Source organism: Glycine soja, chromosome 10 (assembly GCF_004193775.1).
Source record: "Glycine soja cultivar W05 chromosome 10, ASM419377v2, whole genome shotgun sequence".
Classification (NCBI taxonomy): domain Eukaryota; kingdom Viridiplantae; phylum Streptophyta; class Magnoliopsida; order Fabales; family Fabaceae; genus Glycine; species Glycine soja.
The window spans coordinates 47,487,781-47,615,099 of NC_041011.1; the positions used below are offsets into that span (position 1 = coordinate 47,487,781).

General features: G+C 31.1%; 13 protein-coding genes and 1 pseudogene across 16 annotated transcripts; 5 read left to right on the plus strand and 9 right to left on the minus strand.

The window, feature by feature from the left end:
- The first annotated feature begins 23,625 nt into the window (after positions 1-23,625).
- Positions 23,626-31,377, plus strand: LOC114369290 (peroxisomal biogenesis factor 6-like). Its single transcript, XM_028326488.1, has 15 exons — positions 23,626-24,053; positions 25,754-25,872; positions 25,966-26,054; positions 26,133-26,168; positions 26,473-26,566; positions 26,907-27,026; positions 27,462-27,526; positions 27,874-28,370; positions 28,451-28,517; positions 28,608-29,194; positions 29,603-29,738; positions 29,816-29,884; positions 29,997-30,101; positions 30,222-30,350; positions 30,716-31,377. Exons 1-15 carry the CDS (start codon positions 23,836-23,838, stop codon positions 30,827-30,829), a joined length of 2,445 nt encoding a protein of 814 aa, XP_028182289.1. The 5' UTR covers positions 23,626-23,835; the 3' UTR covers positions 30,830-31,377.
- On the plus strand, positions 30,879-36,298 carry LOC114369291 (F-box protein At5g52880-like). 3 transcript variants are annotated; one of them, XM_028326491.1, is made up of 7 exons: positions 30,884-30,996; positions 33,008-33,216; positions 34,172-34,326; positions 34,426-34,513; positions 34,720-34,889; positions 35,404-35,546; positions 35,788-36,298. In XM_028326491.1, exons 2-7 carry the CDS (start codon positions 33,032-33,034, stop codon positions 35,905-35,907), a joined length of 861 nt encoding a protein of 286 aa, XP_028182292.1. In that variant the 5' UTR covers positions 30,884-30,996; positions 33,008-33,031; the 3' UTR covers positions 35,908-36,298. The 3 variants fall into 3 exon arrangements, with proteins under 3 accessions (XP_028182293.1, XP_028182292.1, XP_028182291.1); XM_028326490.1 differs by having other exon boundaries at positions 30,886-30,996; positions 33,097-33,216; XM_028326492.1 differs by lacking the exon at positions 33,008-33,216 and having other exon boundaries at positions 30,879-30,996.
- A 3,805-nt stretch (positions 36,299-40,103) lies between these two features.
- Positions 40,104-43,045, minus strand: LOC114370939 (reticulon-like protein B1). Its single transcript, XM_028328345.1, has 5 exons — positions 42,655-43,045; positions 41,383-41,563; positions 41,061-41,202; positions 40,727-40,796; positions 40,104-40,606 (listed from the first exon to the last, which is right to left on the minus strand). The coding sequence occupies exons 1-5, from the start codon at positions 42,851-42,853 to the stop codon at positions 40,446-40,448; spliced, it is 753 nt and encodes a 250-aa protein (XP_028184146.1). The 5' UTR covers positions 42,854-43,045; the 3' UTR covers positions 40,104-40,445.
- A 10,263-nt stretch (positions 43,046-53,308) lies between these two features.
- LOC114369331 (probable membrane-associated kinase regulator 5) lies at positions 53,309-55,018 on the plus strand. Its single transcript, XM_028326542.1, has 2 exons — positions 53,309-54,432; positions 54,545-55,018. Exons 1-2 carry the CDS (start codon positions 53,499-53,501, stop codon positions 54,601-54,603), a joined length of 993 nt encoding a protein of 330 aa, XP_028182343.1. The 5' UTR covers positions 53,309-53,498; the 3' UTR covers positions 54,604-55,018.
- Positions 55,019-64,427: 9,409 nt separating this feature from the next.
- LOC114369547 (ABC transporter G family member 8-like) lies at positions 64,428-66,569 on the plus strand. Its single transcript, XM_028326774.1, has one exon. The coding sequence runs from the start codon at positions 64,491-64,493 to the stop codon at positions 66,384-66,386; it is 1,896 nt and encodes a 631-aa protein (XP_028182575.1). The 5' UTR covers positions 64,428-64,490; the 3' UTR covers positions 66,387-66,569.
- Positions 66,570-69,279: 2,710 nt separating this feature from the next.
- On the minus strand, positions 69,280-75,044 carry LOC114370601 (SPX domain-containing membrane protein At4g22990-like). Its single transcript, XM_028327999.1, has 11 exons — positions 74,838-75,044; positions 74,638-74,696; positions 74,427-74,547; positions 73,919-74,230; positions 73,716-73,829; positions 73,104-73,558; positions 72,557-72,858; positions 71,325-71,497; positions 70,697-70,887; positions 70,324-70,457; positions 69,280-69,734 (listed from the first exon to the last, which is right to left on the minus strand). The coding sequence occupies exons 2-11, from the start codon at positions 74,688-74,690 to the stop codon at positions 69,496-69,498; spliced, it is 2,094 nt and encodes a 697-aa protein (XP_028183800.1). The 5' UTR covers positions 74,691-74,696; positions 74,838-75,044; the 3' UTR covers positions 69,280-69,495.
- A 6,686-nt stretch (positions 75,045-81,730) lies between these two features.
- Positions 81,731-85,571, minus strand: LOC114372415 (protein SGT1 homolog). The gene is made up of 10 exons (XM_028329951.1): positions 85,168-85,571; positions 84,854-84,923; positions 84,283-84,407; positions 83,919-84,042; positions 83,605-83,701; positions 83,400-83,465; positions 83,173-83,311; positions 82,507-82,592; positions 82,318-82,422; positions 81,731-82,190 (listed from the first exon to the last, which is right to left on the minus strand). The coding sequence occupies exons 1-10, from the start codon at positions 85,325-85,327 to the stop codon at positions 82,089-82,091; spliced, it is 1,074 nt and encodes a 357-aa protein (XP_028185752.1). The 5' UTR covers positions 85,328-85,571; the 3' UTR covers positions 81,731-82,088.
- Positions 85,572-86,905: 1,334 nt separating this feature from the next.
- On the plus strand, positions 86,906-89,736 carry LOC114370454 (pentatricopeptide repeat-containing protein At5g52850, chloroplastic-like). The gene has a single exon (XM_028327811.1). The coding sequence runs from the start codon at positions 86,922-86,924 to the stop codon at positions 89,661-89,663; it is 2,742 nt and encodes a 913-aa protein (XP_028183612.1). The 5' UTR covers positions 86,906-86,921; the 3' UTR covers positions 89,664-89,736.
- Positions 89,737-92,412: 2,676 nt separating this feature from the next.
- Positions 92,413-94,343, minus strand: LOC114370669 (probable WRKY transcription factor 27). The gene is made up of 3 exons (XM_028328065.1): positions 93,572-94,343; positions 93,372-93,485; positions 92,413-93,235 (listed from the first exon to the last, which is right to left on the minus strand). Exons 1-3 carry the CDS (start codon positions 94,054-94,056, stop codon positions 92,941-92,943), a joined length of 894 nt encoding a protein of 297 aa, XP_028183866.1. The 5' UTR covers positions 94,057-94,343; the 3' UTR covers positions 92,413-92,940.
- Positions 94,344-104,343: 10,000 nt separating this feature from the next.
- On the minus strand, positions 104,344-106,328 carry LOC114370129 (annotated as a pseudogene). The gene has a single exon (XR_003657772.1). The product of XR_003657772.1 is annotated as a protein SAR DEFICIENT 4-like (transcript).
- A 1,673-nt stretch (positions 106,329-108,001) lies between these two features.
- LOC114370130 lies at positions 108,002-109,202 on the minus strand. Its single transcript, XM_028327414.1, has one exon. It carries the CDS (start codon positions 108,959-108,961, stop codon positions 108,218-108,220), a length of 744 nt encoding a protein of 247 aa, XP_028183215.1. The 5' UTR covers positions 108,962-109,202; the 3' UTR covers positions 108,002-108,217.
- A 3,623-nt stretch (positions 109,203-112,825) lies between these two features.
- Positions 112,826-113,892, minus strand: LOC114370928 (heavy metal-associated isoprenylated plant protein 39-like). Its single transcript, XM_028328331.1, has 3 exons — positions 113,775-113,892; positions 113,414-113,489; positions 112,826-113,305 (listed from the first exon to the last, which is right to left on the minus strand). The coding sequence occupies exons 1-3, from the start codon at positions 113,778-113,780 to the stop codon at positions 112,983-112,985; spliced, it is 405 nt and encodes a 134-aa protein (XP_028184132.1). The 5' UTR covers positions 113,781-113,892; the 3' UTR covers positions 112,826-112,982.
- Positions 113,893-115,529: 1,637 nt separating this feature from the next.
- On the minus strand, positions 115,530-116,865 carry LOC114369154 (heavy metal-associated isoprenylated plant protein 39-like). Its single transcript, XM_028326341.1, has 3 exons — positions 116,715-116,865; positions 116,468-116,543; positions 115,530-116,145 (listed from the first exon to the last, which is right to left on the minus strand). The coding sequence occupies exons 1-3, from the start codon at positions 116,718-116,720 to the stop codon at positions 115,817-115,819; spliced, it is 411 nt and encodes a 136-aa protein (XP_028182142.1). The 5' UTR covers positions 116,721-116,865; the 3' UTR covers positions 115,530-115,816.
- Positions 116,866-118,602: 1,737 nt separating this feature from the next.
- LOC114369153 (heavy metal-associated isoprenylated plant protein 39-like) lies at positions 118,603-120,646 on the minus strand. Its single transcript, XM_028326340.1, has 3 exons — positions 120,534-120,646; positions 120,045-120,120; positions 118,603-119,827 (listed from the first exon to the last, which is right to left on the minus strand). The coding sequence occupies exons 1-3, from the start codon at positions 120,537-120,539 to the stop codon at positions 119,493-119,495; spliced, it is 417 nt and encodes a 138-aa protein (XP_028182141.1). The 5' UTR covers positions 120,540-120,646; the 3' UTR covers positions 118,603-119,492.
- Between the last annotated feature and the right edge of the window lie 6,673 nt (positions 120,647-127,319).

Genomic DNA, 127,319 nt, shown 5'->3' on the forward strand with positions numbered 1-127,319 from the left:
AGCTTCGCGAACGACACCCACTGATCCACAATGCAATTGATGTCGTTCATATACATGTTCTATTATCAATTGATCGTAGATCGTCAATGAGTACTGCTTCTGCTGCATTTCTTTTGTCGGGTGAATTGAAATTGAGAGAGATTGAAGGAAATTAAATCGTCACGGATGAGAGATTAAAGTGAAAAATATTTGCATCCTTTGATTTATGTACTTTGTGATTAACGAGTGTAATAACTAGCATTAATAATGATAGTGATTCACTCTAGGAAAGAAAGTTTTTATAATCACAAATGAAACTAAAAAATACGAACTTTTTTTTTAATGAACTGAGCAAAGAACACCCCAGACCTATCAATTAATCACCAAATTTTAGAAAATACAATAGGTCAATAAAGGAGTTTACAGCAAAGGCAGGGATAGAATTAAAGAAAATACAATACTGCTTAAGGATAAATCGAATTTGGCAAAACAGTCTGCAGCTATTTGATTTAATATAGAAAATGTTATGGATTAAATCATAATTTTTAAAATAAAAAATAAATATATTAGTGAGACTGAAAAGGTAGCTCAATCCAATTAAGGTCTAAAAATCATTAGACATGCTGTCAAAAAGAAAAAAACTTATTAGACATACGGAAGATAATAGATAATCATTAAATTTGAGTAGTTATCAGCGATCATTTTTTTCAAACATTTCGAGAATGAATCAACATTTATCGACGTTTACTGCTAAAGTAAGCCAAGGAGGCTATAAATCTCGAATAAGTCATAATAATAAAATAAAAAAAAATAAAAAAAAAAAACTTTTACTCGTCATCTCTAGACTTCACAGATAAGAGACATTGACTTAATTAATAGGCGACTGAGATTTGCAAGTGATCTCTTATCATTTCTGGAAACAAAAGAACAACTATTGTAGACCACCTTAACCTGCAGCTGCGAAACACACGAATATATTTTCCTCCTTAGACAAGAGCAATATAGAATTGAGCTTTTAATTGATAACAACAAGTTAGAATTCAATGAATTTATTATAAGAGGAATTTTATAAAGATAGTATATTAAAGATTGAAATTCTGTATAAAACTCTCACAATTAACGTTAATGTTGTGCTTATAATATATCCTAAAAGCATCAATTCACCATCAGTACTTCTTATGAAATATCTACGTAAATATCAAGACTCGCAGATCAATTTAATCACAAATAAACACTGGAACTAGGGTTGGTGTAATTGTGAGAGATTGGAATAATATGAATGCATGAAATCATAAAATCGTTCTTTTAAAAAAAAAGTATGTGACTGTGGCAGGAGGACACGGTTGTGCGGTGCCTAGAAATTAGAAAAAGGGAATACATCTTGAACTTAGTGGACAGTGGTGGTGGCTGCATGGCTACAATTTAGAAAAAGGAGCATCTTCTTAAATCTTAATTGTGTTCGAAAATGGTGGCCACAACTTCACAAGTTTCGCTGACCTTGGCTGTCATGCATCACGGTTCGTTTACAGTAAAATTAGACTTAATTTTATTTTCAATTTTTTATTTTAATAACAAAGTTTTATTCGCCTATAAAATAAATTACTGATAAAAAATATTATTTTTTAATTTTAATTGAATCAATTAATGCCATTGATTGTAACTATATATTTATTTCTGTTGAGTGAATTATAATAAATTTGGTTTATGAAACAATTTGCAGTTGGTTAGTTTCATCCTTAAAAATGTTTTGATTTTTCAAAAATGATAAAAGCATTTAAATTTTAATGGTGTGGGGATATAAATTATTATATGAACATGCTCTATTATTGTATCTTTTTCTTTGGTGAATACTCTATTTTTGTATCTATCACTTACAAAAACGAGTTACATGATTGAAAATTGGTCTTCTTCCTATTATTATTATTATTATTATTATTATTATTTTAAAGATCGACATGAATTTAAATCAGACGTCTAAACATCGATTTATCACACATTTCTCTGCAGAACAACGTCCCGTTGGAATTGAATAAAATGTCCTCGAGTTCATGTCGTGATAATATATTGAGCAAAGCCTAAATGTCAATATATAGTATAAGGACCCCTAAACAATTTAGGTAACTCGCAAAGCCTCAGATCATAAACTGGTTAAACATATACATACATATATAGTAAAATAGACTTGAGCTGCGTATGTATATATTAATGTGATTTAATACTATTTATGTAAAATTTATATATTTTAAAAAATTAATTAAGTAAAAAGGGTTGGAGAAATATGTGACTGGAATGTGATTCAAAGCTCATTATTTTGGCCTTTGAAAATCATGAATTAATTAATTTTTTGGAAATTAAGAAATAGGTGGCACAATTTTTTACAACATATTAAGAATATGAATTTAAAATTATGCATATTTTCTGTGAAGGCAACAAACTAATGTGCAGATAAATTAACCTATCACAGAACCACTGTACATGGGTTCAATTGGTGGGATTCAATGAGTTCTTTAGTGATAGATGCAGTTTTACAAATTACAGGTTTAGATAGGATCTACATGGGTTTGGTTTTATGTCCTCCCATATTTTTCCTTCTTTTCAATAAATTTAAGGTTCTGCAGATGAATGATAATAACCGTGATGTCAACCTAATTGAAATTGCTCTTGTTATTGTCATTCGTCTGTATGCATTTTTATAATATATAAAATAATTAGTTCTTTATTTATATTGTTTTTATTATTTTAAACAAATTATTATAAATTATTTTAAAAAATTCAACTACATATTTATTAAATCTTTATTTTTAATTATTATTAATATTCATAAATAAAATTTTGTAACAAAAAAATCATAATTATTAATATTTTTAAATCAAACAATTCAAAAAAAAATTGAACAAAGTATGAATATGATATAGTGAAATAGACTAGAACCTAAGAATTAATGTGAATATTTAGTTCTATTAATGCAGTAGTTTTATATTTTAAAAATTTCATTGTAGAAAGTATAGCCCAACAGCAAGTTAGGTAACACGCAATTAAGGACTCTAACTCTAATCGTAAATTGGTTATATAGCATAGTATGTATATAGTAAAATAGATTTGAACCTACATATGTATTTATGTGATATTTAATTCTATTAATGTAACATTTACATATTTTATAAATATTTTTTAAAGTAAAAAATAATTATTATAAAATTATATATAATACACCTTAAAACTTATATTAACAAGGAATATAGTTTAGGGTTTAAAACAAAATTTAAAATTGAAAAATTTTAAACATATTCTTTATATATATTGTTAGATTTCATCTTAAAATTAATTGATACGTGAACAACAATGATAAGTGGTTGCAGCGGAAGCGAGAGATCTAAGATCATAGCCTGTTTTGATACATGTTAAATTTTATCTCAGAACCAATTGTTTGTCCAACAGATATATAAGTTGTACTCCAAGAAATAAAGCAGATGTAAGACTTGAGTATTTCTCAAAATATATATATATATATATATATATATATATATATATATATATATATATATAATATGATAGATTATTCTTTATTTACTTTCTTTTTAATTACTACTATAAATAATTTGTTTTACATTTATCTACATATATATAATTTTTATTTTTAAATATTACTGTCCATAAAAAATATTTTAAACAAACAAAATTAAAAAGGTAAAAAGAACTTATATATAATAATTTATTTCTTTACGTTTATCCTTAATTATTAGTTTGAACAACTCATTATAAATTATTTGAAATTAAAATTTATTCTTTTAAAATAAATAATTTTAATTTTTATTAATCATGAAATATATTTTAAGTAAATAATTAAAAAAAGAATTGGATCATAGGTATTAACATAACATTTAATGCTATTACTGTAGTATTCATACACATTTATAAATTAACATATTATATATAATACATTCACAGTGAAAGAAATGAAATAATATATTTCCCGGTTTTAATAAATGTAATATTTGTTAATTAAATTTATGAATTTTCTAGAAAAATTATCCATGCTTAAAATTATATATATATGTATGTATATACATAACAAAATTTATTATGTTGATCATTCTTCAAAAAAATAGTTTATAAACATAAGCTAAAATAGAAGAAAGTATATGCGTATAATATTAGTATATTAATATTTAGTTATTTTATAATTTTTAATTTATTTGTATCATGATTTGATTTTATTTTAATTTTTAAAATGAGAAAACACCATATAAGTGCTTTGTTGGTTAATTTGAAAATCGAGATGATACTTGGATAAATCTGAAGTCGTGTATAACACTTTCAGATTGAATCAAATTTCGGGGTTCAACCAAAATTGTTCAATCGGATAAAATCAGAAGATTATAATTCAAGAGTTTTGTTTTGGTCTTGTATGTTTTGTCACATCGTTATGCTTTCTGAACCAGAATGATTATTTATGATCAAAGAAAATGTGGTTTTTGGCGGTTGATGGAAGTTATTTCTTTTTAAAAATTGTCGTTGATGGAAGTTTTAGTAACTTCCATGTAACTTCCAACATTTGCCTAAACCGAACATCTCGTTATTACATTAAAACAAGCGTGCACTCTTATTTTAACATAATAAAGAGATCAATTACACTAAAATGTCCAACAAACCTCCCCCATTTTAGTGTAATTACCGATCAAATCACCAAAGTCATAACATACCACAAACTACTGCATAGATGAAATATCGTGACGATTGAATTTCATCTTAGCAAATTACACGTTTCAAATATTCGAATATCAGGGTGTCACTAAGGATTGAACCCTTTCTATTCATAATGAATACATGAAGATAATTTGCACAATAGTTTATAACATTACTCTTGCTCGACACTAGTTTTACTAGCCTGTGTCCCTATCCTTCATAAGCATATCAAAGCCAAGTCCCAGCTTCTTGAAGCGGCTAAACTTCATGCTTATATAGGTAGTCCTTTTCTTTCTTGCACCTGCAAATGCAATTTTTCAAAAGAACCATTGAGGAGTTATACTCCAACCTCCTTAACTTACAGAACCGAACACATTCCTTTTGGGATACTTTCGATGATGTGTTCCAATCTCTACATGTTAAGCTTTCCACATTGAATTCAGCACCTAATGTCATATTAGATGGGAATTGGGTATCTTAACATAAGAGATTTCATATGGACTTTAATCCTAATCCCACAACCGACCTTCTTACGAGATCGCTACTTAACCCTTTGGTTAAATGATCGGCCAAATTATGCTGAGTTCTCACAAACTCAAATTTGGTGTCTTTTTTGTGACAAAGTTCATATGGGGTAACCTTATTCCTTTTGTTAGGAATTCGGTTCAACAAGTAACAGGCTGTCAACATAGCCTCACCCCAAAATCCTTCACTTAAACCCGAATAGGATAACATGGAATTCACCATTTCTTTCAAGGTTCTATTATTCCTTTCGGTTACACCATTCTGTTGTGGTGTATAGGGAGCTGTAGTTTGATGTATTATTCCAGTAGATTGAAAATAAACCAGATCATAATACTCATCTCCCCTATCCGTACGAAGAGTTTTGATTAGCCCATTTTGATGAAGTTCTACCTCTTTCTTATAAATTTTAAATTTATCAAGAGCTTCATCTTTTGTATTTAATAAATATGCATAACAATACCTTGATCCATCATCAATAAAAGTAACAAGATATTTTTTATGACCTAATGATGGAGTAGCATGCAAATCACACAAAATCACTATGAATAAGGTCTAAGACTTTAGTCTCACTTTTAACATCCTTAAAAGATTTCCTAGTGGTCTTGGTCAACATGCAAGTTTTGCATTTTTCAATGTTCATATCAAAAGGAGGAATCATACTTGTTTTTGACATATCTTTTAATCTTTTGTAATGAACATGTCCTAATCTAGCATGCCAAATTTCTGATTTTGTCATATTAGTTATAGAACTACACGAGGCCATACAAACAGATTCATGAACAAAAGGAACATCAATGTTTAATTTAAACATTCCATTACAACGATAACCAAATCCAACAAACGAACCATGTCTTGACAAGATGTACTTGTCACTTTCAAGTACTTGCTTGAAACCACAATTATTTAAAACCATACCAGACAATAAGTTCTTACAAATACCAGGTACAAATAAGACATTATCCAAATACAAACTTTTTCCGGAAGTAAAAACTAAATTAACACAACCTAATCCTAGGATTGGTTCAGTTGCAACATTGCCCATCTTCACAATAGAGCCATCATCGATTGGTCTAAATTCCTTGAACCAACGATGATCTTTGCACACATGGCTTGTTGCTCCCGAATCAAACCACCAAGCAACGTCATCACCCTGCACATAGAATGCATCAGATATTAGTGATACATAATTTGAATTCGTATTCGAATTAAAATTATTCACTACAATCTGACCTTGTTGCTTTTCAGGATCATTAGACCCACTTGGACCAGCCTTGTTCTTTCCTTTGAACACCCGGCAATCCCTCTTTAAATGACCAGGTTTCCCACACTTCCAACATGACAATTTTGTCTGTTTGTTTGGACCTTTGTTCTTATTTCCTAGAAATTTTCGTTTGTTACCTTTAGCATTGTAATTTTGCTTAACTGTTCCACTTTCCTCTACCATATTAACGGAAGAGGAATCTGCTACGGTTTTATCATTGACTTTGTCAATTTCCTGAGCCCTCAGCGACTCCTCAATCATGAAATGACTACCGAGTTGAACCAGAGTCAACTCTTCCTTCTTATGTTTCAAGGTATGCTTGAAGTCTTTCCAAGAAGAAGGTAGTTTATCAATTATAGATGAAACTGCAATGGATTCATCCATTTTCAAATCATGTTGAGTAAACTGACCCAAAATCCGCAACAGTTCATTATATTGCTCCATAACAGGCCTCGAATCAATCATTTTGTAATTAAAGAAATTACTAAGTAAGAATTTGTTACTTGAGGCATCTTCTGCCATATACTTGGATTCAAGAGAGTCCCATAATTCCTTAGTAGACTCAACATTTTGATAAATATCAAAGAGAGAGTCAGACATACCGTTCAGAATGTGTCCACGACAAATGTAATCGTCGTTCTCCCATTTCGAACGCTTCCTTGTTTGATCCAGAGTTTCGTCTTCCATATACACCGGCATCGGTATACTCAGCACATACACCACATTCAATGTTGTCAAGAGAAAGTGCATCTTCTTCTGCCATCTTCTGAAATCCTGCCCTTCAAACTTGTCCAACTTCGCAAACTTGCTTGTCATCTTCGAACTATCGTTCGTCATCTCGAAAACTTTGATTCAATCTTTTGTTGGTTAATTTGAAAATCGAGATGATACTTGGATAAATCTGAAGTCGTGTATAACACTTTCAGATTGAATCAAATTTCGGGGTTCAACCAAAATTGTTCAATCGGATAAAATCAGAAGATTATAATTCAAGAGTTTTGTTTTGGTCTTGTATGTTTTGTCACATCGTTATGCTTTCTGAACCAGAATGATTATTTATGATCAAAGAAAAGGTGGTTTTTGGCGGTTGATGGAAGTTATTTCTTTTTAAAAATTGTCGTTGATGGAAGTTTTAGTAACTTCCATGTAACTTCCAACCGTTGATGGAAGTTTTAGTAACTTCCATGTAACTTCCAACCTTTGCCTAAACCGAACATCTCGTTATTACATTAAAACAAGCGTGCACTCTTATTTTAACATAATAAAGAGATCAATTACACTAAAATGTCCAACATGCTTAAGAAGCAATGCGCCAAAATACTTAAAAAAATGTGTATCTCGTATCAACACGTATATTAAAATGCAAATGTACATAATTATCAATTTCAATTATTTCATTGCGTTGCGTTGAATTTCCAAACATTGTCTTAATTAATTGTCAGAAGTAAATACTTTAGAATCAATGGGAGCGAGGATAAAGTAAAAAGGAAATGGAGTGCTTACTTCAAATAAAATAGATAAATAAATAAAGACGTAAGTAATATGAAATGGATATATATTTGACGAAAAACCTAATTTTAGCCACTAATAGATGTTAGAATAGAAAAACTTTTTCAAAATGGTGCGCGTTGGAGTCCAATAACATGGCTGAAAAATATGTCTTTTAGTTAATGGAGTGGAGTCACTATACTATATAGTATACACACATGTGATTCTGATGATGTTCGGTTTATCACTAACATAAAGAAAAGGACATCTTTGGGTTAATGGAGTGTGAAATTTTCACTATATTAATTGAAATCTATTCGTTTGTTCTTCTGATTGGAATCGTGAAAAGAAGTTTTCCATTTCACTATATTAATGGACTATGGTTCAATAAACACGCAGCATGATTTTGCCAAAATTAACTCTAATTTATTTTCTTCAGCTCTGCTCGGGTTTACACGCACTCTAGTCTTCAAAATTTAAAAATAAATAACACAATTCTTTTTTTTTTTTAAAGTGTACACTTTAGTCCATTTATATATCACTTTTTTCATCAAACTGTCATGTTTTAATCACGTAATATTTTCTGTACTGAACTATTATTCATAGGACCCTTCAAATGTCACAATGCACTTGATCTTGAGACTTCAAAGATGTAATCATATAATTTTAGCAATGTTTTGACAAAAAGAATCATAAAAAGACAAATGCATCTTCAAATATTTAGGAATCACACCGGACATTTTCAATGTGCGAGGTAATTTATGTGTACACGATCCTATCTTGAGATGGTGCTTTAGGATTTTTCCTAAGTTGAAGGGGGGTTTTGTGGTGTGTAGCAATTCTTTCAACTTTCATGTATTGGCTGGCACTGGATATTTAATAATTAATAAGCCAAAATCATTAAAAATAATTATAATTAAAATAATATACAAAATAAGTTTTTAAAGATAATGAAAGATGGAACAATCCAACATCATAGATAGATAGATGAACAGTTTCGACAAGAAGGATGAAAGAATTTATGCAAGCAAGCTGTAGAAGTTGTAATACTAATAGCTTCTTCTTCTTTTTTTTTTTTTCTTTCTATTTTGTCTAATTTATATGGTTAGCTTGATTTTGGGAAAATATACATGAATGAAAAAGAGAGGACAGTTGTTTCCAAAAAAAATAAAAAGAGAGGACAGAAGAGGGAAAATAGTTATTATCTTTCTATTTGTAAGTAAAGAGAGAAAGGGATCATTAATTTTAATGACTTCCACCAGTTTTTTTCTCATTTCGAATATTTAACCCAACTTTTATTTTGTTTTGCTTTTTGCTTGGTTAACCACCAATTTCTTTAACTACACGTGTGTTCCACACTTTCCCTACTCCTTTGGCTTCTTGTTCGTACGTGTCGTGCACTTTGCATTTCTATTTTTTGTTTTCAGGATCTCTTTTTTTGGGGTGAATTTCGAAATCTTTTACACACATATATTCTCTTAAATATTACTATTCTTCGTAGTGATTCTATATTTAAAAACATTTTTTTTAATTCGACTAAATGTTTATATTTCCTCAACAGTAAATATTTTATATCTGTATTCTTTTTATAGAACTTCTTTTACATCATAATTTTTTGTCTTTTAATTTTTTTTATTATAAAAAAGTAGCTTTATTGTATCTTATTTTCATGTTGGGTGTTTATGTCATTTCACAGATATATCTTTTTCTTTCTTTCTTTCTATTTTATATACAATAATATCAAGAAAACAATATTTATATTTTTTTTTCATTTTTCTCCTACTAAATAACCTAAAAATTTGTCTTATTTTATACTTTCCTTTTGTTTACTTATATCTCGAGTTCTTTCTTAAACTAAATAAATCCTTAAACTTTAAAATTAGATAGAAATTAATGAATTAAGAAGATGTTCATCTATCCAACATTAGGTGTAATATGTAAAACCTGGAAAAATGTCAACAACTTTATATAAAAAATATTAGTATAAATTATATGTATCTTTTACTAAAAAAAATAATTATCATACGTGATATAAGTCATCTCGTTCCAATCATATTCATCATACATTAAATAAGAATGAAATAGATTAACATGTTTCGAGAGTGTTCATGAAATATAACTCATCTTAATTAGAAGTGAGTCAGTGCTGAGTTATATCAAGTTAACTTGTTAATATTTTAAAAAATATTAAAATAGAGAAAATAAAAAAATAACCATTATAATAAGAAGATAGACAAACAGAGTGAAAAAAAAAACACACACACACACAAAATCACGTACGCCTTAAAAAGTGATTTCTGTAATCCTTTCCCGCTTTAATTTAGCACTAAAAATGAATAATGCTGATAACCATACATATTATTTTCTGTTTCTTTTTTCACAGTGTTTTATTTTCTTATGGTATTAGTTACTTTTTTTTTAATTCAGCAACTTTTTATTTTCATACCTCTTTTTCTTTCTACTTATGTCGACCCGATTTACGGGTGTACGGTGACAGGTACCCGAAACTGTGCAAAGAAAATGCGTGTTTCCAATTAGTAATGCAAAGGACCTGTCTTTTCATCGTATAAAGTAGAAGTATTGGGATCAGAATCAGAATCCCACTACAAGTAGTAATTTACTAAAGTAATTGAGTACTGTTAAAAATAAAATGATGATAAAAAAAAAAATTAAAGCAATGTTGTAAATTATTAAAAACAAAAATGTTGCTAATCGGTATTTTAAGGATTCAAAGATTAAAAAAATATATTTAGTATAAAAATTATAGAAAAACTCAAAAAAAAATTATGGACACGTAATTTTATGCATTTTAACAAAAAAATATTTTAATTTCTTAAGAACATTTATTAATATTTGCCTAAAAATAATTATATTCAAAATTTCAACAGTTTTAACTGTAATTTATTTTTTTCTAAAAGAAAATTTGTGCTTTAAAAAAAGAGAAAATATAATATTTAAATCACTCATAAAAGAGAGCATAAAGAATACTTTTAACAAAAAAAATAAAAAATAAAAGTGTAATATATTTGCATTCATTAAAAAAGATTATATATTTTATTTTTAACACATGAAATGGAGAATAATATAATATTTGCATCTCTCATGTGATGATAGTATAAAGGATATTTAGGTAATATTTTTCTTAGCAAAAACTAGTAGAAAAGTTAAAAAGGAATATGGTGTTATATATTTAAATTTGTCAAGGAGAACAAAATGTATAATTTTAATATAATATAGAAGAACACCGTAATATTCATGTTTGGTAAGAGAAGAAAGTGTAACTTATCCTACTAACAAAGATCTATAATTAAACTCTTGTGTAAAAAATAAAAAATTTCTACAAAAAAAAAAAAAAAAGCTGGCTTTCCATTATAGTATGAATTCTCCTTGTTCATTTAACCAAAATTATTTTTTTAAAGAATATACCTATGTCTTTGAGAGAGAGAGAAATGGAAACATAATGCATTATATATCAATTATATTGTTTTTAGGTGAACCATATATATGCACAAACATGAGATAAAATTATTCACCAACCATATTATACTATATAGGTTGTTGTAGTACATTAATATATGATAAGAGAATTTTGACTAATTAAAAATACAATTTTAAGAATTTTTTGTGATATAGAACAAATAAGGATGTATTAAGAAAAATACAAAGAATTATATTCTATGACAAAAAATGGAATCTCAATCCTACATCTCTGTGCTTCTGGGAACGAGAATTTTGTAATTAAATGGAATTGAAAGTATGATACTCTGTTTATCATTAAAAAAATATGAAAATTCTCTTGTTCCAAAATTAAATATAAAATAAAGTTGATTAAATTGTGATTTTGATATTCCTAATTTTTTAAATTTATGATTTTGATTTTGCTGGATTTTAATTATAATATTTGATCTTCTAGTTTTATAAATTAGTGATTTTGATCATCTTAATAAATTATTAACAAATAATTATAATTAATTGATTTATTAAGTTAATTATAAATTAATCAAAACTATTAATTATTAAAAAATTGAGTAAAAATTATTAATTTAAATTTTTTATAATATATTCCTCCTTTTTTCACAAATAGCTCTTATATATTTACTATCACACATGACTTTACTAACATTTACGTTAGATTTAATAGTCTTTTATTAAAAAAAATAATGATTAATAATCTATTAAGGAGTCCTAAATCATGTATTTAAAAAATTAAGGAGAATAAAATTACAATTCATCCAATAAAGTTGTATTCCTTCTCACTAAATATAGAATAAAACTTTATTGAATATATGTATAAGCTGTATTCCAAATAATTTGTGAGAAATGAGATCGAATAATCTCCCCATGGGTGGTACCGTAAAGTATATCGATGCTTAAGTCAAGAAGAATTTTAATATAGTAAAGGAAAAAGTGTGCATACCTAACCTTAGTGTGACTCCTATATTTATATGGTGATCCACAGGGCGTTCACGATTTTTTTTTATTAGTAAAAAAGATATTAGAGAAATGTTAACAAACTCTTTTAAATAAACTCTTTATTATTGGATAAATCTTTTAAATAAAATTTTTATTATTGGATAAAATTGATCTATTGAAAATTACAAATTTAGCAGAATTTTTTATAATAAAATTTAGCTGAATCTTCTCATTTAATATTTTTCAATAAATTTTAACCAATAAAAAATATATATATTAGAATTTTTAAAAATGTTATTAATACTCCTCAACATATTATAGCAGGGTTGCATAATTTTCAAAAAACACTTTCCGGTCCAATTCAACAATTGAGATAAAGATGTAGCATAAATCTTAAAAATTAGCTTTGAAATATTCGAAATGCACTCATTAAATACAACCATCACTTTTTTTTCTCAGAAATATAACCATAACTTAAATCATTTAATTATATAGGTCTTTCGGGAATAATTTTTTTACGATATTATTAATTAAAATTAATCAACTTAATATTTTTATTAGTATTAATAAATTAGGTTTTTTATATATAGGAAAAAAAGAATTACTAATTTATATTCGCATTAGATTTCAGTATATAAGTCAACAAAGTTAAAAGAGAAATGGCAATTTATAATAAACTGGTTATAGGAATATGTGATCAAATGCTAATATAAAATTATTTTATATTATTAGTATATAACCTTTAAATTCAATTAAAAAAATTGTTTAGAGATGAAAAATTTAATTAATCCAAATTTTATTTACAGTAGCATTTAATTTCATTAGAAATTAATTATTATTTTATGTCATAAATTTTGTGAATATAATAATCTTTATGTATATTAATTATTAAAGATGCATCTCTCTCATTTATAATATATATTTTCTTGAAATTAATATTAAAGTAATATTTTTTTTCTTAACTAGTTATTTAATTTAAGTTTCAATTTTTTGTTTTTTAATCAATGCTTAAATTGTTCAGTTAATATTAAACATAGCAAGATATTTGTAAATTACTGATAAAACAATTTTTTAAGGCTTAATTATTACTTTTTTAATAATAATTGTTTGATACATATAGTGATAGTAATTTTCATAAAGATATCCATAAATAGTTATAGTAATGTCATATAATGGTTTGTAAGCAAAATTTATAATAATATTTTAAATTTAAAAAGTTATTTCCATAATCATTAAATTTCTATAGTAATTCTAGTAGTAATCAGAAGTAGAAATCGAACTAATGAAAGTTTCAAGAAGAAAAAGAGATTGAAAAACTAAAAGGTTTAAAAAAATGCAGTGAAATAAAAAAACATAAATTCATTAAAAGTGAGAATAAATGCATATACAATGACCTCTTGAACTAATAATCAATTTTGATGTGTGACATTGTTGATGTTTAAGGATTTAAGTAATAATGATTCAATTTATCAAAAATTAACTGTTAAATGTCTTATTAATAACCTTCTAATACTAATAATTGAATTCTATGATTTGGACACATATATAACATTATTCCTAAATACACATATGGAATATTTACTTGATGACTTTGTGTAATTTATTCTATAACCACTTCAAGTGATATTTTGAAATTCAAAATTGTTTTGCCTATGAACAATTTTAAACTCCACATGAGCTTTAATAGAGTCATCAAAAACATCCATTTATGTTGAATGAATCATTTCATTGATGAATATAATTTTTCAAATTTTACTTAGTGTTGATTATTCTTTAATACACTCTTATTTGTCATCCAAAACAAGTACATTGAAATTATATCAGTTTTTTAACTTAGACAAATTTCAAATAACAAAGATAACAAATATAAAACACTTCAAAAAATATATAATGATATAAAAGAACCTCCTACTCTGAATCTGAGTGCATTCTAGTTAAATTTATCTTTTATTACTTAAACTAATTTTGACAAATTATAAAACTAACATTTTTAATTGCATATAATTTGTTATAATTTTTTTATTAATTAAATCAGTTTTCTTTTATTTTTTTTACTATTTTATAGTTTAACAGTTTACTTGTGCACTTGTACCAAACACTTGCTAATTAAGTTATAAGTCCGAAGTTGTTTTTGGAGGGAAGAGGCATTGAGAAGTGGGGTCGTTGTCTTGTTGAGAGTTGAATGGGTGTTTTGGCTCTTAACGAAATGAAACGAAAAGGTATGTGTTGTGGTGTGTTGTGCTGAGAAAGGTGGGCGCAATAAAAAAAAAAATCTAGTTGAGGAAATTAATATTTATTGCTTCAGGAAATGTTGAGGAGCTTACTAAGTAGTGAAAAAACAGGTAAATAATCAACAAAAGGACACAAAATCTTTAATTGGAAAAATCCTTTAATATGAGAGGTATAAATCACATGTATTTTTTCTGAAATTTCGTGTAATTTTACAAACTTTTTAATATTTATATCAACATTTCTTATAAAGAGATTTGGTGTAATGTTTTTCAAATAAAATAATTAAGGAAGATTAGTGTACTATATAAGTTGTTAGAAAAAAGTCTAATATATAAAGAGTATTAGTGTAGTATTTTAAAATAATTAAAAAGGTAGTGTAAAAATAAATTAAAAAAAAATTATTGTGCAATCTTACAAAACTTCAAGAGATATTTCATATTACTCTAATTTACTCAAAATCTACGAAGAATCTCTCATCAATAAAAATATAACAACTGCAATCTAAAAAAGATGAACAAACAGAAATAAGATCCAAAAAATTCTCACATTTAGCAACTTTCCCTCCCAAAACAAATTGCACGCTGCAATAAACAAAGGCTTTGCACCTTCCTGTTATAAAGGTAAAGCCCCTGAAAAATAATGCCTTGTCCTTTTTTATATTTAAAAAACTAAAGAGTAATGGGCTAACACTAGAGAAGGAAAATTAGTCCAACATATGTTGTTGGGTTTCTTTAGAAGATGGGTGGGGGAATTTCTATTCACACCCCTCTCTATGATTGGTTTTTTATATTTTCAAAATACCCCCTGTTTTCTCTCACCGTCCTCCCCTCCCACCCCCACCATGTGAACCTTCCCCTCAACTTTGTATTTTTTTTCCACATATTTTATGAAAATTAGTTTTCATAATATAAAAATTTGCATGACAAAGTGTAGTTTTCATAGTGAATGAAAAAAATTACATTTAAGAATGTGTTTAAGTGTACGTCACTTTCCCAAAAAAATAGTCCAGAAAACTAGTAGGGTGTGAAGAGGAAAACGGAAGCTGTGAATAGCATGATGCTGTACCCCAATTGTGTAATCCACAAACAAAATTTTGTAAATGGAACCTAATTCTTATATGTATCATTGTACTGTTTATCTTAGAACAAGTTATTCTGTAATTTATGGGTTGTTTTTAGGGATTATAGAGCTGTTCTATTTTTAGGTGGTTTCTCTTTTAATTAGGAAAATTCTTTTGCTCTTTTTGGTGAGCTAGTAGGGGCTATGGTAGCTATTGAGACCGTCGATGTGAGAGGAAGGAAGGTTTCTTTTGCAGCAGCTTCTTGTAGTGTCATATTGACTTCTTTAATCTCCAAAGATGCAAGTCTCACATAATCTTTCATAGAAAGCATCAAGCATGTGCATTTTTCCTCTACACTTCAAGAACCTTAATCTCTACACGTGTTTCAACAAGTGTGGCCTCTGGACTAGGGCATAGTTTAAGGTCATACTAATTCTTTAAAGCCACTAATTTCATCAGTGGGGCTTCTATTTCAATTGTTTGCTATAGTGAAATTCTTAATAATAAGTTAAGGATTAGATATTGTAAGATGAATTAATATAAATCTATGCTGTTGTTTCTTTCTTTTGTCTCTTGCATTTGAATATTTGATATTTGGTTATTAACCTAAAAATCTAAGAAAAAAGTTTTGTTTTGTGTAAAAAAAATAGTCAAAGTAAGTTTTTCTAAAATATTTTTTTTCTTCATTGGATAAAGTTGTCTTTGAAAATTATATATTTTTCTTTCTTCCTACTTTTTGTCACATCTATCAATTTTTCTGTAATTTTCCCGAGTGACCTTGTTAGCATTTGAGCATTATTTTCAACTTTTTGAGTACAAATGTGAGGTAAAATCTTATATCATGTAAGAATGAGAAGGTTGAGCATCATATGAGTGAAAGTAAAACCCATAAACTCAAACCTTAAAATTTTGGATTAAAATATGATGTTAAGTTTACTTATATGATTGTTCATTGTCCATTGGTGTAAATCTCTTCGGTGTTTACTCCCCTCGATTGCACAACAATTGGTATCAAAACTTGGTTAATCTTGTAGCCTGATGACCAAAAGTATCAAAGAAGCTTAAGGAAGTTGATGATAGATTTGTGTAGGGTCCTTATGTCAAAACTCTACTTAACAATAATGAGATGGATCCTTTGCCTGAGAATCCCTTATATTAAAAGTCTTTTTAGCAATGGATCTAGGTAGTGCGTCCTATGGGTGGAACAACGGTGCAAATATCTAGAGTACATGGGCTCTAATAGTCACCATGAAATACTCGTAGATGATAATAACTTCCACTCGAGAGGGATGCTACCATGTGGAAGAGTCTCACACTTGAGGAAGAAACTATTAGAGTACAAGGTAAAGTCTCACATCGTATAAGAATGAGAAGGTTGAGTATCATATATCTAGAAACAAGACTCATAAACTTGAGTCTTACGATTTTAAGTTAAAATATAATGTCAAATTTACTTATATGATTGTTCATAATTTATTGATATAAATCTTTCTAAAAAAAATACACCTAAAATCCCCACAACGTACTCAGTAGAAGTTTCCAATCCACCACTTTTAAAACATGTCAGAAGACACTCAGTAGAAGTTTCCAATCCACCACTTTTAAAACATGTCAGAAGACACTATACTCTAGTGAGGAGTGACACTCAAATGATTCAAGGCTTTGGCTTCAATGTAGCCAAAAAGGAAAAGAGAGTGGCTTTTGGACCTCAATTATATACGTGCTATGCTACAGCAACTAGCTGAGTAGAAAAGTTCACAGAAATGTGAGCACTGAGAGCTCTTATCAGCAAGTTACCAACCAACAATAGGGCATCTAATCGGTGAATCTATTATAATTTTGCCTCCACTTCATTCTTGATCCAAATCAAAAGGAATATTTATAGATTCTATATTCATTCACTCCCTTTTCCACATCAGCATCACATACTCTGCATATTCTTGTCTAAACATTTTGATTTGTTGGTTACACGCAATGCCACACTGCTACCAGTGAAAGGTATATAACTCACTATTACTACTATATACCATCTTACACAGCAAGGCTCCCATCACTCTAAAAGTTTCTCAATTAAAAATTAAACAAACTCATAAAGTGGATCACAAAGAAGATATTACTTGTGCTAGTGTGTAAAAAAAAGATATTACTTTTTCTAGTCAAGAGAGCCATAGTTTATTCTAAACCAATGGGTAAATGTTTTCTCTGGCCTTTTAAAATGGGATCTTAATGAGTATGATTTGTTTAATTATTTTATACATTTAATCAATTACCTTTAATGACTTTTTCGTTTGCCATTTTTTCCCATGTCCTTGTTAATAAGTTATTGAAATTAATGTCTTTGTCTAATAAGCCTAATTTAAAAAATATTCAGTTAACTTCCTAGGTGATAGGTCATTGTTTAAGGGAGTAACCTTTTTCCAGCGATGATGACAGCAGAGCAAGGACTAACCTTGCGAATTTTACTTCCTAGGCGATAGGGCATTCTCGCACAAGTGATCCTGCAAAATAATTTCTTATTTTTAAACAATAAAATTATTTGGATGTTTCAGGTAAGCATGCATTTTTTAAATTGTATTATCAGAGGGTGGGTTTCAATTTAACTCAACTTTATTAAATCGATTTATAACGTGATCTTTTATTTATATTTTTATAAGGTGATCTTTTTTTCATATAAAGTGAAAATAGTAAGCACGTTATAATGGCACGAGTCATCCTTGTTTCTATGGTTTGCTTACAAAACTTATCATTTGCTTAGAAAATAAAAATATCGTAGCTTTTGTTTGTTATATCTAAAACTAGGCCTGGTGGTTAGGCTCATGGTTCGTGTGAGTCATGGATCAAATTTTATTAAAAATTCATAATTATATAAGATTTTAAGATCACTTTGCATAATTTGCGAGTTGCGCGGATTTGAACGGTGCGTCATCCCACAATCACTAATTAAGTTTAATTTAAATTTAATTAATCTTAAAAATTTAATTCAATTTTTTTTATTTATGTTAAAAATTTATTTAGTTGTGTTAAAATTTTTATAATTAAATATTTTTTAGAAATTTATTAAGATTTTTAATATATATATATATATATATATATATATATATATATATATATAAAATTGAGTGTGATTGATTATTTTTTTTAAAAAAATATATTTATTTTAAAATTACAATTTTTTTATAAAAAAATTAAGCCCACAGATCAATCTATTTAGTGTGTAGGATCCACGGGGCAGAAACAGATGGATATATTAAATTTGTATAAAAGTAGGGGAGCATTCAACGATGGTTCTTGTGCTGTACTGCGTGGAGTTCTTTAACTCGGGCTAAATCAGTATGAAACCGCGGTATCTTGTTTTTCTTTAAAGTTGTGAATTGTGCATGTCGTCAATTCTAACCTGCCATCTTCAAAATTACTTGTATTTGAATGAGTTTAAGTTTAACTGTGGTGTATTGTGAGTTTAAACATTTTTATATCATTAAAAATTGGAAATATTTTATATAATATTTAAAATATTATTATTAAAATTAAAATTTTTATCATTTATAAAAATTTATAATTGGATAAAAATATTAAATATTTTTAAAATTATTATAGTATTTCAATTTTAAATTCTTTCAATAAAATGTTTTTTTTTTCTAATGATGAATAATTTGTGACAGTAGAAAAAATAAAAAATGTACATATATTTAATCTGTACACAGTAATTTCTATTAAAAATTTATAAAAAAAATTGAGTTATGCGTTAAATTACTTATAACTTATGTCAATACTCAATAGCCTTGTTTGTTGTTTTTGAAAGCATCAATAGCATTGTAAGTTCACAGTACAAATTTATTTATTTATTTTTATATGTAAATGATCGGAAATGAAACAACAATTTCCAGGCAATTGTTAGGTCAATTATTTAGACGTTTTGCTCTTTAACGTGTGCTGCACTCCAAAGAATCCATATTTTCATGATTGATATTGATTAAAGAAAAGAAATACCAGACCAGAAATTTCACGTAAATTGCTGAGGAAATTCCTCCTCAATTACATAACGCCGTCGCATGACAAATTTATATACCAAAAAGGTACAAGAGTTTCAAGTGTCTAAACATAGAAATTTATAAAATATGCCTTTGTTAATATTTTGAAAAAGGGAATATAAGGATGTGTTTGGTTTGCATTTTTATTTTCTGTTTTCATTTTTTAAAAAATGTTTTTATTTTTATTTTACTCAAATTAAAGTTTCTGTTTTCAACTTAAAACATTAAAAACGATATTTTATTATTTTTATTTTCACTAAAAATATTTTTAAAAATCCAACCAAACATATTTTTATCATCATAATTTATGATTGCTTAACGGGGTAGGTACTTGGTTACTTCTTATGCAGCCTTATGGAGAGTCACGCGTCCACATTGACATTTACAAAAATAACAATTGAATATTTAAGAAACCCACGACAAATCGATTGCATTTTGGTCAAAGTCGTCTCGAATCCTGTTTTCTCAAGTCTTCTATTGTGACAATTTAAATAATCATCGAGTGAAATAATATTTCAAAAAATCTAGCATAAGATTTCTTAGCTACAATAAAAAAATTAAAATAAATTTTTTTATGTAATAAATTTTTTAACTATATAGTTTTTATTTAAAATCAAAATTCTAAGATATGCATACCATGCACGAAATATATTGAGGATAGCCCTATAAAATATATTAAATGTTTAATAGTTAAAAATTTGTTAAAAATAAGAAGACTAGTCATGTATCAAATAGTAATGAAATATTTAAATTATTAATTACTATTGTGCGGTAGTATAATTAATATGTTGAATATTTGATTACTTATTATAATAAAACATGAAAAATATGATTAATATTTTATTTGTATACTATATTATAATGCTAAATTTTATTTCCTACAATTAATAATGACACTGAGTAGTTCTAAATTGAGTATTCTAGTACTCCTTTAATACTCACTTTTAAAAAATTCTTATATTGAGACTTATATCCGTGTAGAAAATAACTTTAATATCATGTCATTTTCTATTGGATATCTATAATTATTATTCACATTTTAATAAATATAAAATTGATAAATAAATAATATTAATTAAAAATACAATAATTATTAAATTAAATTCTCGTTAAAAAATAATCATTATCACAAAACACTATAAAAATTAATCTTATTCAAACATAGTTTACAAAACACAATATTCTAGCAAATAAGGAACATGATTTTTTTTGTGTGAATTAAGAAACATGATTTATCCCTTACTTATTATTATTATGGATAAGGTTGGATACTACTTCACCGTGTCCTATAAAATATTCATTGAGATAAAAAAAACTAAAATTTCTTTAAAAAGATAAAAACAAATAACTTACATTCTAGTCCACCTTATGACATGTATGAATCTTTGATAGGATGACATGTATAAACAAAGTTATCATTTATAAGAATAAGAATATTATTTTCAATAAAAAATGAGTAATGTTATTCCTAATTATATATATATATATATATATATATATATATATATATATATATATATATATATATACTACTTAATAATATTCTGATTTCTAATTTAACGTGATTATATAGCCTCTTAAAATAAATTGATTTTCGCATCACACAAACTTTAGTAAATTAGTAAATATGTATAGTTAAATTCTTAAACTTATTTGTTTATAGAATTAAATTCTTAAACACAATTACTTGGAAACTTTCAGATGATTGATTTATTTTAAGAATTGAAGGTTGTTAACTGAAATAGTTATTGATTGTAAAAAAGAAAAACTAAAATAGTTATCAAATTAAAGGTATTTTTAATTATTTGGTTGTAAGATTTTTAATTTTTGATCGTTGCAAGATCTTAATCTCTTGTAATATTTTCAATTTACATTTTTTTGTTACATTTTTTCACTTACATAAAAAAAAGGATATCAGCTAATTTATAATTATTGTATATTACGTGTGAAAATGAGGACTTTTAGATATGAATGAGTATTATATTATGTATTTCTAAAAATACTATTTTTTTCATATAAATTTTAAGTTATTTTGCTATATAATATAATTTTCAAGTTTATATTTTTTTTAAAATATATTAATGTTAGTGAGGATTATGTTATATATTATGAAAAAATATATTATATATTATAGATGATATATCTTTTTTTATTGTTGCTTGATTTGATATTAAAATTCACGTTATTGTTATTTTTTTTCCTTATGTCAATTGATATAACAACATGAATTACATTAAAAAATATTTAAATCAAATCAATTAATGCTACATATAGGTTTTCATAGTCATTAAAAATCAATTTAATTTATTAGAAACGAATTTAATTTCTTGAACTCCCGAAGATCTCACATGTAAATTTGTTTTTTTTTTCTTCATATGTATATAGTATAAATATAAATTATAAGACTATCACAATTATAAATTAATTTATTGCAATCAATTAATCATTAAATTAGTCTAATTAGTAATTCGAATTTACAGTCATTAATTATAAAATATGTTTTAAAGTAATTAATTACTTTAATTGTAATTATATTTTTTTATCAATTATAATTTTTTTATTGCAATCAAATAATTGTTAAGAGCTCCGATAATGTTACTTACAAACATTCTATTTAAAAATCATTTTCGTTATTTATTTTGATATATAATATAAAAATAATTTTCGTATGTATTATTATAGATAGATAGATTTGAAAAAATAGTTTTGCGGCCGGAACATAATTATCTGGAGTGAAAGATACTTATGATATATAAAAAATATTAATTAAGTTTTTAGTCTTCAATGCATTTTTTTAAATAGTTGGGCCTTAAATAATTTTTTGTTATTATAAATAGTCTTCACCATTAATAATTTTTTTAAGTATTGATCTATCTACTTAAGTATTAGGATTCAATAATAATGTTTCTCTTTTCCTTTTAGGTTTTAATAACATAATATTTTATTTATTTACCTAAATATAATAAAAATTATATGACATCTAGCATACACATTACATCTAATATGTGTTATTTTATGACACTTCATTTTCTTAACAAACTATCAATCCCAATTTTCCTTCTTTTATTTTTTATTTCAATTTAAATTATTTATTTTTAATCTGAAATATAATTTAAATATTAAAAGATGTTTTATTTGTATGAATTTAATCACAGTGTATATTTAAAAATATTTCTTTAATATAAATTTCAATTATACAATAAGTAAATACTTATCTTATTGAACTATAACACTAGTTAAAAATATTTTTGAAATTCATACAAAAATAATTTTAAAAATTAAAATCCATCAAACCAAACCAAAGTAAATTAAATAAATCTAATATTTTAACTTGTGCAATACATAGGACAGATATTTATTTTATATAGATAATTGTTTTAAATAAATAATAATGAATATATAAATTATATTATAATTATAATTCATAATTCATAATTATTTTTAATATGAAATTTATACTTTAAATATGTGATAAAAAATTTATATTATGATACAAGATTAATTTTAAATATTGATAGTTTTTTTAAAAATATGAAAATTGAATTTAGAAATAATACATTGGAACGGATAAATAAATATTTATTATTTGTAACGCAAAAACTTTTCTTGAACTATAAAGAAACTTGGGACAGTAGGAAAATAGTAATTGCCTCGCCCCCGTCTCAAATTCAACCTAGTCTTGTTTATCGGCTAGTAAACTAACAGTTTCAAATTGTTTTTTTTATGAAATCTAAATCTAAATATTGTTGGTTTTTAATTCTATATAATCTCATTTTTTTTCTTCAATTTAAATGAAAATATTTAATATTAAAACCGAAATCAAATAAGAAGATCAAACAAAATCAAAACAAGAGCTTATATTTATAAGACGTATAGTTGATCTCAATCAAAACAAGTTTATTTGGAATTTTTTTTTGCAGCAAGCATATTAAAGTACGACAAACACAGTCTATATAATTATATAAAGAGCTATAAGAGAAGCAACACGGAGACATAATTCGTCAAACAAACGTTGTATTGCAATGTGCATAAATACCCCATTCCTCTGATTTCTTGCAAACATCAAGAATTGTTCACCTGCTTTCTATGAACTTCAATAATTCTGATACACCCTTTGACGTAAATAGATCACCAGTGTGTCAAAGGAGCAAGCTTTTTGTGTGATGGAACAGAAACACGTGTTGTTGTCAGCATTGAGTGTTGGGGTTGGGTTGGGTGTGGGACTTGGATTGAGCACAGGACAAGCTGTTCAAAAATGGGTTGGAGGGAGTTGTGAGTCTGATGAGATTTCTGGGGATCAAATTGTGTTGGAGCTCAACAACAGAGTCATTGATGGGAAGAACAGCGAAGTCACATTTGATAAATTTCCTTATTACTTAAGGTACTTTATTTATAGTTTCATTCATTATCAGTGTTTCCATTTTAAAATGAATTCTAGTGTATTTGCATTTCTCATTAAAATAATCCTGACGGGTCAAAGTGTTTTCAAGACATGAAACAATTTCATGCTAAGTCTTGTGAATTTCATGGCAATTTTCTACGAATCTCACAGTAAATGTGTTGTTTTCTGGCTTCGGTATATGGTTCACCTCTAATGTCTTTTCTCAGATTTTTTGTTGTTGACTTTCACCTCACCACCACTACTTTGTCAACCTCAATCTTTCTTTGATATTCTATTGATAGTTCTGCTCGGGTTTTCAATGTAAAGTTATTTTGAGTATTTATTGAGGAAGACAGATGAGAAGATACAAGGTGATGCCAATATCCTCGCAAGTATGTTAAGACTGTAAATATATACAAAAAGAATGAATGTGAGTCTAGAAATTCATATGTTGCGATTGAAATTAGTGTTTCCTAATAAAAGGACACTTCGGTTGAATACTAGGTATTTCTGTGTGCTATGACACTTTTTTCTAGTTTGGTAATGGCTTAGGTTAAGCATCTCCATTCCTGATACCAGCTTCATCCTCTTATTAGAAGATGCAAACTTTTCTAGTTGTGCTTTTGTATACTTTTTTTAAGTTTTCAGTTAGTACTCATTGAAAGTCATACAAGCTGACATGCATGGGAGAAATTTTTTGCATAGTCCAAGACTGTTGCATGACTTGTATCTGAAGATCCAGATTCTGTTCAAAGTTATACACTTAAACTCAAGGCACAATTCAAGTTCTCTAGAGTTATAAGGCTGACTTGGTGGTTGGAGGGAGAAGCGGGGAGGAAGAGGTCATGGGTTCAAAACCCTCCCACTAACAAAAAACTAACAAATCTAACATCTAACATTTGCCTATAAAAAAACAGTTCAAACTCTCTGCTGTATTTAATGTTTTAATTGGATGGGTGCAATGCTATTGGAATATGTGATTTTCTCCACCAAGATCATACTTTTGTTCTAAGAAAGAAGTTACCAATGCTCGTGGGTTAGATGGGTATTTAGGTAGAAGCTGTAGGTTCAAATCATGGCAAAACCAACTTAATGTACCAAAAAAATGTCATGTTATCTCATAGTCTTCAAAACTCAAAAGTTCCTGTTAATTAGATACTTTTGCCAATTTTAAATTTAGCATGTTATGCAACCTTTATCATAGATGAGATAATTATGTTTTACTGCTATTATATGGTCTAGTTCACAGGTAAGTAAGTTGCTGTATACTAACTTTTAAGGATTTCCCAGGTATAAAATTATGATAAATAATTATTAACTACTGAAAAATAAAATATAAATCCTTTCATGTTTGGTGGTGCATCTTGGATTCTATTGAATTCAAACTCCGGCTTCTTGATTTTAAGTCTTATTGGTTCCAACAATTGTACCTTACACTTGATCAATCAACTTGTTCTGGGTAAAAAATGAGTTTTTAGTAAGGAAAAATAAGCTTAACAGCACTGTAGTTTCCTGAACTAAGGCCAGGCTTCAGCATGGATCTCTATATTTGGATCTGAAATCCTGTTACATGTGGATTCAATCTAACCGTGCAGGAATTTGATGTGAATAACTGTTTTCCTGATTCATACATTTGTCATGATAAACTCCCCCTGGATTGTACCACCCCTTATGTTAGTGCATGTTGATTAAAATGACAGTGAAAGAATCCGATTTGTGTTAACAAGCACTGGATATGTTTATTTAAAACAAGACTTTTCCAAGCACTTGAGGAACCTTCGTCCAGCAAGTAGAGCTATTTTGCTTTCTGGACCTGCAGGTATATTACTTACAAGTTCTGTCTTACCATCCAAAATTTATTTTGGTTTTCAAATCCATACAATTGACATTAATTGCTTGTTGAATTTTGAAGAACCTTATCAGCAAAATCTTGCCCGAGCTTTAGCACATTACTTCAAATCAAAGTTACTGTTGCTAGACATTACTGACTTCTTGTTGGAGGTAGCTATTTACATATCACTTTGTCTGCTTTGATTTATGACATATATAGTCATACTTGTCATGTTTTCCTTTGCACAGATGCAGAGGAAATATGGATGTCCCAGAAAAGAACCAGTAAGTTTTGTCTGCTCCATATTTTTCTTCTGTTTGAAGATACTTCACTATTTACCCCGTATTGATCAATTTTGCACTTTGTTGTTCCCTGAATGTATATTCTAAATTGATTTATCGAGTTTGGGATGATTGCGACCATTCCTTTGGTGAACTGCTTTTTACTGTGTTATTTTTAACTTCCCTGAACCGAAGTGCTCCTTTATGAGGTCCCTTAATTTAATATTTACTTTTGAAAAGAACAGTGCAAACATTTAAATGTTTGCTTGTAGTTTGATTTTTCTAACTCATTTACTTATGTTAATAGTGTTTTCAAAGGTCCATATCTGAGGTGACTTTGGAGAGAGTGTCTGGTCTGTTTGGTTCCTTGTCAGTCCTTCCTTCAACAGGCAGAACTAGAGGTACCGGAGGAAGTTGCACTTGAACTTTTTGGAAAAGTTATTCTTATTTTATGATTACTTGTTATGAAGTTTAGTTTAGTCACCATGAGTTCAAAGTAATGAATGATTTGAAAATGACCAAGTTTAGTTTAGTTTCACTTTTGATGTCAATATCTCAGTAAGTGATGATCATAGTCATGGAATTATGAAAGGTCACGAGTATCTATCATCCATGTCTTATGTTTTTGAATTGGCATCAATTGATTATATCTTCCAGTTCTTGTATCCTTTACCTAGATATTGCCAACTTCACATATATAACTATTATATCATTGTATCATGAATGGTAATTTCTATGCAGGTACACTACATCGACAGAGTAGTGAAATTGAAAATTCCAGCAATCCTCCAAAGCTTCGCAGGAATGCCTCTACTGCATGTGATACGATTAGCACTTCCCAATATGGTCCGTCAGATTCAGGAAATTTTCTTAGTTATTATTTTTAACACTTATTTTCCATAAATTCTCTTTATGAGATAACTTTATTCACATTTAGAACTTTAAATTACCTTGTTTTGCTAGTTTTTGAGTCTGCTGCCCTTCCCGTTGTTTGGTTTAAATCATATTTATTTTAACTCTTTACTGTAGTATGCTATGTGTGCTTCATGACAATATAATGCTTTAATTTGTAAATAACTTTATTACTTTATACTTTTTAGCTAGATCTATTTGGTAGGATTCTCTTAGCAGTTTTATGCTTGTGACATGAACCAATCCCAAAAGTCAAAATGCTTGTGTTAAATCCATTAAATTTCAGTCAGATAATACTTTATGCTTCATTTCATTGCTGCTTATGCCAGAGATTATATTGTTCTTCAGCAGTATTATGCTTATTGTTTTAGTTCATGTTTTCAGCTCCTTTGAAGTGCACAAGCGGCTTCTGTTTTGATGAAAAGCTCTTCGTGCAGTCACTTTATAAGGTGATTTCATCATTCAAAGCTTAGTTTTAAAGCTCAAATTTCTATTGCATCAAAGAATAATATTAGTTCAAATGTTCAATTGACAAAATTTCAGTAAGATGAAATTATGAATAATGAGTAATGAATTTGTACATAGCTGTCTTCACCCCAGAAATTGGCTCCCAAATCCTACTTTTCCTATGCTCTTGGTCATTTGCTTTTTAGAACTTTTATTGTGTCCATTCTGTGTAAGCATAATATCCCTTTAATTTTTTTGTATTGAGAATAAATATCAATTAATCTTACAGTGTCTGGATATATATGTCATAAATACAGTTCTAACAAGCAGACTTATGTAACTTTTACAGGTCTTGGTTTCTATCTCAGAAACCAGTTCTGTTATTTTATATATCAAGGATGTTGAGAAGCTCTTTGTTCGATCAACAAGGCTACACAATTTGTTCCAAAAGTTAATAAAGAAACTTTCAGGATCAGTGTTAATACTCGGTTCCCAGATCATTGATTCTGAAGATGATTGTACAGAAATTGATGAAAAGCTTAGTATGTTATTCCCTTACAACATTGAGATCAAACCACCTCAAGAAGACGCCCATCTTGCAAGCTGGAGAACGAAACTGATAAAGGACAAGGAAAAAAGTCTGTTTCAAGATAGCAGGAACCATATTGCTGAAGTACTTGCAGCAAATGATGTTGATTGTGATGACTTGGAAAAAGTAAACCATGCTGATACTATGCTACTCAGTAATTGCATTGAAGAGATTGTAGCGTCTGCAATTTCTCACCACCTGATGGAGACTAAACATCCAGAATACCGAAATAGAAAATTAGTTATATCACACAAGAGGTAAATATCTCGGCAAATTTCTGTTTAGGCTATTCCTTAAGAGAAAAAGTTTTCTAGTTACTAATATTGGATGTGGGCAGTTTGTCCCATGTATTGAATATTTTCCAGGAAAGTGAAAGTAATCTGGAGAATAAAGATTCAAACAAGGTTAGATAAAAATGATTATACGATGCATACTATACTAATATACTAAATTGATAAAAAATTTATTCATTGATTTGTTTATTATATTGTTAGGAGGATGCTCTTGCAACAAAGAAAGATGGCGACAATGAGTTTGAGAAGCGCATGAGAGCAGAGGTTGTGCCTGCAAATGAGATAGGGGTTACATTTGAAGATATTGGTGCATTGGATGATATTAAAGAATTACTTGAAGATGTGGTCATGCTTCCCCTCAGAAGACCAGACTTATTCAAAGGTGGGCTTCTGAAGCCTTATAAAGGAATATTGCTTTTTGGGCCTCCTGGTACAGGAAAAACAATGCTTGCAAAGGCAATTGCAAATGAAGCTGGAGCAAGCTTCATCAATGTCTCAATCTCTAACATCACTTCAAAATGGTTTGGGGAAGATGAAAAAAATGTCCGTGCTCTGTTTTCACTAGCAGCAAAGGTTGCTCCAACTATTATTTTTATTGATGAGGTTGATAGCATGCTTGGAAAGCGGACTAAATATGGAGAGCATGAGGCAATGAGAAAGATTAAAAATGAATTCATGGCCCACTGGGATGGAATATTGACAAAACCTGGTGAGCGAATTCTGGTTCTTGCTGCAACCAACAGGCCATTTGACCTTGATGAAGCAATTATAAGACGGTTTGAGCGCAGGTAAGACCACACCTTTGTCTTATGGTTGGCATGATCTTCTGTTGATTACTTGTGTCTGTTCAGCAGCTATATTTTCTTTATTAGAACAATCACAATCATTATTTTCATCAGCTGTGGTGAATAGTTGGGTGCTCATAAGAAAGCAAGAAATGTGAGACAAAGATTTCATTAACTTGTTTTTTTTTACAAACACGTAACTTTCCTTTTGAAAGGTCCACTAATGTGTTTAAATTGTTTACTAGATTTTTTTGGGGTACATAATTTCTCACAAGATCGAGTTTACCTGATGTATTCCTTGGATAAATAAATCTTAGCCATATCATTGCACAGTTTGGTTTCCGGATAGGTTGCAAGCCATTGTTTTTAAGATTTGTAAATGATATCTCTGTTAATTGCGATGTTGAGCAGGATCATGGTTGGTCTTCCATCTGCTGAGAACAGGGAAATGATCTTGAAAACTCTCCTAGCTAAGGAAAAATATGAACATATAGACTTTAATGAGCTTTCAACCATTACAGAAGGATATACTGGAAGTGATCTTAAGGTTCACCTTGTTGGTTATTCTGATTCCTTACTTCTAGTTTGTGGTGATGATCTATTGACATTAATTTCTGTAAACAGAATTTGTGCACTGCTGCTGCTTATCGACCTGTTAGAGAGGTACTTCAACAGGAGAGGTTGAAGGAAAAGGTAGTTACCTACCTAATCACTTAAAGTATTGTGAACCATAAACTGATCTCTATCTAATGCAAAAGTATTAGTTTCTGTATTGCTATGTAATAACCATTATGTCATATTTCAGGAAAAGAAGAAAACAGAAGCAGAAGTTCAAAGATCAGAAGATGCTTCTGATGCTAAAGGAGATAAAGAAGATGGAGTGATTACTTCAAGGTGTTTAAACATTCAGGTATGTTGGATGGAAAACTATTCACTTCAATGATTATAATGTACTTCAATTCAGTGTCAAAGATATCTAACTTCATTAGTTTCTGTATTGCTAAGTAATAACCATTTTGTCTTATTTCAGGAAAAGAAGAAAACTGAGGCAGAAGTTCAAAGCTCAGAAAATGCTTCTGATGCAAAAGGTGATAAAGATCACCAAGTGATTACTTTGAGGCCTTTAAACATGGAAGACATGAGACTGGCAAAGAGTCAGGTATGTGGAATGGAGAATTATTCGCTTCAACGATTATAGTGTACTTTTTGGTGTCAGATAATATCGAGGAATTCTAAAAGATGGTTCAAGGAAATTCAAGAACACATATCTGACATTGAGTTGAGGATATTATATAGTAGAAGTTAGCAGTTATATCAGATACGAGCAACAAAACATTCACATTGAGTAATTTATAAATTTCAAATAACCCCCCATTCCATTCTTCAGTGAACATTGCACCGTCCTCTCGTCTACCACTTATCATAGGAATAAATTTACTTATTACCCAGGGTTCAAGATGGCAACACATATTCCAAAGTTAATATCTATGGCATAGAAATTGATAAATGTATTTGTAAATGCAGGTGGCTGCAAGTTTTGCTGCAGAAGGATCAATAATGAGTGAGCTGAAGGAGTGGAATGAATTGTTTGGAGAAGGAGGTTCAAGGAAGAAGCAGCAGCTTACTTATTTCCTTTAGATTGTGGAAAGCTGGTTATGTTTTGGACTTGTATCTATCACCAAATGATACCCTTTAACCAGGGAATGAATCCTTCAGCAGAGATATTGAACTCAAAGTATGGAGTGTTGCACATATCAGAAATGCTATCTGGGTCCCCTAAGAATGTGTAGATCATCGTTCATCAGGTATTTAGGGGTACATTGTGTCATGGCGTGGTTTTGTTTTGGTACATTGTTAATAGATTGAAAAGTGTACCAATTTTATCACAAGTAGTAAAGATTAAAATGAAAGTCCAAGTGTCGAATCCACATGGACTTTGGTTGTACTTAAGTGATACAAATCCAATTATTAAGCAATGAGAAAAAGTAGAAGAAAAGATAAAAAAATTGGAAGTGTGAAATTTAGAGTAAGGCAAAGAAAAAGATAACATGAAAAATAAAGAATAATTTAATGCAAAAAAATGAAATCTATCAGAATGTGATGTTTAGGACCTAGCATGTCGAAACTACTTGTAATATAATGTATTAGATTTTCTCTAATTTATGAAATCCTTGTTTCCACCCGCACCTACTGAATTACCCACCCTATTTTTGGTTTCCCGCATGAAGGACCTAGTTTATTTATCCTTTTCTTCCCAATTTCTTTATAGAGATAAAATAACAAACCACATTAAGATAAGAGATGCAAAAATTCTTGGGCAAAATAAAAATTATTTCTAGTAATGAATTTATTCAGATACTTTTCTCCTGTTCTTTAAAAAATAACTATTTTTCAATGTATTACCCTCTAAACATTATATGAATGATAAGATCATAATAACAACAGATCAACCCAAAGAAGAATAATGGAAACAGAATAACATTAATTAGATAATAAACAGAGAATTACATTACAAGCGTTTGACCTCCAAGACTCCCAACAATGAGGTTTAGCCTCTCATAATCATAAGAGACTTTACACTTCAAGAGCTAGGGATGGATGGAAGAAAGGATTATACAAATTTAATACAATAACAATTGTAAGAAAAATATTTCGTACAAGGTTATGGTAATTATATAAAACATTACCACAATTTAAAAAAGATATTCCATAAATAATTAAATTTAATTTGAAAATGATACAAATTTAATAATTACGCTCTAAACATTATATGGATGATAAGACCATAAAAACAGATCAACAAAAAGAAGAATAATGAAAACAAAATAACATTAATTAGATAATAGACAGAGAATTACATTACAAGCGTTTGGCCTCCAAGACTTCCAACAATGAGGTTTAGCCTTTCACAATCATGAGAGACTTTGCACTTCAAGAGCTAGGGAAGGATGAAAGAAAAGATTGGATGACTAATATCAAGAAACAAGGGAATGACTAAGGAAAGAGGGTTTTTCCTAAGGGAGAGACTTTGAATTTCTTCACTAGAGAGCTTTGAGACTCGGTGTATCTTTTCCTTCTGCTTCCTACTCCTTTTATAGGCCTAATGTAGCTTATTTTAATGCTGACCTTGCGCTTAGCGTGTGCTTTCGTGCTAAGCTCGCATTTGGGATTCCTCGTGCGCCTTCTTGCGTTAAACTTGTGCTAAGTCTAAACTTGTCTGCTAAGCGAGAGTGCATGCTGAACGAGTTGTCTAATCCTTCTTGAATGTTTTTTCTTTCAAATTTTTCATCAATTTCCTCTAAAGTGCTTAATCTTTTTCTTTTGACTTATGCTAATAAAAAATTACAAAGATGTTAATTTGTTTGTTATTCCATTTTTTATATATTGGTGAAATTATATCTGTGCATAGAATCTCTGGGTAAGGCTTTTATATATGCTTTTGTTGCTGTAAATTTGTATTTTTTTAGTAAAATTATTTTATATTATTAATATATAACTTTTTTTTTCTCCTAAAATAGTTTGGAATGTTGGGTTTTGGACATTAAAATTTTATAGAACTAAAACAATATTTCAATTTTTTTTTTAAAAATAACTTTTTATCAGATTTTAGTTACAGTGAGATTTCAGATTAATTGGAGAAATTAAAAAAAATATTTTATCCTATTATACCAAATTCAAAAATCATAAATGCTGAAAAGTCAGCGTCAGAGATAATCTTGTGTTGAAGGCGGTGACCCGTATAAACAAACGAGGGTTGTAATGATCTTTGTGGTTGCATATGAATATGAATATTAATTAGATGGATTAACAAAACAGAGAATGTTGAATTGAATTGAGAAGATGACAAACCCATTAGAGAGATACCAAAAACTTGGGCTAAGCGAGTCTCTACCGAAAACCTACAGATACCCAATTGCGTGCAGAGAGCTAAGCTTTATTCTGAGGGAAGCTTTTCATCAATTCCCCAAAAATTTGCAATCCATCGTCTTCCAAGACACCCTCTCCGCCTTCCGTCTCCTCCCAGAGTATGTTATGCTTTTCATCCTCTATTTATTTGTTTCGTTAATCAAAATATTTAGTCAAATTCACGACATATAATTTTTAATCATAATCTGATAATTTTGGAATTGTGATATCTTCTGTCTTGTATGGTTATTATTGTTCGTTCCACCAGCAATTATTTGAACACCACGGTCGGTTACTGTAGCAATTGGAAAGTGTAGCAATGTTGTTACAACCGATATGTGTGAATGGTTTCGACCGTCTTACAACTTATTGCCGTTTGTTTTGCTGCTGAAAGTGTCAATATCTAGTGCCATATTTTCTGTGAGCTGAAAGCTTTTTGATTTTTGAATGGTCACTAGCCTCGATGCAGATCACTGAACTACTTCTTATAGAAGTTAAAAAAAAAACACTTGTTTAATCCTTCTTAAGTATTGCGATGCAAATCAACTATGTTTTAAACCTAATATGAAAACACTACGTGAAACTAAAATGGAGGTTAGGGAGGATGCTTCTTTGTGTGGGGGAAACTAAAATGAATTAGTGGATAAGGTAGTTTCCCCCGACATTAACCAATGCAATGAAATTGCTGTTTATTACACATTGTGGGAAGTATAAGCTGGCTGGTAAACTGTAAAAGTATCAAATTGTTAATTACAACCATATATCCTGCTTTTCACTTGAATTTTAGAATCAGAATAGAAAGCTATATTGGGGAATTTTCATTTATAGGAGAAGAAATGTGAAAGTAAAATGAATTGAGCTTCTCCCATAAGCTAAAATTAACTTATGCACATCAACTTTTGGAAAATGCTATAGATAAAACCGAGAAGTATGGTCTTTATCTTTTCTAGGGGTAGCAAGTGGCTATGACTAATTTTAATCCATTTTTACTTTATATTAAATTATTAACTAAGCATCTACCTGCTGTCTTCAGGATCAGCCTGCCTAATTATTTTTTCTATGCTCTAATTTTAGAATACAGACTCAGAGTGCTGTTTCAGCAGTCCACTTCCTCCTTCAGAGTGTAGAAGCAGCACTACCAAAGCAAAAAAAGAATGTGGCTGTAACAGAATTTAAGCATGCAATGGTTGCTCATAAGAGGCGCTGTAAAGCTCACCAGGTAGAGAAAGGTCAGACTATATATAATATAAGAATAAGAAATGCCTTTCTGTTATATTAATGTGGGCAAACTAGTCATGTTTAAGTAGTTTCTTATTCCTGTATTGCAGGTTCATTGCCATTGCCACAAGATATTCTTGTGCTCATTTTCAGTTTTCTTGATATGAAATCTTTAGTCTCAGTGGGGCTTGTCTGCCGGTAGTGCTCTCCTTCTTTTATGTTCATTATGTATACACTGCATCAACCGATTATTTTAGCCCACATCTTGCTTCTTGAGGATGTGAAATACAAGCACCTATTATATATTTTTCTACATTGGACTGCTAATTAAATTTGTCATGAATATTGTTAAATATCATTATCAATATAAATTCCCTCGTGACTCATGGACATTGCATATTTAGGTCATGGAATATAGCTGCAAATGATAACCATCTGTGGGAGATGCAGTATGTTGCACTGTTTGGTGGTCGTGCTAAACTGGTTGAAGGCAAGAACAATAGGCTTTTGCTGGAACCCATAGATACTAGAATCATTACTGATTGGAAAGAAGCTGTTAAAGGAGCATATACTGGTAAGCTGAATGTTGAGGAGATGTAGTTTAACTTTGTTTCTTTTTTCACATCCAATGTATTCTCAGTCAACTAATGAGATAAAAGTATACGATAGTGAGACTGGGAAAATATTATATACATGTACCATCTTTTACTTTGGCATTAGATTCCTAGCAGTGTGTAAGTCAATATATAGAGATGATAATTGCTAACCATTGCGTTTAATTGGTTATTTAATTTGTATTGTTATGCTACAAGTTAGAATTTTTCAATAATTTTGTTTTCATTTTCCTGAAGCACATAGGGGATGGATCTAAAAGTTTATTCTTCATTTCAAGTGTTTTAGGAACGGAATTACAGCTTTAGAAATTATTAGGAATGTTGAGTTTCATGTTATTTGTCAGTTAATTTTTTGTGCTATAAATACAGAAAAGAGTTACTCTTTCTCTCTCGTAGAAAGAGAAACACACATGTATGCATACTTGCACATTCAATTTTTCTCTTCCCTGTTTTAATTAGTTGATTTTTACATAGGAGCATTATCCAGGATATTAACAACCAGTCGGGGATATTGTGGACACTGCAAATCAGTAGTTTGGTTAAATAACTCAAAATGCCCCAATGTACACTCTGGAATATCTGAAATTCAAGATATTAAGCCTGTAACAGCATTCCAGGTATGTTATGTACTGTATTTAGCTGCTTTGTATCAGGTTTGTTCATAAGTATTGATTTTGAACTTAATAATGCTTTTTGTTCGAGTACATACTTGGGAATATTGACAATCCATTTGTATAGTTATTTGAAGATCAAAGCCTACTTATATTTATACTAGATTGCGTTTTTGTTTATCTCCAGATTCGTTCAAAATAATTTACTGAAGTTAACTAATAATAACTGTAATCTTCCTAATTTCAGGCTGTGGAATATGTTCTAGAGGATTCTCTATCAGTAACATCTTCCTCAGACAGTGATAGTGATTCGGAAGGAGGAACAGTTTCTAGGTTATGGGCATATCCCAAGCATATAAGAAAATAATATGGGACAGCTTTTTGCTTTGAATACATTCACAATTCACAAATGAGTAAAAAAACTCCCAACGTTCACCGGGTTCATATTCATCGAGAAGCAAGTTTTATGGCCCTTTTCATAACCAAAAACAAAAGCTGATTGTAATGTATCTGGAGGCTTTGGGGTAGAAAAATAATTTCTTTAAAAAAGAGAGGTACTTCAGAATACCTCATTTGTGAGTATGAATGATGATGATGATGATGTGGTTGTTGTTGGTTGGAGCAATGGGTCTATCATTACACCAGGCTGGGGCAATATACTGGAATTCAGCTGTCAAGTGTTTTTTTCTTATATATAAAAAGTAGGAAAATTATTACTTGTTATTCATTTTAAAGAAATATAAATATATTTAACTAAATTATCTTTCTCTCAATTATATATTGTTCTTTCTTATTTAGATTAACACAAATATCAAGAGCGCATGATAGTATTTTTTTATTATAAAAAAAACATGTTCTTGACTTTTTTAAAATGAACAAAAATTAATATAGAAAATATCAAGAAAATAAGCTGTTGAGAAAACATCCGCTAAAATAGCGTTTGAAATAAATGAAAGAACAAAATCAAAAACCTTCAATTGTCTATCTAACTTTAGTCCATAACCAGTTAGACGATCCGCTACATGATTCTCTTGGTAAGATTAATATAAATATATAAATATTAACAAATAAGAGAAAGTGTGTAAAAAAGAAAATATGAAACAAAAATCTCTTATTAGCAATTTTCAGTATTGGCAGATAATTGTGTAAAAAAAAGTATTGACAGATAATGGGATGGGAGTAAAAAAAGATTGAAAATCACAATAAAAGTAGAAGCAGAGCAGAGCGATAAGCAGTTTTACTTGAAGCCATCGCAAATGAGTAAAAGAGCTTCCAACTTTCATTGGATTCATATTCATCGAGAAGCTTTCCAAGTAGTATTAAGTCATATATACTCGGGCTCGAATTTACCAAAACAAAAATATACTTGGGCTGGATCTGTAATATATGGGTTTAGGGTAGAAAAATAATTTCACAGTTACTTTAGACACCCAACATTTTTGTTGGAATACCGGCAACATAAGTAAAAAGACTAAAATGCATTTCACATTTTCTTTAAATATGAATCGACAATCTATATGACTCATACGGATTGACGATCCATATGAGTTTTTTTTAACTCAATTTTATTTTATTTTTTATTTTTTTAAAATAAAATAAAAATTAAAAAAACTCGTACAAATTATTGATCCGTATGAATTTTTTTAACTCAAATTGGAATTGCACATCTTTTCTTTTAAAAAAAGAGAGGTACTTCAAAGTACCTCATTTGTGAGATTGATGTTGTTTTGGTTTTAAACTTGTCCATGTCTCGAACCTCAAACCATTAACATGGTATTGCAATAAGCAAATCCATTGGTCCAGGTTGAGGACAGACAATAACATGGAAAGATTTTAATTATAAAAATGCACACAACCATGGTTATTGAGGAATAATTAATAGTTAAATATATACTTTCATTCTTTCCAAAATAATTGTTGCCATAGATTTATATATGGAGGAAAATTATTACATATTATTCATTTCAAGGACATTTAATTATGTTTAACTTAATAATATTTCACCGAATTGCTGTTCTTTCTTATTTAGTTTGGACGAACATAGTATTAAGAGAGAATGATGAAATAAAAAAAATCTTGACTTTTTAAAATGACGAAGAAATTAATATAAAATATATTATGGTAATAATTACTTAAAATAGAAAAAATGTATTAAAAGACAGTTTTATAAATATGTTAGATAAGAATTGTAATATTTTTTTTTGGAATATAGGAGCTTAATCCCCAAACAACACAATCATCAAACACGCTTCAGTTTTATAAATGAATTTAATGCATTCTCATATTTTAAATTATTATCTAATCATAAATCAATATTTAAAATATTTTAAAATAATTATTTTAAAAATCAATTAAAAGTAAATCATTCCATCAACCAGATAAGGATGATAAGTTGCAACCCAAATATTAATAATTTCCACATAAAAACCCAAATATAATAATGCGTTTTTATTTACTCAGTCCATTTCTAATTATAAGATTTTTTGAACTAATTCATATTTTTTAAGAAAAATAATTATTATATTAAGTTTGATAATTATTTGTATTATAATTCTAAAATTGTTCATTTTTCTTTCTATATCCACATACTTATTTCTTATTAATATTTAAAGAAAGAATAATTAAGTAAGCATAGATAGACAAAAGAATAATTAATGTTATTAATATTTGAAGAAAGAATAATTAAGTAAGCATAGGTAGACAAAAGAATAATTAATGTATCTAAAAATTAGAAAATGTTCTTATAAAAAGCTACAAATAATTTTTTGAAAAAGATTTTATAATTATTTAAATCATAAACAATTTGATAAAAAATATAAATTATTATCACTTGTGTCAGTCGTGATTTTGAATCATTGTTGATGTAAACTATTTCTATTCTTATATACTTTTATTAGAGATATTTATATCATTTTTTCCGGTAATAATAAGATGAAGCTGATTGTAATCGCTGGCATCATTCATTTCATTCCCATGTTTTATAGTTTGACTCAGCCAATTTAAAATTTGAAAAAGAGAGATACTTTCAGAGTACCTCTTTTGAGAGCATGTTATGTTGTTGAACTTGAACGAATTGGAATTGAAAGGATTTAGGGATTGTGAGTGTCTTACTTCGCACCTAGAACCCAATAATTGGGTGGAAAGTGGAAACAATAAATCATTAAATGAGGCTAGACAGACAATGGGGTGGAAACATTTATTTATTTTAAACCGTACATGATCATAAGTTCGTAACTATTTAAAAATAGCAAGAATAATTAAATATTGGATAAATAATTAAATTTATTTTTAAAAATATAATGTTGTCACAAATTGACTCATGAATAATGAAAAATATAAATTTAATTTTTAAATATATAAAAGTGTGACAAATTAATTCTATTAAATTTATGAAATCATTTTGTTATTAAATTATAATGTTAAAAGATTAAATAGACAATAAATTGTATTTTTTTAAGATTCATTTGACGTTATATTTTAAAGTTTAGAGAGTAATTAAATTATTTGTAAGACTAATTTATTATATTTTTACATACTTAACAATTAAATTTAAATTTTTTTGTTTGGCAATCCACACTTTTAAGAAGAATTTCACTATTTAACCTTAGATATATACTATATTTGTATATTTGTGTGCTAGGTAATCGTTGTTTAGTATATATATAACATGTTAATTTTAAAAACATATAATTATATTTAATTAAACAATCTTTCACTCAATTATTTTTCATTCTTAACAAATTAAAAAATCACAACTATAAAGCTAGAATAAAAGGTTAATTAAAGATGTGCTTCATCCATTTAAAAGTTAAGTAAATAATTGTGTGATTTTAATTTTTCTCAAGAAATTTACAGTTTGACACACTATCATTTGTTTAAAAATAAAAATAAAATTCCGCGGTAAAAAGGAGAGGTAGCTTTTAAGTACCTCATGATCACAGAAGGTGGCTGTGTTCGATGCCAAGTCTCGAACCTGACTACGGGTAAGGTAAGTTAAATATACCATTAGAACAGATTCCAGATCGACAAAATAGTGTACTTAAAGTATGAATATAAACGTGTCTTGTCATCACAATTCACAACATTGAAGAATAAATAATAATGAAACATGTAGCTATTTGATTGGAACCCGGAGACCGGAGCAATTACAAGCTCGTCGTAGTCGACGAAATTGTTGTAGGAAAAGTACAAATTTTGGACGAAATTTCTTGCAAATTTTAATATGCGGGAAATTAAACAATCTCTCAAATTAAAAAAATTAGCAAATTTGTATATGTTTTATTTCTTTTTAATATAACTGAAATATTTTCATTTCTTTTTGCCTGACCCGTGAAACAAAGTTGCAATATCCCCGAAATTATTATCATGGATAGCCAAAAAAACATCGAATAACCAGCAAGCATTTTAATTCAGTCAAATTCATCATATATTTAAGTTTTATTGTCATCCATTTCCAACTAATTAGAGAGTTCTAGTATATTTTTTTTTTTGACATCGAAAGTTCTGTTATTGAACAACACAATTAAAAAATGATGGTACACGTACAAAATTGACAACTAAAAAAGAAAAAGAAAAGGCAAACAGAACTCGGGAAGCACTTCCTTAGATGACATGGGGTACACGTTCATCGAGTCAATGTATACAACAAAATGATGGTGCTTTGGCATTTAATTTACGGCTACTCTTATAAATAATCCAAGATAATCCTAAAAAATTAAGGCAGGACTAGGTGGACTTTTATTTCTCAAACTATATTTCACTCAATTAACCAAATGATTCACCAAAAGAGGGAAAAAAAAACTAAAAGTGGGGAGAGGGGTTTCGGTAAGACTTGTGTAGAAACTTGACATCTGAACAAAACAGATATCCACCGTAAGTAAACAATAACCTGAGAGATGATGTATTCTAATCCTTTTTAAAACCTGCTATTGGTATCTGGCTCAAAACCTTAGCATCAAACACTGCATACTGCTTTTTGATTTCAATCATCGCCTTCTCTCCTAATGCATCAACTTGGTCTTCATATTTCTCATACAGCAGTGGCAACGTGAACAGTGACACAAAAACTGTATCACCCCAAATGGATTCAATGTTAGGAAAATACCATTAAAATAGCCTTTTAATTATAGAACATAAAGACACGTAACAATGGAAAGAATGGAAGTAATATATGCATGAAGTCTTACATAGGTAAAACAAGGTCATGAAGTTGAACCAACTCCCAATAACCGAGATAACCCATAATACAGCAATAACCTGGTAACATGACAAAAAACACCTTAATTAGTCCTACTTCAGCTGCTACTGTCTGCACAAAGTCTGTGAAGGCAAACATAACCACTAAACTAGACTATGTAAAGCATTGTGCAATATTAAAAATTGAATATGATATGAATAAAGGTGAATTTCAGTTTAACCTCAATTTCTCACAAAATCCAAAGAAATCTATTGGAATTTGACTGATTTCATCACAAAATTAGAGCTTCACATAAGGATGAAGGAAGGAATTATTCAACTTACGCTAAGGAACTTCTTTAAATCTCTCCCAGTTCCAATTTCCCGCACAATAACGAAGGCTCGGTTAATCTCAATTGTTAAAGCAGAAGCAACCTGATGAACGCATTCCTCAGGAAGTGCTACATGAGGGATGTGCAGTGAAGACCTAATTTAGAAAATGTCAAGACCAAACGGAAGTGCACATATTAAGAAACAAGATATAACAATTTACTATTAGGAGTGCATGGATTTTAAAGCTAAAGATCCTGATTTTTTTTTTCACTCATATTTTGAAGGACACCAAATTAACTCGACGAAAAACAGTATACAATTTTTAATGGCTTACTTGTGGATAAAGACAGATGCATTGGACCACAAGAAAAGTGCCGCCAGAGACACAATCAATAAATGGCAAATAAAAGTTATGAGATGGTATTGCATCAACTCAAAGAAAATCCAGAAGGCAGTGCCTGCACCAAGTACGACTCCAGTGCTTCTCCTGTTCCTCCATAGCAAAATATCAGCAGCTGCAAGGGACACATGTAATGCAACATAATGACTAGATGGATTGGATTTATTTCCAAAAGTGAATAGATTTTATTTATCAGAAGGGATTTGTTCTACGCAAAGTGGATAGATAAATTCCAAATTCCTTTCCAATAATACAGTGTAGGCTAACATTAAAAGCCAACCCCACAGTGCAGCTAATATGGAATGATGTATCAAAAGGTTTCACAGACAACCTTCAACAAGAGACTGAATGGAACATAAGAAATACACGCTGACAAGCAAAATATTGTCTCCTTATAATATAATAAACCAAAGTCACCAAGCAATATTCCTTCCTTTCATCATAATTGTAATTTTTGACACTATGCTCCTTCTATTTTCTCAGCAAAAATTTATGCCAACAGTTTTGGATACACAGAGAAAAAAGAAACCTTCCTATAAAGCTTCGATCCAAATTTGATTAATATATACAACTACATTATTACATAAATTTATATAAAATGTGACTTTTATAATAAAAAAAATGAAGTTTAACTTTGATATTCTTGTAAGTATATATTATCAACCAATTAAAAAAGATCTAAATATATTTGAAAGTAATTATTACAAAAATCAATCATATTAAATTATATTAGATTACAGAGCCAATATATTTTAATAAAATTAAAAAAAAGAGTTGATTAAATTGGTTTAATTATAGCTACGACGATGGCACAATAAAAATCCAAAAACTCAATATAAATCAAGCATTCGTAAATATCTAATCTAATCTAACAACAATTGACATTTACGCCTCCTCGCCAAGATGATCAAATTAATATCAAATGCGATTAACAGAACACCGCCATCACCAACAACAATATGAGGTCGTTACGCTTCTATATATGACAATGTAAAAAAATATTCTAACGCGAGTCTCAGATCATACACGTCGCTGTAGAAATCAGAGTTAAGAGTTTTCTATCATACACGTAACTTCTCCGATCAAAGACGAAACAGACGCGACGAGTGATTAATGTATAACACGAGAAGATAAACAATGAGGAACGAAATAAAAAGTAATGAATGCAGATACGTTAGCGATGGAGATCGAGGAGCGAGGAGTTACGTTTTCCGCCGCCGAGGACCTTGTGGACTGGCTGATCGCGGCCGAAGAGGCGGTAAACGTTGTTGGAAACGGTGGTCTTGGGCGGCGGCCTGTTGTTGTGGTCGTCATCGGAATCGGAATAGGAATCGGAATCGGAGTTGTGGTCGTGGAACTTCTCTTCTACCTTATCGCTGAAGGAATCTGTGTCCCCTGACGCCATGGATAATGAGACGAAGAATGAAACTAAGGAAGGAAGGAAGGAACGAAGGAGTCGCAGAGAAGAAGCGAGTTTCACTGAAGCGCCTCTATTTATATTTCTCGGATTGTTGAGTCCGAGCCTCAAGCTCGGAATGGTGGTTAGGAATGAATAACGGAAATCTTTCACTTCAGTTTAATATATAAACTCTTCACCATTCAAGACCACTTAATCAAGTGTGCCACTAATTTTTCTTTTTCTTATATTTTTTTGAGTTTAAATACATCATATACCTAAGTTTCATTCCTATTGATAAGAAAGAAATAAAAGTCTTAGCGCTTCAATCGAAGTTGTTCACCATTCAAGGCCACTGAATGATTGAGGCACTAATATGTAATTTTTTTTCTTAGCCCGCATATTTAATTTCATATTAAAAAATCAATTCTGAGTGTAAAGTTGATTATCAGTTAAAACAATTTCAAATAACTTTTACAATGAATAAAAAAATTGAGTTTCACTATTAATATTCTTTCATAATAAAAACATCTATATATAAATCATATCATTTTAAAATCAACATTAACTAAAATTAATTTTATTAACACTCATCCAAACATAAACATTAAATTTATGTTCTTCAAAGTTGCAGATTATGAACGGATTCTTTGTGTTTTGTTGTATAATTTTGGCTGGATTAGATCTGCGCCGCTTCTATTTAAGTCTTAGCTCCAAATTAACTTTATAATTTTATTATTTCCCTAAATAAATTAATCACGTATTTTTTAATCAAATATTATGTTCTGGGCCTAAATTCCCATGCCATTCAGTTGCCATAAATGATGGGCTGAGTTTAAAGTTTCAAGGAAACGAGTTTCTTTGGGGGCCCAACATAGCTAAAGATCTATGCAACTATATGAAAGAACCAACTAGATCGTTTTGTTAACCAAAATCTTATCTTTTGAGGAAAAAAAGAGAGAGAAGAGAAATACTATGAAGTACGAACATAACTTTTCATTTTAAATATATTTTCTTTGATTGATTCAAATTTACTAAAAATGATGATTTTTTTAGGACTTTTATTATATTTAATCATTTTTTCCTAATTTTGTAATTTTATTAAAAAAACTGTTAGTAAGAACGTATTATTGGCATTCTTCTAGTAAAAATAGACTATTGACCGTGTTTCCTCTCCTTCGCGTGAGGCTTATTTCCTTAGTAAGATGCGGTTTAACTTACGTAGTTATTTGAAATTTTGAAATCATCCAAAAATAAAAATAACAAATAAAAATATGCCCAACTCTTACTAGATAAACCTGCCATAAAACTTCTCATTTAAGTTCAAATAAAACTTATCTAACTGGGATCTGTTTGGTATGGTAGGAGTTAGAGTCTCAACATAATTGAAATGTCAATCTTTATTTCAAATAGATTCACCTTTTTTTTTTTTTTTGCCATAAAAAAGCTGATCTAAGAATCCAAATCTGAAGCACAAAATGTTCAATTACCTTAGATGAGTAAGAGAAAAATAACAATTAAAAACAGAACTAAAGCCAGGGTCATTAATAAGAAAAAGATGGTAGTAAAAGCAGGAAGGGAAAGACCAAGAGTAAGAGTCTTTAGGCTTTGGGAAAGAAAAATAGCAGTCAGAACTCACAAGGTTCCGGAGGGTGTGATGAAAATAAATTCCTGATGGTGCTTCACTGCTTCTTCCCCAACTTAATTATAAGCGTGCATGATGCAATATACATTAAAACAAAAGTGGTCAACTTAGACAGAGGAGGATTTACCTAGTTTCCTTTTCATTGTTCTCATCTTGCTTTTTGACTGCCATCTTCAATGCTTGCACCGTTGCCATATCCATGATTTCTGACGAGCTTTCCTTTGCAATGCAGGAGATGTATTGCTATTAATAACCTAGTTTTTTTTTTTATATAAAAAGTTATATTGAATTATTTTTCTATTTTTTAAAAATGATTCGAATAATATAAAGTATTCTTACTAGAGTTATTATAAACGAAGACTTTATTGTAAAATGCTCCAATTAAGCAAAGTTTGAAGCGTAGTACATGTTCTCTGTTTTTTTCCCCCACCAGATATCAGAGGTCATTTTTGTTTTACCACCTTTGTATATATAACTTGGCCTCGCCGGATTCTACCGCAGGTTCATTCAGGGTTATGCCACCATTGCCGCCCCGCTTGTAAAGGCCACCACGGTTGAACCTCTCCAGTGGAACTCCTCCACTCAGGCAGCTTTTGACACTTTGAAACAGGCTCTGACCTCCGCTCCGGTCCTTTCTCTCCCTGATTTTCAATTGCCTTTTACAATTGAAACTGATGCGTCTGCAATCGGAATGGGGGCTGTATTGTCCCAACGGGGCCATCCCATAGCTTACTTTAGCAAGCCTTTTAGTCCAAAGTTGCTTCGAGCCTCGACTTATGTTAGAGAATTGTTTGCCATCACGACCGCCGTGAAGAAGTGGCGGCAATACCTCCTTGGCCATAGCTTCATTATTTTAACAGACCATCGGAGCTTAAAAGAATTGATGAGTCAGGTTGTTCAAACACCTGAACAACATACTTACCTTGCAAGGTTAATGGGCTACGACTACCAGATCCAATATCGCTCCGGCAGTCACAATCAGGCCGCAGACGCACTATTCCGTTTGCCGGAAAACCCCTCTCAGGCCCTCCTCATCCTCTCTGTTCCATGTCTCACCTTTCTGGAGGAGCTTCATACCCAGCTTGCTGCGAATTCTTCTTTCCAACATCTCTTCCAAGAGGTACGGGATACTCCCGACAAACACCCTGATTTCTCCATTGCCAACAAGCTTCTGCTATATAAGGGCCGCATCTGGCTGCCGTCGGACATACCAATCATCAAGACCTTGCTCACAGAGTACCACGCCACCCCTACGGGGGGCCACGCCGGCGTCGCTAAAACGGTAGCTCGTCTCACCACCAATTTCTATTGGACTGGTCTACGAGATGACGTCATGCGCTTCATTGCAACCTGCGTTGACTGCCAGGTCACCAAATATGAGACTAAGAAAACAGCTGGACTTCTCTGCCCTCTCCCTGTTCCCACTCAACCTTGGTCGGACTTATCCTTGGATTTCATATGTGGGTTACCACCGTATCGGGGCAACACGACGATTCTCGTTGTCGTGGATCGCTTCTCGAAAGGCATCCACTTGGGCATGCTCCCTCAAAGCCACACCGCTCTTGCTGTCGCTCGGCTCTTTTTGGACTTAGTGGTGAAGATACACGACCTTCCCCGGAGCCTCGTTTCGGACCGTGACCCTCTCTTCATTAGTCAGCTATGGCAAGAATTATTTAAATCCAGTGGTACCCAGCTTCGGATGAGTTCTGCATATCATCCACAAAGCGATGGGCAGACGGAGGTCTTAAATAGAGTAGTAGAGCAGTATCTGCGTGCGTTTGTCCACAGGAAACCGACAAGCTGGGGAAAATTATTACCATGGGTTGAGTGGTCGCACAATACCTCTTGGATGGCCAGCACGGGCACCACCCCTTATGAGATTACTTTCGGCCGGAAGCCCTTCAATTTTCCCGATTATCTTGCGGGGTCTTCTAAAATTGAGGCAGTGGAGGAAATCTTAACTGATAGAGACACTACCTTCCAGTTGGTTCGCAAAAAGTTGCTGAAAGCTCAAAGCAAGATGAAACTTTATGCTGATCAACATCGTCGGGATGTACAGTTCACCGTTGGTGATTGGGTCTTGGTCCGCCTTCGTCCTTACCGTCAATTTTCTGCAAAAGATAAGCACCACACGAATGAGAAACTAGCCCGTCGCTATTATGGTCCCTTTCAAGTTGTTGCTAAGCTCGGACCCGTGGCATATCGTCTAGCGCTACCAGAGGGGGTCCGGCTCCACCTCGTGTTTCATTGCTCGAAGCTTAAGCCCTTTCGCGGGGATCCAGATTCCTCATCCCCTCTGCCTTTACCAGCCACTTTCCATGAAAATCAACCACTCGTCTCTCCCCTCTCTATCCTGGATTTTCGTTGGGAAACCTCTGATCCCCAGAGTCCGTGGCAAGTCTTGGTCCAGTGGCAGGGTCTTCCACCGGAGGAAACGTCATGGGAAGATTGGCATCAGCTTTGCCAGGATTATCACCTTGAGGACAAGGTGATCCTGCAAGGGCCGAGGGATGATACGAGTACAGAGGACACAGAGCTTGGGAAGGAAGACGCTGAGGAAGAAGATGATCTGAGTAAGAGGGAAGAAGAGGATAGAGGGGTGCAAAGAGAAGGAAAGCCCAAAAGGAAGGTTATCAAGCCCAATTATCTAAAGGATTATGTTTAAGAGGGAAACAGAACAATATACTTCATCATACTTAGCCTTATGCCTAACAAATAGGAAAATTACGAATATATACTCATTCAAAGGATAATGACAAGCAATTCTGTTATATGCATATTCTAGAATTATTCCAGAAAGACAGCTCAGCATAATTCTATTACTAGATCATCTATATAATATCATGTAAATAAAGCATAAGGAATGAGAAGATATTTTCTCTTAATTACCTTCTTCTTTCTCATCTCTTCTGTGGAGGGGTCTGGACCTCGAAATCCAGAGCTATCAAGAAGTGTTGAAAAATTCAGTTGTTTACATTTTTATAAAAAGGGAGGTAAAGCTTTAAAAAAAAGTTAAGCGAAATAGTATTAAAAATAAATTTCACGCCTTAACTTTTCTCTTCCTCCCTGTATACAATTAAAAAAGCTTTAAAGCTAGATTTTTTTTTTTTAAGCTAAAACTATTAAATAATTTCTACTTTGTTTTTAAAATCTCTATTTTAAACTTTAACTTTAAAGTGGGTTTTAACTTTCAAGTCATAAAAACTTTGGACAAAAATAGGTTATATATATATATTCAAGGAAAATAGGTTAACATATAGTAGGCTGATCGAATTATTATTATTATTATGAAGCGTATTCACAAATAGGCTTAATTGTTAAGGTTTTCGATAGTCAAAGTTTATTAGGTGTTTAGGTAAGTTCTCTTGTTCTTTTAAGAGTTCTTGGTGACAGTTTATTACCTGTAATAAAATTAAGTTTATCTGTTGTGAAACAGGGAAAAAACATGAGTTGTTTATTTTCTGGTCTTATGAAGATTTAAGGAGGTGACAGATTTTAACTTGGATAAATAGGAGAGCTTAAATTAGCGAATGTTATTATCTAGTTTGTGAATTGCGGGAAGAATTAAGAAAGCTCCAACGCCCTTTTTTGCGTGTATTATTTTCCAGTAAAATTTATTTCTTCAGTCTTCATATCTTTCTTATATTTCATCAAGACAATTTTTCTTTATTGCCAAGAGACTTCAATTGTTTTAGGCTGAACTATAAGTTGTAAATGAAGTGTATCGTACAGTGCAGAGTTGAATGATAGTGATCTTCTCTCTCAATCTTGGTTTGATAGCTCCTGATCTCAGTCTTGTTGATTTAATCACAATAGACACAAATGCAATAGGATCGTCAATTTTCAATAATTGGTTGGTTTTCTAGTGTTTGTAAGAATTTAAAACAACAAAAAAAAAATTAAAATTTAAACTACAACTTTATTTGTTTCCTGTTTTTGAAAAATGTTTTGTATTTTAAAAATAATTTTTTCTTCAGTTTTAAAAATAAAAAATCAAAATTTCCAAGTTACGTTCTTGCTTGTACGTACCCTCACATCCTTTTCCCTCACCTACTTTCTAAAAATTATTTTTAAAATGGTATCACAAAATGATTTTTTAAAATTTTGAAAAATAAAACACAAATAAATATATCCTAAATTTAATAGACTGGGACAATTTAAGATCTGTTGATTAGAAATAAAAAAAAATAACATGAGAGTCTCATAACCATATATGGCTCTGATATTAAACTGCCAGCTTCATAAATCATAGTCACTTCCTAGTAAACGCAAGCTAACAATCTCCATTCACATTTCAATCTTTCTTGGCCGATTATCCATCCTTCAATGAATTTGATAAATTAGATTTCGTAAGCAATTTTTTTTCTTTCTATTTTGACCAATGAGTACAGCATTTACTAGTCGTAGTTGACATGCGTTTTGGTGCGTTACCCACATGGTGCCATATCCTAACCTGCCGCCCCCACACCATTTTCTAATTTCTAAAAATCCTTCTACTCATTCTTATAATATCCCTTCATTAATTTCTCCATCACATCTTAATGATCATATTTCTTATATTTATTTCATCTATTCTGTCACGCCTCACCCAAAATATAAAAACAAAATTTCATCTGTCACTTATCTTCCAGTCTCCACATGCTCCAAAGATCCACTATTCATATGATTAATTCAATTTTCTTTAATTAATTGCAAGCCATTTTGTAACAGTTAAAGAACATGACTTGTCCATGTTCATCTGAAATCACATACCCAATTCGCATTAATCTAAGTGAAAAAGGACCATGTATTCAGTTCTCACAGTATCCAGTCAAAGGAGCCAAGGAGGTTACCAAATGGAACACACACAAAATATCAATTCCACCCACCTATATTCTCCTTTCTATATATGAACATGCAAAGACACAAATTTCTCTACAATACTTGGCAAGCTTCTAATTTCTTATTTTAGTTTGGTGCTGAAAACCACACAAAACTTTATGGTTGCAAATTCTGTTCTTGTCCCCACTAGTATGGAGCATGAAGACCCCACTTAGAAATTTCTGCAAGGGAGAATCATTTGACCAATTGATCCAATTTTTATTGTCCTAATAGCGACAGAAAGTGCCACAACCAACCACCGGAACAGAACCAACACAAATGTCATACTGGCGACCATCAATTTGAACAAGAAAATTAAGAATTTGGAACGATGTTAGTTTTACAAAATTCAAATTGAATGTTCGAATTCAAATTTAACCGGTACCGATTTAACTTAACTTCTACGATCATTCGTCAAGAAAAATGCCAATTACAATTTTGCATGCATGTGTTTACTAGATAAGGTCCAAATTGTAATGTTGGCTAAATTCATTATAGGTACAGAAAGAGACCTAGAATTAACAATGGGTTAAGAAAACAATAATTTTGTGACAATGGTCTGGGGTATTCTTACGGAGTTAAGCTACAAATCACTATGGCTTTTGAAAGAGTCTTCTCATAATAATTAAGATTTATCAGCATTCCAAATTTTCGTTGAATGAATCTACTCTCGCAGCCAACAGTAGTATCATTAAAGCAGCTTAATCTACATCTAGAGAAAGAGAAGCATTAACTACTTTATTTTAAAAACCTTGAGTTCAGTTTATGTTAAAAATATGCAGAGTAAGATTTAAAAAAGGAAATAATAAATAAATAAATCACGGAACAAAACAAAGCAACAAAACAAAATGTCCTTAAGATCTCATATCATAATATATAGTCTAGTAAGCTTAAAAAATACATTCAATCTTCGTAGACCCAGCAATAAATTCTGCCGAAGTAAGAGGAATCAACCCCGTGTCGTGCTAGCCATAAACCAGACAGATTTCCTTTTGAAATTGGCAAGAGGTGAGGGGATAAGAAAAAATAAAACTTTTATGTAACATCACACACCCTTACACTGTGGGTACAATACCTTGTTCTTATCCAATTCTAATACGACCAAGATCATCATGCAACTATATTTACTTTAAACTATTACCAGTCAAATGAATATCAGAATATCTCCCTGTAGTACTAGAATCTTATGAATGATTAAATTCTTTTCCTCTTTATTGAGTCCGCACCTTGGTAAAAAAGAACATGGTTTTAGGATAGATAGATAATATAATATAAGTTTAAACATATGTTTTTAGGATAGATACATAATATAATGTAAGTTTAAATATATGTTTAAACTTTCTGATAAATAATTGAGTTTTATTTTGGTTTCTTAATAAAAAAAAATGTTGTGAGTTTTTTATATATTAAAATTTTAATTTTGAATCTATGTTATTTATTAAGTAATAAGGCGATATCATTATAATAGTTGAAAGTATAGAAAATATCAGTTTGTAAGGTAACATTTATCATTTTTTTAATATATCATAAACTCAAAATAATAAATAAATGTAGTAAAAAATCTGAATAAAGTTTAATTATTTATGAGAGATCTTAAAATTATATTTAAGTCTATAATATATATTTTTCTGGGTTAGGAGTCACTATAGTTCAATATTCTGGCTCAGAACCCTTTGAAACTTGAAAGGTACCTTTCAGATGTAAAATTTGAGCTTGGTTATGGTTGTAGCATGTTTGTTGTGAAGGCCGTGTGTGTGGCTGTGTAAAAGATTGATAAGCAGTTAAGATAGTGATTTTCCGTTGTCACTGCATCAGAGGGAATCTTAAGGAAAAAAAACTTAAGCAATTCGATGAGGACCACAAAATATTCCAAACTACGCAAGATCAACATTATTCCCAAGTATACACACATATAATGCAGCTTTTAGGGTTATGATCTGTAGGACACTAGGTGATGCAAGTTCAGGTCCATACAAATACAATGCATTAAAATTTTGTCTTGCCTTTTTCACTTTTCTTTTGTTACACCAAAAACATTATTTCTTGGTTATATATGATTCCATCATTTTCATCTTTCACTTTCTGGGAAATTTTTCCCTTTTTTCAATTAATGATTGATGTTGATGACTATGTCGTATAATTATAATAAGAGATTTTCTAGATACTTTCATTTTTTTAATATTCATTAAATTTTGTCTCTGATTGAATTAAACAGTGTCTCAACAGCTAATAATCCCTACTAGATACGGGACCAACCCTATGAAATCCCTTAGAATTCCCAAGCATTAGAAAGAAAAAAAAATATTAACAATCTCAACTTGTAATAATTTCAGGCAGGTATGGAGGATATATATAAAAGTAAGCCATGATGCTTGAAACATTGTTTTCATTAGCTGCGGGGTACTAATTGATTTGGAAATGTGCTCAAAATAGTCCTGCATAACATAAGGACTTTGGGAGGTTGGTTTAGTATTCTTACTTAAGGCCCACTAATTATGTTGCCGCTAATTAAATAAAGAATGATGTTCTACCTAGTTAGAGACAATCCGTTTGAATTAAAATTTGTATGAGCATAATTCATGGACACGAAATTCATTAAAGTCCAAGTATTCACATTTTTTTCTGCCAAAATCTAAATTGTAGCGGATTAATTTATAATTCTTGTTTTACATCTTGCATTTTATATATATTTTTTTCACAAATTTTCTCATTAAACCTTTTACAAGCATTTTTTGCAACACAATAAAAAAAAGAAGAGTGCAAGAGTAGCGAAACGGAGTTAACAAGAAGTCAAACCTTTAGAAGCAAAAGACTTGGACCCTTGTGCTCATTCAACGGCACAAAGACTTGGACCTCTTCAAAGATAGGTGTAGTCACATAGGATGGGGTCCTAAAAGCAGCAGAACATGCGTGCTCTAGCTTTGCACCTAAATGACTTTGCCTTGTAAAAGAACCCTATTTTCTGACTTGCACCAGCTCTTTTTAATTGGTCTCTCTGTAAAGAAAGAAAGAAAGAATGGTAAAGCAGCAGTTGATAGCCCTTACGTTTCCTTTGCTCTGCATTTTCTCTCTTTTTTATGAGCCCTTTCTTTTTTAACCCTTTTCTCTTTCGTTTTCTTTTCCTTTTCTTCCCCTCTACCTTTTTGGAAGTTTCCTTTCACCATCCCCTAACCCACCCTCTCTCTCTCCATCAGAAATAGCATATGCTGCATGCAGTTTAAGACCCACATATGATACTATCCCCTATTTTCAGTCTTTTATCCAATTCCTTGTTCAATTAAAAAGAGAAAAAAAAAATCAAGTATAAATTTATAATTGTCATAATAATAATAACAAGTTTAATGTTATCTTTAATGATTTGTCTATAATTAAAATTAAAATTACCAATAGAGTACCACGAATAAATTAAACAATGGGTTGAAATCAAATGTTAAATGATCTTATAATCATTCAAAATCTCATCAAATAGGGCATACTTTTTAACTGAAGTGTTTGGCTTAGTTTGATAAATTATGGCCCATACCTTCACATAAAATAACCCTACATTTAAAATCTTGAGCCAAAAATGGCATTATATCACTGTGAAGCAGAGATATAGCTAGGACTAGAATATATAAGAGCAGAGATTAGTATTTGATGGTGGGATCAGAAGTGGGCCAAACAAATCTCAGTTTTCAAATTTACCTGTGGAACTCTGATGAAGACTGAAACGCTTCGTTCATGACCCTGTATGCGTCCAAGGACTGAGGTCAGAGACACTGTACATTACTCAGTGCCTTTTACTATATTTTTAATTATTTTTTTATCTAGTCACTCTTTCACCAGTCACCACCACATGGTCACAAACAAAACAATCAATTTTAGAAACGTAAAAATAAAATAAAAGAACAAAATGAAACAAAAAGCAAAAGCTAAACCCCCTCTGATTCCCGAAGAAAGCACCGTATTCAATGCTTACACAAGCGCCATTAAACGAAGTGAAAAGCTAAACCCTCTTCTCTTCTCTCTCTCTCTCTCTCTCTCTTATTTTATTTTGTTCATTCACCTTACTGTCCCTATAAAACCCAAAACTCAACCCCACCCAAAAACAGAACCCTCTTCTTCTACCTCTCTCTCTCTCTCTCTCTCTCTCCAGATTCTTCCCCTTCCATGGATGCTTTGAACTTCCTCAAATTCTGGAGAAACGCCACCATGAGCACAACCTCCGAACCCCACCTTGTTGTTGAAACCGACACCGAATCCGACGAAGACGACTCATTCTTCGACTTGGAGCTCACGCCACTCGATTTCGACAACAAAGAAAACAACACCAACACCACCACAACCAAAAACGACGACGACCCAAAACAAACGACAACAAGCGAACTCAAAAGTCTTGGCTCCAAAGACAACTTACTCAGCAAAACAGACAATGGCGTTCAGCGTAAAACACCACTTCCCCTGTCTCCTCCTTCCGAACCTATCTCCAAACGTAAGGTCCTCCCAATCGAACCTATCTCCAAACCTCAGTCCCCCATTGCGCTTCTCAGGTCCGCCCCGAGCTTCAGAATCTTCATGTTCCGAAAGCGAAACAGAACACCTCCACAACAGAAAACAGAGCACTCTGTTAACGAAGCAAAAGTCTTTGCGGTGAAGCTCAGCGTCGACGATTTTCGTTCCTCTCCCGCGCTCAGCAGGGACAACAGCACGAGAAGCTTTGGGAGCAAGGTTCGGGGTTTGAGCTACGAGGAAGAACCGAAGCCGGAGCGGTTTTCGAAGGAGGTGTTGCGGAAGTACCTGAAGCTGATAAAGCCGCTATATGTTAAAGTTTCTAAGAGGTATAGTGATAAGGTGAGGTTCTCCGGTGAGGGTTATGCGGCGTCGCCGTCGTCGTCGCCGTCGGTCGCCTCTGTTTCTTCGAGGACGGAGAAACAGGGGAAGGGGATGAGGGTGGTTTCGAAGCATTTAGGAAAGAGTAGGTCGGCGTCGTCGACGGTGGCGGGTGTTAGTTCTCCGGCGAAGAAGAGCGATGACACGATGCAGCAGCAGCTTGATGGGATCCAAAGCGCCATCCTTCACTGCAAAAGGTCCTTCAACTCCAGAGGTAACTTTTTCTTTCACTAATGTTACATTTAAATATTTAATTAATTAGGTTAATTATTCTGATTTATGAGTTGTAACGTAATTTTAATTTTAATTTGATTTTGTTTTTGCAGAAGGATCAATGTATTCGGTGAGGAAATCATTTGATGGTGAACATGGGGAAAAAGTGTAATCTTGAGGATTTTGTTGTGAAAGAAGAAGCTCAAGCTGATACAACAGAAGAGAAGAGAAAAAAATGTTATTTTTTTGTATTATCTATCTAGTGCATTGTAAAGAAAAGGGAAAGAGGGGAGAGGGATAGTTGTGATGATTAGTGAGTGTGTGGGAGGCAGGCTCCCCTCCCCTGGTGGTCAGTGAATGTATGTAAATTAATGGTTAATGGGGCATTATGAAAAGAATCAAAGGGATCTTCTACTGTATCTCTGTCTGCTGTGTGTGGGTTTTGCACTTTGCACTCTGCTTGAGGTTTATTTTGATATTGATTTGATGCCCATCAAATGATTCAAGGCAACAACATTTTCATTTTGTGATCATTGAGATGACTTCCAAGTTCCATCTCAACTCAATTCTAATGCCTTTCTTCTTTACATCCTTCTTGCAATGGCTGGTGACAAACAAGTGATGTGAGAGAAGTATTTTGATGGCAAGAATTTTGTGAAATTAATTTGAGACACCGGTGAGTTTAATTGCCTGTTAATGTTTAGTCTAAAATAGCGAAATAGAAATTGCTTCAAATATGAATTTTAAAATCATTTTTATTAAGTAAATAATTACTCTAATATGATTAGATGAGAAAATTATACTGAATAGTAGAGAATGTTGATGGGGGGAGTTTTTCTAGATGATAAACGGTTCTGAAAAACAGCTAGATATGAGAATGTACTGGGTAAATTTTACACTGCTATAAACGTGGGTCAATTTTGCGAATGTAAATATATTAAATACTAGGATGTTAAGAAATTAAAAGAAATTTTTTAGACTAAATGATCTTTTTAGGCTAAATTTTTGTTCTTTTATCTTTTTAGACTAAATTTTTTTGTCTTGTATTTGTTTCTTTCAAGCTAAACAATTCTGTATGAGTTGAGACTCAATCATGCTTCGCTCCTTTTCCAATCCCTGATTTTCAATCCCAATCTCGTGACTCAAGTTTCCAATTCCAAACTTTTCCCATGAGACCTTGTTTGATTTTTGTGACTTGTAATACTTTCAGAATCAAACTAGATTTAAGATTTCAAAATTTCAAAACCAATTTCATCTTTCACCAACCCTAATTCCCTTTTTATCTAACTTGAAAATCACAAACCCAACCCACAACACCAGAAGAGAGCGGATTAGATGGAACGAGGCCAAGGCGACCACAAGAGGGGAGGAAACAAAGAAGTGAGGGTGAAATGTGAGAAAGAATTGAAGGAAGTGAGGGATTGAGAGGGAACAAGAGAGTTTGGAGATGGGAGAGAGGATTGGAGAAGCTTACGAGGCATATGGATGCACTACTGTGCGTTTTCAGGTTCAACAAAGATCATGACACATTAAGGGTTAGGTTTAATTTGTCAAACTCAAGATAAATCTAATTAAATTTAAAAGTGTTGATTTTGGTCCATTTTTTAAGAAAAAAAAGTCCAAAATCAAATCAATCCATTTTTAAATGATTTGAGTTGAATTGGATTAATGAATAAAAAATATTTAATGCTGTTTGTTTTTTTTAAAACCTAATATTTTTTACAAACTAAATTTTTTATCAAATAAATCAGATACATTTGTTTTTTGTTAGATTTTTTTAAAAGAAAATTTTGTATCGATGGCATACCTTACTCTACTTAGTTGATTCCTGTCTATACATGGATCATGAAAAATTATGAAAAATTAAGTATATTATATTTGAAATAAGAAGTTTCAATAAATACAGTGATGATGAATTTTAAATATTTTTTTATTAAAACCAATAAAACATTACAAAACCTACTCTTTATAAATAGATTTAGAATATTTTTAAAAATCCAGGTGAAGTGATCTCAATCAATACAATTGTCAACTTTGATTTTAAAGGTTAAAATACATTAATTCTTATTCAATTTAGGTCGATAAGTTTATGTAATCAATAGTTAGTTACATTTGATTTTTTAAAAAATTTAAAATATATATTACATATAATAATAATAATAATTTAATACAAATTAACATATTAGTAGGTTCAAATATTAAAATTCCTGATTCAATTCAAAATATATATTACATATAATAATAATAATAATTTGAGATCACAAATGATTGTCCTCCTTACACTTCTAAATCACACACCAATTTAATCAAAATAAAAAATGAAATTGAGCAAAATAGTAAAATAAAAAATTAAATAAATCATTTAACCAAAGTTTTATTGTAAATTATATAAAAGCACGTTTAAAAATTAGAATAATGATGTCAGTTTCGTGTCCAGCAATGTTGGCAATTTATCTGAAATTGGTCCACGACCAGAATGTCTTTGATAAGTTAAATGAAAAAATAATTTAAAATCTTCTTATTATATTTTTTTATGAATCTTATTTATTATGTAGAATAAATTAAACAAAAAATATATTTTTAATTTACGAAATATATTTATTTATTATCTAATACTTTTTTTAAAAATATTTAAAATTATAATGAAAGAATTAGAATATATAATATTATTAATGATCAAATATTACTGGCTTAGTAATAGCTCGATAGTAGTCCATTTACTGAGAGACTGTTATTAATGCGGAAGATAAATAGAATGTTGAATTTTTGGACTGTAGTTTAACATATCTTAGATATGCTGTATATATATCTTGTCTTATAAAAGTAAAGATGATAATATATGGTTGTATAAAAATGGACTTGCACTCAATATTTTCAAGCACATATTTATTGCACTCAACACTTACAATATTGAGTTTTGATAAATTCTTTGACTAGCTCATTAATTACAACACTCTTTTTTGTTCTTTTCTTTTAGTGAATAGCTAACACCTACTCGATGAAGGGGAGTTAACAACTTGGCAAATTAAATACTATTTCTGAAAGATAAATGAATATACATTGACAAATTTATATATCTACTAATACATATATAGACACACATTGTGTTTTGTATGATTGTGAATTTGAATTAAGCAATTAACTGGGTTTAGGTGGTAATGCTATATATGTAGAAAAGCATTCACATTTCACACTGCTGCCGGTATGGCATGATTATCTAGACTGCAAATTTCAAACTCATATCTTAGACATTATGGAGGTTGGATGATTTGAGATCTTGATGTTTGAATTGTGGGTTGTAGGTGAGAAAAAGACTGTTTTGTAATTGCATAGAGGTCAAAATGTGTATTGAGGACTATGGCTTTTGCCGTGTACTAGTATTTCCAAAATTCTAAGGCATCATTAATGTGAGGAGAACCATGCCAAAAATAACCAAACGTGGCCTCTATACCAAGTGCTCTGCGACTTCACACTTATATTAAGCAGAAATTGTTGATGAGATATTGGTGTGGCCTCTACAAGGCAACTGAACAGTGTGGTCCCTTAGTTACACTACACTGTTGTGGGATGATGATATTGGTGATGTTTTGTTCTTTCAATACCCGGAAGAAACTTGCGCCGATCGAGATATTGGTGCCAAGCAATGCAGATATAATGATAACCACAATTATATAAATGAGGCCTCTGTATTAAGTTTCTGTCATATATTTTTTTTTTAAAACTGTAAGACTGTACGAATTTTCTTTCTATTTAAGAATTCTTTTTATCACTATAAAAAATTATTTTCGCCTTTTTATTTTGTTTATTATTTTCAAATATTTGTATTAAAATAGTAAAAACAATTTTTTATTATCTTATTATTTCTTATGTACATACTTTTAACAATAGAAAACAAAGGACAAATAAAATCAAAATTTTATAATTAAATAGGAAAATAAAAAATATTTCTTAAAGTAAAGAAATTCTTGTATGTTCACCGATCGAATATAGCATACTAAACAAAAGAAATAACAATGACAATAAGCATCAATTATTTGTTAGAGATTTCAGGTTGAATGAAAGTTACCTCCTATTTATAATATTATATTTTCTTCACATCACTGATTGAAAAGAAATTTATGTAATTAGAAGTTTGTGGTTGACCTGATAGGCCAAACAAGAATTATTAAAATATCATTTTTGAATTTTGATTTGGATATAACTCCATAATAAAAATTAAATTATAAAATGAGGATTTTCTGAAACTTATATACACTATTTTCATTATATTATCGTTCAATACGGGTTATCCAATATCATGAAATTCATTATATATATACAAGTATTTGAGAATATATTATGATTCCATTTAATAGAAAAGTAATAATTTTGAGAAAAAAAAGCAAGATACAATAGATATGCGTTAATTTTTTCAATTTGTTACTCGGAAATCTTAGCTGCACACTTGCTACATAAAAAAGCTGAATTTTAAAACTAGTATAATTATCACTATTCCACGCCTATGGTTGAGCAAGAATGGAAAAACCCCGAATGTTATGCGGGGGATCATGCGATGCTTCATTGTCTGCTTCAAACTCTCATATAGAGAATACGAGACAAATACCTAAGCTAGATTCTAAGTACCATTTTAAGAAGCCTGATGTTATTTAATGAAAGTTATAATATAAGGTATATATCGAAAAAAAAGTTATGATACAAGGTGTAGGTTCTCTTAAAACTTGAGGAGAGAATGTGCAATGCACCCAGAAACACTACATAAACAGCGACGGAACACTATTTTTTGTCCTACGAGGATGGTAGATTTGCCGGTTCCTCAGAAGATTATTGTTCCTCTATTTAGTAAGGTGATATATATATTGTCATTTACATCAAGGCATTATGGATGGGAAAATCAGTGAATCCAATTTCCAGTAATATGTTTCCTGTTTTGGATAATCACGTTGGTAGGAGACATTATGATTGGGAATTGAATTGCATGCTTTTAGTTCATTGCATCTTCTTCTTCATTAGGGAAGTTTTTTCAAACCATATAATAGTAAAAAAGGAAGTCTATTCCACATGTCACAAAATGCATGCGTCTCGTTAAATTCGAGGCTAAGAAACATAGTGAATTTAGTACATTGTCGTTCTTATATCGGTAGGTGAGACATTATTGTATTATTAGAGTTGTTAATCTTTCACTACATCTCGAGATAAAACAATCCATGTGCACGATTCAATTAGAAAAGAAAATTATGTAATTGGAGATAATTAATTAAAATGTCAAAGAGTCAATTGATATTTATAGTCTTATCCATGAGGAGTACTGCAAGTTAGATTTTAAACAGTAATCGCATATGGCATTTAAAAGTCTCGTTATGAATATGACATGCTTGCTTTTTAATTCAGAATTCTTGTCTAGGAGTAAAAAAAATAAAAAATTAATCCTTCAATACAAACAGATTTATTTAAGGAGATAATTTCTTCCGACAAATAATATTGTATAAAAATTATACATAAAATTTGATATCGAATGACTACATACTTAAAGAATTTGATTATTTATTAATTATATCATACTTTATTGGTAATTATATAAATCTAAAATAACTTAAAAATACAAAAAAAAATATTGAAAATCTATATAAAAAATTTAGGTTACAACATTAATATTTTTTAAAAAAAAAATGTTATGTACATATTAAAATGTACATATTTTTTAATCATGTTTATAAGTATCATAAGAATATCACTTAAAGAAATAATAAATAGTTTTTTTTATTTTATTTAAGCATTACTTTGTACAATCTTCTCTTTTTGCGGAAGCTCTGGCTGCCATCATAGTCTTGGGGATTGCTAAAGACAAAGTTGACATAGTATTTGGTTTCAACCTGATTCTCTTTTGATGATTCAAGCCTTAAAAAAATGTGTCTCTGATTTCATAGTCTCTCTGTAGGCGGTGACTCAACTGTCTCTCTTTTTGTAATCACATACATAACTTTTATATATTCTCACGTATATAGAGAAAGTAACTCTTAGTGCTGATAAGTTGATAAATTGTTGTGGACATTAATAATTTACATTTCAGACATAACACTTCAATTTTGTAAGTGGCATGTGTCTTCCTATCTAAGCAAAACTAGATGCACACAAACAGCCCGTAATATATCGTATTAGGCTTATAATACAGCACAAGGACATGAATTCTGCTTCAGAAGATGACGCATCAATTGTTTGCAAAGTCCATCACTTGCGAAAATAATAAGAGTCCTTGTAAAAATAGTGTGAACCTTCTTCTATTAGAGTATTGTATGGTCCATCATCACTTGATGAGTGTTGTGTAGTCCATCATTTGCACAGGATATGAAGGACATCTGAGATGCCAGCAACAAAAATAATAAAAGGGTGCACATGAACCATAGTGTGAGCTTGGTTTCATTTTACTAATTTTAAGAGTGGCTTGTCACATCATACAATACCACTTCAGTTTCTAATCTTTTTTCAACACGTACAATATCTAATTCTATATCTGCATGGTGTAGCATTTTAAAAGTTGAATATCATTCTTATAATTATTAATAACTATTTTTATTTATATTTTTATGACTAAAATAATTATTGTTGTAAAATCATTATACTAATTGTTACAAAAATTATATTCTTTTATAATTGCAATAGAAAATACCTTTACCACAGTGCATATGTTATGCATTCTTTTATATTTTTCTATATGAAATTTATATTCGCTCTACCTGACCATTTCAAGCTATAATTACGGTTTTCATAATTAAGTTTTATCCAACATAGTATTATTAATCAGATACAGAATGACCATCGAAATTTCTTCTTTTTGGGTCCACAGATATTTTTTTATAAGAAATAAACATCTTTCAAAATTTCCCTTGGTTATTTTGAAACTTAGATTGTATGAGCCCAAAGTATTAGATGGCATAGAAAAGCCCAAAACTATTTACTCCTACCCAAAAATTGTACCTTTAGGTTTACTAAAAAAAAATTGAAATTTCGACAAAAACTCGAAATTTTGAAACAATAAAGTGATTTTCTCATTAACTAAGGATAGTATTTTTTAGGTTGAGTCCTTTGTCTTCACATTTAGGGATTGACGTTGAGATTTTTTTTTTATAATTTTTATTTTTTTGTGATGAACTTTTAGATGCTTTTAAGCTAATTTTCTAATATAGGGATTTTGTTTCATTATATATATAATATTATTTTTAGTTTTTTCTTTCTAATTTTATAAATTTAAATCCTGACTACTATATTTTTTTTGGAATGATTCTGTTTAAATGCTACTTAAAAAATACTTAAATAAAAACTAAACCAACTTAATAAATTTTTAAATAATTTGAATGTATATTTTTTCTCTTCTAACTTTGAACTAACCCAACCCTAAAATTTAAAACCCTACTTTTAGCACTGTCTAAATCATATAAATGGTTGGCAACTCTCCCTCGTTCACAGAATAAAGAGCTTTATCCCACTGAAGCACCGAGATGCAATGCATTCATTGTCACGGGCGAGACAGATGATTATGAATTAATGAGCCAAAAAATAAAAATAACTTCCCAAAATAAAATAAAATAAAAATACTGATATCTTCAGATGTTGTGAAAAGCTTTGCAAATAAACGGAGATTCATCAGTAGTGATTTGTGACTTAGATAGAATATCATGCTCGTGAATAAGTGGATAAACCATGCTTGATCAATTTTCCACCAGCTCTCAAAATATTGCCGCAACTAAAATTGAAGAATATTTTAGTTCAAGTGTCTTATTCAAATGACTTCAAATTTTTTCAAGAATTGTTTGATATATTTAGGTGACATCAAATGACGTTCTTTTTCATTCCCTTCTCTTTTGGGGAAAACAAAAGCAGGGGATAATCAAATAGTTCATATTTGATACATAAAACAAATATAGCACTTATATAACGCACTGGTATACGATATATGCTTTTAAGTTTTTCAAGTCACAATGTCTAATCTTCTACTTCCTTTATTGGGATGAATCTGAAACAGTTATAATAAAAAAATTGTCTAATATTGGCCTTTTTTCATGGTAGCATAACTGTATGGTCTGGAGTCTGGACTATATTTTAGAGATGTTAAAATAAATCGAGTCTCATATGGGTTGTGAACTTACTGTACGTTAGTGCTGTTTAATATTTCAATAATCAATATTGATAATATAATGGATCCAGCCATGTCTCCCATCCATGCCAAGAATATATTAATAAATAAGGTAGAGATCATGTGTCCAACAGTATACACAACTGGTCTTCACAAGGTATTGCAGCATTTTTGGATTTGATTATTCAGCAGGAAATATTTTCTTTCAAACTATGAATGGATATTTCTGAGGCCGAAGATGCCTTCCTATCTAGTTAGGTTGTATGTGTTGCCGTGTGGTTTTCCTTAAGCCAAACATATGTGGTTCAGAAAAGTAATTATTGTAATTAAGTAGATTTAACTCTAGCTTTGTAAAGGTGAATGATAACAAGAAAAAAGCTGTAGTCCGTAAAATGTGATTGTTTAAATAGGAGAACAAAATAATAAATGTCAGTCCTAAAATTCGTCTGACAAATTTGCGCTTACTTTTCTGTGCCATTTGTGGAATCAAACCAAGTTGATGCATTGTTTCCCTCCTAACGACTTTTGATAAGATAATATAAATGAAGGCAGAGTCACGTAATATATATATATATATATATATATATATATATATATATATATATATATATATATATATATATATAGAGAGAGAGAGAGAGAGAGAGAGAGAGAGAGAGAGAGAGAGAGAGAGAGAGATTTCAAAATTATGACAAATGATTTAATCACCAATTTAACATGAAAAATTGAGAACTCAATTAAATTATGACGGTTTTTTTTATAATTCATCCAAATACAAATTTGTTATCAAGGGGACACTTAGTGTTACATGCATTTATGTTACGGTCACATTCTTTTTACAGATATATATCAGTAACATACGTACATGTACAATGTTAATTTCTTATTAATCAAATTACTTACTTTATCTTTTTTGTGTCTACAATGGTAACAATGAAATTAAAATCTACAATGTCATGCATATTATTTAAATTCTTCACTACTAAACTGATACTGTTAGGCTACTTACTTCATACTTAAAGTCAAAACTAATAAATATGTAAATTTATAGTATGACGTGCATAAATATTTCAATCACATTCCTTTTACTGATATACAAACAACTTATGACCCTATAACTTATTGCATATGTTTGAATTAAAGTTTGTAAATATACGTTTGATAAAAAAAAATGAGTTTATTATAATGTAATTATGTTTAAATATCTTTTGTTCAAAAGTATGTTGGTAAAATAAATTTTGTTTGGATAAAACTAATTAAAAATAATTTTATTTGATCGATGTTAATACTGGATAAATACTTGTAACAGAAAATGAGTTTTTAAAAGAAACCCCCAAATTGTTTATGGATGAAACTCAGTTTGGAGTGAAATGTTGATAAAAAAAAGACTTTTGGAGGAAATCAAACATGAAGTATAATATGTTTGAAGGTCCAAAAACACGTTTGAACACACCTCATATTGTAAGTTGTGTTGCCGTAAATCTTATTTATGAAAAAGGAATCAATATTACTTAATAAGAAAAAAATATTTTAATATTAAATACAATATCATGAATAATGGATAATCTCATGTAATCTTACGATCTCATTTTAAGGTAGAGTGGATATGTATGATATGAAACAAATTTGTTATAAATATGATAAATCCAATAGAAGTTAAAGCCGTTGAACCAAAGATACTCTTAATTATTAACCTTATTCATATATTCATAAACACAACCCTTAATTAAAATACTCATTTAAATTCAACCTATCAATATCTTTTTTACGAACCATGACTTGAAGCCATCCTTGTATTATACTTTTTAATGTAGAATAAAATACAATACAATCCAAACACCAAAGGCCAAAGCAAAAGACCTTTTTAATTATTTCTCTCTTTTTGTCTCACTCTGTATCATCCATGCACCAAGGTTTATAAACTCCAACACATGGAATGGAACCGATCCTTGTTTCAATCCCAACACCATAGCTCTTCACTCTCACTCCAACCCTCCATGGAAGACCCCTCAGATTCCCCACCACCACCACCACCACCACCACCACAAACACCCCTAAAAACCTACAAACTAAGCGCCACCTCAATCTCCTACACCAAATCCACCACCAAACCCTCATTTACTTCTCTCTTCTTCACCCCATGCACCACCACCCCACCAACCTACATCCTCAAAGACATCTCCCTCACCGCCCTCCCCTCCCAAATCCTGGCCGTGGTGGGCCCCAGCGGCGCCGGAAAATCCACCCTCCTCGACATCCTCGCCGCCCGCACCCTCCCCTCCCACGGCACTCTCCTCCTCAACTCCGCTCCTCTCGTCCCCTCCACCTTCCGCAAACTCTCCTCCTACGTCCCCCAACACGACCACTGCCTCCCTCTCCTCACCGTCTCCGAAACCTTCCTCTTCGCCGCAAAGCTCCTAAAACCCAAAACCTCAAACCTCGCCGCCATCGTCTCCTCCCTCCTCTCCGAACTCCGACTCACGCACCTATCCAACACGCGCCTCGCGCGTGGCCTCTCCGGCGGAGAACGCAGAAGGGTCTCCATTGGCCTCTGTCTCCTCCACGATCCCGCTGTATTACTCCTCGACGAACCTACTTCGGGGCTCGACAGTACTTCGGCCTTCAAAGTCATGCGAATTCTAAAGCAAACGTGCGTCTCTCGCAACAGAACCATTATTCTCTCCATCCACCAACCCAGCTTCAAGATTCTCGCTTGCATTGATAGGATCTTGTTGCTCTCAAAAGGACAAGTTGTTCATCATGGAAGTGTTGCCACGTTGCAAGCGTTCTTGCACTCCAATGGCTTCACTGTCCCTCATCAACTCAACGCGTTGGAATATGCTATGGAGATTTTGAGCCAGTTGAATGAGGCTAAGCCTGTTACTCCACCGAGTATTCCTGAATCGCCTGAGAGATCAAGTTCAGTGATTTCGGTTTCTGATGGTGGAGTTAGGAGTAGTAGAGAGATCATAAGGTATAAAAGCTCTAGGGTTCATGAAATTTTCACTCTCTATAGCAGGTTTTGGAAGATTATCTACAGAACTAGACAACTTCTTTTGACCAACACCGCAGAAGCACTTCTCGTGGGTCTTGTGTTGGGAACTATTTATATCAATATAGGGTTTGATAAGGAAGGGATTGAGAAAAGGTTTGGTCTTTTTGCCTTCACTCTCACGTTTCTATTGTCCTCCACAACGGAAACCCTTCCTATTTTCATCAACGAGAGACCGATCTTGCTGAGAGAAACTTCGAGTGGGGTTTATAGGCTCTCGTCTTATCTCATTGCAAACACGCTTGTTTTCTTGCCCTACTTGTTCGTTGTTGCTGTTATATACTCTATCCCCGTTTATTTTTTAGTGGGTCTCTGTGCTTCGTGGCTTTCTTTTGCTTACTTTGTTTTGGTCATTTGGGTCATTGTTCTGATGGCAAACTCGTTCGTTCTCTTCTTGAGCTCTCTTGCTCCGAACTACATTGCTGGAACTTCGCTTCTAACGGTGCTTCTCGCAGCGTTTTTTCTCTTCTCTGGGTATTTTATCTCCAAGGAAAGCTTGCCAAAGTACTGGCTCTTCATGCATTTTTTCTCTATGTATAAATACGCTCTTGATGCTCTTCTCATCAACGAGTACTCGTGCTTGGTGACAAAGTGTTTGATATGGTACCAAGAGAATGAACAGTGCATGGTGACTGGTGGTGACGTGTTGCAGAAAAAAGGACTCAAAGAGAGTGAAAGGTGGACCAACGTGTACTTCTTGCTCGGGTTCTTTGTGCTGTATCGTGTGCTTTGCTTCTTGGTTTTGGTTAGAAGGGTTTCGAGATCCAAAACTTAATAGACACCGAGAAAGAAATGGTGATCAAACGCTGATAACTTTAAGCGTTGTAGTGTTTTTTTTTTTTTTATCATCCTATTGTATTATGAACTCGTTTAATTTGTTTTATTTGATTTCTATATAAAGTATATATAATCTGAAATACAGCCATAGAAAAAGTTTGTTTTATAGATATGAAGTGGACTTTTCGTTCTCCTCTAGCTCAAGTAGTGTTATTCTCACTTCTTCCTTAGATATAGTTGTTCCTTTTCCTTAGTAGATAGAACCCCGTAATTTGGATCGTTGTATGATTTGGTAGCAGTATGTGATATTTCATTTTCTTTAGACACAGGAGGACAAGCTATAACTTAAGATCGAATGCAACGTTTCATGCTTTAGACACAATGATGAGCATGCATCAATGCAAATTAACTATTAATACATTCTAATACACTTTTTTAACACTCTTTTGTGATTAGATAGAATTGATTAAAAATCACAAAATTTTATCATCTTACCTTTTATTTAATGAGACATATATCTTTATGACTTTGTAGTTTTAATAAAATATAACTAATAATATAAATTTTAAAAATTGTGTTAGAGTATACTATTAACTATTTCCTTAATTAAAACTTTCTGCAAGTTTTTTCTTCTTCTCATATGCAATGCTTATAATCATTCATTGATGAATCAAAGCTAGAATAAATTTTAAAAAATTGTTAGAAAGTGATAATAGATTAATAACATAGTATTTTTTTGTATTGTATCTGATCCATTTTATAAATAAAATTGATAGCTTTCATAAATTAACTGTATGTAACAGTACTAGCAACCACTCATTCGTATTGTACATGTGGTTTGATTTTTTCACATGCAAAAGGAGTTTGATTGACAAAATGAGAGGTCAGGATGGAAGATCAATAATTCTGTATTTAATGGCTGAATAATAAGGTGGGATCCATTTGAATTTCTTGGAGGCTTTAATGGGTGAAAGCATATATATATATATATATATATATATATATATATATATATATATATATATATATATATATATATATATATATATATATATATATATATAAAAGGAAAATACCACGTAGATATCTCTTTGGCGTATTCAATTGTTCGATTTGTTTAACTTTGTTGGAGTCACGGGTCTCTCTTATGCCTTTGGTTGCAAAGAGAGGGAAGAATCCAAAGCTGTCCTCATCATCATGGAAGAGGTTTTGTCGTTTGGCTAAGTTGCTATTCCTATGTCTGCTGTGACTGTGAACTATAGTGTTTTGTTCACGGGTTCTTCATTCGTTGTGTCCCGTGAACTTGTTCAGTGTTGGGTTGGGGGCTGCATATAATATTTTGGATATGATATGCCACTTTAGGCCTAAGATGGATCACCATCCTCTGCAGTTTTTTTGTAAACTGCATGATCTCAAGCATTAAAATAAATTTTGACTAATATAGTATTTTAATAAAAAATAAAAATAAAAAGGAATGAATGGTGTAAGATTAAACTGCAACCCTGCTACAGTTATTTTTTCAACAATGTGAGACGATAGAGAATCAGCACCTTCGGTATATATGTGGTGGTGAAATAAAAAAAAAGATCCGTTGTGAGTGTTTGCATATGAATTGGAAAGGCAGAACAGTCCGTGTGTTTATTAACGTGGTTTTGTGTCATTGATGGGAATCCGCTAGCATTTGTGTGTGTTGCTTTAGAATTTCGGATGGTAAAGCAAACATTCATTTTTTGTAATTGTAGCTTGTCTTGGTTCCACATTCACCGGTAACAAACGTATCAACAAAAACAGTGAAGCTTAATTTGGTAATTTTATACTGCCTTTTCTTTAGGTTAAAATAGAAAAATACAATCTTAATATCTTATAAAAACCCTAGAAGGAGGGCTTAAACCTCCGAACTTGTGGTTAAAAGCCATACACAGTACCCAACTGAACTATTCCAGCCAATGCTAATTTGTTACTTATTATTAATTAAATTACATTATGACGTCTTAATGGCCTACAATTTCAATTTATTCAAATTTTGTAAGTCAAACAGCTCTCTTGCGTCTTTTTTAGATTGGATATGTCCATTACGTTTTTTCAGTTTTTGATTGCTTCCTTAGTAAATTAGACTTAATTCATTTTTCTTTATATGTGGGAATAGAACACAATTATAAAATTTATAATAATTCTCATCAAATGAGTTAAATCTCCTTAAAAAAAACTTAATTCATTATCCACTTCTTTATAGTTTATCCTATTCTAATTTTTTTTTTCACTTAAAAGATATTTCTTAACCAATAATTACAAATTATGTAAAAAAACCAATAGTTAAAAATTAATTCTTTTTAAAGTGAAGAAATCACGGATCATATATACGACTATAGAATAAAAATGATACATGACATAACATGTGATTCATAGACATAAATATATAATTATATGAGAAACGACAAACTAAATCCTTACTTTGTATAATGCAAATAAATACTTCATGCTTTGTATGTTAAATATAAATTAGAACAAAAAATAATTTAGAGAAAAAAGTATTTAAAACTATAAAGAAAATATATACAACTCATTCAAATAAAAAAAACATAATTAATTCAGATTTAAGAAGAAGAAAAAATGATTTCTTTTAAATAAAGAACTTAATTTGAAAATATAAGTAAATGCAATATAAAAAATTTAATTAAACTAACATTGGGTAAAAAAGTTAAGGTGATTAAAAGGGAAACTTGAAAGTAATTAATAATTTAAAATTTTGAAATAATATAAAATACTAAATAATAATGAAACCACGCATCTTTTATTGCATCCATTCTCAAGAGTGGATACTATTTTTTATTATAAAGACTAGGATATTAGATTAAATTAAGCATTAAGCTAGATTAGAATAATGATCACTCTAAATGATGATGGTGCTACCTGAGCAAATCCATCATACTAAGAATTATCATTTCGATTTTTGAGAACCTATATAATTAAGGTAAGATCGATAGCCTAGCTACTTTTTACTACCTGATCATGAAGCTTACAGAACTTTATAGATAAAAAATGGAATGAAGAAAAGAACTCGGTGAGCAAGTTTATACAGCAAATTAAAACAAAATCTAAGGCCCTAATCAATATAAAGAATTGTAGGTATAGCAAGTTGCAATTATGGAACCTACGCAAATGAAGAAGGAAGGAAGAAGGGTGACGTTAAGGAGCCTACTCACACCCCCATAGCCAGCAAGAGTAATGGTTGCATCTGCAATGACTCGTGCAAGTGTCCCTGCCTCTGTAGACAAGAGCCCTCCATTGTAGGTTCCACGAGAAAGCCTTGATGACATTACTCGTGAAAGAAGTGACAAGTTGACACCTGTCATGCATGAATCATTGTCAAACATCATGACAATGAGCCCAATATGTTTTCATGATGTTCCTTGATGAAATGCTTCTTGTTCTTTAATTCCTAAAATGGTAAAATATATATTTGGTCCCTCAACATTTGGTTAAAATTAGTCCTAGTCCGTGCATTTTAAAAACTGTAACGTTGACCCTCATCCTTTTGAAATACGTGAGACTTAAAACACATTTTACCCTTAAAACATTATATTATATGATGGTGGATTTCATCATCAGCGGTAGGATAAAGAAAACATAAAAAGATGCAGGACAATGTCTAATGTACAAAACATTTAATGAAAAAAACAACAAGATCATTATTGTGGTATAACATCTAAAGACACTTCAGAAATTGACAGATTAAAATATCACATTGAAAAATATTATCACATTTGACTAATAACCGCATGCTCTTTGTTGGCTAAGCTACGCTATATGTTCCTGATGGTAAGTTTCATCATATTTCTTAATTTTGCTGGGTGAGACATAATACCACGATTCATGTGCATCTACACCATCATAAATAGGAAAGCAGATCGATGAGATCACTAATAATATCTTACCTTCAAGTACTTCAGCAGAAACAAACATAAGGAGCCCCGAACAGATGTACTGTGGTTCAGTGTATGGAAAAATTACATTGAAGCTGAAAAGTATGCCTAAGAAAACCATAATTTCTGATGCCAACAAAATTTGCCTACAAAATGATCAAATAGAAAGGAGATGTCTTAGCTTCGTAGGTGGATAATATAAACACTTTTAAGGTTATGAGTGGATAAGTGAAAATATTAAACTCTTGGATCTTAATTATTGCTTTATCTTCTTATCAAGCAATTAAATTCAAAAAGTATTATCATGCATCTTTCTGCAAACTAAGAGCATAAATTAGCTTTATGAATGATAATCAAATGAAACAAGGGTTTTTCCTCACGTTACCTGTCCTCAAACATATTGCTTATATAACTTCCAACAATAATGTTGACAGGAAGAACTGTCAAACCAAGGCAAGCAAGAAAAATGGAAACAGTGCTTGTTGTCCAATTGAAGTAGTATGTTGTGATGACACTAGATTCTGATAGTAAAATCTCCATTGCATATTTAAGCATGAAGTATATCAATAACTGAACCTGAAGATGTAACATAAATTTGGTCAGATGAACAGTCTTTTATCCTGTCTTCAATTGGAACTTTCTTAATTTTGATAACAAACAAACAATACATCAAAGATTTCATAAGAGAAATTATAAATTATCTAAGATAACAATAAGCTGAATAAGGAAATTCATTATATCGAGACATATGATGTCTAAATAATCTTATTTGACAGTAGAAAGTGCCCATCTTGCAAATTTAGCAGTAGTTTTTATGTGCGTGTAAGTCACAATAATACTAGGTACTCTGAAAAATTAACCTTTCTATCATTTAGGAGCATACGGTGTCTCGCATGAAAAACTTTTGTTCCATTCAACAATGACTCAAAGCACATATTTCTAATAAACTGATGGTTAATGGAGATCCAGCATTTTATGGGTTGACAATGTAACATTTAGAGTTGTTCTCAAACCTTTACAGAAGGTGTAAGGAGTCTATATGCTGCTCCAATTGAATTGGCTGGCTGATGAGAATCCTCTGGAGCTTCTTCACTATCTTCGTAATCCTGATCATCATCTTCATCTACCTTATCTTTTAAACTAGTCAGCAGTGGTTGTTTTATGCCTTTTTCAAGTGCATTGTTTTCTGTTAGTACAAGCAAAAAAGTGTGTCATTTTCTATTGTGTTGTGTAGACTTGTAGTTAACAGAATCAACAAATTCCTTACATATAGATAACCCATGAATCATGATATAGTGTAAGGGACAGATAGAAAAACTCTATGATTTAGAGAAGGCTCATTAGTCATTAATGCCAGAGGTGTTACCTATGTTTCTCCATGATTACTAAATATTACATTGCAGCAGCAGATTTACCAATTCACTAGAGATAGCATTCTAGATAAATATTGCCTAAGGCTTTTTCAGTTTTTATGGTTAATTTCCTTTCATATCCTTATTTGACCTGTGCTGAGTACTTTTGTAGTGTTTTGAAGGTCCACAAAATACTTAACAAGGTAGCATTATTTGTAGCAGGAGTGCAGTTGATCAACAAAGCTCCTGAGGCGGAAAGACTATGTACTGGCAATTTATGTGCTTCTTAAAGTATGAAACAAAAAGCAAAGCAGATATGGAACCAAATTTCTGGCTAAATAACTCACTATTTGCATCAATCTCCATTTCTTTTGATGAGGAAGAATCTGATATTTTTGTTTTAGATTTATTTTGACAATGGTCAAATTTATAGATGATGACCATTGCCATTAATGGACTACTCCTTCCCTCTCTAATTATAAGATTTTTTTTATAAAAAAAATTTTATAAGATCTTTTTTTAATTTTTAGATGTATTAATTATTTTTTCTTATATATCTTTACTTAATTATTCTCTTTTCAAATATTAATGAGAAACAATTAAGTGGATAGAAAGAAAAGAAAAGGATAATATTAGAATCATAAGATAAATAATTGATAATTATTTTTTTTAAGGGACTTAGATTAGTTGGAAGATTCTTAATATCAGAGAAGAAGGGAGTATTTATTAAATACTAAATGATAAACTTCAAGGGCAAAAAACCCAGCGAATATCATAAATATTAGGACTCAGAAGTGAAATTTGAGGACTAATGCAGATAAAGAATCTCACAAGGACACAACAGAAAAAGTAGAAATCGTCAGAAAAGAGGTGATGCAATATGAGTTCAGTACCAGCATTGGATTGATGTGGTACATGTTTCTCTTCAATTTCACGATAAGGTTCCTTAAAAGTGATCCACAACCACACTAGGTATATCAGCCAAGCAATAGTCATAAGCCACCCTGGTAAGGTATCTTGGTTAAATGTAATGTTGAAAATCTTAAAATTGGTCTGAAGTAAGCCGGCTAATGCAGGACCACAGGCCATTCCAAGAGCGCTGGCACTAACGAAACCTGCCGATGCTTGCATGCGGATCTTTAAAGGCACACAATCACTAATATAACGCCGGTTAACCGCTCTGGCAGAACCAAATCTGCAATTAAAATCAGATGTTTATCAATGTAACTAGATCTTAACATATCCCCAGCTTCAATATTAACGTGACAAGTTTTGCATGCAACATGAAAATCACTGCATACAAAGGTACCTATTTAACCACAAAGAATCAAAATTAATCTTTCCCTTGAGCCTTATTCAGGATTATGGACATACACTATGAGAATGATAATGCAGAATCAAAGCTTATGGCCATCAAGTAAAAGATACAAGAGTACTTACCCACATAAAAGACGACCAATTATGAGAATCCATATCGAATTAAGATCGTATGCCAAGGCATACAAGACATTGCCGAGAAAAAGAACTATGCTACTGAATATAAGAGGCCTCAAGTATGATCTATTTGACCACGCACTAAAATACACCGAAGAAAACACCTGTGCAACTGCCATTGCCCCGATCACAATACCGCAAACCGTTGGTGCAGCCCCAAGGCTCATAGAATAATCATCTGCTGTAGGGACTATAATATATGTGTTGACCATGTACAAAAATGTGTTTGCCAAGTTCAGGAAAAGAGACATAAAATGGTAACTTTGCTCGTCAACACGCTCATCAACAGGTGCAGGCAACTCCTCATGCATAATAAGTGCATGTTGCCCCAAAAAGTTTAGGAAGTTGGTTGAGTTACTTAACCTATCAATAGCTGCTCTTATTGAATCAATAACAGGATCCTGCACATAATTAAGACAAAGTAATTAAGATGGAAAATCACCAAACTTATATTAATTGCTTCTTTGCCAGCTACTAAAGCTTGCCTGAGAACATTAAGAGAAAAAAACATTACAAATTAGCATCAGTGGATGAAACAGAGTTGATGTAAAAAGAAACCTGGAGGGGAAGTGTAGGCTGATCATAAATTGATAAGAAGCTTCCCTGACTCTCCTGATTCTCCTGAAGTTCGTGAAGGTTGCGAGATAAAGCTCCCACAACAGCTCCAAATCCCTGCAAGTGCCATATCTGTTAGTCAATGTTCATTTGTAGGAAGGGAAAATATTTTTAAAGCAAATTTGTGGTTGAGATAAACATATTACCACATGCTTGAACACTTGTTGCAGCTGGGAGTAAGGATGATTTGCGCGAGTTTTGACATAGTAATCAGTAAATTTATAGCCAAAGCGTTTGTCAAACTTCTTCAATATCTTGCGCAAACCAACAGCATTGACTTCTACAAAGAAGAGAAGCTTCAATAGCTCTTGTCCCACTGCTCTATAAGCTTCTCGTAGTTCAGCTATTCTACTTATATGAGGCTCCTGCTGAATAACTTCATGCTCCTCTCCGAGCTTCGCTATCCTACTTGCCAAAAGCCCTTGTTGTTCCAACAGGAAAAGCACAGTCTTCTCAATCTGAATTGTCACAAAGAAGTGTCAAGTGAGTGAAACATATGCAAAACACAAATAAAGAATGCAACACATTTACCCATATAACCAGAATCAAAATTCACTATAGTTTGAAGTAATGAAAAAGACTCCAATTTCATAACTGTAAGTGACTGAGTCATAAATCATAATTATACAGTCAACAATGAGATTGAGATCAGACCTGATTATCCAGCATTCTTGAGAAATCCTTAAGTACATGGCGCCGATCTAGTGTTCCAAGTTGAATTTGTTGAGCATACTGTTTTACTCGTTTCTTCATTAGTTTGTAGTTTATGTAATATCTAAATCAAAAATCAAAATCATGAGCATCAGAGCATGCATAAAAATGAAACCATAGACCGAAAACACATAGGCAGAAAAAGAAAACATACCCTTGCCATTCTTGAATTTGTCTTTCTTTCAACTTTTTCCCAAAGGCAACCATGTCTCTCTGCAATTACAAGGTCGCATTCATCCAAAAGTAAATCAAAACAACTTATAATGATAGTAAGGCCAATATTTAAGAGTGTAACTTTCTTTCATCAGTAACAATGTATTAATCGAACTTCCACCAACACAAAACTCTGCATACCGAATGAATATTGAGTTACTCAATGAAGATATAACAAGGTTGCTTTCTTCCTAGCTTAACATGTTTGTTGCCAGTACAAAAATGCCGAAGCGTCCATAATAATACAAGCAAAGTTGTGAAGCCCTCTCATGCAGGAATAAGAACCCACGAACATACCATGTATCAAACATCTGCATCAAAGTCTGAACACACAGGTTCAATTGATATAGTACCAAGAAATTCTTATTTAGTCAATGATACATATATCTTACCATAAGTACCATAAGCAGACAATTCTTTTTTTGCTGGAATTCTATAAAAAGAAAAATGCTAACAATTATCTACACTACACTTGTCCGAAAAAATAAAAGTAAAAAAAATTATTAGAGAAAGAAGCATATATTATATGAAATATAATAATTATTTAATTAGTACTTACTTTATATAGTAAGTAACGCAAGACCCTTGTAACGTAATATCAAACTTACATCACGTGTTATTATGTTTGCTAGTTTGATTAACGTTTCCTATAAAAGAAAAAGTTTGATTAACGTAACTACATTGATTGAGAACATTTTCTGACTGGATTACGGCACACACATATTTTAATTTTTAATCAGGCTACTTTTTAATCGAGTTATAAGTTGAGAATATTTGTTACATTTCTGCATCATCCTTTTTTTGACAAAAAAATCTACATCATCCTATTCACTAATAAATTGAGAATTTAATTAGAATATCCTGATAACGAACTTTTTTTACACTCTAATTTTTACTATCCATTTTTAATAAATTTAATTTCTATTTATTATCATTGTTAAAACATTCTCTTCATTTTCCACCAGTCACATCCTTTGTAAAGGTAACAAGAAAAGATTAAAAGAGTGAAGCCAGGTTGGGACCCATCAGCATGAAAAATCCAGATGAATTAAAAGCAAGTGGACGACGTGATTATTAATTAATTAATTAGTTTATTGTTATGATCCAAACCTAATAACCGACCCCACGTGCACACGGCCACCTCAATAGGGATGAAAAACAAAATCACTCTCTCAAATCTCAATCAATAAATACGATTGAAATTAAGTAACGGAGGAAAATATAAAATAAAGCCAACATTTTTTACATATAGTTTACCTTTAAACAGAAGAGCCTCTCAGTCCTTTTTTCATGAAAAATTCTATAAAAAAGAATGGTTCAAAAAATGGTCATTCATAAATTACATATTGGAGTTTTGTTCCGCAATAGAAAAGAACAAGAAGAGCATGCACATGATAACTAAGAATTAATGGATTTCTTACCAAAAAGAATAAAACTGGAAGGAGAAGGAAGAATGTGAAGCCATTGGAGGAAGAAAAGGTAAAAAAAGGGAAGTGAGTGTAAAAAGCTAACAAACAAACACACAGGGAGCGAAGCGGGTCCTACTCCTGTAAATGCTGCCATATATATCGTTATTGGATTCATCTCTCTTTTACTATTTACTATATATGGAAACTGTCACTTTCACCAATAATTTTTTCAAAGTATTTTTTAACACATTTTTAATACATTTTATTATTAGTTAAGAAATTATTAAAAATGACAAATTATAAGAAAAATTTATTAAAGAAGAACTGAAACTTATTAAAAGTTTATAAATTTTAGCTAATAATATAGTGTCTTCAAAATAGTTTGTTGCTAGCAATTTTTTTCATTTCCAAATATCTCGTTTATTTTCAATTTTACAATGGACAAATAGTGTATATATTTAGGGCCGATTGAAGGTAAAAATAACTAAACCTTAAAAAAATTTAGACCTATCAATAAAAAAAATATTTTTATTAGTTTTTTTTTTAAAAAAAATACATATATTAACAAAAAAGACCATATAATAAAAAAATAACTAATATATAAATTTTTCATTTAAAACATAAAATCTTAAAATTTACTTTAGACGTCGGTCATCATTGCACCGATCCTGTATATACTGCTAGTTTTGCATCAAAAAAATAGTGTATATACTGTAAAACATTTTTATTTTATCATCTAATCATAATAATATCTCACAAAAACTAAAATTTCAGTTTAATTTATATTTATATCTATCTCTCTTTTTTCAATTTTCCACATGTCAAACAGAATAAAGTATATATATTTATATTTATATTTTCTTTATCATTTTAATCCACATAATTAATCTGGCTGGCCATGGTCTGGATAAAATCAAATCCGTCGCTAAAAAACCGACTAGTCTCATGAAAAAATATTCATATGCCTCTAATTCTAATCTGTTATGGCACAAAATGATCATCCATTTGTATTAATTTTGCATGTGCAGTATGAGCACCATCACTTACACCTATAAGCCAGACACTAAGGAGATTTTGCTTCTTGCATTTGAGTTGAAGCCACACTGATATGTAGGTTGATTAGTCCCTCTCCCCAACTGATAGATATTCAACAGCACTCAACAGATGAAAGTGCTAGTGCATGCTATTCATCCGACATGCATATACATGGCAGCATGTGCATGGCTACAACTTTGATATCTCATTAATTGCCACACCAATACGCCCCCTCCTGTTCAATTAATTATTGCACTACCATGTTGAAGTTTCGAAGAGCACCATCTTTTTTCCCATTAAATTATGTCCAACTGAAACATTGCATAATTGCTTCAGATTTAAAGGTTCCGAAAGCTGTGTGTTATCCTTTTGCTATTGTTTGGTGGATCTTGCTGGCTTCATTATGTGCATATGGATAATATTAAAAGAGAAGAAAAATGTCATCAACATTCTTTCTATCATACTTATTTTATTATAGTCTTTATAATTCATTAAAATTTATTTGTTAGAAAATATAAATCTATATAGGTCTTGCAGTTTAATAACTTTTATTTATGATTTTATAATTTTTAATTGAATAAAAATAAAATTTATTAATTATACACTACCGATGCAAAAAGTTATATATATAATTATTCAATTATAAATCACTCTCTTTGTACCATTATTAAGATATTTATTATAAAGATTAATAAACATATGATATATGATAATTTATAATTGAATTAAAGTGTAAGTTATTTGACATTATTAATGTCCATTAAACTCTAGAAAATGTGTTAAAAAATATGTATTAAAGAGAATATTACATTATTGCTAGTGCTCATATAGAAAAAATAGGAATGTAAAACAAAATTCTCTCAAAGTAAGAACGAAGCACTAGATTTTGGGGATTACTGTTCTAAAATGTTACTTTCAAAGTAAGAACTTTTATCTGTTTTTCAAAGTATCAATTGATTCGGCTTTAAGTTGGACTCATACAAATTTTTTAGTTCAAACTCAACTTAATATTCAACCTCGTAAATAATTTTATTCAACTTGTTAGTTGAATTCGATTTAAAATTATAATAATTTTACACATTTACCTATTTATTTTATAAAAAAATAAAATTAACATTAGATTAATTAAAATAACTAATAGTTAATTATATTAATTTTATTTAATTTGGAAAATAATTTTCTTTGCTCGATGATGTCATTGTCGAGCCAAGAGAGAAGGTTGCAATTGTTTAAGAAGGATGCATTCAATTAGGAATAAATTTTTTTTAAAAAAAAAAAAGTCTTGAGGTATTTACTTAATATTTTTAAATAATAGAAATAAAGTCTTGTGATATTTAATTAAAATTATTAGGATTTTTTAAGAAATTCAACAAAGTTTGTTAGTATTCAATTAAGATTTTTTACAACTTAAAAAACTCTTTTGATATTTAAAAGTATACAAATTTTGATAAATTCTTTCTTAGGATATATTTTAATAGATTTCATGAGATTTTCTAATAAAAAATACACATTAAACAATGTTACTCAAACCCTTGAGATTTCATGAAACTTTTATACTTTCTTTTTTTTCTTACAAATTGACATGTTTTTTTTTCATCACACATAATTCATTATCTCTTTGTTAAAAATGATAGACATTCATAATTTTTTTCTCTTTTGACTAATGATCAACATATCCCGAGACGTATGATATGAGAGATCTTCCGAATTCTTTGAATTTGGGGTATCTTGATATCGTGCTTATACATATAAATGAATATGAGTGTATATGAACATGAGAAATTAACTCATGTATAAACGAATAAATATACGTGAGAAATTAAGTCATATATAAATGAATAAATATATAAATAAAATTTGAAATAATTGTTGGACATGTTTTTGTTTGACGGGATCGTTATTGTGGAAATGATTACAAGTAGGGATTTGAATCCTACACTCCCATATGTGTATCATGCACCCCTTATTTTTTTTTTTTAAATACCAAACTAACTTTTCCTAACCCTAACACCTTTCTCTTTGTGCAAACTACTCTTACGACGACAACTTATTCTCCCCACGACTTCACCTTCTTCATTGTAGCCTTGCGACCTCCTCCTTATAAGTTACGTCGTTGCAAAACGTCCTCCCCCACCTCTTTCCTTTGTGAGTCGCCATTGAAGGTAACAATGCGATCCAGAACATGATGTTTTGTCTTCTGAAATGATAATTCTAGAATGTTTTTTTATTTTCAACCATTATTTCGGAGACATGATTCTGAAAGCTATATAGTAGCCTTACGGAATGACCTTTTAGGAATATAGATTGATTTCCAGAATACATAAAAATGTTTTTTTTTTTCAACCATTATTTTTTGCTGTCATGGAAGATCTATTATGGAATCTATTTTTTATTGTTATGGAACACCTATTCCAAAAGCTATTTTTTACTATTATGGAACACATATTCAAGAAATTATTTTTTATTTTTATGAAACACCTATTTTGGAAGACAAAAACTATTTTTTTATTGTTATGGAACACCTATTATGGAAGTTATTTTTACTATTATGGAACACCTATTTTGAAAGTTGTTTTTTTACTGTTATGGAACACCTATTCCAAAAGAGGGAAGAGCTAGAGCCACAAAGTTGTAAGGAGGATGTTGGGGGAAAGAGGTGGCACGTGACAAGAAGAAACCGTTGCGGAGGGAATGGAGTCGTCACAAGAGCTACCGTCCCAGATTGAATGATTTATGAATGAGAAAAGTGTTAGGGTTGGGAAAAGAGGTGTTAGGGGGGTGCATATACAAATATGAGAGTGTAGGATTCAAATCCCTTACAAGTATTCATGTTACTAGTAGACATTGTGATATATAGTTTTTATAAAATGATTGAAGAAAAATGAATTTATTATGTTTGTAAATATGTTAGGGAAAATTGATTTATTATATAAAAAGTTTATATAGTTTTATCCATACTACTGACAGACATTGTGGTATATAATTTTTATATAATTAACATAATTGATTTTTGAAGAAAAATAAGCCTATTGTACATGTAAATATGTAGGGGAAATTAATTTGTTACGTAACAAGTTTATGATTCTTTGTATAAGATGAGATTTATTTATAATTTTGAAGTGTTAATTGGACAAAATTCGTGAATCTTTATCAACAATTTTGAATATTTTTTAAAAATTTACAAAATCTTTTAAAATCTTAAAAATTCATAATATTCTTTCAAATCTTATAAATTCATATTTTATAAATCTATTAAAATTTAAACTACAAAATTTTAATTATAAAAATATTTTAAAAAAATCTTAAAATTTTTTACATTCTTACAAAGTATTTTAAAATTTACAGAATTTTTTTAATTAAAATCCTAATCTAATACACCCAATAAATTGCATAATTACATGCACGTGAGTAAAAGTTTCATTTGAAGGATTTTAATTGTGGAAGCATACGCTGCAAAGTTGAGCCGGGCAAACGAGCTTTACGTGTTGTGGATTTCGCAGGGCAAAATGTAATTTCACATTTCGGAATGCAAACTGGAGGTGCAAAATACAAAATATGTAAATACAAAATTCAAATGCCTCTATGATGTTCTTCCACTCATCTAAGTGCAAAACAACGGGTGGGCTCGTGCTTGAGGCCAATATAGTGAAATAATTTTATACTCACAACCAATACAAAAATTATGATTAATATAACTTTTAAAAGTAATTATTATAAATCTCAGAAGTGATTTGTGATTCAGTAATCATGCAAAATATTTTACATTGTTATTGTATAGTCTATTTATTCTATACTTATTATAAAATTTTAATTATGTTAAATAATTTGATTTGTAATTTTTTTAATTAAAAATAGGCTATTTTTTTAATATTATAATAATTAAGTACATCCTATAGTTTTATTTATGTTATTTTCTATTATTTTACTTGCTAATGTCAATATTATAATAACATTTATGTTTTAATTATTTGTCAAACACAAATACATTACAGAATCTCGTATTTAAATTAACTAAAATGTAGATGATAGATCTTAGGTAGATTATTAGTCAAACAGATTCTCTCACTCTTTCTCCATTCCCTCTCTACTCTTTCTCCATTCCCTCTCTACTCTCTCCCAGATGATATAGGTCTTAGTTTTAAATATTTATATTTTAATATTTTGTTTTTAATTATCATAAAAAATAATTTTATGTAAATTAAATTAATTATACACATTTTTCATTTTATAAATATACTTTTTTTGCTTGATAATGTGACTAGTTTTAAATAAAAATAAAACTTTTAAAAAATTACTTAACAGCTTTAACTAAAAAGGAATTTCGAAGCTTAAAAAAAGAAAAAGAAGAAGCAACTTTTACCTTATTTTTTAAGTTTTTATTTTTAATTTTAACTTAAAAGTAGTTTTTAAGAAGAAAAAAAAAGAAGCTGGCGAAACATACAATACAAATGTACGGAGTATTAAAATATCTTATTCGTTATCATCTATGTGAAGCAACAAAAGACTTGCACCAATCATTTCCAAAATAAGTCTTTCGCGAAATTAAAACCTAACATTACTCTTTTTGGTCAGAAGAATTTAAGCTTATTCTTGAATCTTAAATTATCAATATAAGTGCTCATTCCAGATCCATTAGACTCAAATCTCAAAACACAATATAACACAAGAACTAGAGCTGCGTCGGCATTACATGCACAAAATACTAAAAAACTCTAGCATCAACCTTCTGATCTTAGGGAAGATATACACCAGAAAAACCAATACAACCAAAGCAACTAAATATCCTTTGCACAACAATAATCTAAGAGTTTAATGGTTGAGTTATGATTGGATGATAAAGTGAAACTGTTTTACACTATGAATGCATAACCTATTTTCTCATCATCTAAACAATTTATAAGGTTTCAAAGCATAATCCTTATCCTATACCCCAACAAAAATCTCAATATTACCATTTCTTTAACTCCATGCCATCAGGAGGACTTTCCTGTACCTTCATTGATCCCACTTCTTTCCAGTTTGTAGACAGTACTGTTCCATTAGACTCCACCTGCAAGAACACGCATCAGATGCAATCACTATATAGTCAAAAAATATTAGTATTGATGTCCAATAATAAGGAACCAAAATTTGGCATTGTAGAATAACTATCATAGATAGAAAACAAAAAAACTCACAAATGATTTGCTCATTGCTCTTCTTGTGTCCTCATCTGCATCTTGATATATATCACGGAAAAATTTGTTCAACGCAGCATCACCATCAAGTTTTTCTTCTTTCTCCTGAAATGAAGTGTTAGGATAGGGGAAGGAAGTGTACCAACCTACAAAGAACAAAAACATTTTATATATGTAGAGCTGACAAACCTCTTTCTTAACTTGAGCTTCAAGCTTATCCCAATCTGTTATTTTCGGTTTTGAGGATGGATAAGTAGGTTTTTCACCTCTTGCAACTGCCAAATTCATGGGGTATGAAATAATGCATGTTACATGAAAACCGTGATAAAAAGGATCCAAGGACGCTAATTTCAATCCATATGCCTACAGTCAACCACCCTATCAGAAAGCATAACTCATTTCAAATCACCAACCCAATATCAACACTGTACTCGTATCAGCATGCAAAACTCTGCCTACTCAAATAACCTAGGATGCCAATTAATTATTAAAATGTTCACACCACTCCTTGCCATAGAAAGTTCTGCAATACTATTAGCCAGGTTTTCATAGAACATAAACAGAACTAGAGTACCTTGAGGAGCATCCAACCAAAGGCCAAAGGTGAGTAGTAGTAATGTGGTTTATATTCACTAATTAACTAATTCATCACACCATTCAACAAATAAAAAATCAGATGACTAAAAGCGAGTGGGAAAAGCACACAACAAAATAGAATTAACATCAATAAATATTAGAAAATTTCACCACAAAAATGCTTTCATGCCACGTAAATGAAAAAATACACCAATTTTTCTGTAGTCACTAAAATGTAAGGAGGGGGAAAAAGAGCTAATACTCTGAGTCTTAAGTTACCTGGCAAAACACTAAACCTCTGTGCAACTGTGCTACCCTTGTTGAATTCTAGAGATGTCCATTGGATATGATCTGCTTTTGCAAGGCAAATTTCAATTTTGGTGGACAAAACTTCATACCGGCATTTGGAGGGTATGATCTGATAGAGGAAAATCAATGATCCTTAGTTTCTACATTAAAACCACCACTAAAATCATAGTAATAATGAACGAAGCTGTCATTCATACCTTTCCAAATAAGCGAGGTTGGAAGACATAAGCATCTTTGCAAGGGATATTAATTGTAACACTTAACTACAACATCATAAAAAAGAATTAAGAAAAAAAGGAAGGAGCAATCTTAGAATATTATTCATCATGATGTAAGGGACTGTAACTGATGGGGTTGTAACATGAATTTACTAAATATTATGATAATTAATGTGAGTCATACTATTTGTTCACCAAAGTCAACAGTAATGCTGTCTCGTGGAATGCCCTTTGCAAATATGGTAATAACCATTTCATCAGGTTTCTGGTAGAATTCATGCCTGCATCAACATTATTTCAAAATTTAACCATGTATGCGAGTAGTCTTTCCCTTCAATTGGAATTTGCCAAATGCATGAATTATATTAAAAGCATCACAAGAATGGGCTAACCAATTATAGCAGTACAACAGATATGAGCAACAGAAATTATGAGGCACTTTCAATATGTAAAACAATAACCTTAGTAAATGGCACAAAAGCAGAAGGCTGCACTAACCTGTATTTAGGTTTAACCACGGTTACTGTAGGTGGCTCTGGAAGATCATTCTCTGCCTCAACAGCTTTTGTAGCAGCACCCTGTGTTGTGCTCTCTTCTTGTATGGGTATGACACCAGATTCTTCTGTTCAACATAATATTTCAATCAAACACATCAGTTCATAGTCAAATATGACATATGTTCACATATTTCTTTCCAAAGGTCAAGACATAATCATGAAGTTTCATATAATGAAATCTAAAACACCAAAAATGTAATCACCGACAAACAATAAAAAGCCTTTTCTCCCAGCTTGGTGCATGTGGTCAGCGGATACAAAAAGAGAAAGTTGCACTACAGTCTACATATAAAATAAATGTTTACCTGCAATCAGTTCATCGCAGTCTTTGATCAAATCAGTAAATTTAGAATCTCCAGGAGCCAATGAAGCACCCATCTCTAGAGCTGCCTTAGCAGTCTGATATTCCTCAAGCTTGATGCATGCGGTACTACAACAAAATACCAAATAAAGTTACATCACGAAGCTTAGTAAATAGTATAGTAGTAACTGCAATCCAATTGACCAAGGACACAACACAAGGAATGTAAAACAGAATGCAAAAGCTTATGACATGATGAAATGAGATCAAATGCACTTTGACACAAATATCCTTGTTAGTATTCAACTTTCACGTAAAATAGTAATATGCCAGCATTAACATAAAACAGTTTGTTAAGGACAAAAGATATCTGCCACCTCAATAACATTTTGGCGTAGCAGTACAATAACTAACTTTTTGACTGTATTTTACAATTCTACTATGGAAGAAAGGAATGGAATTGATAACATTGATGGCAACAAGAAAAAACATAGCAGGTAATTATACATTGAACAAACTCAAAATCCGTTTTGATAACAAAAAAGTTGAAGGAAAAAAAATGGCATCAGACTCACCCTTTTCGCAAATATGCTTTTGAGTGAGAAGGATTCAACTCAATCGCCTTGTTTGCATCAGAAACAGCCTCTGGGAAGAAAAAGGCAAGCAAAATTAGTCGCCAAACCATTGATCAGCATAAACTCCAAAACAACAAAATTTCCATCATGGTTAAAAACTTGTATGAAATTTTGTAACTTTGCCAATTCACAGAAGACATGACCCAATTGAGCACGGTTTTAATTTCATGCTGAAAGTTCATGATATACGCAAAACAAGCAAGAGGGTATCAGAAAGACACACGCTTTAATTTTTTCATAGCAAAAATGCATACCGGTGAGGTTGTTGACTTTGATGTTGACTTGCGCACGGTCAGCATATAGGTCTGCGTTGTTGGGGCTGAGACCAATGGCCTGAGTTAAGAGGTCGTAGGCGAGATCATAGTTATCATCTTCGAAAGCCTCTTTGGCCTTAAGCTCAAGATCGGAAGCCATTGAAGAGCAAGGAATAAAGAAGAAGAAGGTGAAGTGTGAGAGGTAAAAAATTCTAGAGTGAGCGTGGGAACAAAGGTACTGGAAACAAGGCAAGTATTATGCTATATTTATTAATCTTAATTAGGAAACTACCTCGTATTGCCTAGCAAAAAATAAATAAATAAAACTTTATCTCGTATTAGGAAACAACCTAGAACCTGGATTCAGTGACAAATTCTTGCTCCTATGATTAGGATGAAGTTTCTTGTGTTCACATTGTCTGACCAATTTTAGTCAGAAAATGAACATCTACATAGAAGTTTTTTTCCTTCTATGTACGATATCTGCTACCTTCCGTTTAACAACATGGTGAATTTTTTTTGCCATGAAAAACAGTAGTTATGCTATGGTGGTTACTTTGCTTTTTATCATGATAAATGGATAGTGCAGATAAAATTGCAGATATGTCAGAGCAAAGTTTTACTAGTTCTTTGATTGATAGGAACAGCCGACAGGACATGAAATTTAATGGATAAAGATTAATATGTTATGATTGAATAACATAAAAAAATCTATTTTACTTCATTCTTTTAAAATTGATTTTTTTTTATTGATTTTCATTTTACCAGTTTAAACAATAAAACATAGTAATGTTTATCATTATTTTTCATTTGATCATCTTCTTAATTCAAATATACGTGGAATTGAGGGATAGAATATATTTGATTATTATTCAATTTTTAAAAATTAATTATATATTTACTCTGACGGATCCATATTTGAGTAAAGGTCCAGGTTTTTATAAGTCAAGATGCTTCAAGAAAAACAGATTTCTTTTGAGCTAAAACATTTTATCATAGTAATAATACTCAACTATAGCATAATGCTAAACTGAAAAGTTTTAAATATATTTTTGGTACTTAAAAATAAAATGTTAGTAAATTGTATAGTTTTATATTTAAAAAAAAGTTTATCATACTATTTTTTATGGGAGGAGAAATCTGATTCATAAAATGTAGGCCAATTAAGATCAAGCGTTTTAGGAATTACTTTTATCAGATTTTTTTATCATTTATTTATTAACTCATTTTATTACTATTTTTCACTATCTAAATATTTAATTTGGTCAATCTATTAATTAGACATAAACAACTCTTCCATAGGCACAGTACCCCAGAACGGAAAGGATTTTTGTGCATCAATCTTTTTCTTGTACACCCAACACGTTTTTGTTTTTTTTTTTTTAAATTACTTCTAACAAACTTATGAATTTATAATTTGTATAAATTGTGGATTCATAATTTAGAAAATCATGAATTGATAATTCATATGTTTATTCATATGTATATTAGAAATTAATGTATCAAAATTAAAATTAATTATAAAAAAATTTATTATGTAAATTTACATGTATATTAAATATATATTAAAATTTTTAGTATTATATATAACGACATTAATTATTTTATATTATAATTAATTTATTAACTATTATCGTGTTAATAACATAAAAATCTCATATTGAAAAGATTAAATTATATTTTAAATAAATAATATTTTTGTACATTAAAAGTGTAAGAAATCTGTCAGCGCTCCAAGACTATTTACCCTTATAATGACCGTTAATGATATATGGAATCGTGTGATTGTTAATAATAAGTTGTTGCTAACAACGAGAGTGTCTCCCCATAACAGCAACTGTAGCGTCACGATGCTATGTAGTAAAAAAGTTTCTAACAGTTTTTCTCCATGCCGCTTCCGAGAAACTTGCTTGCAGGTTCTCTCTCTCTGCAACTCACAAACCCTGAAGGAGGGAGCATGTGTTCATAGCCCAATTATCAAAGTGGGTCTTCAACATGACTTGTATTTGAGCAACAATTTATTGTGTTTGTACGCCAAATGCTTTGGAGTTGGACAAGCACGCCATCTCTTCGATGAAATGCCTCATAGGGATGTTGTGTCGTGGACTACACTCCTTTCTGCTCACACCAGGAACAAGCATCATTTTGAAGCTCTTCAATTGTTTGACATGATGCTTGGTTCTGGTCAATGCCCCAATGAGTTCACCTTGTCCAGTGCCTTAAGATCGTGTTCTGCCTTGGGAGAGTTTGAGTTTGGGGCTAAAATTCATGCCTCTGTGGTAAAGCTTGGGTTGGAGCTGAATCATGTTCTGGGTACCACTTTGGTTGATTTGTACACCAAGTGTGATTGCACTGTGGAACCACACAAATTGCTTGCGTTTGTGAAAGATGGTGATGTTGTATCTTGGACAACGATGATCTCTTCATTGGTGGAAACTAGTAAATGGAGTGAAGCTCTACAACTCTATGTCAAAATGATTGAAGCCGGTATTTACCCGAATGAGTTCACATTTGTTAAACTCTTAGGCATGCCTTCTTTTCTTGGTTTGGGGAAGGGTTATGGGAAAGTACTGCATTCACAGTTAATCACATTTGGTGTGGAAATGAATTTGATGTTGAAGACAGCCATTATTTGTATGTATGCAAAATGTAGACGGATGGAAGATGCTATTAAGGTCTCACAACAGACACCTAAATACGATGTGTGCTTATGGACTTCCATAATCTCTGGATTTGTTCAAAATTCGCAGGTTAGAGAGGCTGTCAATGCATTGGTTGATATGGAATTGTCTGGAATTCTACCAAATAATTTTACGTATGCTAGTTTATTGAATGCTAGCTCCTCAGTTTTATCATTGGAGCTTGGGGAACAGTTTCATTCAAGGGTTATCATGGTTGGATTGGAGGGTGATATTTATGTAGGAAATGCATTGGTTGATATGTACATGAAATGCTCCCATACCACAACAAATGGTGTGAAAGCTTTTAGAGGGATAGCCTTGCCGAATGTCATCTCTTGGACTTCTTTGATTGCTGGTTTTGCAGAACATGGTTTTGAAGAAGAATCTGTTCAGTTGTTTGCTGAGATGCAAGCAGCTGGAGTGCAACCAAATTCCTTTACACTATCTACTATCCTTGGAGCTTGCAGCAAGATGAAATCTATTATTCAAACAAAGAAACTCCATGGATATATCATAAAAACACAAGTAGACATTGACATGGCTGTTGGGAATGCTCTTGTAGATGCTTATGCTGGAGGGGGGATGGCAGATGAAGCATGGTCTGTTATTGGCATGATGAACCATAGAGATATCATCACATACACAACTTTAGCAGCAAGATTAAACCAACAGGGAGATCACGAAATGGCATTAAGAGTCATCACTCACATGTGCAATGATGAGGTTAAGATGGATGAATTTAGCTTGGCAAGTTTTATATCAGCTGCAGCTGGCTTAGGCATTATGGAAACTGGAAAGCAACTCCATTGTTATTCTTTCAAATCAGGTTTCGAGAGATGTAACTCAGTCTCAAATAGCCTAGTTCACTCGTACAGCAAGTGTGGTAGCATGCGCGATGCATACAGAGTTTTCAAAGATATAACTGAGCCAGATAGAGTGTCATGGAATGGTTTGATCTCTGGATTGGCATCAAATGGACTTATATCCGATGCTCTTTCTGCCTTTGATGACATGAGGTTAGCAGGAGTTAAACCCGATTCTGTCACATTCTTATCACTGATTTTTGCTTGCAGCCAAGGTAGTTTATTGAATCAGGGTCTTGATTATTTCTATTCCATGGAAAAAACATATCATATAACACCAAAGTTGGATCACTATGTGTGTTTAGTTGATCTCCTCGGTAGAGGTGGTCGCCTAGAGGAAGCTATGGGAGTTATTGAAACAATGCCTTTCAAGCCAGATTCTGTAATTTATAAAACCTTATTAAACGCTTGCAACTTACATGGAAATGTGCCACTGGGAGAAGATATGGCAAGGAGATGTCTCGAGCTTGATCCATGTGACCCTGCAATATACTTGCTGCTTGCAAGCTTGTATGACAATGCTGGACTCCCTGATTTTGGTGACAAGACTCGCAAGCTGATGAGAGAAAGAGGCTTAAGAAGAAGTCCAAGGCAGTGTTGGATGGAGGTAAAAAGTAAGATTTATCTCTTCTCTGCAAGAGAGAAGATAGGTAATGATGAGATCAATGAAAAGCTAGAGTCTCTTATAACTGAAATAAAGAATAGAGGGTATCCATACCAAGAGAGTGAAGACAAGTTATACCACTCAGAGCAATTGGCCCTTGCATTTGGTGTTCTTAGCGTGCCAACTTTGGCTCCAATACGCATAAATAAAAACTCACTTATCTGCACTCACTGTCATTCTTTTATAATGCTTCTGACACAATTTGTTGATAGAGAGATAATTGTGAGGGATAGGAAACGATTCCATGTCTTTAAGGACGGCCAGTGTTCATGTAGAGGTCACTCATGATTTGTTGAAACTTGAAACATTTTTTTTTTTAGATTTTGCTAAAATATCTTGTGTTACTTTTTTGTTCGTGTAATTGGTTGAGTTTTTACTCGTGGTTCTAGCAATGTCGATGAAACCCGAAAGGGGTCCAAGATTGGTCAGGCCAGGGTTGAAGGCTGTTGCCAAAATTGGAGTATGAAACTCAGGCTATCTATAGATTTAGGAAGGACGAGAGAATGAAATAAAATAATTTAAATACAATGATATTTAACTAAAGTAATTTAACAACCTTAAATGTAAAATAATTATTAAATAGTTTGTTAAAAATAACTCTTACGACCTGTTGAAGCAGCAAAGCGTGGTCGAATTTAAAGTACGAAGGAGGTTTTAAAAATAAAAATGAAATGCAAAATTAGTAAATATCTTGTAGACTGATAGTTTTTAATTCAAGTAAAATTTTAAAGCTCAAGTCCATTATTCCAATGCTCGACAAAATGAATAAACTAAAATGGGACAAATTCTATGGTGCAGCTATGTATTAGGTGGTGCACCGGTGGACCAATTGAAAATGTAGTTACTGTAGTTAGTTAGAATTTAATAATATACTTAAATATTGGACCGTTAGATATCCTTTAAATTGGGTGAACGGTGGAGATTATACAAGATGATGTCATATGCTATTGATTATATTATTAAATAAAAATTATATAATATGAGGCAAGTGTCAATTTTAACCCCAAGTCTGATAGCCGCTGACATGGAACCATAAACTTTTCCGGCAACACCGTGGCTTGCCGTCGTGTCGCGTCTGATCCCAACCAATAGTTTCCTTTGCGATTGACAGCGCCATCGCCGAAGCAACAAAGGCCTTCGTGCATTTTTGTTTACTACATGTTGAAGGAGCTTTTAGATCGGAACCAGAAACATGTGTTTCCTGGGTGTTCATTTTGTGTTTGTGTGCTTCGGTTGTAGAAAGGGGAAGGGAATAGAGGGGATGCTAATGTGTCGTTTATTTTTATCAATTGTTTCTGTGTAAATTACTTTTTGCATCAGAGTTGGTTTCTTAATTTATTGGAATTTGAGATTAACGAGAACGATGGAGTTTTCTTCAGGTTGCTGAATTGGATAGAGTTGTAATTTGTAAAGGCACAAAGGTCTCAACTCCTAGGGAGGGATGAAAATGCTGGAATATGAGTGTACAATGGTTTTTTTCTATGAAATGAGTTTTTTTTTCTTGATTCAGTAAACCGGAATAAAATTGAGAAACATTCATTCATTCATTCGATTGTTTAAGATTGTTCTGAGATCTGGATTCATTTGGTTCCTAAGCTATTTGGTTGTCAATAAAAGGCTAGAGATGTTGTCTTCTAAGAACTGGTAGTAGTGACGCCTTTCACCGGAAGGCTGCCGCCGCGGAAGAGTGGGTGTCACGTGCTCGTAGTGACCGTATAATAGATACTACGCAAATTATAATAATAATAATAATTAATTTTTTTATATTATTTTTAGGCATTGTTCATCAAATCCTTATTGGTGCACCAGTGCACCACCTAGTAACCTTGTTCACCGTTGAATCCGTCCTAAAACGGTAGAAAAACTTCAAGATAGGCTTTGCTTCAAGCAAATATTTAATATCTGACATGTTCTTACAAAGATATTGCAAATTACAAATAATGACTACAAGAAAGAATTGGATTTGTATTATCTGTTGTCCTTGTTCCTGTTCTGTCTCTTTAAAATAATAATTTTTATATGATTTTTAAAATAATACAGCTTTCATGATTTTTAAAATAACAGTTGGTATATAATGTTATTTTGATGAGCAGCATACGAAAGCTGAGAAATCAAATTCATAAGAATTGCAAATGTAACCTCCTTAGCGTGTAGGAAAACGCGTATGGGCAATTTTTTTTTTTTAACAAGACAAAAAGGCAAATTGCGTGAATAACAACAACCATTGGGTGGTGATGGTGAAGGCGGGTGATCCTTATTCAAGTCAAATTGCAACTGTTAGTCAAACGTACATAAACAAAGATTATATTTTTAAGATATCGTTTGTTTTAACTAGTACTAAAAAAAGAAAGAAAGAAAAAACAATATCTAGTGTTTGAGAGAGAAAGCACACTTATGTTCCCCTTTGTTCAACACTCATGGAGAAGTGAGAAACACCGAACACGTGTTTGCGGTGTTGAAAATATGAAGTAAACATTAGACAGGATGCATGTGAGGCTGAGACTAAGTCAAAGCCATGTATATCATCTCTTATTCAAATTTCCCTTAATTAATTATACCTTGTGTTGTCCATTTGATCGATTATATCACAGCTCACATATTTAGATTTAACGTGCATCTTGCATTAGCCATGTTGCATTGCATCACATAACTAAACCACTATTTAACAAAAGCATTTGATGTATCATGCTCACCCGCTTTAATACTCATCCTAAGTAGACCATATGTGGAACGCATCCTACTTTTTTTTTTTGTTTCTTCTCAAGTGTGGGCCTAATCTAGCTAGGTTTGACTTACAAATGCACACTTATTGTTTCTTTCATTTTCCACCTATTTTAAGCTTAACCATAAGTTATGAAACTTTTTTTATTTGTAAGAAAAATTTAAATAAGTTGAAGCTGAGACTCAAAATATTTAGAGAGATATTTACATGTCATTTATACCAACAAAGTCTTAAAGTGGAATTCAAACGTTCTGTTAATTATTTATCTTATTTACACAAACGGAATCAAAATGATTAAAAAAAGAATACTAGAAATTGAGAGTATACTTTGCTTTATTTTTAGATTGGATGTGCTTTGGGATTATGCTTGCCGTATTAACAATGATGTAGAAACTTCAAAGTTTGACTTATTCACCAGTCTCATTAAACAAAAAATCTATTTTTGTTTTCTTAATCATGTATTTGGCTATTTCCTTCATTTTAAGAAAAAATAATATTAAGTGGGTTTACCCACGTGGCAGATCCTCGAGGTAAACTATCCTACGCCGAAGATTCAAGTGTACGGCTTCGATTTGGAGAATGAGAATCAAACAGCGTCTCCTGATCCACGCACAATCATAATCCAACGGTCACCAACGAAGGGAATAATCCAAAGGTGTGCAGCGAACATAATTTCCGGGAGATTTGAACAGGACATAATTTGAAACCGGTTTGGTTCTTCGAAACGACGTCACTTCGATGAGTCCCTGCAAAACTTGCTGGACAAGAAGGCTTTGCTGATGGGTTATTGTATTTGAATGTCACCGTCATCGTTCCCGTCGGTTTCCATATCCGGGTCGGGTTCTAAATCGGCGGTTTCCGTGGATCTTCCTCCGGCGACGTTGGAGAGTGTGGTGGCGATGAAGAAGAAGAAGAAAAAGGGGTGGCTTGGAAGCAGGAGAGTGACCCAGGTGACGGTGGCGGATTGGTTACCAGAGTCTTACTCCGGGTACTTCCGGCGAGCGAGTTCCGGTGAGTTGGCCGGGGATGCGAGTGGTCTCCGGTGTACGTAACGACGAACATGTCGGGTTCAGTGTTACTCCGTTCGACTTGTTTTCGAGCCATACAACCTTTGGAACTGCTGCACCTATAGTAATTCCTAGGAATACATGTATGTAACTAGGTTTTAGCATTTCCCTGAGAAATTAAACTAACGGAAAATGGATGGGAAAATCGGTGATAATTATAAATGTTAAGTGTATGTGTGTGTAGTATACTACTAATATGATGCATACCTTGGATATGGAGAACCCTTAATTGGTTTTTGTCCGTATTTTCGCCATGCCCACAAATCTGCTGAGAGGTTATCTGCGGTTACATGGCACACCATCTTCTTCTGTTGGCTTTTTCTGTAAAACAGGAAAACGCAATTGAAAATGAAAATATACAGCAAATAAAATTCGTTATTCATTATTGATGATGATAAAGTTGATACCTTTTTCTTGATTTGGGTGTTTGAGGTTGTGCGTTTGGTGAAACTGTGGGAGAAATGTTCTGGGGTAGTCGAAATTCGTGTTTCTGAAGTGCCTGTAGTTGATTGATCTGTTGCTGTTGTTGTTGGTCATGGAATCTATTGAAACTGGGAGTGGAAGACTGTTCTGGCACAAAATGAGGCCAAATATGAAGGTGTTCACTGATTTGCTGGCTTTCTTGTTCTGCAAAATAAGGGGAATTGGGATTGATGCCCGGAGCACTAGTGTTGTTGGTGGGGTTAAAGGGTGTGAACAATTGGTGTAGCTCTTGAAACTCATTGGTATTGGGTGGCACTATATTGGGAGAGGAAAATGCATCATATATTTCTTCCTTGATAGTGGAAGTAACTAAGGAAGAGGAAGTATTATTGGTGGTGGTTTGTGGAATTGTTGTGGTGGCTGATTGGCAGCTTCTCACGATGGCAAAGAGATCCCAGTCCTCAGCCATTATGCAGAGGGAGAGAAAAGCAGAAAGAGACTTCTGGGTAAGGCTATGAATTAAGGAAGATAAAAAAATAAAAATCAGTGTGGTTTTTCTTTTCTTTTCCCAATTAAAGCAACAAAGTTTCGGAACTGAGGGAGGAAATAAGGCACAAAAGATGGCGCTGACTTTTAGGGTGAATGGCAAAATCTAGAGAGAAAGATAAGAGGAAGAAGCAAGAGGGGTTGGTGGAGCACTGAGGGAGTTGGGCAATTAATTATTTTATACTAGAAAAATTGAAAAGAGAAAAAAAGAAAGAGATATGTGAAAGTGGAATTTTGTAGGGGTCGGAGGAGTTAGAAAGATATGCTCTCCCTCTCTTTCTCTCTTGGCTTTTTCATTGACATTGTGAAAATGTCAAAGGGGGGCCCTAAGTTAAGGGTGATGATGATTCTGATGCCCTGAGTGGGAAAGTTCCAACTCTAACAGTTGTTAACAAACAACATTGGGATCTGATTGGGTAGTGCATCAACTGAAGGTGCTGACGCGCCCTTGTGTCCAGTGTTGTTAATTAAGCATTCAACTTATTTTTTACGATTGAAAATTATAAATCTATGGAATAAAAATAAAATGAACTTAAAATTAAAAATCCTGATTGATAAAATTATTTTGGTTTTAAACGTAATTTTATATCAGATTTCTCTAAAGATACACTCACCCCGCCATGTTCTTCGGTTCTGCATGACATTCAACGTGGAATTAGTACTTAGGTTTTGGCAAATGCAAATTTGTAAAGATTATTATTTTCGGCGATTGATTTTTTGAATAAACAATTTTTGTAGATAGACATTGCCACTTGGTCTTTTTAAGAAACTAAATAGTTGTGCGTCATTAATGTGTAGATAGCAAACCTGTATTATTATAACAAAAATGTCTGCAATAACGGGTGTGGAATTTCTTTGATACGTGTCTTCCATTTTGTCGCGCATTGTATTGTATTGAATTGTACAGTTAAGTCATTCAAAATTAATTTTAAACTTAGACTAGGTTTGAATTCCCAATTACAAATTTTAAATGTTGCATTACGTTGATCTCAAACAGAAGTAAAGGACCCGAAATGTTTTGTTTTGTGTTTTTATCCAAATACGAAAGTGTTAAAAATTAAGCTGGCTTTGTTCTTTTATTTTAAAGTTAATACAAAATAAACGTAATTAAAAATCAATACTATCCCGTCAACAAAAAAAAAAAATTAATACTATCAATAACAAATCTTACGTTGAAACATGCATGGTGGAAGGAATGGATTCTGAAAATAAAACAAACATGTACAAGATGTAATCAATATAATAGAATTTAATTTATATATAATTATATAGTTATTATAAATTAAACTTACATGGATATGTAATACAAATTTACTTTATCCTCACTTTATATCAATGCATAGGTGGAAATTAATTAATAACGAGTGTATGTATAAATATGTTTTACATTAATAATGTATGTAAGTTAAACTATTATTACTACTACTAATAATAATGGTATGTGGTAGGACCGTTGGAGTTGAACAAAGCAAGAAGTAGAACTGCAGAGGTGGATTTAAATTTGAATTCTAATATGTGGAATGTGACAAAAGAAAATCACAATTAAACAATAATGCATAGATGCGAAGTTTAACAACAAATTGAAATATTTTAAGATGGTCGAAGTCGCACTCAAATAATATTTCAAGGATATGGGTGGGTATTTTGCGGGGGAAAAAAAATCTATATTCAATTTATGTGGATTACATTTTGAGAGAGAAGGCAACGAAAAAATTTTAAGTATGATTATTATAACTAGCCCAAAGCAAATGATAAAAAGTTTGTGAAGATATTCTAAGGTTCTATTCGAAACCTAACTAAAAACTAATAACAGTAATTACAACAAAAATAACATTTCAAAATTGAGTATGTGTATGTTTAGATTGCCAATAACAACAATCCAATTTACGTTTTTAAAAGTATCAACTTTGATACTTATGTGGTGAAATAATATGGGATTTCATGCTATGGTAGTTCTACCATAAATACAAACACATATTATCTCGAAAGCAAGAACTTAATTTAAGCTCTTAATTTTTTTTAGTGGGTCTTTTGTTATCATATATTGTAATATTTAAGAACACCTGTAATTTTTACTTTAATGGTAGAAATTAACTTGGATTAGTAACTTTTTTTAGTGGATCTAAGAGTGAATCCAACTTTTTTTATATTTTTATTTTATTTTAAATTGAAATTGCAATTCATACATGTTTTAATTTTGAAACAATAGAAATATTAAAAATATTGCAAATTTGGTTTATTTATCTCTAAAAGTTAAATTCATGAGAAATACAAAAGCATTATATAAATAGGGAATTTTTTTTATTTTTATATACAAATATATTTTAATAATAAATCTAGTTGAAGTTGTCAATGAGTTTGTCTTCTAGAACTCCTCATCAAATACTTGAATAAGATTCTAGGAGATTTCATTAATAATAGGACACAAAAATATTATATAACTAAATTTGACATCATGCTTTAATAAAAAATCTCAAGACATTAGGTTTGTGAATCTTTTTTATTTATATGTTGTTATACTTAATTTGATACTTGTATATGTGACAAAAAAAATTAATTTGAGATTGACATTAAGAAATAGCATGGAAGTGAAACTAATGGAAGAACAATAGTAGTTGAGATTGAAAAATGTTGTGTAAATAAAATATGATCACCATTGCCAATTTTGCACAATTTGTAGCATTTCACATGCTCAAACTTTGCACTCTTCCTACATATAAAACACTTATAAAACGTTTATCGACTTTACACTTTCAAAATAGGAAGCAGTCTAAATTATATGCAAACGATATATTTTCTTATAGCAAACATTTAAATAAAAAAATCATACTTTCTGTGAATGCGTGATAAACAACGACCCAATTTGATCACCCTTAGTTATATGAATTTGGGAGTTTTAGAAAGTTTAGTTCTAGTATGCATGTTTTGTGATTACACTGACAATAAAAAATTGTAGAAGAATAAGAAAAGTAAGAGAGTGGTATCCTAAAGTGTGAAGTAACGTACACTAATACTACATATTCTTTTTTTTTTTTGGTAGCTCGCGTATTAGAAAAAAATGATTTTTTTTAGAGGATTAGAAAATTTTGTTAAATAGCAAAACATGCATTTGAATATTTATGTTGATTTTTGTGGTCAAATTAATTAAGGATGGAAGATTATTCTTCTCACGACAATAATAATAAGAAAAAAGGTCTAGTTCGTTGCAACATCTAAATTGGAAAGGATGTCCGTTTCGAGGCTGATACAAAAATTCGCAGCTCTCCACAATACACGGGTTTCGAAAAGTGACATAATCCACTGACATAAGAAAAAAGGTCATATTTTTCTTCTTGTTACATCATTCACTTATTATATGACTATTTCTCTTATTTTCATCTTTTTTTCCATTTAGGTGTCTAATAAATTTTAAATGTCCACTAATCTTTTTATTTTCATTTGGGATAGATAGGTAAATAAAAAGGAGAATATGTAGAAAGAATAAAAGTTATAAGTCAACATTAAATATCAGATATTATTTATGATTTTTTATTTATTAAAATAGTATTTTATTAATCAAAATAATTTTATGATTTTTAAAATAAAAGGTTTCAAATGCATTTTTGTTGTTATTTATTATCAGTAAAATGATTTTCTAAATTTTTTTTAATTTATATTGTTTTAGACTTCCTATATATTTATAAAGTTAAATTGCACATTTTACAATCAAATTATCATTATTTTGTCATCAAAGTTTTTTTTTTTTTTTGCATTTTATCACTATTTTTTCTCTTCTAATTTTTACACATTTTACCGATTTGTTACTTTAAATCTTTAAAGAAGTATTGACATGGGGAGATAAGGTAATGATAATTTAGCTCATGCATTAGTTAGGACAACTCCATTTTTAGCTTGTATCCAATAATATTTTAATCAAGTTCCGAATTGTATTGCAAATTTAATCACTAATGAAATGTTATAATTCTATTTCAGTAAAAAAGAAAAGAAGTATTGACATGTTCCTAAAAAATAATATCGTTTTGTTAGCACCATAAAGATAAAATGAACGAAAATTGAAAAATATGATGGATAAAATGTGTGAATAATAAATTGAGTGATAAAATTTGTAAAATAATAAGTGTGCACATATACCATACAATATACATGAAATATTTGTATTATTACTTTTATAAAAGAGCAACCGAAAGAGAGAATAAAAAAATTATATGTCCTTTGACCAAAAGGAAAGTAAATGGTCTGAGTGCAAAAAGTTTGGTTTTAACGTGTTATAATTTACAGGGCATACATAGGTCAGTATCCAAGTTATTACTAGAAAGCACTATATGAGAATATGAATTGACAATTATTTCATAGGCATCTTTGATGATAGTGAGTGGAGTGGATCGATCAAACTATATATATGGTTTGTAGGTGGATGTGCAGAAAATTCTTCACTGATAACAGTAATTATTAAAAATATAAAAAGATATAACAAGGATTTGAAGCAGAGAAGCTAGGTACCCCGAGGAAGCTATTTTTTGTGTGTGTGTGAACATTGAGGAAGATTGAGTGTAAAAGTAGTTATGTACGGGACCACCACTATGATATGTGATGCAAATCCATTAATTCCTGCCCTTGGTTGTGGGAGGGGTCCAAATTTTTCAGGTAGAAGAATGAAATCTAATTTCAACGATAGCTCTTCATTGTTCATTCCATTAATTATATAGTGTTTTGGTTGGCAGGTTCGGTCAATGGAATACCCTACAAAACTTCTCTTATACTATGATCCTCAGCTGTGACGAAAGTCCACCTTTGTGGATTTAATTTAGTGGCCTCTACACTACTCTAGTTTAATCTTTAAACCTTATTAGCTTATTGACTGCAGTAAAAAGAATGAAAAACGTGTACACATATTTTCTTGATATCGCTTAATTTGCTAATCAAGTAGTGTTAAGATTTTAAGATGAAAGGATGTGGATCATGACTATTTATGTTTAATATGTACAAGTATTTTTTTTATTGATAAATATATATTATTAGTTTTTGTTAATAGGAAAGATTGAACCCTAATCTTTTTTTCCTTCTTATTATATCTCCATGTACAAACATTCATGATTCATTCTTGTTTTTACATATGCATGCACATGAACACGTTATGGATTACTCATATGCAATAACTACACAATATTGACCAATGAGTTTTTCAATCATTATCAGTACAGATTGCGGAAATTTTTCACGAACGTATATATACAAGAAACGAGGTCAGATCCTTTGTAGTGATGGCATTTTCACTGCATATGGAATCATATATTGTCATTGAAAGTATTTAATTTATTTTATTGAAAGCAATTTAAAGTAGTATTTGAAAATCATGAATGAATGAGATGGGTTCTATTTATCCTCTCATGTTAAATTTGATGGAAAGAATCCCATTCCCATGCTAACACTAAAATGCCCACCATGGTTTAATAAGACAAATAAAAACATCGATCAAGTGGTTAAATTAATATACAAGCACGACCTGTAATGGCAGCCAGTTCAAATATTGGATTTTCTTTAGTGGTTTATAACATATTTGACTCACTTTAATTTTTTTAAAAAAAAGTATTTTATTTACAAAAAAGTTAATTATTTCAAAAAGTACCATTGTCATTGGGGTGGATTAAGATAATAGTAGTAATTTAGATAAGCACCGTGAATGTAAAATACTAAATCTTATATACGTTGATAAAAAAGAGGGATCTACATTAATTAGTATGATTAATGAACACAATAAAAATAAAATTTGTGGGGGTGTTGGATAGTGATGCAATGATTCTGCATTGTAACATGTGATGAAGTAATAAATAAAAGCAAATAAATATTAATCTAATCACAAATTGTCCCACATGGACATCTCTCTTCAGTATTGGTGAGAACATGGCATCGATCAAACACTTTCCTTTTCCATTTGTATGAGAGGCAAAAAAGAAACAATAGTTACAACTTACACACTTTCTCGTTTCAAGTTTCAACCCATGGAAACAAAGACGCTATGAATCTGGATGGATTCGCATCCTTCTTCATTTCCTTTTCGTATTCAGCTTTCCACTCAGGAGACACGTGCCAGTCGTCGTATGATTTCAGTTTCGGAAGCTACGTGCACCGTTTCAATGTCTACAGGAAAAAAAAAAAAAACCCTACTCTATTTAACTAGTTGCTAATAATTTATTTCACAGAAATAAATATTTTTTTAGGGTATGAATAAGCTAATTTATTTTAATTAGAAATATGCATTTTTATTAGTTTTTGCAATATTTTAATCCTTATATTTAATAAAAAAAAATTAGCATGTTTTTACTCTTTCATCAAGGAGTTTTTAAAGATTAAAAATAAATTGAAAATTTTATATAATGGCAAATTATTATAGTATTAATGAAATTGTCTCTATATATTTTGTATTTTACTGAAAAGATACTTGAACAAAAAAATACTTAATATTAAGATAAATTCTATTGAAGTTAATCATGACATTTTTTTATGCTTAAGAAACATATATAAATATTCTTAAAAATATTTATAGTTACAAGTATAATTTAATCATTCTCATAAGTCATGTTACCTATCATTCAATAATTATGATTTTCAGGTTTAAAAAAACCTTTCCATACCAAAAACACTCCTAACAGGATGTTTATAACAGGCCCTTCAATCAACACACACACACACAAAAAAAAAAAAAAAAAAACAGGCCTTACAAAGAAATTAGGAAAAAAATTATGGTAGAGAATCGTATCTCATACCAACAATTAAAAGTTTTCACTTTTAATTATTCAAAATTAGTAGTACGAAGGGGTCTTAGAATTTTTTAAATAAAAAAATTTAAATAATTTTTACCAATTCAAAATAATCCGTATCACTGTATGCTGATTAAATCATTATTTTCTTTTATTTCTACGTAAGAAGTGATGCTGCCTAAAGACGAGCAGAAAGGGGGTTTTTTGCGTGGGAGGAATTAGGAAACCCTGATCTGAATTGGATATCCTCCAAATGATGCTCTTCCTCTTCTATTTAATGGAAACTTCAACCTCTTTTTAAGCTATCAGCGAATGTTTCACACACTTCTTTTCATCGTAGCCAATAAAAAAGCAGCCTCAAGAGTAACCATTAACCAGTGCCCTTCAATTTGAAATATCTATCCCAAGTCGTGTCAATGAAAAGTTAAGGTTTTTCTTTAAAAAAAAAAGACTTAGATAAATACTAGTAGTATTGTAGATGAGAATGCATGGCTGGTTGATGGTCATATAATATAAAAAGTAAATTACATGGATCTCTCTTTGCTCTTATTTCACCCGATACTCCTCTATTTCTTACATTACTAAGTCCCTAAGAGGGATCGATATAATTAATGGTTTTTAAACCTAAGATCGGAGGTCAGTGAAACAAAAGTAAAAAAATTAAAGTGTTTTTTTTTTTTGGTATTTGTAGTACTTAATTCAATTCTTATGAATTAAAAACATTATAATTTTTTTAATAAGAACATTAAAATTTAATTCCTTAACTAGTAATTTAAGTCCCTTGTCATTAGACATTAGTGAATTAATGCTACAACCTACCGCAGGTACTTGTTGCAAAAATACAAAGAGATGTGATCAGTGGCACTGTTGAATTTGGCAAATCCAGTTCGTGTGCAATGAAATTGGCAAGAGGACTAGATCAATGATGAAAATCATGAAAATGCTATTTAGCCAGATTTGCATTATTTGACCGATGAACGTGAAGTTTCACCCACCAAATTAGATGCTGTGCGTACTGCAGATATATACTTTCAAATAATGAATAATGAAGACGTTTTGCAATCCCTGACCTGACTTTGCAAATCACAAAGTAACTTTGTGGTATAGCCGCGTTTAGATAATGCATGCATGATGCATTCCTAGAGACCAGAGGTTGCAAAGCATCCAGAATCCAGATCACACGATATATATTTCACAATTCAGTACAAATCTAAATTCCACGTATGTTATGGCTTTGGCTTGTCTGTTCTGTACCTTATAACGTGACATCGTTGGTGTGGATAACATGGATTTGATCTCGGATTCGGAGTAATCAGGTAATTTGGGAATTGATTTCGGATTGATAAAATTCATTATGATGAAGAGGATGGTGATGAAGATAACTTGGATACAGACCACAATAATGATTTTGATTCGGTCTGAAATTCATTTGTTTCGTTTTCAATATACAAGTGAAGATTAAATTCATTTCTCATTAACACTTTAGGAGGAAACTTCATCCATTTTGCCAAAACATTGGGTGAAGTATTGGTGGTTGGAAGTTCATTATAAGGAGTTTGATGGCACCTTTAAGAAAAACTGTGCCAAGAATGAAGTAAATAACTTACCTATGATTTATAATTAGATTCAAGGCCTTACAAGACCCGCCTCTATTGAAGAACATTCTATAATACAGAACACACATATATACCAATCAGTCCAATAATTCGGACGCAAGCCCATTTAAAGTAAAGGAGAAATATTGGTGCGATTAATGATGATGTACTTAATTTAAGATCACTTACAAATTATGCAGCACAGGTGGAGTCGTGGAGAATATTGAAGGAGACTACTTACAGTTGGAGATGAATAAATTCAGGTGTTATCAGCACGAGAAAATCTGGTATGTTTAATGATACTAATGTTACATGGACCTACAATGGATTACACTTTGTTCATATTCATTGATACTGGTATTTTACTTAGAACTTTGCTCTTTGGTTAGTTAAGCAATAACTGACAAATGAAATGACACATCGAATCTGCTTTCTCTCCCATCTATCATCACACCCAACATTTCATTCCATCAAACTGATTACAATTTTATAATATTTCACAGTTGACAATAATAATCAAATAATTGGAAAGTAATAAACTTTTACCTTTTAAATGTCAACCCAAAATCTGGGTATATATGTTTAATTTTATTTTTTCTCTGCAAAATATCAAGGGTGGGCTTAATTTGGTGCAATAGTGAGGTACTGAGGTCACATGTTCAAATCCTGGAAAGGGTCTTTTTACTTATTTACCTTACGTGGAAGCTTCATGCACTACACGCATCTACCCCTTTTTAAAAGCTTCAGTATTGTAAGTACTTTTAAGAGATGTTAATTTCATGCTTTGTATTCTAGTCACAAGAAAGTAGAACAACTATAATGGGTGGAGCACCTACAAAGGAATCTAGGTCCCTGTTTGATATATCCATCATAGAATTTGTTCCCCCATGTTCTATGGTGTAAACTTATTAGGCAGTAAGTTATGTAACTGATATGACTCAAACCCATTAGCCACTCCTAAGAGATTTGAGAGCTCACCTGTGTTTATTGCCAAACATCATCACCTTACCACAAAAAAAATCTTTGGCAAAAAGTGTCTTCAAAATCACGTTTTTGCCTCAAAAAGATGCATTTCTATGTTTAACCGCAAATACAAAACAGACCCTTATTGAGTGGCAGAGAGCCTCATTCATGTGAATCATATAGCTTAAGTACTGCATTGAATTTTTCCACCTTTGTTCAACGTGGAACGTACCGATAACTTAGATTTTCAACTAGCGATACAGATATTAAAGATCTTATTTCTGGTATAGGGTAAGCATTAACAAATTAGATGCTCAGCTGAGGTTAAAAATCCTAATCTGATAACATTTCATTACGTACGTGATTATTATTGTTTAGCTGAAAAACAAAAACAGCTTATTCTGATTTTGGCACTCTCCTTGAAATAGAAGACTACATGAAAGCTCAACAACCCAATGCTATCAACACTCAGCTTCCAAAATCATCTCACGTTTGAAAGCTGGTGAAGAAAAGACTATACAAGCCCTCAAACTCTCCGCTGGAAATGTAAGGATATTCATGTGGAGGTACTAAAAAAATGAAATGAATTTCTCCATAAGTTAAAATTAACTCTCGATTAGTTCAAATGATATTCAATTAAGAATGGGGTACATGATATTTTTTCATAATACAAAGTTTAATTTCTTTTTATTGCACTACTTGTGACATGTTTCTTGGCATGCACTGTACCTCTAAACAACAATAATGTTTAGCCAGATAATTTTTATAGGATGTTTGTCAGATTGATGATCTAATATAGGCTTCAAAATAGATTTATTGAGTTATCATCTTTTGTTTTTCTTCTTTTGAAATAATTCCATTGCATTTAGGTATTTGGCCTTCTGTTTTTAGTAGTTTCTCAAACACCACACCTTGCGATGTCCGGCTCTGGAAGATAAACTGCTGCTCGTAGATTTGCAACTTGGTGCTTTTAATCTTTCTATTGGTATGTATGATGTAAGGAATGAATCTTCTCATGTTGAATTTTCACATGACCATATCACGTGAAAATTGTGTTTATTTCTCTTTATACATATACACAAATTTTAATATGGTCCCACCCATTTAATTTCTATGAAGAACAAGATAGATAAAACAAACTTTCACATGGTATGGTTATGTGAAAGTTTAACACGAGAGGATCCATTCCCACATGTTCTATGAAGGATTGATAAGATGATCCAAGGAGAAACTGCCTTCCGTGCATTACATGAAAAACAAAGTGGTCTAATTACAAAACCTATTGAAAGTTTCACTTCTAGAATGAGTTGACTTGTGACATGCCCAATGCACTAGAAAGAATATGCTCACAAGTCAATTTTGCCTATCATAGTTAAATTTTTACATAGGGAAGTAAGGCATAAAGCGATGCTTCTAATTGAATCATACTAAATATTTGAATATTTGATGCTGCCAACAAGATGGCTGATAACTCCCAAAGTAACTCTCTCTAGGCACTTGGAAATGAGAAAAGAGCTGCAATGCCATAGTTAACACGATTCATGAACATGTGCCAAATTTCTCCCTTGGTAAAAATACAACTTCGTTTTAAGTATATTCATCTTACAAATGTTGTATAGAAGCATCAAGAAACAGTAATCATCGGTTACATAAACTACTTAGAACCACTGCAAGGTGAGATTTACGAACTTGATAAATCTTATTGAACAATATAGCATAAACTACACTCAAGATAGTGTACCTAGCTCCTTGTGTAAGTCTCATAAACAAACTGCCGCAAGCATATCTACAACAGCAGAACCAACAGACATGAACACAGTAATCTGCTCAGAACTGCTTCTCCCAACTTTGTCACCTCTCACAAGCTCCACCAAACTCCCTCCAATTTCATCTCTCTTGATGACCCCTCTCTCAAAAGCACCCACCAGCTCCCCTGCTTCAACTAATGCAGCCTCATTGTCCACAAAAACCTTTCCCCTCCTTATGGCCTCATCATCACACTCCATCATCGAAGGCTTGAAGGAACCCACCAAATCCAAATGCGCCCCACCCTTCAACCTCACACCCTTCACAAGGGGTGTCTCGGAATTCGTGGCGCAACTCACAATGTCCCCAAATCCGACAACCTCGTCCAAACAGCCACAACCCTCGAAGCTCACTCCACCAAATTCCCCACTTTGACCAAATTTGTCGCCTTTCCCACTGTTCTGTTCCAGATGATGACTTTTCTCAAACTGGGTATGGCTGAAAGATGGGCTTTGATCAGGCGCGGTGCCAAGGAACTAGCACCTACCATAACAAGAACCTCGCTGTCATGTCTCGCTAAGTATTTGGAAGCCAAGCCTTAGACACATGAGGTTCTGTAAAGGGTGAGTTCGGTGGAGTTCATGGAAGCTAGGGTTTGGCCGGTGGTGGAACTGAAGAGGACATAGCTTCCCTGCACGCCGGGTAAGTTGATAGAAGAGTTTTGAGGGAAATGGGTAACGAGTTTGACGCCGATGTAAGGGAGAGAAGGGGAAGAGGACCATGAAGGCATGAGGAGGAGGGAGGAGGAAGGAAAGAGAGAGTGGTGTTGGCGAATTGGGGTTTGGAGAATGGTTGATGCTTTGGGGAGAGTGGATTGGAGGTGGTTCATCAGAGTGTGATGGGTAAGGATGGTGAATAGGGTCTCTGTGGATATGAAGACTGGAGAAGAAGAAGAAGATGCACTGGTGCTAATGGCTTCGTCTTTGTTGGTGGTAGCGGCCATTGATGATGTTGTTGTTACGAGAGAATTGTGAAGGGTGACTTTTGGAGGTTAGGAAGAAGGCGCAAGGATTGGTGTGATCGACTTTGGAGGTTTTGTTTAGCTCAGGAGACTTTCCAATTTCCATGGAACCTAAAGCTCAACCTTTTTTTATTTTTTTTATTTTACAAAGACCTAAAAGGTCAACTTAAAAAATGGAAACTGAGAAAAAAATAATGGTTAAATATTTAAATATGTTTGTAGTGATTCCAAATTAACTAACTTGTATTTTTAATTTTTATTGAAAATAAATTATTTCATTTTTTTAAATATGAATCAAGATATCTTTCACCTTAAAGTCAAAGATTATAGACTAATCTTTAAGGTATTGAAATTTATTTAAAGAATTTGTATCTTCTAATAAATATTTTTTCAAACACACGAGATTAAATCCATGACTATATTTGCATGTTTAAAGCATAACCTTATCTACCAATCATATAATTTTATGTTGGTAAGTTATGTACTTTCTATACTAAATAAGTTGTTGATTCACAACAAATTCAAATTTTATGAATGAAAAAATATTATTAAGACGAAAGACGTATTAAATGTGATTTATTCGATGGTGAAACTTTACATCTACTTTGATATGATTAATATTATATAATATGAATTTAAATCTAATTTAATTCCACAAATTCACCCACTTAACATTACTTTGACTATATCAAGTTAGTAAAAAAAATTGCTATAGTCAATGTGAATTTTCAGCATCAAACATGAAACAATTATATTTATATTGTTTAATACCATTTTTTTTAACAAAATCAAATTGCATACAAGTTTGTCTAATTCTTCCTGGCTTAGACCAAGTCACTCCCATCTTATTTAGATTTAGTCCAAATTAGACATATACGACTTCATATTACTTTGGATATAAGGTTGTATTCGAATTTGAAAAATAAGTTCAGTGTAAAGCTAGGGTAAAGCAAATTACAAACATAATACCCGTCAAGTGTGCCCCGTGAACATCCCTTAGTTCTAAATAATACTGCGGTTTTTTTTTTTTTCTTTAACGAGTATCTGATGAAAGAAAGGCTTTAGTATAAATAGAAAAGAAGTAAAGTGTTTTACAGAGAGAAAGTGAAGTGGAGAATGGAATTAAAGCACTTTATTTTCCAATTCTTTAATGTTCTTTTGCTTTTTTGACAAATTTGACGTTCTTTTGTTACTGTGCTTAAACTCATTTTATACCATTTTTTTATGATTACCAACAATCATCAAAACTGAAATTCTCAGGTACGCAATGAATTGGAGTTGCTATGTGAATTGGAGTACAATCTAGTTGATCAATCCAAAGTATTGCTCAAAATAATAGCATTCTTTGTAAATTATTTATAATCTCACCTGTAATGATCTAGGCAGCTTTCGGCCAAATAAAAGGAATGAAATCAAAACATTAATCCATTCAGCTCAGAAGATTTCAGAGGAAAAAAAAACGTTTTCTTCTTTGTCATCTCATTCTTGTGGAGATATTAAGCCCCCAGCAACTGTAAAATGCTACAGGACTCCACTACATATGATTTCTGCCTTTAATCATAGAAATATAACCAATGGTTTTTCCTTTGATTTTTATTTCTTATTCCACTGCATTAGACTAACTATTTTTTATCAGTCAAAACGTATTGCGTTTCTCAATTCCATACATTTAAGATCTCATTTATTTTAGTGTAAGATCAAATAACTTATGTTGATGTGACAAAATGATTTGGTATTCTTCTTAAACAGAGTAACAAGTTAGAGAAAGTTATAAGCAAGTGCCTTGAATGTTCCGCTATTACTATTACACAACAAATGCTCAGAAATTCTACAATTTGATGTGATAGCGAGTGAATCTACATTGAATTTTAAGGAAGAAACAAAAAATAAAATAAAGGAGCATGCATACACAAAAATAGCATAGAGCAAAGTAACCAAAGGAAAGAAGAGGCAAAAGAAAATAAAGTATCAATGTAGGCACAAATTATTTGTCAGTAGTAATTAAATGCCTACTAAGGCATCAATCTTGGAGGAAATACTCCAACTGGAGCTGGAAAGGCTCCACTGATCAGAAATCATACCTGCAGCTGAATTTGAAATAGCACCACCAGCATTAATTCCACATTTTGCTACCATCCTTACACTCTCTATCAACTCCTTGGTTCGAGCCTCTTGTGCCAAAATGTCCAGCAACTGTTCTGGGGTGATCACAAGCTTCACTTTCCAAAACCTACTGCTACCACCACCACCAATACTGTTGCTGCTATTAACAACACCACTGCTCCTGCTAGAGAAGGCATCAATGTTATTATTCGAGGACCTCTTGAGCAACCCCATTCCCTGGTTGTGGTGGTGGTAGTCCAAGGACATTCTATACAAGGCAGGGTTTGAGATTGTAGGAACACTTTGAGATCTAACATGCCCTTGTCTCACAACAACGTTAACATTTTCACCATCACATGGTAGAGTGTCTATATTATTGTTGCTGTTGTTGTTGTTGTTGTTGTTGTTTCTGTTGCTGAATGGTAGCAGATAGTAGGATTGGCCTGGCTCCAGTTCTTCGAATTGGCTTAGTGGTTTCCAAAAGAGGTCGTGGCTTCTGAAAATGGCGTGCCCCGGGAACTCGTTGGTGATGAAACTCACGGTCACTGGAGCACTGAATTCCATGATACCACCGTTTGATGTTATCACTTTGATTGCTGCTGCATCAGGATCTGACATGGCCCCAAAGAAGCAGTTTCCCATGCTGGACTTCAAACCTATGTGGTAATAATTAAACTAGTATTGCTGATCTTCTAATTTTGTTTTTATGCCTAGTATGCTTGGAGGGAATTATAGAGCGGGAAACTTGTGGAGGAGAAAAGTAGAGCTTGTTCTGTGGTCGGTTAGATTCTTCTTGTGAGCTTTCACAAAAGCTAGGCATGAACAAAATTAAAGGGCAGCAGCCTATGCTCCCATCATTATGCAATTTGGATAGGCTTGTGCATACAGCCTAATTATCATCAAAAAATAGTTAGTAGAAGCTTTTAGATTTGCACACTGCTCATACTCATATACAGAGGTAGTTTCTTAAATATTTTGATACTACACTCCAATTAGAATTACAGTTTTAAATCTGTAATCAATAATGATCTTGAATGCAAATTTTATCATGTAAATTATTAGAGTAAAATTTCAATTCTACTTAAAGAACCATACCAAAATCCTTAAGGAAATGTAGCAAAATCTTGTCCATTCAAATTATAAAGAGTAACATATGATAGTTGATTTAAGAAATTCGATGGTGAAAATTAAATACTAAAATAAATAAAAAAAATTGACGAGTCTTATTTATTTAGATTTTTTTTATAAAAGAGATCTAGTTAAGTAGTTTGCATGAGTTGTTGTATACCTCTCAATACTTGTGTTTAATTTCTAGCAATAAAAAAAAAATATTTTCCTTTGACATAACTATTGTTGCCATTTACTGCATTGTATATAGACTGAGTGACTACTGGAGCTTGTATTGTTGTACATTTTTACTAGTGTCCCAAACTCCCAATACACCGGCTGTGTAAACGCGGAAATAGGAATATTGGTCTATACCATTTCTACACGGTTAACTTAGTCAAGTATGTCTCAGTAAACTATATATGGGCCACCTTATGTTACTTTCACAAAGTCTTTTATCAATTAAACATAAAAGAGGACAAATAATGTTGCAAATCAATTTTGGTCCCACTAGGCACGGCCCAAGAGAAAGAAAGTAAAAGCGCTAGTTCTTGTTACTTGGTCCACTTCATTGGCCTTTTTCTTTTTGGACATTTGTCGTGTGATTTTGAAGGTGTCAAGACAAACACAGCTATAAATCCGTTGAGTTGCCTAGATTATGGAATAAAATTACTAACTCCAACAAAATGTCACAAGAAATTTCCCCCCTTAGGTCAAGTAGTGCTTTAGATTTTCCTTCATTTCAAGCTCATATGACATCCATTATAGTTCAATTTAAAAGTTGCAATGGGGTTTGGGCAAATCTTTGAATTGCATGTCAATTTCTTATTTTACTTGGAAAAAGTTGGGCGGAATGGACTCGAAAGTTGAAAATCAGAGGCATTCCAAGTGAGAATGAAATCCCTTTAGAGATTCATTGGTGATTGAGTAATATATAAATGAAATTTCCATTGTTGGCCTTCTAACAGTGACTTCATATAAGAACGACATATACTATTTTATTGACACAAATAGTTTAGTCTCTTCAGCATATTGTTAAAAGTTTGATTTCTAGTCATGTATATTAAAAAGAGTTTGATATCAATATCTCAAAGGATTGTACAAGAATGATAAATGTTGTTTGGAAAAACTTTTAAATAAGCACTTTAAGAAAAAAATAATAAAATGAATCATTTGATTATTTTTTATTATTATTCAATTTTTATAAAATTTGATACAAATAATCAAGATAATATAATTTTAATTCAATGATTAATTCTATATAAATTTATTAATGGTGTAATAATTGATATAAATTATAAATGCTAAAATTACACGAGCACATAAATATTATATAAAGAATTACATTTTAAAAAAAGAATTACATTCTATATGGAAGGATTAAATTACACAATAATAAGGTATTTTTTTATTTGTGAATATTAATTATTAATTTTTTAGTGTTAAACATAAATTAAGAACTATCTACGCCACAGAGAAAACTTTTTACGCTATCATCATCAGTAGGGAAAGCCTTGTAATCAATAGTTTATTAAGCAAATCAAAACCATATTATGTGGTTTTCAAGATCTCATTACCACCAGCTAAACATTAGCGGGAATCTATTCAATCGGTATATTTAAATAAAGCATGCATTAACCCAGACAGATCCAAATAATCAGACCCTTGTCTACGATTAATTAATGAAGGAGAGTCAACTAGTTCAAAGGAGACGTCCTGGTGAATGAACAATCTATAACTAAGTTTATAAAAATGTATTGCTTATTCATCAAACTAGATCCTCTTTTTGTTCATATAGATTGCTTTCACACATGTACTAAACAGTAAACACTTATTACTATACATTTATATATACAGAGCAAAGCTAATTCATGCATGTGATCTTCTTTTGGTTAGTAGTATTTACTGATCAAGGTGCCGGTATTGACCAACTATATCATACAACTTGCTCCTAATTTAACTATGAAACTTCGGAGGAAGTGGTTCTGCACGCGTCTTTGATTGTATGAAAGATGAAAGCTACCACGATAATGTAAAATTAATTAAATTCTAAAGTGAGTTTGTGATTTTAAATTACATCAAAGGGAATTTGGATTCCATTTGAAAACTAGTGTGTGTTTTATTTTAAAGAAACTTGAAAATGATTGAACGAGTGGGACTAGAATATTGGGAGGAAAGACTATAAGGAAACCAAGCACTCGTCTCTGTCTGTCAAGTGTCAAGGGGCTTGGACTCACTATCTGGTCTTCATGAAGCTTATGATCTATCTGTTACAGTTATTGACGAAATTAGAAGATAGTTATTGTCATAGCTAAATTAGGAAATAATTTTTTTTTTTTTAAAACGCAAGCATAATAATATGAAAGTCTTCGGAGCAACCAACCATATATTTAAAACGTGAGTCCTGATTTGATGAAAGCTGCCAACAATATCCAGAATAATCGCTCCTTTTTTTCAGATTCAGCATAGCAACAATTTCACCCAAAAAATATCTTTTAAAACCTTACATTACGTCACTTGCAACAATCATTGGCTTTGAATACCGACCAATCATAAAACGAAAAAAGAGCAATGTTTCGTTCTGTTTGAAAACCAAACCCATGACTTAAACTAGGTCAATTCCAGACTTCTAGTATTGTATCTCTATCAGCATTTACATTTTACACTCCATCAAAAACAATATTGTTCCGGTGGATCCTCAAAGACCAGACCACACTAAACCAAACACATCTTTGTTAATTAATCATCGACAAAACCGACAAAACCTAACATGATAATAATAATAATAAAAACACATCTTCATTTCCTCTCCTTGGCAGCAGCAGCACTGGTCTTTACATCCCCAATACTTTTACCACAGTATTTTTACCCCTTAATTACAACCAAAACCAATAGCTTTAGATCGATTAAGCAGTATATGCATCCTCACTGCAATTTTTTCTTCTGATTACAAATTATTGATTTCAAATTATTATATATAATAAATTTATTATTTTTATAATAATCATATTAAAAATTATACTAATCTATTTATTTCTCTTAAAATATTCTTAACTTTTTGTTAATATTAATATTTTTTGTCTCATCTTAATTACTTATATTATGAAATAAAGTCCTTTTTCAATGTTTATTTTAAATTAAAAATGCTATTTTCTATTAAATCTCATTAGTTATATTATTGTAGTTATTTATATAAATTTATTTTATATATTTCCCTTATAATTTTACTTGTTTAAAATTATATTTTTAATTTTTAGTTAATTTTTTTATGAAAAATACTCACCCACTGAGCAGAATGGTCACTAATTTTATTTGATTGGAATTTAGTTTTTATGTTTAACATTTAAATGAATATCTTCAAAAGGTGGATACTATTTTAAGATGTTTCAAATATTACAATTGATAATAAAGTGTATATATATATAATAACAAATTAACAACAAAATAAGAAAGAGAAAGGAAAGCTGAGATTCAAATGCACCACTACAACCCTGGAACAACCATGTAGTTTTCTACACTTAATTTCTTTTGAGTACTATGATGTTCTAAAATGAACTTAGCAAATGACACATGCATTAGGATTCTCTTCCACACTTATGTAATAATAAGCCGGTTGCCTCATCTGATTATGCATGTGGTGGTAGGCTTCGTATGCCTTCACCATATCATCCAAGTTCTGATGATTTTGATTCTCTGCTACTGCTGGCTTCTTTTTCTCCTCCTTATTATTCTTTCCCTTATTCTCCTCCTTGGCTGGTCCAACAGAGACTATGTCAGTGTGACACAGCTTCCTCAGCTTCCCCACTGCAACCACAGGGTCGATGTCTCCAATTAAGGTCAATTTTTGCTCTTTCATATCCACTGAGACTGATTCAACCCCTGCAATAATCATTTATCACCCCCCAAATCATTCAATCTTGAATACTATATAAAACAAAATTTCTTTGTTCTAAGAAACCAAAGAGAGATTGAAATCAAAATTCATACCTGAAAGATTGGAGACTACCTTCATGGCTTTTTTCTTAATTTTGTCATCATGTAGTTCCACACTTAGCACAACTTTCTGTCACAAGAGTAAAAAAATCAGATGAATGTTAGGACTAAATTAATTAGGACCCTTATAATAAAAACTTGTAAGAATTAAAATGACAAAACCAATCTTCACTATAATATTAATTAAAAGAGAGGGAAAGCCTTGGTTGAAATTTTGAAACGAGATCTCAAAGAGTGCTTGTACGTAAAAAGTAAAGATGAAGATAAAGATAATAGCTGATGATGAGTGATGCATGGAATTCGAAACAACAATACTAAGAAAGAAGTCATGAGTCATATGACAGCGAATTCTCACATTCATTGACGCGGTTGCTGAGAAAAGCCAAACAAGAGTCCAAGTGAAGGAGGTCACTGTTTTGAAGTAGTGTACTGAATGAAGCTCTGTTTGATGATATTTAAAGAAAATAAAATAAATCTAAACAGAGAGGCAAGAGAGTGAGACAGAGAAAGTCAACTAAGTCTAGGTTGATTCTCACTGAAACTCCCCAACTCATGATGAATTAGGTGAATTTTAAATTGAATTATAATAAGTAGGTAAAATAAAATATTAATTTACTAATAATTCGTTGAAAATATATTTAATTCTTTTTTAACCTATCTATAGTTCATTTGACTATTATTTGTTTTAGTAAAAATTGTAAAAAAGAAATGAAAATGGGGGAGACATGGTGAATTTCATAGTCTACAAAAGTTTGGTGCTTGATGCGAATTGATCCAATGATCCTATCCATATATGTAGTATATAACTGTTGATCATATCCATACATATAACTTACTCCATTATTCAATAACTTTTAAGTTTCCATTAAATAACTTTTTTCTCAAAATAACTATTGGATTAATGGTTCTTTTTCACATTGATAATATCTATCCAAAATTTAATATTAATCTAAAATAATTTAATACAACATTCATATACACAAAAATGGATATAATACACACTTTTCATACAAATATGACATTTTTATTATTATTATTATTATTATTAGAACTAAGATAAAATATAGTTGTAATTCAATGTTAAAATTAATAAAATTTACATTTTATTTAAAATTATTAATAGTGTAGCAATTAATATAAATTATATCAATGTAATTTAATCTATTTCTCACTTCTTAAGAATTCTTAAGAATAATTGTGTCAAAACTCACTATCACATTAAAATACTCTTTTATATAAAGAAAAATATAGTACTTAATTATTGTTCTACTTTTTTTTTATAAAAAAATATCTCTCTACAATTTTTTTTTATAAAAATATAGGGAGGCCTTTTCCTTGTATCCATACATCCTTCCTCTCACATGAAAGTCAATTAAGTGTAGGATGATTCTCAGTAAAACTCCCCGTCAAGTTTCACTAAATTATAGTTTTTGAATATAATACAATATTATTATCCTACTTTTATATAAAAATAAAATCTCTTTATGTAAATTTTTTAATTAAAAAATCAAGTGAGGCCTCTTTCTTGGATCCATACTTCTTCTCACATGAATTTTATCAGTAATGAAAAATGTGTTCCTTGATAATAACTTAGATTATCTACTAGCTCATTAAAAAAAAAAAAACATTATCTACACTAGTATACCTAGTGTGTGCATGTGTAACTCACATAAAATTAATATTCTAAAAACTAATTCAATTCTTTTCAATTTAATATTGTTCTCCCTCTGTGCATATAAAGACATGAAATTTAAAAGTTGCCATACTGTTATGATGATCATTACAAAGAAATGGTATCTGTTCTTCATCAATGTATCCTAATTTGATACTCCTACAAGAATGGTAAAAAAAAAAACATTCATTAAAATTTCTAACCATTTATTTATATAACACACATTTCATCCGTGATGAGTTTTTTTATATATATAATATATCCACAGTAAGACTGACTCCTGTAGTTTTATTAAGCTCTCCCAAATATCTCAATCAACACTTTAATAGTTGATTCTTAAGACTAACATGTTTTTTATGGAGATCGAATAATTGAAACACTTTTATGTATGTTGTCTTCTAATGACCAAAACCGAAAAACAAAACACACTTTGTAATATTGAAAGAAACACACCTGCACATATATATTAAAATTACACTCAAATTTACTCAATCGCCGAATATTTCTTAGTTGTTACTTATAAGTAAGACAACAAGATTCTGGATAAGTTTTGTTTGAAACCAACAAAATCTAAGCATGTATACCATACTAATCTTACTGTTTGGCCACACTAGCTAGCTATCCCTCAATTTAAAATTTAAATCATTAGAAGAAACGGAGATAATACAAATACAATATATATTTTTTTGGAATAATTTGTTTGATCCAACCTAGTAATAAAAAATTTAGATAATGACACAGCTATTAGGATCCTCTTCCACACTTATGGCACTGTAATATGGATTGTATTGTGGTTTCATCTGATAATAATAGGCATGGGTTTGATAGAACTTGAGTTGATCTGCCACGATTTCGCTTGGTGGATTTTTTTTCTTGTCATCTTCCTTTTTATCATCTTTTTTAGGCTCTTCCTTCTTTTCCTCTTTTGCTGGTCCAACTGAAACTATTTCTGCGTGACAAAGCTTCCTCAGCTTGGCTGCTACTTTTACTGGATCAATGTCCCCAATTACGGTCAATTTCTTGTCTTTCATGTCCACAGAAACTGACTCAACCCCTGCAACAATATTCCAAATACAATTTTAGTATATCACTAAATATCAATCAATCATTGATGTTAAATCAAAGTTTTGTTTCTTGAAACAAAAACCAGTTTCAGTCAATCTAAATCTAATCCACTGAATAGAGTGAAAGAAAAGAATCTTTGCCTTTATTGCAATATTTTCTTGTTATTTTTTTCCCCCCTTTGTCTTTTCAATTTCATGTTGATTTTGATTTTGATTACCTCTCTTTTTTTTTTTTTCTCAATTGGTTAGAGCATTGAAAGAAGAGAAGCCAAAGAGAGAAGGGACATTAGAAATTGAAATCCAATTGAATACCTGAAATGCCAGAGACAACCTTCATAGCTTTTTGCTTGATTTTGTCTTCATGTACTTCCACCTTCAACACAACTTTCTGTTACAGCAAAATCAAATACTTGTTAGAACTTTACAACACTTTTCAAGTCCATTTAGTACAGAAACGATCAAAGACAAAAGCACATGTTAAAACTACAACTCTGAATTATGAGTCTCAAAGTATGAATATCTAAGAAGAATTATGAAGAAACCAAATTGGAACACCGACCTTCATTGTTATTGAAGTTTCTGAGAGCTAAGATAGAAAGAAGGACTGTTAGTGAAAATTGCAAAAGGGAAAATGAGAAAAGGGGGATTAAAAAGACAGCTGAGAGAGGAAGAGATGGTTTCTAATTTCAAAAATGAAGATGTGAAACGAAGAAAAGACTCGGGAACATTTATAGTAGATGGTAGGACTAGAGAGGAGCATAGACAAGTCAACCCAACAAGTTTACGCAAATAGTGTGTGGCTTTCCTATCTTCATTAATTGGTACTGCAATATTTTTTAGTTTTCCAAAAATTTAAAGTTAGAGAAGTATTAGATTACAATATTTGATATAAATTTTTTTATTTTTTTCAGAAATTACAACATATATGTTACAGTCTTTAAAGTTAGAGTATATTAGATTGCATTTGATGACTTTTATTATATAAAAAAATTATTGTTATTAAATTTGTTAAACTTTATTCAAATTATATTTTTATATATAAATTTACAATTGTTTGTTTGATTAAAAATGTAGCGTAGCCTCAATTATTTAGGAGAAAAGTACTTTTCAACAAAAAGGGCGTGCTAACTTTCCAGGAAAGTGTAATGTTATTTCGTGTTTGGATCCGTAGAAAATGATTTGAGTCGCCAGTGGATAAGAAGTCTAAGAACTTCTGTTGTGGAGACTGTAGGGTCTTGGTGAATGATGAGGACAACATTTCGTTGCACATTCGTCTCCGTGTCTGCCCCATCCTAACTTTTTCTTTCTTAGTCCTTCATTGATATAGTGACGTGCGTGTCACATGTACAATTTAACCTTTGCATCGTCATAAATAGGAGTGCTTAAAATAAATTTTAATGTGTAGATACTTGAATTATTCAGTGATTTTTAATTAAGTTTTAGGTTATTATTTTTTAATTAGGTCATCGAATCTATATTTTATTTTTAATTAAATTTTTTATTTATAAAACTCAGAACTAAAGACTTTAAGGTTTCGAACTCATTTTAACTTTCACTTAGGCTAATACATGTTAGTCTACATTATAATACTTCACTAAAAAACTAATAAAAGAATTAACTTCTAACAAGGAGGTCTAGAATTATCCCCTAATTATTGCTAACACTCCACTTGGGGTTCTCTATGTGTCTTTCTCTCTTTGCAACTCATACTAGGGCTCCCCAAATTGGTTGTAAAATCTTTGTGCAAGATAACTTGTCAATTTTCCTAATTAACAAGAGTTGACGGTCTCAACTTAGGATGTGTTTGAAAGGAAAAAGAGAAATAATTGATTTTTTTTTTTGAACTCACATCTTATACTCTCCTTTAATTAAACAAATTATTATGTTTTTATCATCTTTATTTTTATCCTTTAAACTAAACACATTCTTAATTTCATCAAGTTGCATCTGCCTAACATGTCAAGGCCAGATAAGAAAAAAAATCAGCATTATAAGTCAGGATAAAAATAAAGAGAGATAGTAGATACATTGATAGAATTGACAACAATAATGACGATGATAAAAAAAAGTTACAAAACACAAAATATATTTTATTATTCATTGATAAACTTTTTAAAAAAATAAAATAAGAGTGACAGTTTAAAAGTAATTTTTTGCGATCCGTCCCCGACCTTCTCTCTATATATTAAAAAATTTAGAAATAACTATACTTATATGATGATAATTTAGTTTATATTCAAACAAAATGTCTCTTTCTTTCTTTCTTTCATAGTGTATCCACAGGAAGACTATAACTCTTCTAGTATTATTGTGAGTAAGCTCTGCTAAATATCTAAATTGACATTTTATACATGTGTCTTCGAATGACCAAAAAATTCTACTTGTAATAGTGAAAGAAACACGCTTGACGCTTGCACATAAATTAAAAGTGGAGAAAACGACAATCATTAAAAGGCAGAGAGCCAAATACTCAATCGGCGAATTTTTCATAGTTATTACATATGAATTCTTATCAAGATTCTGCATAAGTCTTAAGTTTGAAACCAACAACATAGAATCCTGTACACCATACTCCTTACTGATTTTGAAAACACAATCCTCGATCTAAAATCACAAGAAACGGATCGAGAAAAGGTAAATACAATATATGTATATTTGGTTTAATATTTTTAATCCGACTTGGTAATAAAAATTTAGACGATGACACAGTTATTAGGATCCTCTTCCATACTGATGGCACTGTAATATGGATTGTAGTGTGGTTTCGACGGATAATAACAATAGACATAATAGGGTTGATGGAACTTGAGTAGATCAGATGGCACAATTTCTGTTAGAACAAAGGAGAATGTGGATGAAAGTTTGACAAAAAGAAAGAAAAAAAGACTTCAAGTCTCACATCGCTCAGGATAAACACTTGAATAATGTTTCACTTCCTATATATAGAGAGCTTCTTTCTTCTTTTTTCCTTACCCCAGTTGAGAAGTATTTCCTCAACTTTTCTTTCTCCCTCTCATATTTGAGTCGATGCATTTCTGACAAACTTCTCCCTCTTTCTGTCGCTCTAAAATTTTCGGTTGGCTATAATAGTAACTTTTCAAGCCATATTTTTTGGTTGGCTATAAGAGTGACTTTTTAAGTCATATTTTCGATTGGTTATAATAGTGACTTTTCAAGTCATATTTTTCGGTTGGCTATTAGAGTGACTTTTCAAGTCATATTTTTGGTTGGCTGTTAAAGTGATTTTTCAAGTCATATTTTCGGGTGGCTTTAGAGTGACTTCTCAAATACAAGAGAGTGTAATTCTAGAAAAGGTTCTCTCGGTGCAGTGGGAATCTTATACAGTAATTTGGGCTGTTTTATCCTGGGGACTTCGTGGTAGATAGTCTGCTTGCATAATTTTTGGCAGTGCCACGAAACGTCTTAAAAAAAGCGACATTGTCCGCGACTCAGCCAATAATTTTCTCGGTTTGCCATAAGCTATTGTTACAACAATTTCTTTTGCTGAATCTTTTTTAGGTTCTTCCTTCTTCTCCTCTTTTGTTGGTCCAACAAAAACTATGTCTGCGTGACAAAGCTGCTTCCTTAGCTTGGCTACTACTTTTACTGGATCAATGTCCCCAATTATGGTCAATTTCTTGTCTTTCGTGTCTGCAGAAACTAACTCAACCCCTGAAACAATATTTCAAATACAACCTTAGTATATCACTAAATATCAATGACAATGAACCATTGATGTTATATGATCTGAATTGAGTGAAAGAAAGAAGCTTGGCCCTCATTGCAATCTTTTCTTTTTCTTGTTTTTTTGTTTGTCTTTTTATTTTGATTTTGAAAGCAGAGAAGCTGAAGAGAGGAGAAACATCAGAAGTTGAATTGAATTGAATACCTAAAATGCCAGAGACAGCCTTCATAGCTTTTTTCTTGATTTTGTCATCATGTATTTCCACCTTCAACACAACTTTCTGTTAAGGAAAAATCAAACACTTGTTAGTACTACTCAACAACTCTTAGCATAATAGATAGAGGCTTGATCATGATTAACTCAACTTGATCAACCTTTGTGTGTAACTAGAGTTAGCTTAGTTAGTTGTGAGTTGGTTATTCTTGTAACTAACTATATAACCAGTTGTAATAACAAAAACCCATGTAAGCTGATTTATTTTATGCTAATCAAAACTTCATCTTCCTCATTTTCTCTCTTGCTTTCCCTGCAAGCTATCTCGAGCTTACATCTATCCATGGATGGTACTAGTTCTTTTAACAACACTCACTTTTGGAAGTATTAATATAATATATATATATATATATATATATATATATATATATATATGTAAGAAGAATTAATTAAGAGTCTCAAATTGGAAGACGTACTGACCTTCATATTGTCACTGTACGAAGTTTGTGAGAGCTAAAATAGGGGAGTGTTAGTGAAAACTACGAAAAAGGTAAAAGAGAGTTGAAAAGTAAGAAAAATGAAAAAGTTGCGATTTGAAGATGATAAGGTTGAGGAGGAATTTATAATTGAGGAGGGTTGTAACTTGTAAGAGAAATAGAGACGAAAAGGGTGTGGCAACTTTCCAGGAAGGGGTCTTAGGATCCCTTCAAGTAATGAAGACTTCGTACGGTACGGTCTTAATGGTCAATGCTGAATGATGAGGCCACCGTTTCGTTGCACATTCCTTTCCGTGTCTGCCCCATCAATTATATGTACAATTACGACTTTTAAGAGTTATCTACTGTCTAAAGTAAAACTATATTTAACAAAATTAGCTATATAAAAAAAAAGCTAATTAGATGCTGTACTACCTACCTGAAAATATAAAATTATACAAAGACATATATTTATGTAATGTTTTTATACAAATTTTAATTTAATTTTCTTAATAAAAATATTTTTTATAGTATTTAGAATTTTAGTATTAAATTAATTTAAACACATGTAATTTTTTTATAAAATATTCAAAATAAATAAATAAAATTACATAAATTTATTATATATCACTATCAATATCATATAATAAAAAGGTATAAATGAGAAAATTATATCATATATATATATAAATAAAAATAATAAATTTTTATCTTACACAGAAACGATTATAAAGGAAATTTAATAGATGTTTAAGGAAAAAAATTAAATAAATATAAAAAGTTAAAAGTTCGCATATTAAAAAATATACTTCAAGTATAAGTTATTAAAAAAACTCATTTATCAAATAGAAATAAATTTTTTCAACTGGTCTAACTAAAATACATTTTCAATTATATAAGATCAAACAAAGCAGTAAAAAGCCAACAGCAAAGCTTCCATAAACATAAAGCTGAGCCCTTCCTAAGATTTTATGCTAGTCACGAATTGAATTATTTTTATTAATAAAAACTAAATAAATTAATAATTAATATTTGTATAAAAAAATTAGTTAGATCGGAATACCCTTGCAGGAAGAAGCTGTATTCCCGAAATAAGATACTAAGAGATAGCCAAAGGATACACCCACACTTGCACAAACACACATTCTCAAAGCCAAAACATGCCAAGTACCAACGGGTTCAGAAACCAAACAGGATAAGGAATATGTAACTCTTTTATTCCTTTTACCCGATTCCTCATCCACTTCCATTAGATTATTTTAACCTGCTCCACTTGTAAATATCTATACGTTTGGTTTCACATTAATTAATAGATTCTACTTTTAAAATTGATTGTAAAATTAAAATAATTTAAGATAATTTTGATGTTGGCATGGATCAAAATTTTGTATTTACTATTAACTTGTTGAAATAAAAAAAAATTCAAACATAAATTACTTTACCTCAAAATTAATTTTAAAATGAATTTTATAAACACTCTCACACACATGCACACATTGTGTGTTGTTCTTTGTTGTTCTGTCCCACTCATGATTATATATAAAACTCAAATGAAAAAACTCCTAAACATTTAGAAATTTAATTTAGATGAGTTGATATTAATAATAACTTATTATTTTGATGAGTAATTTCTTCAGACAAAAACAGATTATAGATTATGTAAAGAATTATTTTGAATCTTCCTTATCAGATTTTATATTTCACTTGTTAGATTTCAGAATTTCATTGTGTTTAACAATAAAATATGATGAATTTTGCATAATATATCTGACACATACATCACATCATGAAAAATGAATACATGTTTTTAGCTGATACTTAGTATTAACAATAGGTCTCAAAAAGTATCTAACTTTTTTTACATATTTAATTTAATTTGTACCCTTTCAAGATAAGGAACCAAGACATATATATGTTTGAAATAAATTCTATTTTGAGAGAGTTGAAAAAACTACTATCTTAGTAAAAGGCTCTATACACTATTTTTTAAGGCAGTTTTTTTTATAGACAATTTTACAAGGTTAAAACTATTATATATTTGAACCCTGAAAGTATGGGTAAAAATGGGTATCTTAATCCAAAATAAAATTACATGACTGTTACACAAAATCCTATGGTGTTATCGTCACTCCTATGAAGCTTGATAGCAAACATCCAACGAGAATGTATCATGAGTCCCTTTTTTTTTAAAATCAGCAAACAAAATATATATTACTATAGAGGGCACAAAGGCCAATATAAAATGAGCAGCAAATGTCCCTGAACATTGTTTCTTCAACAAAGGTTAAAGGATATTTATATAGGAAGCATATAAATATTCCCTAACCAATGTCATCATACATCCAGAAAAAGAAAATTAGTGTTTTTTGTAGAGCTCAACTTTAATGGTCATAACTCATACGAGTTGCACCAATAGAAACATCAATCTTCCAACCCATATATACTCAGGGATAGCAGACTCACTTAATTAGCACGGTTTCAGAGTTCCATCATAAATGTGGTTGGGTGCATGCCGACATTTTAAAAGGCAGGATTTAAATGAACATAACTCTGTGATAGTATCATCATCAGCCCGAGGCTGATACACGATCCTGCAAGCTCTAAAAAGAACACTGTTATGTTCCTAGAATTCGAGGACTAAGAAACCTTCAGAAAAGAAAATGAATATTAAGAAGAGGGAATTCTGATTATATTTCTCTGCTTACTTTTCCTTACGTGATTTCTTTATATAGAGCTTTAGTGCTAACAGCATTCCTATTGATTCTGATTACAGGGCATAACCGAAAAGATTTGCTCATAACAGAATTATAAGAATAGCAGACAAGGTGATTTTTGGGAGCCAATAACATCCTGCCACGTCAGCATTCCCTTAGTCAGGATATTACACGTAATCCTTCAGATATTGAAGTTTGTTCACCACCCTCCTTTGCCTTTGATTCGTGTCTGTGGCTTGTTCTGATTGTGCTTCTGCTGGCGGTGCTTGCAATTGTGGTGCCTCATGTGTTCTGTTCATAACAAACACTTTTACTCATACTCTTCAGCAGCAATCATCTAGCTATTCCCGAGATATTCCTTCATATTCATCTCCCATTGGGCAAAGGTACCCACATCAACAGCCATCAAGTTCTTCAACCAAAACCACCCAAAGAACTTCACATCTTGAATCAGCTTCTCTTTGTCAAGGGAGACATTGTTAAAGACAATGTTGTTGCGATTTTTCCAAATATTCCAGACCACTTATGACCGGCTGCATATGTTGAATTGGAGCCCCAGTGTTGAAGGAAAGACATAACATAATTATAATCAGCACATTCCATAACTTGAATGACGACACTTTATGTCAATTCGGATAAGGACACTTTTACCTTGACCAAGTTTCCTAAAATATAAATTGCAAAGCAACAAAAGCAATATTTTATTATTAAATAGAGTTTGATCAACCATCTCTGTCTATAACCACCCAAATCAATTAATCATTTCAGTTAATTCACGTGCATTGGAATAATACTAAAAACTAAGGTACATAGCATATCAACATTTTTTTTTTCATTTGAATGTGTCCATCTCTAAGATGAGTATGGGAGGAACCTTAAGCAATATCTCTTGTCAAGATATTGACGTGTTATTAGGGTATATCTCTCATCCAACTTCCTTTATTCCTTTTCTTTCTTTCCGAATAACTTCACAAACCTAGCACGAAGTGAAAGAGACCAAACCTCAACTCCCATGAATTTGGGCTTGTTCAAAAGTATCTTAAGGAATGAAATCAAACGTAGACTCAATCTTGCCAATAGGAAAATGAGAATATAAAAGATGATGTCATTTAGTTTTCTTTTATCATTCTAGGACATATTTGTCCTCATGAACAATATCTTTGTCCAAATAAAGCATTTTCTCAAGAATGATGAGCTACTTGTTATTTCTTTCATTCAACACATGACTAAACTTTCAACCAAACTTTGAGCCATGCTCCGAAGTTAGTTACTTGAACCATTTTGGGCAAATAATAGTGCTACAATGACCTAAATGATTAACCATGCATATAGACTCAACACAAGAGAATGAATGAATCAAACAAAAGTGAGTCATCCCTTTATATAACCTTTTTCAAGTGAAGAGTGTTATTAATTTAGGGAATGAAAGACAATAAATACTAAAAATAATAATGCCCAATTAGGAGAAACGAACAAGTAGTAGAAATAAAAAAACATAGGAAACACACATGTCGAAAGAACTCGAAGATTGCAATTCTCAAGGTCACAAAAGATTTTGAGCTAATGTACTTTGGCTTAATTTCGTTTAACCAAGAGCAATCTTAAAGTAAACAATCTTGAAAATCACGAATATCTACAACTTGACATGTCGAGTTGGGGACATATGTTTCAGATTGGATTTGAGACTTAATCTATATAAAGAGCTATTTTGATTTAAAGTATCACCTTAACTTACCAAAGTTTACTATAAACAATTCATCAACATAAACTTTACAATTGTTTTAAATTTGTTCGATTGTGTTATTGGTTCGCATACGTATAAATTAGTTGGACCATGTAAAAGTCACTTAATGCCTTGGACCTAGACGAAATCATTTACTAGATTGAGTTTGATAACACTAAATTGGACCAACGGACAAAACCCACATTCGTAATCAGATGAGGAAGAAGAAACCTTCAAAATTGGCACATACCGGGCCTACCAACAAGAGGAAGAGATGTAGTGCACGGGAAAAATATTTTGAGAGAAACTACGACAATACATATGCATATAGGTTGGAATCAATGTGACTAGGGGTATCAGGTGGCACAATGGTTAGTTCCATTTTTTAAAAATTTATTTAAGTTATTGTAAAAATTGTTTTGTGACCTTTTTAAAATATATTAAAAAATATTTTATCCATTATTTAATTTATTATACTCATATATTATTTTTATACTCAATATATTTATGTATTTTCCTATTGACAAAAAATTAGTTATACATTTTTTTTCACGTATTATGTATGTTAAAGTTAAATTTTCTTGGTTTTTTTCCTCCTCTAAAGTCGAAATTTTGGCTTGTGACTACAAAGAACTGGAAAAAAAAAAAAAAACAAAGAAAAGAAAAAAGTTGTTCAAGAAAAGCCAGGATTTCGATGGTGACCTCACAATTTCAAATGCAAGACCTAATGCTTCCATCTTCAAAGTGTATGAGAATAAGTTTGTGCATCTATTGTAACTTTTCCTTGAAAGAAGATTGAGGCGCATCCCAGACCATTTGTTTAGCTCTGAAGAGAATAGTCACTAGAGTCTTCTATACTACACATGCACTTTGGACAAAAGTAACTTTTGTTAATTTACACAACCACGGTCTAATTTATTAATGCATTCTAAAAAAATGTCTGTTGTATGCTTTTTAATTTGGACAAATCATGCTTGATGTTTAATGAAATTGTTCCGGAAAGATATCTCAGGATGAGATACATTCCATTCCACCACACCTCAAGAAACTTTCTTAACATGTTTTAAATGCTTTTTGTTGTTTGACACCAATGAATTGCATGCATACCCATAGTTGGTGATGAGCGATGTAATTTCTGCATAAACAGGAATATCACTTAATAAAGTGGATTTACCACAACACAGGAAAGTGCAATAACCAAAATATGAAGAGAGACAAAAGAGCAGAGTTAGCTAGACAATTGAGAAACAAACAAAATGGAAAAGGAAAGAATGGCAACGGGGCATTGGGTCCTCAAAACGTGAGATGGACATGGGCCCATCACATTTTTTGAGTGGGCCCATCACGTAGACCTTACAACGACGAAGGCCTTGTGGGCCGAAGCCTTTGTGTCCCAACCCACCCTTTGGTCGACACGTTACAAACCACTTAATTGCCACTTTCCCTGTCGTTTTTGTACAACATATCAAAGGACTAACCGACTCTGCTTTCCCCTCGTTCATGGAGCATTTATCAACTGCCCTCTGGACCATGGAACTCCAATGTTACTTTCCTTAACTACTCCAACCAAAAAAATAAAAAAAGAAAGAAAAGTCTTGAAATGAAATATAAAAATATATACGCAAATGTTTTTATTTAAATCCTACGCCTATTTCAATACTTTATTTTTTTTTATAAAGATGATAGGTATTTTTTACGGAAAAAATCTTGCTTAAATCTAATTATATAAGACTAATATATGGACTTAGTTAAAAAATTTGCAAGTTTCTTTTGATTAATCATATGACCAGTGGTACGTGTGTCCTGGTGATTGCATTAGAAACTAAAATAATGCATTCAAAGACAGGGGTAAATGTGCATGTGCAAAAGAATATCGTGTTAATGACAGGCTCATGTCCAGGCAGAAAATTCTTCAATTTGTAATTTTTAAGGTTGACTTTTGTAAAAGTGACAGGTGTGATATTATTTTGTAACATTTGAGCTAGCTAAGACAGTCGTTGATATTGGCTGAGGTTGAGTAACCTTTATAACAGTGGGTTAAGAGATATTAATATCTAGCATTGGTATCTAATATTAATTAACCATTGTATATCTTTTTTTTGTAACTTATTAAGGTATTTATGGTACCATTTAATAAAAAATCTTCTTCACCGATTTTTTTTAAGTTATATAAAAATAATATCAACAATAAATTTCTTTTTTAAATATTTAACGTAATTCAAAATTATTAGTTAAACTAAAAAAATATATCTATATCTATATATATAGAGAGAGAGATTTCTTATTAATTTTCCAATCAATTTTTTTTAATTAAACATATCGCAAAGCCGACAAATAGGAAATAAAATTGCTT

Coding starts and splice junctions, on each gene's coding strand:
- LOC114369290 (XM_028326488.1), top strand. CDS start 23,836: ATGGAACAGAAACACGTGTTGTTGTCAGCATTGAGTGTTGGGGTTGGG. Junction 26,055..26,132: donor TTACTGACTTCTTGTTGGAG/GTAGCTATTTAC, acceptor TCCTTTGCACAG/ATGCAGAGGAAATATGGATG. Junction 26,169..26,472: donor GATGTCCCAGAAAAGAACCA/GTAAGTTTTGTC, acceptor TTATGTTAATAG/TGTTTTCAAAGGTCCATATC.
- LOC114369291 (XM_028326490.1), top strand. CDS start 30,929: ATGGAGTGTTGCACATATCAGAAATGCTATCTGGGTCCCCTAAGAATG. Junction 34,514..34,719: donor TCAGTGGGGCTTGTCTGCCG/GTAGTGCTCTCC, acceptor TTGCATATTTAG/GTCATGGAATATAGCTGCAA. Junction 34,890..35,403: donor TGTTAAAGGAGCATATACTG/GTAAGCTGAATG, acceptor ATTTTTACATAG/GAGCATTATCCAGGATATTA.
- LOC114370939 (XM_028328345.1), bottom strand. CDS start 42,853: ATGGCGTCAGGGGACACAGATTCCTTCAGCGATAAGGTAGAAGAGAAG. Junction 41,564..42,654: donor GGTCCTCGGCGGCGGAAAAC/GTAACTCCTCGC, acceptor TGTCCCTTGCAG/CTGCTGATATTTTGCTATGG. Junction 40,797..41,060: donor ATTTAAAGAAGTTCCTTAGC/GTAAGTTGAATA, acceptor TCATGTTACCAG/GTTATTGCTGTATTATGGGT.
- LOC114369331 (XM_028326542.1), top strand. CDS start 53,499: ATGGATGCTTTGAACTTCCTCAAATTCTGGAGAAACGCCACCATGAGC. Junction 54,433..54,544: donor AAGGTCCTTCAACTCCAGAG/GTAACTTTTTCT, acceptor TTGTTTTTGCAG/AAGGATCAATGTATTCGGTG.
- LOC114369547 (XM_028326774.1), top strand. CDS start 64,491: ATGGAATGGAACCGATCCTTGTTTCAATCCCAACACCATAGCTCTTCA.
- LOC114370601 (XM_028327999.1), bottom strand. CDS start 74,690: ATGGTTGCCTTTGGGAAAAAGTTGAAAGAAAGACAAATTCAAGAATGG. Junction 74,548..74,637: donor CAAATTCAAGAATGGCAAGG/GTATGTTTTCTT, acceptor TTTTTGATTTAG/ATATTACATAAACTACAAAC. Junction 71,498..72,556: donor ACCACATCAATCCAATGCTG/GTACTGAACTCA, acceptor TTGTACTAACAG/AAAACAATGCACTTGAAAAA.
- LOC114372415 (XM_028329951.1), bottom strand. CDS start 85,327: ATGGCTTCCGATCTTGAGCTTAAGGCCAAAGAGGCTTTCGAAGATGAT. Junction 83,702..83,918: donor GTGGTTAAACCTAAATACAG/GTTAGTGCAGCC, acceptor ATGTTGATGCAG/GCATGAATTCTACCAGAAAC. Junction 82,423..82,506: donor AAGCTCAAGTTAAGAAAGAG/GTTTGTCAGCTC, acceptor ACTTCATTTCAG/GAGAAAGAAGAAAAACTTGA.
- LOC114370454 (XM_028327811.1), top strand. CDS start 86,922: ATGACCGTTAATGATATATGGAATCGTGTGATTGTTAATAATAAGTTG.
- LOC114370669 (XM_028328065.1), bottom strand. CDS start 94,056: ATGGCTGAGGACTGGGATCTCTTTGCCATCGTGAGAAGCTGCCAATCA. Junction 93,486..93,571: donor ACACCCAAATCAAGAAAAAG/GTATCAACTTTA, acceptor CCTGTTTTACAG/AAAAAGCCAACAGAAGAAGA. Junction 93,236..93,371: donor AAGGGTTCTCCATATCCAAG/GTATGCATCATA, acceptor ATGTATTCCTAG/GAATTACTATAGGTGCAGCA.
- LOC114370130 (XM_028327414.1), bottom strand. CDS start 108,961: ATGGGAAACTGCTTCTTTGGGGCCATGTCAGATCCTGATGCAGCAGCA.
- LOC114370928 (XM_028328331.1), bottom strand. Junction 113,306..113,413: donor GGTAGTCTCCAATCTTTCAG/GTATGAATTTTG, acceptor TGATTATTGCAG/GGGTTGAATCAGTCTCAGTG.
- LOC114369154 (XM_028326341.1), bottom strand. Junction 116,146..116,467: donor GGTTGTCTCTGGCATTTCAG/GTATTCAATTGG, acceptor ATATTGTTGCAG/GGGTTGAGTCAGTTTCTGTG.
- LOC114369153 (XM_028326340.1), bottom strand. Junction 119,828..120,044: donor GGCTGTCTCTGGCATTTTAG/GTATTCAATTCA, acceptor ATATTGTTTCAG/GGGTTGAGTTAGTTTCTGCA.